Source organism: Pomacea canaliculata, linkage group LG1 (assembly GCF_003073045.1).
Source record: "Pomacea canaliculata isolate SZHN2017 linkage group LG1, ASM307304v1, whole genome shotgun sequence".
NCBI lineage: Eukaryota > Metazoa > Mollusca > Gastropoda > Architaenioglossa > Ampullariidae > Pomacea > Pomacea canaliculata.
In genome coordinates this window covers 37,884,848-38,007,856 of record NC_037590.1, presented here as the reverse complement: position 1 = coordinate 38,007,856, position 123,009 = coordinate 37,884,848, and the positions used below count along the sequence as shown (strand labels likewise).

General features: G+C 38.8%; 6 protein-coding genes across 8 annotated transcripts; 5 read left to right on the top strand and 1 right to left on the bottom strand.

Moving 5' to 3' along the window:
* The first annotated feature begins 7,530 nt into the window (after positions 1–7,530).
* Positions 7,531–31,705, top strand: LOC112562012. Its single transcript, XM_025234966.1, is given in 6 exon segments — positions 7,531–7,677; positions 27,268–28,436; positions 28,439–28,518; positions 29,826–29,990; positions 30,137–30,281; positions 30,284–31,705. Coding segments are annotated over 5 exon segments (912 nt in total). The 5' UTR covers positions 7,531–7,677; positions 27,268–28,306; the 3' UTR covers positions 30,676–31,705.
* A 175-nt stretch (positions 31,706–31,880) lies between these two features.
* Positions 31,881–71,140, bottom strand: LOC112562007 (cadherin-87A-like). 2 transcript variants are annotated; one of them, XM_025234951.1, is made up of 44 exons: positions 70,955–71,140; positions 68,463–68,534; positions 66,291–66,368; positions 64,248–64,396; positions 63,797–63,844; positions 63,317–63,403; positions 62,780–62,884; positions 62,490–62,624; positions 60,985–61,098; positions 59,435–59,513; positions 58,954–59,075; positions 58,304–58,507; positions 57,761–57,916; positions 57,195–57,365; positions 56,859–56,929; positions 56,255–56,522; positions 55,212–55,360; positions 54,822–54,891; positions 53,264–53,336; positions 51,493–51,701; positions 50,935–51,061; positions 49,975–50,117; positions 49,560–49,689; positions 47,876–48,076; positions 47,283–47,440; positions 46,349–46,498; positions 45,828–45,950; positions 45,300–45,480; positions 44,808–45,052; positions 44,205–44,399; positions 43,652–43,759; positions 43,091–43,220; positions 41,793–42,035; positions 41,319–41,575; positions 39,649–39,737; positions 39,028–39,132; positions 38,497–38,635; positions 37,157–37,284; positions 36,492–36,523; positions 36,094–36,125; positions 35,124–35,426; positions 34,433–34,526; positions 33,922–33,945; positions 32,621–32,758 (listed from the first exon to the last, which is right to left on the bottom strand). In XM_025234951.1, exons 2-43 carry the CDS (start codon positions 68,518–68,520, stop codon positions 33,938–33,940), a joined length of 5,667 nt encoding a protein of 1,888 aa, XP_025090736.1. In that variant the 5' UTR covers positions 68,521–68,534; positions 70,955–71,140; the 3' UTR covers positions 32,621–32,758; positions 33,922–33,937. The 2 variants fall into 2 exon arrangements, with proteins under 2 accessions (XP_025090725.1, XP_025090736.1); XM_025234940.1 differs by lacking the exon at positions 33,922–33,945 and having other exon boundaries at positions 31,881–32,758.
* Positions 71,141–71,381: 241 nt separating this feature from the next.
* LOC112558880 (protocadherin Fat 4-like) lies at positions 71,382–93,830 on the top strand. Its single transcript, XM_025229617.1, has 21 exons — positions 71,382–71,550; positions 72,178–72,234; positions 72,551–72,580; positions 77,345–77,413; positions 77,945–78,081; positions 78,418–78,522; positions 79,630–79,725; positions 81,068–81,169; positions 82,011–82,145; positions 82,315–82,452; positions 82,876–82,957; positions 84,567–84,685; positions 85,040–85,234; positions 85,894–86,058; positions 86,582–86,758; positions 88,421–88,488; positions 88,919–89,162; positions 90,366–90,518; positions 91,338–91,416; positions 92,940–93,012; positions 93,762–93,830. The coding sequence occupies exons 2-18, from the start codon at positions 72,201–72,203 to the stop codon at positions 90,447–90,449; spliced, it is 1,980 nt and encodes a 659-aa protein (XP_025085402.1). The 5' UTR covers positions 71,382–71,550; positions 72,178–72,200; the 3' UTR covers positions 90,450–90,518; positions 91,338–91,416; positions 92,940–93,012; positions 93,762–93,830.
* On the top strand, positions 92,531–105,664 carry LOC112561300 (protocadherin Fat 4-like). Its single transcript, XM_025233704.1, has 18 exons — positions 92,531–92,545; positions 92,940–93,012; positions 93,762–93,940; positions 94,274–94,400; positions 95,122–95,270; positions 98,079–98,217; positions 98,476–98,691; positions 99,362–99,472; positions 100,475–100,599; positions 100,900–101,034; positions 101,448–101,622; positions 102,369–102,601; positions 103,123–103,302; positions 103,453–103,584; positions 103,972–104,119; positions 104,423–104,676; positions 105,004–105,287; positions 105,649–105,664. The coding sequence occupies exons 1-16, from the start codon at positions 92,531–92,533 to the stop codon at positions 104,581–104,583; spliced, it is 2,298 nt and encodes a 765-aa protein (XP_025089489.1). The 3' UTR covers positions 104,584–104,676; positions 105,004–105,287; positions 105,649–105,664.
* A 205-nt stretch (positions 105,665–105,869) lies between these two features.
* Positions 105,870–110,079, top strand: LOC112558920. The gene is made up of 4 exons (XM_025229684.1): positions 105,870–106,063; positions 106,555–106,684; positions 107,295–107,460; positions 107,838–110,079. Exons 1-4 carry the CDS (start codon positions 105,885–105,887, stop codon positions 107,852–107,854), a joined length of 492 nt encoding a protein of 163 aa, XP_025085469.1. The 5' UTR covers positions 105,870–105,884; the 3' UTR covers positions 107,855–110,079.
* Positions 110,080–111,081: 1,002 nt separating this feature from the next.
* Positions 111,082–122,213, top strand: LOC112558870 (protocadherin Fat 4-like). 2 transcript variants are annotated; one of them, XM_025229606.1, is made up of 15 exons: positions 111,083–111,350; positions 112,606–112,694; positions 114,491–114,565; positions 114,964–115,139; positions 115,651–115,704; positions 116,225–116,314; positions 116,540–116,629; positions 116,827–116,949; positions 117,490–117,609; positions 118,012–118,090; positions 118,506–118,624; positions 118,815–119,021; positions 119,342–119,503; positions 119,864–120,107; positions 121,068–122,213. In XM_025229606.1, the coding sequence occupies exons 2-15, from the start codon at positions 112,619–112,621 to the stop codon at positions 121,070–121,072; spliced, it is 1,620 nt and encodes a 539-aa protein (XP_025085391.1). In that variant the 5' UTR covers positions 111,083–111,350; positions 112,606–112,618; the 3' UTR covers positions 121,073–122,213. The 2 variants fall into 2 exon arrangements, with proteins under 2 accessions (XP_025085383.1, XP_025085391.1); XM_025229598.1 differs by having other exon boundaries at positions 111,082–111,350; positions 119,864–122,213.
* Positions 122,214–123,009: the final 796 nt, after the last annotated feature.

Here is a 123,009-nt window from a genome sequence, read left to right as displayed (position 1 = left end):
CTTCATCGATCAGTGCAAGTTGATCGTCCAAGAAGGACGCTTGAAATTGTAATTTCCTTAAAAGGAATTCTTCAGGTCCTCGTTCACTTTTTCCGTTTAAAGCACTCCCTGCTTATTAGAAGTCTAGCTACTATATAATCTTTCTTTTAAAGTATTGTTATCAGCATGTTGATGTTGTAATGGTTGTCTCCGGTCACCGGCCACAATTCCTCGTACTGAGTTCGGATCTCCTGTGTGCCGCTGCCACTGATAGTCTCGATCATTTCCTTCACTAAGCTATTCCTGTTTGTCTCCCCCAACATCCTCCTCCAGCCACGACAGAATGACCAGATATGGCGCCACAGACATTACATCTACATGGTAACGAAGTCTCACGAAAGAGTCCGCTGATCTGTTGACGCGGTCTCCGATCGGATGAATATTGAGTAATCCAGGGGTGTAGCCGTAAACTACCTTACACGCCTGCATGCCTGCGATCCGAGCCCGGTCCCCCAAAGATTCCAGCAGAGGGTATCGCCTGATAGAGAATTTTTCCCGCGTGTTCGATTCCCGCGCAGCCGCCGACAAGAATTATGCTTGATCAATCGCAAATGACGCTGATGGAGTGTCTGATTACCCCTCGCGGGGCCGCTCCCGCTTCCATTCATATAAATCGTTCTGTGTGCCGAGCAGACGCGAGTCTTGGCTGTCGGGTCCTCGAAGCAGACGAAAGAAAATAGGAGGCCAGCGAGGGAGAGCACTCCACTACACAGCGGCAATAACTCTATTTCTCCCTGCCCTTCACCCAGTGCTAACGAGGATTTGATCGGATGTGACTGTGCATGAAATTCCCGGCGTCCAATAAGCACTGTCGTCTTCCTTGTGGGTTAACATCATACAGGAGACAGTTTGATGCCGATGAAATATGTATTCATACACAGCGATGTCAGAAGCGAAAATGCAAATTCCACATCAAAAATCTAAGAGGGGAAGTTCTCAGAAGTCTTGTAAATTAGTTAGGAGTCACTAGAGAATTAATTCATTAAAATTAATTTCTTACCGTCTCCTGTTAGCACGTTTAGCATCAGAGGTTGCCATGTTCGGTCTAAAGCTTCTTGGAAACTTTCTGTTTCATTGAATTTTACTTTAGTATTTTTTGCGATCGTAGCATTAGTTCCTGCCAGGTCCAATGTGGCAAATACAAAATTTTATTTTGTAAATAATGTTAGCATTAAAAGTAAACGAAAGAAAAAGAGTATCAATGACACAAAGACAAAGGCTAGGAACCACAAGTAGGTGATTCTCGCCTCCCGTCCTGGCCCTCTGTTACAGCTGCGGTAATAAAGACCGACATTGTAACACCCAGTTCGGCTGGACTTAATTAAGTTGGTGACTAACAACATAGTCGAATCGTATTTCCCACTCCATGTCTTTCTAGGGTCCCCGCGACTATGTCGTCTATTGGCCAGAGAACGGACAGAGACAAAGTAGCTCAGGGGACGCCCCAGGAGCATGCATGACCATCACTTGTCACGTATGCTTCACACTAAGTGAATTGTGAAGTCCCAGCCTTTCATCGGGGATCGAAGAGAGAGGTAAAGAAGGAGGAAGAGGAAAAGGTTGGGAACTCCCTCCCTGTCGGCACTCCTTAAAATCTGTCACGTGATTGACCTTCGCTGCTCGCACGCTGGTCAGTTCCTAGCCACGCGCTGTCTCGTAAATCCGGTCTCAAGACGACGTCCTCGCCCGAGCCCAACTTCTGGAAAATCTCCGGGGGAGGACCACAAGGAGCTTGTTGAGGAAGATCGATGTCCCTGGTCTCATTTGTATCTTCATGTGCTGCGAGTTATCCCTCTTGGCTTCCAAAGGCTTGGTCAAAGTCATCTTGCTGCAAACTTTGGTGATGCTGTCTCCAAATAGTGTTCTAATCTGCTAAGCGGGACAACTCCAAAGACAGAAGCAGGCTCTGTTTGATACTTTGTCTGCCAAACACTCGCACTAGCAAAACGGACCATCAGATAACTTTTTCCGTGAAGGAAACATAAACATTTAGATGGGATATCTGTAATAAGCTTCAAAACCATTGAGTATGAAATGTCTTTCCATGTCCCACCATTGGCTCCCGAGCAAAGTTGTTTAGACATCCCGATGCCTGTAAAACTAAATGCTAGACTCCAATGGTAGTTCTGTTAGGTGGAATCGTCATTAGATGTTACCTCAACATCTCCAGGTCATCTAGGTGTGAAAAATGCATACTTGTCAGAAATAAACAGGAATTGCAATGATGATTTGCTTTTACAGACTAATAGAAGGTAGTAAAGCCCAATCAGCAAAGCCATCGGTAGTAATTCAAAAATCTGGCCTCCCTGGGAGCCGTTTCTAGGAAGACAAGTAGCGATAAGCCAGTTTGAGCATGCTCTTTGTGTAAAAGCTTGCAGGTTTTGTTAGGTTTTTTTTTTTCGGCAAAACGAATGAGAAGTTCGTAAAGTCTGTAAAGTTCGTAAAGACTATTTCCTTAGCCGTAAATAAATACAAACAGTGTTCTTACCCAGAAGGACTGGACTGACAACAGGACATGGAAACCTCTACATTATACATTGTATTACAAATTATAGTACTGAAAACGATCTATCTACACTACAGGGGGACCTGTACATTCCACTTGGTTACAATATATTCAAAATCTGCCGAATAATATTCAATAACAAATGACCCTTGCATCCTCTCTCTCGGTGTTTCTGATTTCGGCAAGTCCAGCCACTCCCTAATTTTTGGGATCCTAGAGCTTCCTCATTTTCTAGAGGATACACTCTATCAAAAGTGAAATGCCTTGTCTAGAAAAACGACCCCTTCATGGGTTCTCCACCGCTAGGAATCCTGTCTCGGTCAGGTCATTTCCCCTGAGAGACTGACCAGCCTGAACCGTCGCCTGGCCTTGTCCATCTTCCCCCGTCTCGCTGTCCACTTGAATTCTGCTATGTTATGTTGCTATATTTTGATTTTCCTCCTCAACCCCTGGTCTTTCCTAAATGGTAGTTATGAATCGAGGATAAGTCGTTGCCCTGGGGCATCATGGGAACTCATAGACAAGCTTCATGTTTCTTCATATGTGGCTTTACCCTTTACCCTCGTTATAAAGCTCATCTTACATCCTCCATGCCTTACACGCATTTTCTAATAATAATAAAATAACAACAACAACAACAATAATCCTCTTCCCCCTCATCATCATCATCGTCCAAAGTTTATCTCAACGAGGACCACAACAGGTAACAGACCGTTTAGCTGTAACGAGGCACCTCAGAGATCACAAGATGGCAATAAAAGGAGGTAAAGGACGAGTATGACAGAGTACTGACCCTGATCACGCACCCGACTAATTGAGTCTGGTCAGCACAGAGCCTGATTCAATGGCGATCCTTCAAGTTGGACAAAACACACACAGCCTGGCCTGCGGGCTCTGTCATATCTATGTTATAGACATCCACGTCTCTACACCAGAGGCTGGACTCAGGCTTCAGTCTTCCTCGCAAGTCGTTTCACGGTTCAGCGCACAGACGGATATGTTCACGGTTCACTGGCGGGTGCTTACGCACTTATTGATTGCCGTTAAGTGCAGCAAGTGCCGCTGTGGATGTTCTATTGGGCGTCTGGGACGTGGGGCCACCCGTCCTCTTGTCGATTGGATCAACTATTTTGTTTTAACTCGTGCTTCTGAAGTGAGGAACACAACTACTCTGTAATAAGAAGTGATATGTTTAATGCTGATGTGTCCTCTGGAGGGTTTATAATACATGTTGTGTGTTAGCAACGCCAGCCTGTAGCAAACACTTCCCGAGCTGCTCAATCACCAGCAGGTGTGATTTTTATTGCCCCGTGTTTTACAGGTGAATGGGTTTGTGCTTGCTGAACGTTCTTCCTTCGTGAAAGATGCCGAGTGCGTGAGATGATTGAGTGAGTGGAGAAACTTCTTGTGGAGGGAAAGATGTTAACTCGTGTGGCTGTTTAAACGTTTATAGAGATCAATACCATGTATGGATTGTTTTATACACTAGGACACCTTCTTGTTGGCAAATGGTGTTTAGGTTTCACAAGGTTGTTATAAGACAAGAGCGAGACGTTCCAGTCACCGAGCAATAGAATATCCTTCCTCTCACCTGCCTTTGTGATCACGAGTAGCGCACGAAAAAAGAAAAAAAAGAGTGGGGTGGGGAAAGACTGGGGAATGATGGAGTGGAAATAAGACCTTAAACCGTGAAAGCATAGAGCCAAAACATTTTTTTTTAAATTTAAGTTTTGGATGACATGTGAGAGTAATCACTGTGTTTACATTGTAGACGACACAAAACTTAGTGGATCAACAAACACCACCTGTGGGCTGCTTTATCGTTGGTGCGCTGGCAACAATAGGACTCGGCACAGGAACCCATCAAAAAAGAAACTCAAAATAAAATGTCAGAGTAAACATATTTACTACTCCTGTATTCTCGTTACGGAAGTTGAGTCAGTGGGCTGAGTGGTCGCCCCTGCGAGGCCAGGTGGAGGGCTGTTGGGACTGACGTTTGTTCCTACGGCAGTCAACAGATCGTCAGCCTTAGGGTTTGGCTGGTATTCAGCCACTGCTAGTCAGCTTTAGGACTCTTCGATGTGGATGGTGCCGCACACATCTGAAGGTGATTTCAATGCAAGATTTCTACTTCCATTCGCTCTTGAGTTAGTGAGATGTGATGGGAGGTAATTTCCCAGCTCAGTAACGAGAATGGGATCTTTGGATGAAGTCCACACGACACCAGAGCTGTGAACACATTCATGATTGAGGACGACACGTTAATCTGCCCCCGATGTAACTGAGTCACCGCTAGTGTCACACCTGTACCACAGGTAGACAGAGGGGGGAGCTGCGGGGAGGTGTGTCTGTGAAGGCACGAGAAGTATGTCAGTGTGTTTGTGGCGAGCGCTAGTTGTAACACACCTTGCTTTGATAAGCTACAGGCTACAACTGCCAATAATGGGGTGGCAGAAGCATTTTTCACCCAACCTTCTCCCTTTTTAGTTTTTTTTTTAAGTTAGAGATTGGGGTTGGGTGTAAGCATGTATGAGAACCCATTAGTCATTCCTCTCCAGGCCACATAATCCGGTACAAAAACTGAAGTGTTATTTACAAAAGAAGCCATACAAACAATATGACCCCATAGTGTAGACAACACAATCCACAAAAATACATTCATCTACAACAAAAATCCTCCAGTTATCTCCCATGGCTGAAAGCTCCATGTTTGGAATTGTTAATACTTGATTTTGCCGTGTTTATATTCCCGACACATCATGCATATAAAACAAAATATTCCTGCACACAAATGTATTACATATTGCATCTTTCTCTCTGTGTGTCCCTCTGTCACTCTCCCCACCCCACACACAATCCCCTCTCCTCGTCGTCTGCAAGTCTGTATCTCGATCATATCTGTTTTTATTAACCCTCTAACTCTGTCAGCTCCTCTCTTCAACCTTCTACTCTGTCTTTCAAGTCTCGTTTTTCCTCGTCTGTTTATTTTCCTTGTTTGTTCGTTCTCAATTTTCCTTCCATCCCAGGTCTGACTATAAAATCCTTCAATACGACTGGTAATATGAACTTGCGGCAATGTGTGTGTATATGTATATATCTGTAGGTCAGCGTGTGTTTATGTGAACACCGCGCCACCTCTCCCTTCTTCTCGCAAAGAAAGTGTAAAGAAGTGCGTGTATCTCTCTTGGCTCAAGTGACAAAACAAGATAAGAGCAACTAATCCCACTTGATTCTCTTCTACCTCTGGTCTATATCTCTTTCCTTCCTTGCCACACGTCTCCTCTCGCTCTCACACACACATTTTTCTCTCTTTTCTCCATGTATTTCTTTTTGTTCTCTCTCTCCCCCTTATATTTTTCTTTTCCTTTGTTCTCTCTCGTCCTCTATGTTTTTTCTGTATGCTCCCTCTCTCTATTTATATATATCTTTCTGCCTCCTTCTCTCTCTTTCTTTCGATTATCATCTGTGCATACCGCTCACTCCCTCGAGCCACATCATTTATTATTTCTTTTTCTTCTCTCTCTCTGTATTTTTCTTTCCCAACTGCACCTAACTGCTGAATAGAAATGTCCAAGCGACTCCTTATCACTTTTGTTTCATTCCTTATTGCAGCATCGGCGAGAGTAAATTTGCTCCTCGCCTGGTTGTGGCCAAATGGTCTGTCATCAAAGTGAAGTGCCTGTGGCGTTCAGGCGCCAGGACATTTTTGTCCAAGTCTGTTGCGTGATGGCGGCGAGGTTCGCTCAGACATTTTGTCTGTTTTTGTCGTTGCTCAACACTGAAAATATGCCGACCGCTCCGAGCCGAGGACCATGCATTAGCAACGTAAATAGAAAGAACAAAGTTAAAATAGTTTTTATACCTTCCTCCCCTCACCCCTCTCAATACTGCAGGGTGAACGTGTTGATTGTTGAATCATTCAAACAGACGGCAAATTGTGTCGTTTTAGCCTGTTGCATGTTGGTGCTGCAGACATTAGCAGGGAGGAAGCCATCACTTGGAAGTCGGACTGACCAAAATCTGTGTGTATATATATACATGTTAACATGTATAAGGCCTGCCCCGAGGTAGGAAAGACAGAACGAGCAAGGCCTTTGCGGCGACTGGAGTCAAGGGTCAAATTTGAGAATAACGAGTTTCCGAGAAGTGAACATCGTATGTAGACATATTAACCATACATACACACACATGCACGTGCTCACGCACACACACAGATGAGAAACGAATAGATGTTGTTTGTACACCTTTCTCTTTCTCTTGCCGCGAGGTGTCTGATAAAGGAACAAGAAGTAGAGTGCCTGCCTCCAGGTCATCTCAGGACAGGGTCCGCCATCACCAATCTTAGTCATAATTAAATTCGTCCAACCGGTCTGTTTACTTTCTTGACCAAACTTGCTCCCTGTGATGACACAATAGAGACCAGGCCAGTGAGCCCTGTATCACCAACCACGAGAGGACCAGCGAGCGATGTTGGATGTCAACAAACACTCAGTGGCCCAGCCCGCCAGTAGCTCGCACCACGAGCACACACACGCCATGTTTTTGAAAGGTGAGGGAGGGAAAGTGTTCAGTCCTAGGTCTGGCTGATTCACAACCACTCCTACACTTGACTGACACATCGCCCTGTCATCGCCACTGTGTCAGTGGGCGGCACAGATGACATGCCGATGAATGGAGGATGGACTGATAATGTTCTACCTGCGTCGCTGGATTTGGGATTTGAGGTAACTTTGGTCATTTTTTTCCACTCAAAATTATCAACAACCTCGGCATCATTTCTTTAAGAGATTGAGGATATATTTTTATGTTATTGTCGCCTCAATGATGGAAACCATGTTGACTGTTCTTGCGGTGAACTGTTACAACAGAAACTGTAGCCCCAATCCCCAATGTCACCTCTATGTCTATGTTGAAGTATCACATTTCTTAATGTAGGCAACAGGTACAGAGAATTAACTTCCCTGTCATAGCTGACTGACTCGAGTCCATCCTGGTTTAGTAGGTCACATTGAAGCAGGATGTTATTTTATCGTAGAGGTGGTTAATCATAAACCTTTCGTCACTGAGATGAAACCGTTCACTCAGTCTGCCTTCTGTGTGTCTGTTGGGTGGGACAACAACGACAGTGAAACGTGAGTAAAGTTTAAACTATGTTTGTGAACCTGTTGTGGGTGTGGTATGTGTGTGTTTGTGTGTGTGTATGTGTGTGTTTGTGTGTGTGTGTTTGTTGGGTGGGTGGGTTCTGATGATCGGGTAAGCTCAGAGACTGAAGGCGCTCGATCGGCGATAGATTATTTTTCTTCTTTTTAAAGTTAATTTTATCGTTGAAAGTAAGACACATACAAATATGAAAATACTATCTCGCGTGTTTTAATAGTAGGTATTAATAATATTTTCCTTCAACATGTAAGGATTTAATGTTTGTATCTCTCTGAATGCGCAAGTTAGCTCTGAACCTTTCTTGGTTTTCAGCGATACCATAAGAATTCATTTGATCTTGTTTTCGATAAAGCACCCCGACTTCTTGTCACCAGATAAAGTATATCTGTTTCAACGACTATCATGTTTGTAAATTATCGTCAACAAAATTCAGTTCAATTGATAGTCAAAATTCTGTTGAATTGATAGCTTTTTCACACTCAAACAGCCATCGCACATTAAATGTCTTAAAAAGAGGTTACAGTGACATTAAATTTCAAAAGACAAAGCCTTCACTCCTCTCACCAAATAAAAACAAACTCCCAAATACTAGCCGGGCAAATCGAAAGAATCCAGGAAAATGCAAGTTTCCGTCATAAATTTCCACAGAAAATTCATCTTCAGTGAAGGAAAATCGTTCAGCTGACGCCATACAAATTGCAACCAATTTCAAGAAAAAAGAATTGGTCAAAGAAAAATGCAAATGAAGATTGTAATTAAGGGTGGAGAAGATTGAAAATGAAGAATGTCCAGTAAGCTTGCTGGTGTCATAGTACTTACACCTTCTAGGTATCCATTCAGATTCTCACTCTACTTTTCGATTTCTAGTTGTAGAGAAGAGTCCTTCTTCTTGTTTCTATTTCAGATGAAGGGTTGCAATTTGATTGCGCATGTTAAGCTGTTAATGGGGAGGAAAACACGGTTGTAGCCAGGCCAGATACAGATCTCTCGATGGCAAATTTGCTGTCCTGGCTTCACTAATACGGTAAATGCCACGTTTACACACAGCTCTGGACACTCGACAGAATTATGCGCCTCATACCTCCCCCTAGCATCTCTTAATTTGCATTTTAAGTCGATGGGGAGCGATCATCGCCGCTGGGTTACGGTTGATGTAAGGGGAGATAAATTTGACGACCACAGCTGCCAGGATTAAGGGACTTGGTTTAGTCCATCTCTGTCGGTGGCGGTATTGCCAATGCTTCTTGGCAATCTTCTTTATGTGTCTTTTGTTTTTATTTTGCTTTTAGCGAAGGCGCTGTCTGTGAAGTGCCTGTCGATTTTATGTTGGCCGAATAATGAAGCTCTCCATCATTTATGTTGATTTGAACGTGACGGAGATATGGCGGCGGTGGGGCACAAATACAGGAAGATGAAAACTGCTTTTGTTTATGGAATGTTGAGGTCCACCGCCTGCTAACAGGGCATTCGCTAGGCTACAGATGTATATGTAATACAAAGTCGCTTTAAAGGCTTAGAGGGGTGAACAGTTTTGTTCTAATAACAGGGTAAAGCTTTACAAAATATATTTTCTCACATGTGGGAGAACTCTCTTCTATTCTTGAGATATATGTCTATAAACAGGATCATGCACAGGAAGAAGTTAGAATCCTGGGGTCACGACCTCTTTAGTTACTATCTATTGTCAGCTCTCGGTGGCGGAGACATCGGCAAAGTCAAAGTACGCATGCGCTGTCACGATGTCTGTGTTGTGGACTTTGACCTGTTCGTGCTGATGTTTGTAGGCGTGTACTTCCTGGACAGGAGAGAAAATATTCACGAAGATGTGGGAAATATTATCCTGCGGGCTTTCCCCAATCATTAGAAAACATGTGTACACCCCTAGTCCTTTAAAATCTCTCTCACACATACTCACACGCAGGCACAAAAACATATACTATCTCTCACTAACTTTTTATATTCTATTCACTTTTTTCTCTATATTTATTTCTTTATCGACATATACATTGCCGTTCTACATTCCCTTCCTCATTCCATCTCTTTTTTGTAGTAGCGAGGCATGTCTGTGGACTGGAATGTGGTGTGACAGGAGTGTATCAAAAGGAGATAATGTGCTTCGTGTGCTTCACGTATGAAGTAAACATAGTGTACGCTGTTTACCTGACTGGGTCTAGCTTGGACATAATAAATAATACAAGTTGACAAGGTGACAAAGCCTACGTTTTATTTGGAGACAGTAGGAGGCTTTTTTTTTGTTTGATGGGAGGTAGGAGGGATTTCATGTCCAACCGGTTTGAGCAATCGTTACGATAACATAGATGACAAACAAGAACTGAATTTTTCTTTTGTTTTTTTTGTTTGTTTATCAAGCTTGATTTTACTGCTTTTTTTCATCTAAATTTTAAATTCTTCACTCTTTGTTGTTGTTTAAATGGACCTGCGTACAGCTTTGTGCATTGGTATAATCTAATAACACACCTCTGTCGGCCTGTGTGACTGTAAATGTGTAAATATCGAGTCACGTGGTTGACACGAATATACAGACTGCATGTTTGTTGGCTGTGAAACAAAATAAACATTTTGAGCTTTGCCAGGCCTGGTAGGGGTATTAGGGAAGGAGCAAGAAGGACAAGCTTGTTGCCGCAGATGTAAAGTAATTTTAACAAAACGGTTTCCTCCTTCCATCGGCCTTGCAATGTCATTTTACTGTCATTCCTTTTTGTCACCAGTTTGCTAGGTTACCCAGGTTAGCACAGAAAGCGGCTGAAACTGCCAGTTCCCATCTTTTCAGCCGCCCATGTACGACACGTGCCTATGGCCTCCATAGAGAGGACCGAGGGTACACAACACCCAGTTAATGTCGTTTGAAATGGGTGTGTTCCTCCCTTCTCCTCTCAGTTTTGAATGCTGCCTACTCTGTCAATGAAAGTCAGCCCCCTACTGGCCTACATCCTTCTTTCTTTCTCTCATTCCTTTCTCGCTCTGTACGTCCCTCGCTTTCTTGTGACTGTTCTTGTACTTCATACTGTACTTCTCTCTTTCCCTTCTGTATTTATCTCTTCTTTTTTAAACCTTCATTCCTCATTTCCATTTTTTCCTTGTTCTGTGATTTTTCATTCCAAAGGGCATTTATATCTTCTTTTAAAAAAAACACCTGTCTCCATTTCTCTATTGCAATCGTCTTCTCGTTATAGACATGGCTGGGATGGACGTAGCAGGAAGAAGAAGGAGAAAGGAAGCGGAAGGGCATGTCACAAACAGCCACTTTCTCTGTCTTTGTACGTCACTTCCTCTGTCGTTGTATCTTCAAGTTCCAGAAAGTTGAGATCGATTTGTTGACAAGTCTCTCTTGCTTTCCTCTCCTCCCTATTCATATACTCGACCCAAACCTTCACCAAGAGGTTTGTGCCGCCAACTCCTCGCACCCACCCTTGCTACCCGCACATTCACTGCATCACACTGCAGTCATTATTTCTCAGCACACATCGCCGTCGTTGCTCTAAGAGAGGACAGTAAAGACCAAAAAAGAATAAAAAAATCCCAAACTACCGTTTCCATGAAAAGAAGAACAGAAAAAAACGATTTAGGCAGGACATTTGTGCGTGCCAGATTGAATGTTAGACTGGACCAAACGTCTCCCAGATGAAAAGCTCTCAGCAGTCTCTTCAAACACCATCCGGAGGCGATGGTACACACATTCCCCATCGATTACCCCCACCGCCGGGTCACAGAAAGGCCGCCCGCTGTTTGCATGGGGTAGGATCTAGAATCCCTCAAGTGCCTTTTGGAGGGTTCTGATGTCTTGGAAACTGGCGAAGAAGGGGATGAGGAACTGCAAAAATAAAACCCTTTAGAAAAATATCATCCAAGATAACAACATCATGTTCAGGAACAACAAGCTCAGGTGTCCCCCTCCTCATCCTCCTCATCCTCGCCACCTCCACCACCACCACCACCACCATTGATCTCTACTAAGGCAGTTTGCTGCTGCTGCGCTCTTGTAATCTGCAGGCGTCATGGAGGAGAGGGACTACTTGCTGGGCGGTTTCCCGCCAAAATCGCCGACTCTCGGGCGGTGGAATCTTCAATCGATGGATGTCCGCCGCCAGCCTTTTGGGTATATTTTCCACCCTGTCTTTCCGCTGGGCGTTTTATGTTGGATCGTACTTTACGCGGGGAGGTAATAAAGGCAGCTTTTGTCAGCCATATTAGTGGACGTCGTGCTGAGAGTCGTTGCTGCACGCGCCGTGTTGGCCACACACCACCACGTGCCTTTTGGACATGAAAGAAGTGCTTGGCATTGAGGGCGGGAGGACTTGAAACATCCGAGAAATGGATGTTAGGAGCAGGAGGATGAGGATGTTATGGCAGGTCAAGATGAAGCATGGCGGCCAGGAGTAATAGGGTTATTGAAGACATGTCTGACATGACAGGGAAGCATACATACTGTGAGGAAAGCAGATAGAGAGAGTGGCGAACAAACGGACAATCAAACAGGGAAAGTCAAAGCAGTGGATAAACAAAATAATCAAGACTGAAGAGGAACGGATGGTGAGACAACATACTCGAGAACGACCAAACGACAGACGAGAACATGAAGATTCATGAGGCGAATGTATCTGTTGGTTATAAGTAATTAAAGTCTCTTTCTCTCTCTCTCTTTCTCTCACAAACCTATAATTGTTGTTTTATTGGGAAAAGGAGGGGTTAATTCATGAAAAAGTATAAAAATTACTGACTTCCTACTTGGTTTGGTTTCCAGCTACACAACACTCACTTCTCGCGCCTTAACCCTTTCATGTTCTTCCGGCCTCTTACCCCTGGCATCATTCGACAAGCCCTTAACACCAATCATAAGATGCGGCTCCAAAAGGGGGGTCAGGTTAAAGTCAATTAGGGTGAACCGAGTTGTCAGGTGCGGACTTTGCCCGCAATCCCGCGACGGAAACCGAACCTAATTCCTTTTTCTCTCAGCACGACGGAAGGAGACGTTTAAAAAAATTGATTAAACAGTGCAATTTGCTCTCTCCAAGGACCTGATGAATGCCACTTGCGAGAGTGAGGCAGGAAATCTTATTAATAAAAGTCACTTCTTCTTCCGCTGCCTGGGCGCATGCGCTGCTCCAGCTTCCAGCATGACTGGTTCCCGTCCTTCTCATGTGAGCCACGGACCTCGGCTGGAAGTGACAGACTCTGTCCTCAGTCCTCAGTGGTTCTTATGAGCTGCCTTCAGACACCGGCACTTTGCTCACATTTAGTTTTTATTTTTGTGGTGGGATGATACAATTAAATATAACCTGATTTTCCCAAGACAGAAATTCACGAACCATTTTTTTTGTTTGTTTTTGTATTTTTTTGTTTGGTTTTTTTTTATTTTGTGTGTTGTTGTTTTTTGTTTTGTTTAAATTTTTGTTTCATTTTTTGTTTTTTGTTTTTTTTGTTTGTTTGTTTGTTTTGTTTTTTTTTTTTTTGCTGCTAGCTCTTTGCAAGAAAAGCGTGGAAAGCACAGGTTTTTCCTAGAAGGCCGTTTTTATACACCCACTTTCCGAAACTTAATTTTCAAGCACTAACAAAAAAAAAAAAATCATAAACTATCTACACTGACCTAGCCACAAACACACCTACACACAAACACGTTTACCACACACACGAGTCAAGCCTTGTTTAACAATCCTATGGACACAGCAACGAAACTCTTGTTTTGCCCTCGGACACGGTAAGACTCCGACCTGATGAAAGTGGCCGGTAATTGCCAACTAATCATGGGAGGAGTCGTGCTGAATGCTAACTCTTCCCTCGCCCCATTTTCATTAAGTTAATCTACAGCGCTGTCTGGTGGAGGCTGCTTCACCTAGCAGCAGAATGTTTGCCTGTTCGTTGCTGTATTTTGAACAGAAAACTGTCACACACCGCCCCCGGCAGACGGGATGCCTAGTTTATCAGGGGAAGTAACATGCAGTGGAAAGGGAACTCTACCCTTGACACAGTAAGCCACTTACAGGTCATCATCCTACCGTTCAATTTATGTCGTATGCGCTCAGATTAGTCTTCCCAACACCCACACTACCCCGAGCTTCCGGTCATTTCATCATCCTTTGTCACAACTGGACTCGTTCCGGTCAAGGCGGAAGGCTGACATCTATGCGATCAAATGCGCATGCGCCGTTTCAAATGTGAAGCCAATAGCTGGACATTGAATATTCTAATAAAATTTAGTGTCTGGCGACCCCGTTTCTTGCAATTTGCTGTTCAACCGTCTAGTCTGGGAGGTGACAAGCGGAAGTTGCCGGGTGTCGAGCTACAAGAGTCTGCGCGCGATCGAGGAAGTCCGCGGCGACACCCCGGCCACGTTGCGGGTGGGAAAGGTGTGGAGATGCCGGGCAACCACAGGTCGAGTGGAGGATGCTGGCGATGACAGGGGGCCTACACTGAGCTAGGAAGCTGCCAGTAACCAGGCGAGGGTGAGTCAGCGGGTTCAATGGGACAGGACAGCGACAGGTCTTCTGACAAGAGCCCAGCCACCACATTTCTCTGCATATCAACATCGATTCGCCGGATGATAAATTCCCCAGCATGGCATCCCTGCTTTTCATGGAATTCCCCCACACACCCTTCTCATTAAAAAAAAAATATGAAGAGGTCGATGATGGCGGGCACCTCTCATACAAGGGTTGCGAGGCCGAAGAATGTGGATGGTGTGAGGGAAAAACAGTCCGCGGTGATGAGAGGTTGAGGGTTGCTGGGATGCTGTTGAGATCACGGTCTGACAGTAAATAAAGGTCCGTGGGTAGGATTTGGTTCATGCACTCTTATGCGTGTGCTCGATGTGTTTGTGTATGTGTTTTGCGAGAGAGATGGAGAGACAATACTTGCGCACGCGCATGTGAGCTCACGTGTCGGCGGAGGATTCAGGTTGTGTCCGAGAAAAGCATTTGCGTTAGACACGGACGATTGACGCTCACACTTGAGTGACACCATGCGGCAAGCGACGATCAAACGCCCCCGTGCACCGCAACGCTCTCTTCCTTAACGACCTTCCTCCTTCATCCTCCTGCACGTGCACTGCGGACAGAGAGAAATAACCGCTGCGTGCGTGCACGTGCATTACGCCAGTGTTTGAGATGTGTGTGTGTGTCTGTGATGGAGTATATTTGTTAGAGCGAGGGTGTGTGTGTATGTATGCGTGTGTGTGTGTGTTAGACGCATCAGCGAAATGCTAACCCAATGAGACTCTATCAAAGCGAAGTGCCGGCCCATTAGCGGTATTGCTCAGGCAGGCGGCGGCGGCCATCGCGCTGCGAGGAATCGAAGGGTTAAACTGACGAGCGGCGACGCCGAGACCGAGTCTCAAATCACGTTTGTGTTCGTCGACACTTCGGTCGATAGTCCGCACCTTCATCGCCACTGGATGAGCAACAACTTATTACAGGCGTAGCTTTGTCCTCCCTCCCACCTCCAACACCACCACCACAAACACCGGCAACAGCTGAGCCTGAATTTTGGAAACCTACTCATGTCTTCTCCCTGTTTTTTGTACCCAAAAATGTCGAGGGCTTTGATTGCAGATTTTTCTTTTCTTTTCGAAATGATATCCTTAAGATTATTTACAATATGAGTAGCTGGAATTATTAAGGCGGACATAATAATGTTATAGTTTCAGATCTTGCTTAGTGATACAGTCACTGGGACTTCCCTGGTACTTTGGTTTTTCCCCCTTCCAACATCCTACTCCTGGCGTAATATCTCTAGATGAAAACATTTACTTATCAGACCAATTAGCCAGCCAGTCAGCAACAGATTCATATCTTACAAAGATGGCCAAACCAGAGCCTTGATGTTAATAATCAGCGGATGGTCCTTTAGAAGTTAATTTAGTTAAAAGGTTGCTGAGGTCGATGCGATGTCAGTTCTGGGAGGAGTAGGCTGGTGGAGGCAGATGCCATGCGGCGACAACAGGATGGTCTATGGTACCTAATGAAGGTGAGAGGGCGCAGAAAAACTACAAAGCGGAGCGCTAGGGTCACGTGACTCTCATTCTACGAATGAAAAACTCGTCTCGTGTAGAAGGGGGCACGATGCCTCTCAGCTACTTAACATTGGCTGTCACTGTACTACATATACGTCATCATTGTATCCAATATCTCGCATCAGTCATTTTATCGCACATCATATTTTTTTTTCAACAGATATGCCTTATTATTCACAGGGTTAGTTCGCGCGTGCGCGAAGAATGCTTTTGCCATCAGTATGTTTGCGTACTTGTAGGGCAGATGTAAACGCGTTCGTCTTAGGGAGAGAATGATAGTGTGTGTGTGTGCGTGTGTGTGTGTGTGCATGCACGCATTCTGGCCTCTCTAAATCTATTAGGTGGTTGGCAGCCTCCATCTTCTTGAAAGGATCGTCTTTCTGCGCATGCTCAGTTACCCTTCCCTCGTCCCGTGACCCTCCAATGAACCCCGGAAGTGTGCGCGTGGCCTTTTGTAGGTCGATCCATCCTCGATGATCACAATCGATGTTCCGCTTTTTCATTGGTTCTCGAATCAAACGCTTTGGTCAATCCATTTACTCCATGGAGTGGTTGGCGCTTTACTAAAATGCTTTGGTCAATCCATTGACCCCGGGAGAGGCTGGAGGGATGCTGCACGCATGCGCCGCATCGACCTGCGACAAAGGTGAACCACGTGATGCTGTCACCGGGCCTCTTCAGTAAGGTCTGAGTCACACGCACACCAGGGTAATATTGAAATGTTATTTGCTGGAATGTTTGCACAAATTTTCGAATATTTTTCTCGTGTCCAACAGCCAATATTGGCCGCTCATCGATGTGGACTTGACCAGGACTGAAAAGGTGCCATTAGATGTTTAGAATTTACGGGGATAATTTTTTTCCCCTCGAATGTCGGGGGTCATTAAACTCAGTAAACTTGCCAAAGTTTGCACGACAAAAGTTTTTTTCGGTTGCTGTGGGAGTTGGGGAATAATTTTAATCCTCCCCTGTTTTGTTTTAGGAGCTTGAGGCCAGAGCCATGGCAGGGTACCAAGTGCTTAAAAAATTGTGAAGAAAGAAAGGAAAGCAAAGAACAGACAGACAAGCTGACAGGTAGGCTCAATACAGGTAGAACCACACGTCTGTAAAGTGGTACAAAACAGGACAGGTTAATTAACAGGCAATGGCGGCGGGTTCCTAATCACAATATCATCCGCAATTTCGCCGAGGAGGGGGGTCAACCAGTGGGTGGAAGGGAGAAATACAGGGATGCCATAATCACTTTATTATTTTTTTTTTTTTCCTGCTGCCTGGGTGTCCGTGTTTCAACCTCGAGACCAACGATAACACTTGTGTAACACGAGCTCTGCACGAAACACGATGGCTCCCTCGTGTTATCTGCGATGCTGTCACGTGATGCGCGGGTGATGCGCGAGCATCACGGATGGAGAGCCAGCAAAAACTCGTGTTTTCCAAGAGATGACAGGACCCGCTACTGCGAGTCCTCCGCCAGCTGATTTGTGTCGGGAAGCAACTGGAAATTGATGACACCTCGTTTATTGATGACACGCTTGGATGTTTACGATACGCTTGGTGATTTATCGCACGCGTAGTAATTTCTGGTAACACGCGATTCAAGCGAGTTCTTCGCACCATTGACAACAGAGAGATCCTACCCTCAATCGTAGAGCACGGGGTCACACTGGGTGTCTTTCAACGCCTGATCGCACTTTGGGGTAGCAGCTTGTGATGTCACATGACTGATCTTCTGCCCTGACTCCCCGATATTTAGTCATACACGAAAAAAGAATATTTTTTATACCTTTTCTGCTGTGATGGACTACTTTACAATGTGCATATGCAAGGTGCATGGCCTGGTATCTCTTTTAAGTGGTCGACCATCTGCCAAGAAAATCCAGGAGTTCTAGTTGACAGACAAGGGTAGGTGGGGGAAATTGTTGTTTTATGCCGAGCCAGCAACTAAGAATATATCACGGCAAGGCAGCCAGCTCTGTAAACAGATGCCACATGAAGAAAAAGAACAGCATGCCCGAGGCGAGAGCTGAACCCATAAATACTGCTAAATAAATACAGAATAAAAACTGTCCCAGAAAGGAAAGGATTTTGGGTAGCTAGAACTGACAAAATAAAATCCATTATTCATACAGACAGACATACTGACAGACTCGAGTTAAATTAATCTTGGTGAGTATAATATTTACGACACTTGACAAGGAGACATTTATAAATGAGGCTACTACTTTTTACAGCAACAAATTAAAAAATACAAACTTTCGTATGTGTGTGTGAGTGCGTGTGTGTGTGCATGTGTGTGTGTGCGGGTATTCGTGTGCGTGTGTGTGTGTTTCGACCCTGTTCTTGTTGCTTCTACTTGTCTCAACAATGCACCTGTTCTCCCAGTCACGCGACCAAAGAGTGTCACGCGCAAAATTACTGGCTTGTCTTCGGTGACCACCTCTTAATCCTGCGAGAATCATCGATTCTAGTTTTTCATGCTCCCGAGAACAGAGATCCCTATAAATATCATTCCACGGTCTCCTAAAGTTATCTCTCTTTTACAGATGGCATCCTTTCGTGCTGCCAAGCATCGCATGTTTTTTTAGCAAGCTCCACCTTTTGAATGTGCACCGGGACACGGCAGTCGATACAATTACTGATACAAAAGCAGTTTCGGGGGACGAGGGCAACTGAAATTCATGAGTGGTTGCAACAAAAACCGCAACCTGACCAGCAACAGCAGAATCACCTCCTGCCACAAAATAAAAATAATGTTAAAGTTATAAATTCCAAGAATGAGACAAACTATTACATGTTAAAGATGGATCTGAAGCCTCCATTTATTTTTCCAGAAGTTGGATTGGAAATTAGTGGAGGTACACAACTTAGTTTTTTCTTCTTCTACTTGCATTCCAAACATAGAGGAGGACTTTAAATTCTCTTCTCTCTCGTCTTCAACAGACAGTGGGACTTTAAATTATTATAATTGCTTCTTCTGCTTCCTGCCGAGGTGTGGAGTGGGATGTGAATTAGCTTCTTTTGTGGCCTGTGGAATGCGGAGAGGTGCTTTCGCATATAATTAGAGGTCTTCATCTGGTGCCTTGCAAACACGGAGCGGGACGTTGACATATCATTACAATTTAATTTGTTTCCTTCTGGAACCAATTTCTTGGCCTGTTTGCTTTAAACCCTTTCGATTTCATTGGAGCCATTAATCCCCGTTGCAGCTTAGTTCGTTCTTTTGTATAGCAGCAGATTCTTTGTGTTGGGGTGGTGGAAGAGGATGGGAAGGTAAGGTGTTATTCCGTGTTAGCAGGCTTGATGGGGACATAAATGTAGCAAGTGCACACGTTCGCACACACACACACAGGCAGATCGAAACATTAATACTTTCCATTCTTGTTGTTATACTTCTCCTGTCTTTCCCACTCTTGTTGTTTGCGATGACACCCATCTCTGTCATCATTATATTTTGGTAATTAGGTGTGCCAATAATGTACACTTCATACTTTATACACTGTGATCAAAAATCAAATTACACTTCTTGCACTCATATCAACAATCGTAACTCAGGAAACACTCTGCATCTCTCTAACCATAACATACATTCATACGTAAATTTTTTTCATGACTTCTTTAACGATTCGTTATCCAAACTCGTCCATCAGACCGCGGGCAGAAGTTCCCCCCCTAGCCCTAAACGAAGGAACAAACGGTTGAGCGAAATAAAGCCTTCAAGTTTAGAACTTGGAAGACTGAAAATCTGTAGACATATTCAATTTAAATCGAAAAGAAAGAAAAAAAAAATAAAACGAACAAACGAAGGGACAGGTAGGCTAGAGAGGAATATCCAAATATCCCTGGATGTGTATAGGTGGATTGCAGTCTGTCTGCCAAGACCAACGCTTAGCCTCTTGCGAAGTTTTCCGCTGCTAGTCTCGGCGAGCCGAAACAATGTGACTAAACCGGAAGCTTTGTAGTATCATGCCTCGTTTTAGTAGTTAACTGGAAAAAGTCGTCTGCCAGCAGTCCAGTAATACAAGTTCGTGGATTGTCTTTCAGCCGACCATAAACACCATCAGCACGTTTTGCGGACATCCTCCCACTTCTCAATCAACAGGTCGCAGATTTCAAACACGCGTGGCTTTTACCGCGCGCCATTGTGCGAGGGAGGCTGCACCTGCCAGCACGCGCCCTGCAGCGACCATCACTGACAAGCACCATCCTCCCTGTCCCCCCCAACAGTCCACTCGGGTGCCGGAACGCGCAGGCGCCTTCGATTACACGCGACCGGCAGCTGACAGGGTGAGTGAACTGTCTCTTTGGCCGGCGCCAGCTCCGCTTGGGTGCGTCCAGCGCTTGTGCGCATGCGTACAACACTTTGCACATTCTGCCTCCTATCGACTTTCCATTTGCGCAACTCTTGCCGCCGCGCACGTTGCTGGGATTGTCGACCTCCAGGCGGTAAGTAAAGACTATCTCTTTCAGGCGAGTACAAAGGTGTCGTAACTAGTGCCAGGGTCATTGTCACCTTGGTAACCGGGGTCAGGCCATGAGGTTCGTCCTTAGTTGAAACGAAACTTAATCGTTGGTCTAACCATGTCGGCTTGGTTTACATCTTTTGTTCTGCTTCCGCTTCTTGGTGACTTATTGTCTTGTTTACCTGTAGGACACAATCTCTTAAACATCATAATAAGTGCGATAGTTGCGGATTGTGCAGTTGACCGTAAAAATAAAGCTATTAGGATTGAGTGATTGAATGAAAATTCGCAAACGCATTTGTAACTATCATTTTTTTTTCATTTGGAGGTGGGAGTGGGAGGGTGTGAATGTTATTCCAGATGCTGGAAAGGAATCGAGAATCAATGCTGACTCCAATTTCTGCAATGCTACCGGTGCACTATTTTGTTTCTATCTGACAACATTGTGGAAATACAGTATATTTTGTCTCCAGAAGAAGTCCTTGATGCTTGCAGATATCTGCAGACTATTTTGTCTCAGTGTCACAGCTGTCCGCAAGATGTGATGTATATATTTTCATTGACTATTCCCTGTCTCAAACCAAACAACAGCCGGTTGTCTGCAGGCTGTCATGTCCACGCAACGAAGTGCAATCTTCAAACATCGACACTTTAATCCGCTGTGAACGAAAAACCCAAACCCAAAACTGTAATATCATTGTAGTATGACAGTTGTCATGGTTACGCTTTCTAGCACATGGTAACGGCCCCAAACATTTGTGTGATTCTGCGAGAACAAAAACAAAATCAGTTTGACAGACTAATTCCAGCTTCGAAAGTTGTTTTATGTGACATTCTCAGCAATTAATTTTAACTTTCGCACAGTTATAAAATTTTAATTTTATTTTTAAATGGTCTTCCTTGGGGAGATCGAAAGTTCAACGAATTTCTATTTTAGAATTGTTGTGCTGATTGTTTATCTTTGTGCGTTGAACCTTGATATCAGAGTAAATATGCATCCCCTGCACTCCATCCTCACAACAAGTATGGAGACGAGAAATTGCAGGACGAGTCAAAGTTCTTCTTTCGTGCCTTGATGACCTGGTGGCGGTCTGAAAGGTCTTTGGACAAAGTGAGTGTTTCGTTTTGGCCAAAAAATGCTAATCGTCACAAGGACTAGGTTGGAGAAAATAATTGGAGTCTCAATTTATGTTGATGCCAGATGCCCCCAGGAAACAGTCCATCTTTTTGAGCAGTTTCAAAAAAAAAGCTGTTTCACAAATGTCAACATTTTCCTCCCTCTCTCCTTCCTCATTTCTGTTCTGGAGGAGAAAAGCCAAGGAATTTTTGTAGTTATATTTCAAGGCTTAACTCACAAAAAAAGTCCACAAAAATTCTAACCTAGAAATTCTTCAAACCTTTCGATGTCCCCTCCTATGTACAAGATGTCCGAGGTTTATTATCACTTTCTCTTATAACAACTTTCAAACATCTGCGTCATTATTTTTTTAAATATTTTATGCTATATTCTCACGTTCATAGCCTTTTGATAAATATAGATAAGATGTTGATAATTTTGAAAAGACGATGACTCTGTAGAGTGTGATGTGATAAGACTTTTAGAGGGCAATGAAAAAAAAATATCAGTAGGAAATATCTAGACAAGCTTTCGTACATACTAAAAATATATGCAAGCCAATCACACAGACATATGAAAGCCGCGCGCACACGCACACACAGACCGGGGCGTGGATAATAGCAATTCTTTATTAATGCGGTTGATGAACGCATCAACAAATTTTTACAGCTCTAAGGAGGAAAAAAATATTTGTTACACAAGTGACTAATAATATTACAGGATTCATAAAAAAAGTAAACATCTACGCGGCAGTACTTGTAGTCTTGATATATAAATGCAGTAAAGACAGAGGGGGGAAAGAAGGGGAGAGACAGGGCTTTGTCCCCCCCTCCCTGTGCTACTCACGGCCCTCAAGACCTTGTGTTTGAGAGCTGTCGCCAAGGCTCCTCAGTTCCGTGCGATCCAATTTCTGGCGGCTGGTGGCAGCTTCATTTGCAGACACCAGCATCCTGCAGGCTTCTGTCCGCGTCTTCGCGACGTCCTCCAGCGCATCGCCGAGTCCCAGTGCGCGAGGGTCGCCCAGGCTCACATGGAGGGACCAGAGGAAGCCCGGCCGCTTACACCACCGCCCAGCAGACAGGAAATAGTCTCTGACAGCCGCTTATAACGCGAATCACTGGGCAGGAAATGGAAGCTGAAAGCCGCTTCATGTGACTCGTGTGGAAGCGTGCACTGGGCGTGTTTTCCCGTGAACTTGTAGTTTTTGTTTTTGTTTTCCTTCAACCACCTTTGACTTGTTGGTGTTGTTTGCCATTTCCTGTTTTATTGAAGTTAATGTGTGCTGGATTTCACGAACGATACCTCTTCGATTTTGCCTCAGGGTATTAAAAAAGTTTGAAAGCAATAGTTAAATTGTTGTTTTGATGACAAAGGTCATTAACACTGGAAGAAATGTCGGAAATAATCGTTTTTAGTGGTGTGCCGGTAAAAATACTCAGTATGAAAGGAAGCATATAGTAAATGAGGATAAACAAGCGAGGTGTATTTCTCACTCCCTCAAGATCATTCAGTGTCTTTGGAAGGGTCTCAATTCAAACCTTATGTAAGGAAAGAGATACTGTCTTCTCTAATCTCATAAGTTCATAGGTGAAAAACAATCATTTCGCGCACACTACATTTTTGTGAGGGATGGAAAGAAATGAGGAGTTTACAGAACACCAAGTATGTCATCCACATTGACTCTAACGCGGTTCGTGAACCAGTTACAAAGAATTCATTTCCCTGTTATCGCAGTTTCCCTGTTCAACCGACCACCCGTCCACCCACACAACACAACCGAAGAAGTGTGTAGCAGTGCAGATGCTGTTTGCAGCTGATTTTTGTGAGCTCGGGTGAGAGAGGAGTTTATTGTGTTGAAATATTGATTAAACTGATCCTTCACACAATTCTCCGAATTTACAACAAGTGCGAAGCGCGTTAGGAATTTCCTAATCTTGTTAACAGCTTTTTTGCCCAAGACACGGACGCGAATCAACACACGCTCGGCCCTATTCTGCCAATGTGTCGAGAGCTCCTTGTTGTAACTTTCTTTTTAACTCAGAAATTCAAAGAAAACCTCGCTCTATCTAGTCTGTGCAGGAGAGAGAAAGAGAGAGACAGCCTGAGATGAAAACGAAAGAGACTGGACTCTTGCCCTTTTCAATGTCCTGTTTGTGCTCTTAGACTACATCTTCTTCTCCTTCTTCTTCTCCTCCTCCTCCTCCTTCCAACGACACAGACTAACCAAATACCAAATGATTTTGCTTTAGTCAAATACTACAATAAAGGTTTTTTTTATTTGATGCAGTCTTCGAAGGGATAGTTTTCATTTTGCATTTATGAATAATTTGTTCTACATATCGCTGATGACATGAGTTGAAGTAGCATCTAGATATTTCTTTGGTCTTTGAATCTGCACTTCTTTTCTGTTTTTGCCGAAGTCGAATCTTTCTTTTCATTTGCATCATTCGAACCAGTCATTGACATTCGTGTCATCGGTGTAGCGACAAAAACGCAAAGCACGTGTCATAAGCAAATATCTGCAGGTCTGTGCTTCAGGTGTCCTTTTGCTTCATCCTCCATCTCTCTCTCTCACACACAGATAATGATAGAGACTGAAAAGACATGGAAAGGGTGTGAATTGTACAAGACTTCCCAGCAACCTGCAGGTTAGGTCACCGTGCCCGTTTGAAGTGTCGACTGACCGGTGGGAAATGAGGAAATGAAATGGGTTAGTGAGACAGCCCTCCCTGTCCAACACGTGGCAAGCACTGGGTTATGGGAGTCTGGGGTTGTATTCAGGAACCTTTGTATACAGTGTCTAACACAGAGGGCGAAGGCGATTGGCTTGCTCACCAAGCTCATATCAGTACCCGTATGTCGGAGGAGGGAGGTTATAGGTGAGCCAAAGTGGTTTCATTCGATTTTTCGAAAACACATTTTTCTTTTTTCCAATAGTGAGTTCGAGGCGCTAATTAGTTCTACGAAAAGTGTTTTTGGAGAGTAACATGCTTTTGCATCGTTTTGGGACCAGTTGTACAATACATCTTTAATTTTAATCATTTTCCGGCCTTAAATATAAATATTAAGTTAATACGTTTTATAGAAACACAGCGCACAACCCAATCTTACAAATTTGTTAAAAATTAAAATTGTTTTAAAGAGATAAAGCCCCATTGTTGTTCCCTTCATTTTTCTTATCTGGCTGTGCAACCCATCTAAATGACATAGGATCAATTTTGAAAAAAAGTCTTCTAAATTCCATTCTTCAGAACAGGTTAAAGTCTTAGAAACATGTTGTGCAACCTGCTTTTGAGTTTTAACATCTGTCCTTTTTCAACATGATGAAATCGGCGTTTTCGGAAAAAAAGGTCTGATAACTGGTTTGAATGGTCTGACTTGTAGTCTGTTGTTCTGGAAGCTGAAAGGAGGACGGCCAGTATATTAACTTCATTTCATCAAACGTAGCAATTATCTGCAAATAAACATCCTCATTAGTAAAATGTCTTTTTTGTCTGTGAATAAGCAAAATAATTGAACGGCATCTCCTACTGTGAAAATGATGGCGATCAAGCAGGCTTCATAACTATTCCATTGAGAACTTAGTTTTTAGTCTATATTGTTCTTCGTGGTCTATTCGTCTAATATTCCTTGTTGCTTAACCACTCGGCAATTTAATATTAAAGAGAGAGAGAAGGGAGGATGGCAGAGAGAAAAAGAGAGTAAAGCCTTTGGATGCTCTATATTCCGTCTCATCTTACCCATCCTCGCCTTAGACAGGCTTCTCTTCCCTTATTGAGTCCCTTTCACCGCCTTGTATATCACTTCTCTCATTTCGTGCCCTTTAACTCTTCATACAGGCTGAACGATTTGTCCGTGGAGTGTCAATAGGTCTACCAGTCTTGAGAATAATCATTGCCCCAGTAAACATGTCCATGACTAATCTCGTCAGGTTTCTCCGGGAGTCTCATTTGTGAGAACGCTTGAAGGCTGTGAAATTACAGACAGAAGTCTTTATAAGAATGGTATTATTTGTCTAGTAAGATTACCAGAGAAGCTTCATTTCCACCAACTTTTTCACTATTTTTAGACAGTAATCATTCTCTTAGTACATCAGTTGGAAAATTGTCATTCGTAAGAACCTTGAGACCCTCTCTGTATTTGCGAGCAGGAACATTTCTGATACAGTAATTATCTTTTCAGTCAGATCACTCGAAAAATCTCACGATTAAAAATGTTCAGACACTATAATCTTTCAGATTTTTTTTCAAGATAAATATTGTTTGTCACTTTGCGGGCTGCATGAGGTTGGGTGAGTGTGTAAGAACACAGAGGGAAGAAGTGTTTGAGAAATAAGAACAGACATGACCATCGTCCTGTCACTGAGTACAGTAATTCTGTCAGTGACTGCTTGTATTTTCTGATGTATTTGTAATAAATTTTTATATTTTTAGTGCATATACTTCGTAGTTTTTTTTTTTGGGTGGAAACAAGAACTACTGTCATCAGTAGCAGAATTTTATTTTCAGAATTGGAAACTTGACTGATAATCTTCAATCTGGATGCCTTTAGACGATGAGTCTGAAGGTCCTGAAACAGCAAAAATCAAGACTCAGGGTATAGTTCAAAAGAGCCGCAGCATTTGCCGACAAGATTGAGAGCGCGTGTGTGTGTGATAATGCGCGTGAAAAGAAATGCATCGGACATCACAGTGGGAATTTCCATCTCGGAGTAATTGATCACGTGGTGGGTTTTGTGAGCTGCCATTGGTCACCGCTACAGCTCGGCAAAATTAATTTCTCGTTGACGTAGTTTGATGAATGCGCTCATCTTAGCCAACCATGTACGGCAGGGGTTCGTGTCCTCGTTATGGAGTAAGAGACCTGGGGGTCAAGATTGATTGCGGGGAATTGCGCGCGCCTGCGGGTTTATTGTGGCGAATTGCGCACGCCTGTTGGGACTGCACTTACACCAGACGCGTGCTGCAACTGATACCTAATCGCCAATCCATAAACAACCTCCCCACCTCACACACACACACATATCTATACACGCACGCGCATTCTCTCACACACAGACACGCACACTCTTAGTGTTTATGTGTGTGTGTGTAGTGCTTAGAGAAGAGAGATAGAGAGAAGAAAGATGAAGAGAAAAATGAAAAAGAAATTCATACAAGAAAAAAACAAGAAGAATGGGGGAGATCAGATAAAAATAGTAACACAGTTATAGAGGGAGGGTAAAAAAAAAACCGCTCAAGACGAACTAATGCATTTTACCAGATGTATACGTTCCACTTCTAGAGCTGTAACATTCTTCAACTGTCTTTTATCATCACTCACTTTGCAAATGTTGATATGTAGGAACTAATGAAGTAAGGCTTGTACACAAGCTTGTGTACATTTCTGCGTACATATGCACCCCTTTCACCAACACACCTGTCGACACCCCCTTGTACAACGATGACAGACACCCTTCACCATCTATACAACCTACAGAGACGGTGGAGAGAGTGAAGGGTGTCGACTAGTGTTAGCCTGGCGGCCTACATTTCACACCACTCTTCTCGCTCCTCCGCCACTCCATCCCCCCAATTGTTTATGGAAATATCACGCCATGCCGTTTTATTGCTCGCAGTTTTTAATAATAAAAAAGTTAATGAAATATGTGGCTGGAGTCGGAAGGGGCTAGAAGAGGTGAGAGGAGGCAGGAGGGAGAGAGAGTCCTGCCACACTCAAATGAAAGTTTGCTTGCGGCGAGCTGTAATCTGGGAGCACCCAAATGATGATGACGAGAAGGAAGCGAACGACAGCCAATCGATCGTATTGCATAATCTCACCAATAAGGTCCATGTCTTGTAGTTCCCATCATCCTAGTCGATGTCTGATCGCGCGGGCCAGAAAGAATGATTGAGTTTTAACTCAACTTCCGTCATCTTTTCCTCATTCTTTTTTTTATTTTTATTTTCTTGTCGTTGCAGCATCTGACAGGCCCTGGCCCATAAGGAGGACAGCGCGGCTCGGTGGAAGTGGTCAATCAACACTGTCGGGCACCTCATTGGCGCAGTGTTGACGCCGAAGAGACGGAGTCGACGAGAAGGAGGACTTCGGGGGGTCATTTCCTTACTAGTGCCACAAGTGGACGCCGGTCTTGTGAAGACGTCTGGCACGAGAAAAATAAAAAGACGGAGTTTTTTTTCTGGGAGTGTGTCGTCGGGAAAAGACCGCGTTTGCACAGAGAGAGGACTTAGTGTTTCGAACCTTCTGTCTTGGGTTCTGAAGAGGTCGGTGCCAGCCAGAAATGCATGACAGGTGAAGTACTCTTCCGTAAATTAATCCAGCGTCTGAAAGCATTTAAACTTGGAGCTGACGCACCACGAGGAGCATTCAGCAGTTCTGCAGATAGGAGAAATTCACAGTGTGTGTGTGTGTGTGCATTTAAAGCTCAGAAAACAGAAACACTGTTCGTGTTCACCGTTCACTTCATAGAGGGAGGTAGTTCTGGTAGTTTCTGCCAATCTTTCGCTATTCACGCGCAAGCCAGCAAGAGTGCATTGAAGCAGTCGGTGATCTTATTTCAATGTCTGGAATCTTCTCATGAGGTGAAAGCACGAGCAAAGCACGGTCCGTGCTTCACAGGAGAGGACTTAATCGACCTTGCGCTGAGTTTGCCTCGGGAAATGTTTGCGGCTGTCTAGATGCGAAACGTCGCCGGTACCCACAGAGGAACAAGCGCCCTCTATTGTCTGGCTGAACATTAACCTTTTATTACTATTATTTTTTTTTTTTAGTTGTTGTTGCTGAGAAACATTGTGGGTGTGTTTGCTGGACCCCCACACAGTTCTGGTCGTTCCACCGTGACCGTGTGACTGTGATTGATATAGAATCAGCTGACCGTGGCATGACGTGTTTCTGTCATTGTCCGCTGCGTCCGTCTGAGAACAAATACAAATATTCTGTCTAAAAATAAACCGAGTGGTTTTGATTTTAATAAGCGGATTTCTCTCAGCTGAAGCAGTGATGTCTGGTTCGCTTGGGTCTCCTCGTCTGCTGCACTTGTTTCACAAGACATGGAGGTTGTTCAGCGTCTTGACTTTGATGTGGATGCTTACAACCCAGGTTGAAGGTCATGGCCGGCTCCTGGACCCTCCCTCCGCTCTAGCATGTGGCGTGTGCATTTTTCCAATCCTCCCAACTACGACGACAACCAGCTTTTCTGTGGCGGAGTAGCGGTAAGTCAGTTCCTTCTATCTCTCTCTATATATATCTCCTCCTCTCCCGTCATATCGCATGTACATTCTCTCTCTACAGGATTAAGGAAACCATAAACCGGAAGTCGTTAACTCTTGTAAATATTTGGGCTTTTACTTTACCACGAAACTTTCCCTTACTAGTGTAGCAACTAAAGCAAAGATAAAACTATACAGCTCTTGCATGCCTGTGGAAATTAAGTGACAGTATTCCAAGCGAGGTCTTTTTCGAAATATACGATATGCAGATTGCTCCTACTTTATTGTATGAATCTGAAATTCGGGGTAACCAAACTTTTGATGTGCTAGAAAAAGTTCCCCTATTTGCTTGCAAAATATTTTTAGTGGTCTCGGTAGATTTCCAATATGTATACTTTCCAAAGTAATGTGTATCAAGTATTGTATACTGCTTTTTTTTTCGCAAGAGTACAAAATCAACTGATCGCAAGAGTAAAAACGGCAAATGTAGCGGTGCAGCACCATTCACAGATTAAAATGTTTAGAGGTTGACAAAGAAACCCGTGTCAAATGACAGGAAACAAAATTCACAACAGGTCGGCGTAGACAGCAACGTAGAGAGTTAGTCCCCTTAACTCTCAGAATTTCAGAGTGATGTCCCTTTGCCTTAAGGCTACGGTCATATGAAACGGAGAGGGGGCGCTTGCCTTCCGCTTCGCCCTCCTTTTCCTCCTACCCTGAATATTCTAGAATCTACTCTTGCTACTAGGTGCTCCCATCTCTCTGTAAAAACCCAACAGAGATGTCGCAAGGCCTCATGGAAAAGCCAGCAGGTCATGCCAGAAGGTTGGGGAAAACCAGGGGTCATAAAGCCATCCCCACCCATCTCCTCCTATCTCGAAAAAAAAAAAAAAACAAACAGGGAACACTAGTAAGGTCACTGGCTAGGAAAACCCCGAGGCTAAGGGGTCGCCGGACATTGAGCACCTTCGATCCCCACCGTACCACCGTTAGTTCGCACATGTGTATGTGTGCGTCACCAACTATCCTCTACCACATGTGTGCATTCAATTTAGCTCGTTTACTTCTTTGTGACCACCCTGTAATGTCTTTCATGAACAGAAACAATTTATATAAGGTTCCAATAATAACGCTATTTGCACCGTGTAAGCAAAAATCATTATTGCCATAAACTGCCACGTCATAATTACTTTCCTTTTTTTAAAGGAGTAACGCTTTTTAGCATTGACTGTCAATTAAAGAACTATGCAACAATAGTGTTTTATTATTTGTTATTGTTAGTTTGTTTGTTTGTGTTATTTGTCACACAGGTCCAGTGGCACCAAAACGGTGGCAAGTGCGGATTGTGCGGGGATCCCTGGCCAGGCCCACGCGAAAACGAGGCTGGCGGGAGGTACGCCAACGGAATCGTTACCCGCAGCTACGAAGTGGGTCAGGTCATCGATGTCTACATCGAGCTGACAGCCAATCACAAAGTAAGGCACCTCATCTCTTTTATTCGTGAGAGTGAAGTCAATGTTTTAAGTAACCATGATACTTTTGATATAACCCTGAATATTTATTGTTTGAATGAAGTGATAATAGCCAGCACATGGATCATTGTTTGTTGTTTGTGATGCAGGGTTACTTCGAGTTCCGCCTATGCGAGCACAACAACCCTTTCAAGAACATCACCCAGGAATGTCTGGATCAGCACCTGTTGGTGCTGGATGATACAGGCAGCGTTCGCTACCGGTGCCGGACGGCGCCTACAGCACGAAACTGGACATCAACCTGCGCCTGCGTCTGCCGCAGGGCCTGACCTGCGTCGCGTGCGTCTTCCAGTGGAAGTACAACGCCGGCAACAGCTGGGGCAAGGACCCGGTGACTGGAAAAGAGTGTGTGGGTTGCGGTCCTCAGGAACAGTTCTACGGCTGCGCTGACGTGGCCATCGGCCACAAAGAGATGCAGATAGGACTGGTGCCCAAAAGGTACCCCTGGTACCTCCAGGACCCGGACTCCGAATGGCACTACGGAGTGGCGTATGTGTCCAGCGACACTGCAGCCATCTCTGGCGCAGGCAGGACTTTAGCAGAAGGTCGCGGGGTCAGCGAGGTGGCGCTGTTTACAATGCTTTTTGCTCTGTGTGTGCGCCGACTCCAGCTCATCGCGATAGGATGACCGCCAGCCGATCGTAAGTCGATGAAAATGCTTAAAAAAAGTAAAGTTCTGGGGATTTATAAAACTCTAAAATTTGTGTTACATAACTGGCTAATCTGCCATGCCAAGATTATGTAATTCCTATTCCATAACGGGGCTAACATATTTCATTGATTGAAACAGGAACACCTTCCCCCTAAGCAAAACAACAACGAAAAATGCGCTCAACAGTTTTTTTCTTTAACATGAAGTCATTGGACCCTCTGTTGAAACACTTAAAACTTCGTAATAACATGGTTTCGAAGAAAAGGGCGCACTAATCTTTCAAAACATCTTGACACGATCTTAAAGTGCGGAGGTCATCTGCCTAGGTTTTCAGACATGTCTGTGGCGGTTCCCAGCCCTCCATCTACAATCTACATCAACATAAAAACCTATTTACTCAGTGAAAGAGCGAAACAAGTCGACATTTTTAAAAGCCATTATTTAGACGCGCGTGAGTGCACACACTCTATGTAGACAATCTTTGAAATTGTCGCAACCTCATACGGTATTTCTTTGTTCATGGTTTCATTTGCTTCATCTATAGCCATCATATATCTGATGTTTGTTTCAATTTCGGCGACTTTGAAGGAATGTGCCATTACTGTGTTAATCTCGGCGCTCGTCTCGCCTAGCCTTCAACCTGTCCACGTATCTGTGTATTTGTATATTAATCACTTGCCTTTTCGTATTTTATTTTTTCTTTTGCATCACCCATCCACATAATAGATGTCTTTCTATAAATTATCAGTGATGAATGCAGTTATGAATACTACAGGAGTGAGTGAGAGAACTATAGTAATGAGTAAAGAAGTGTGGGTGAAAGGGGAGGGAAAGATTAACATTGTCGCCCATTTGTAGAGTTGTATAATGTTTTCTTTGTGGCAAGTCCGCTCTCTTTTGCATCATATTCCTGAAATGTAATTAGTTATATTTTTGTTGCATAAAATAATTGTGTATATACATGTAATATGGGTTCACAAAATGTAATTAAATTTACACAAAATAACTCAGAAATTGTGTGTGACTGAATCCGATCATTTACAGATCCACCACATGCAACGAAAACTTAAGCCATGGCTGCCTAGTTGCCACATTACAAGAGTAATCATGCTTTACTTTTATAGTCGGTTAGTGACGGTGTTCAGTACAGACACCCGTCCAGAAAAGGAATAAAAGGTGCATTTTGTCATCACAGAACTTTTATTTTTTACAACTTCTGTAAAAAAAGGATAGAAAAATACGATTCATGGACTGCATCAACAATATTCTTCCATGCATCTTTCTCAACAGTTTTATAATAAAAAAGTTTTGTAAAAAAATTACAATAATGACCTGTGCCTAAGCTCCTTTTCTGCACAGCTATTCCTCGATAAAAGAAATGACAACAATTTTAACAAAATAATGAATTAAATACATCAGCTGCTGACGGTGAACCAGGATGTTTGCATTTGCTCGCACTTATTTCTCTTTCTCTCCAAAACAATGTCGACGTTTTTGATCATAAACATTTGAAAAAATAGCCCGAAATAAAATGGGGGAAAAAACCTTGCGCAAAAAATCTAAAATTCTGAGAAACAAAAGCATATAAGCTGTCCTTTAACCTGTAATGAAGGTTCCTACAAAAGAGTGGTTAATAGTCTCTATATGAATTGTAATAATGTTACGGTTATAGTGTTATGTACGATGAATGGCTGTAGTGAAAATAGTTGCACTGTTGATTTTAGTCCCTTTAGACATATTTTTCAACTCTCTCTGTTAAACAACGAATCCTTGTGAATTGTTCCGCGGACATACTAAAGCCAGTGTGACAAAAGGGAAAAGTCCGCCGGTGTTCAGGACCGACAGGAGCAGCGGTTGGGATACTCGATGGCCGTCATCTCAAGATGTGAGTAGTGCTTCACCTACTCGATGTCGAACGTCCGAAAGCTGAGAGGGGGGCTGGAAGACTCGGAGCCAGGGTCAGATGTCGACGGGCTACTCGGAGGAGAGTGTTCTAGGCGGTGGTCGTCGATGTCTTGGATCTCTACATCGATTTCGTCGTCTGGGAAGAAGATGGCGTCTGGAACCAAAAACAAACTATGCAGGGACAAGTTTAGGTGCAGTTCAGCAGTTTTCAGATGCTAATATTTAAAATACGAAACTGCTCATCTCTATATCAGTGTCCTCCCCGACCCACCCCAAACTCAACTGATGGTATTCCTTTAGCGTCTACCTCCTCTGTGTCCGAGAACTGGGTATCTGAGCTGTCACTTACTCGGGAGACACACTCACAGAGTTTAGATAGACGTACCGAAAAACAGGAGGATAGGAGGAAAAGACGTTTTGAATTACAACATTGTAAACTGCCAACCCTTGAACAACACAAGTGGAATATCGATAAATACAGCACAGTACTGTCAATGTATTTTCTCCGTTTTAATGTTCTTAACATTTCATTTCTCTAGCTTACTATGAAGTTATACTGCGGGGATAATTGGGAGGATCGGCACCCTTAAGCCCCTGAGGTGTTAAGGATCAACAGTATTTATTTGCAATCTTCATTCCATTCATACATCAACACATAAGCTAGGTGACCTTTTTGTTTCTTGAAAGACAACCACAACGGAAACAATACCAATAAAAAGTGTCTGATTTCAGTTGTTTCCCTTCTTGCAGGAGAGATTAGATAGTTTCATGCAGATATTTAAAGCATACCCACACCCACGCATCTCACGTACAATTCATGCTGTGGGGCTGTGATTAGCCAGAGCTCCTACATGCCTTTATCTCCTGTGGTGTTGTATCAGTCTGAGTAACCATGCTGACAGCTTAATGCCATATGTACTTGTTAAACACAGCTACAGTAAGGTGTGTGTTAATCTGTTTTGCCCACACCGACTGTGCAGTAGGAGAGTTCTGTATAATATAATTAGTATATAGAGACAGTTCTACTCTCCAGAATGACAGACAACTTTCCAGTCTATTCCAGGCAAACTAGCTAACATGAAAAGTCACCAGGGTTAAGACTCCATGCATAAATATAACACTGATGACAACAATAACATCTGTTGTTGACAACCTTTCTGCATTCAATATATTGACTATTTAAACAATGAACTATCATGCATGCACTGTTTATACACAAACACAAGATATTACTGCTGTTTATAGTGAGGTTAATAGGAGTGAGTAGTACACAACTTCTAAAGAGAGTTATGCTACATAGGAATAAAGAGAGAATACCATTTCTCTGGGCTTCTCACCACCCTGTTTTGAATCAAAGAGTGAAGACATTTAAAGAGACAACTATGCTTATAATCATACCCTAGACTGGAACCTGCAAACTGCAGGAAAATCTAAGATAATCTACACTTAAAATGTCTTCTAATAAGTGCTGTCACAAGGTAAAGAGATGTCTGGTTTTCTAAGCTCACATCATCTCTGTAGACAGGTGTGTTTGTGCCCCTGCAAACAGGTGTAAGAGATTGGTGTGCATGTGCTTATTTCAGCTTGTCTTTAAAGCATGCATATATGCAGATGCCTGCAAGTGTAAAGATCTATGGATGAAGAACAAGATAAGTAAAGGGGTGAAGGACATGAGAGATAGAGAGGTGGGCGGAAACGAGAGGGAGAACTAGGAGGAAAAGGTAGATGAAGCAGAAAGAGGTGTTTATTATGTAACCAGTTATCCAGTTTTCATGGACTTAAAGGAAAACGCCTTCCCTGTCATCAGACCATTGCATGCTATACTCACTCGGTCGAATTTTTTCTTCTGGCATGATCTCAGTCTCAATGACTGGTTCAGGCTCAAACTCAGGTTCATGGAAATGGGCAGGTGGTATATACCTCTGCACACATAGGTAGCAGAACACACTGTTATTATACTGCGAATGATGTCAATGCAACATTAACATAATAATGCTTAAGGAAGAGGGAAAAAGAATAGCTGTTGGTATTGTATTCTGTGTAACTGTGAGCTAATCCAGTTCTATGAAGAAATGCCAATTAGAAAGATCTAATGTGAAGGTGAAAACTAAAACTTTTATCACCATTCTTCACTTTCCTTGCTTTGAGATATGTCCCACATATATACATATTTATATCTGCACACATGCATGCATGCCATATCTACAAAGGAATTTAAATATTTCAATCCTTTAATGGTATCTGACAACTAGTTTCTCTGATGACAGATTTCGCAAGTATAACACAAAAAACCCTTTCTGTGACTTAAATAGTAAAAATAAAACCTCAAGCTTTAATGGGGGTATGGTGATTTCTATACTGATGTTTCACCTTTCATCATGAAATCTCAAAACAAACTTTGATGATGTAATAAAATATCTTCTTCTATCAAACATGTGTGTGTGTTTGGATATATATGTTCTCATGTTCTTCCACATAAGGTAAGATCTAAAAGTCAATCAATAATTTTGACTTCATACCACAGGCTCATCATCCATGATAGGTTCTGTCACAATCACTGGCTCTGGTTCTGTTACAATCACTGGTTCTGGTTCAGTAGGCTGAGGTTCAGGAAAGTACACATCAGGTGCAGGAACAACCATTGGAGGAGGGGTACTATGAGATTTCTTCTGCACAACAGCATAAACATTGTCAGAATCTGGCTCCACGGGTGACATGACTGGATGTGAGGGCACCTTCTGAACTGGTCGGTGTGGCTCTTCATCTGGCTTGAATGTTCTGTTGTCATAAACTGGATTGACACTGAGCACCACTTCTGGGGACTGAAATAAAAAGCCCAAAACACTTAAAATGGCTTGTTTTTAAAGCTACCTCTTTAACAAAAAGACATGAAAGACAATGGATTTGTAGATAAATCATTTAATTATAATTCCAGAAATGCACTGTCTGAAATTATATACAGTGCATCAAAAATTCAGGGATTGATGGTAAAAATATATGTCTTTATTGGAGCAAAATGGAATTAAAAGTGGAAGAAAGAGTAGAGACAAGCTTAGTGACAATTAGGGTTGCATATATAAATATGTTCTCTACAGAAAAATCAATTAGAACAATACCTTCAAAAAGTATGCTGTAATAATGAATGAAAGTTTCAACCACAGAACAATGGATACAGACGAAAGCAAATTCCATGATAAAAACCTCTAAAAAGTTATATACAAGACAGTAAAAAAAACCCAAACCACTAGTACAAATGAACAAGGACTTTTCCTTCATGGCATGCCTTAATAATAAATAAGAGAATTTAGAATTTATGAAGATAAAATATGAATGACAACCCAGTCAGTAGCCTCCGAACAGTGCAATAAATGTTGCTGACCACATCTTACAATCTTTGTGAAATACTGTAAAAAGAGAAGCCACAACAGGCCAAAAATAACCAATGAGATGTCTGAATGATTCATTAATCTACATGTAAAATATGTTTACCTGTGGAACTGTTTTCCTTTCAGTATATTGGACTGAAATATACAGTAACAGAAAAAATGATTGTACAAAACATCATGATTTAGAAAATATTATCCAAAAGAAAAAGAAAGCAAGAAATAATTTTTCACATGCGCTGGAAGATATGCCATATAAAGGGATTTCTCCATTACTTAATCTATTATATCTCATTTATCTGTCTTGCCATGGTTTCCATGGAACTTATCCATCAGGATATCTATTCATCCGAACTGGATTATCTTGTCCAACTATTGATCCTTCAAGATGAAAATAATGCTTTTCTAAATATTTTTCTTTTCTTTTAATTTACCACAGTTGCTCATTTCTCTGCACATCACATTACTGTTTGACAAAACTAGTTTCATTTTAAGCATACAAACCTGCAGACATTTTCTTCATCTTCCTCTTTTTCCTGTGACAGAAGAACCACAAGGTAGGCAAGCATGATATATTAAAACTAATTAATAAATTATGACATACTCATAAGGTTCAAACACAAACTCTGGTATGTCTATTATAGTATATTATTTTTAATCTAGATAAATTAGCCTTCTCTGCTAAAGTAAAACATGTTTTCATTGTATTTTCATTTCCTTGGTTGATAAGTAACAGTAAATAATGCTAACAGGTCAGAAACTCTCAATGAAAAAGGAATAGGCATTGAAATAAAAGTTTTATAATACTCTCGTTAATTTGATAAAATGCAAAAACAGGTAAAAATATTCTGACACCTTAAATGAATGTCTTCATAGTTTCTTTTTCAGCACAACAGAAATACCACAGTACATTCAATTCTATCCCCCTGAAATTTAAACATTAACTTAATATGAACGAATCGACTCAACTGAACTGTAACTATGTTTGTATCTGCAGGTGCAACCTGCATAGTAGGAGTCAAATATTAAATATCACAATTTTTCTAAACCTCATTGTCACAAGTAACTGCCACACCAACACATCAACTCTTCAGTAGTCAGAAGGTCACTATATATGGAGAAAATGGCTGTTTATTTGTAGATTAGTAAAATACTACCATATTACTCACGAATTTCGCACAAGACAGCAGGCAATAATGAATAAAATTATTGCAAGGAAGATGAGCAGAATAGCGATGATGAAAATGGCTAACACAGGGTCCTCATTGAAGATGGATTCATCATGCTGAGTCTCAATCTGAATAAAACAAGAAACTATTTACAAATCATAATAAGGTAATGAAAAAATTATCAACATCAATTAAAGCTTTATGTTATATCTCGTCTTAGGCTTAAGTTACATCTGTAAAGCACATTGATCTGATGAGAACAGTTCAAGGTACTGGGGAGTGTTTGAAAAGGATTTTAAAGAGACCAGTCTTAAGTAGCTGCTTTAACCCACCAATAAGGTAGCCTGGTGGAATAGCAATGGGAGAGTGCTCCAAGAAAGGGACTATAGTACATGCGAAAGGCATAATGCAGGGAACGTGGAGTTGGAGTGTACCAGCCACTTCACAAAGTGGGCAGGACAGAGTCTGGATGTCAAGGTAGTAAGAAAGATAATCAGGAGCACAGTGATGAAGATATTTTTAGAAAAGAAAGTCTACTTTTAAATAGTGATAGACTAAGTAAGCTAAGCAGGAAAGTACGGTCTTGTGTGCCCTAAGCACCAGACAGGCAGCAACGTATTGAACTTATTGAAAAGTGTGGTGTGTGGCTAGGAAAAAGAATAGCTGCACTAATCCAGCCATGAGAAAAGAAAGGAGACAACTGGCTTGAGAGGGATGTCAGTACTTAGCAACTAACAGTGGAGAGGCATGTTTTCACCAAAGAGTTGTGAAGCTGACACCAACTCTTAACACTGGATAAGGGGATTGGGGTGTCAGACAACCTGAGACATTAATTCAAGTTCAACTGAACATGGTGGCAAACTAAATTTAAAAAAATACAATGACACTTCCATGAACTTCTTTCTCTAATCATTAAAAAAAAAACTAGGCACAAACAAGTGAGATGGTCCTTGATTTTTCTTTGAATACATATGGTGTGAAAATTAGGAATGATAGCTAATAATGTTACTGAGGGGCATAAACTGAGTCAAAGCTTTCGGAATCTGAGCTGTCTCTCCCTTTTGATATCTGGAATAAATTCATATTTAATGTACTTACAAACTCTAAAATGATTTCAGAGAATATCTAGATATGTTTTAAAAATGATTATAAACTAATAAAGGCTTAAAACTGACAATCATCAGGGAAACAAAAAGCAAAGCCAGTGATGGGTAAAACATCATTGTAAAATTTTGTAAATGCTAGTGTCTAAATCATAAGCAAAATAAAAATGTAACGTTATCGTCTCACACCAGGGCTACTTCAGTACACAACAAATGGAGACCAGCATAAAATCCTACCTTGGCATCAGTGACATAGAGTGTGCGGTATGAACGACTAGTACTCTCCGATGCTAGCTGTCCCCTCAAAATGGCTAGCAGTTCATCAGAGGTATACAAACGGTTATTAGGACCCACTGCTGACAACACCACATCCGTTCTGGCAATAAAGTAATTAAAAAAAAATAGAATCAGTTTCTTGGATCACTTTGTACATGTCAGTAAATTCAGCTGAAATCCTTTACAACATTTTTTTATATAAAGGTCTCAACAATCCAATAAGATCTTACGAAAGATAATTTATAACTTATTAACAGAATAAAATTCTGAATGCTCTACCATTTCTTTGTGACTGACAACAAGAAGGACTTCGCATATTTTGATTTGATGCTATTGGCTCCCTTCCAGCATGGCAGTTTGCATTTCCATAAAGCTCTCTTACCTCTATTAACCCACCATCTGAATTACAGATGACAAATATATGATGGCTAATCAAAGCCCTTTAAGTGAATCAGATAACACTATCATCTTTCAAAACTCAAAGATACTTACGATCTGTATGAAATGGTTCCATCAGCATTTGTAGCGTCATGGATGTCTTTAATGCAAGCAGATTTAAGGCTGTTGGCTCCAGTAGCTGATGAGTTTTGCATAAGTCTGCAAAACAACTTAAGAGTTACAGTTATCAAAACCCTGACCAGACTTAATTTATAAAACTCTTCGAAGTCCTTGCATCTACAGTTCTACAGTCAAGCAGATAAATGGTGATTCTTTATTCTTTCTTATATCTTTCTTTTCTTGTTCTGAATTTACAAAAGAAAAAAAAAAAAAACGACAACAAAAAAACAAATCAGAAACTCAAATGTCATTCAGTTTTCTTGACAGCTACATACTATTGTCTATATTTGTTCCGTGTTCTGGAGGTATTCCACAACTTCTCCTGCATAGTATTTTAGAACCACTAGTAACATTTTAGAACAGAGAAAATAAACATAAAAAAAGCAAACTCCCGAGTAATGCACACCTACCAAACCTAGTCTACAATTAAGCCCTTATCAATCCTGCCAATGGGAGTTGGAAAAACTGTGTGAAGTTGTTGAGGTGTCAATTGCGACCCACCGAATTGCCTTTTTTGTTTTGTTTATAAGAGAATAATATTTGTAGTATTCTTACTTGATCAGTTGATCTTTGTAAGCCCTTACAATTGCTGATGGTTGAGAAATTTGCAGTATTACTTCATTACTGCTAGTGGTAACGAAGACCTTAAAAAGAATAACCAAAGAGACATTTTCTGACATTTTAAAAACATTATCAAGAAAGAGATAACTTTCTCTCTAGTAGAAAATAAAATAAAATAGAACAGTGTACACAGTCCCAAAAAGCACTGATCACATAGTTGGCTGTTAGTAGTGAGTGACATCAGCTGGAAATAATCCAGCAGTAGGTAGGGTTCCTGGTAGTGTAGTGGCTAAAACATGGGCTGGTCACCATCGAAAGTGAGAGCCCCTGGTTCAGATCTCATCTTAGGCCACTCTCTGGTTGCAGGGACTGCTATCAGGGGTTTTCTACAGGTACTCTGGTTTCCTCATCTCTCCTCCCCTCACAGTGTGAAATCACCTTATATAAATTTCTGCCATGCTAGTCAACTGGGTAAATTCACCTACTCAATGACTCGTGATCAGAAGTTTGTTTGCCTGTCCAGGTCACTTAACCAGATTGTTTTCTACCGATGTTTGGGCAATTTTACCCATGGATACAATTCTGATGTCCATAAATACAAGCACAAGATGTTAGCAAAGGAAAGTAAACATGCAAATGTAAACATACCTATATGTCCACATAAAGTTATTGTTTCACATGGTGCCTCACCCCCCCCCCCCTGAGTAATTGCAGCAAAAATTATCAAAAATCAAATGATTTTACCCTTGAAAAATGATTTCGAAAATCTGATGTATGTATGATGCAAATCTTAAAAAAAAAAAAAAAAAATTAATTGAGCCTGTGACAAAAGTATTACCAATGGTATGCAGTCGGACTTAGATTGCTTACATCTTTATTTTTTTAAATTGGTTGAACCTGAAACTACATCAATGGATGAATAAAGGTTTCAAGAAATACATATGATAATATTATTGGCCTTCTGTGTGTTCCTATTTACATGTTTTGTGTGTTTGACTGTGTGAATTGAGTCATTGCCGATGAAAGAAAAAGGCCTATGGAGGTTGTGTTCACATTGGACGTAAATTCTATTCACGCTAAGAAGTTTCAAACATTCGGGGAGCAGTGAAACTTTTCACCTAACTAAGTTCTACAATGTCCATACCCAAAGTATCTGTCAACATATTCCTGCAAAAAATTAATGCAATCTGAATTCATACTTACAGTCATGGTGGTATTTTGTCTCAAAATCACGGAAACTTTGATCACTGATATAATCACTTTTGTCTAGTGGATGACGGAAGTAGTGTGTAAAAAATGGTTTTCCAAATGTTAATTTTATTAAATATCTGCTAAGAATCTCAGAAACACGAACCTTTTGGCAGCAATATACAAGTTTTGCTTAAAACTGAAAGACTTTGTCCAATTGTGATGACCGTAAGATTTCATTGGCACTGTAACGTGTCGACTTTCTACAGGCATAAGAACTAGATGAGCAGTTATCTTTTTAACTACATTAATAAACACTTCATGCCACAACTTTCAACAAATATAGCAAAAAATCCCCCCAAAACAAGAGTATTACAGTTAATGTTTGGAAACTAGACCCATTTTAAGGGTCAAACTTTTGTCACAGGCTCATATCTTTGTGTTCACATCTAGCCTAGATCACACTTCAAACTTACATTCACCGCAGTGACTGCGCTGTTTTCTTTTACAGAGTCATCATTGGTGGCCTTGACTTGAATGATGTTCACAGCACTTGGGATGTCATACAGCAGCCTTGCATTGCGCAGAATTCCTGTTGTAGAATCTATGCTGAAGTAACCTTTGCTCCCATCATCTACTATGCTATACTGCATGGTCTGGCCCCCTATCAGATCCTGATCATCTGCCTGCACTTGAACAATGCTGTAGCCAAATGGGGCATCGGAGGGCACACCTAAACAACAGATGTCACATGATTAATATACAAGAACAGCACCAATCAACATGTTTACAAAAATCTTCTCTGTGTATCTACTAACATCCTATATTATGTAAAGATTGATTTTGTAAGAGATTAGATTATATTGAGAGGTACACAATTTTTCTCAGGTACACTTCAGCTACCTGCAATGAAAAAACTATAAGAATTATTTTCTTCACACCCAACTCACATGCTGAATAGGTCTGTTGCAAGAACTTTGGAGGTGTGTCATTGGTATCCTGCACCTGGACAGTGACTGTTACTATCGAAGGGTTTGTTGAGCGTCGATAGCGTATGACTTGGTCATCATTTACATTATTGGAAGCCTGTACTTCCATGGAATACACACTCTTCTGTTCACGATCTACTGTTTTAGCCAAGTACATGTCTCCAGTTTCAGGATTGAGCCGAAATATGCCATCTTCATTGCCCGCTACAACATAGAAATAAACAAAAAAACTGCATCATCTTTATTGGAATCTTAATAAAATCAAGATAATCAAGTACCCCATGTTACACGCTGCTGCTTTTGGACTCTCACTTTACCATGAGGATCTTCCTAGCCATTCGGCCATCAAAGTGGACAGAAAGGATCTCATACTACCCATCCTTTCAAGCTTGCCACTGTGTCTAGCCTGTAATTGGGCCCCTCTAGCACCTCACTGCTGTATCTCACATGTAATTAAGACCCATCTGGCACCCTGTCCAACAATGGACAGCCCAGTTAGTGACATACCGACACAGTTTGGGTTCGACACACTATCCCCACCCACCTACCCCCACCCACACTGGACTGTAGCATAGATGGTTGTGACATATGTGACAGCCCAATAGTATGAAAATTCTTTCGACTTCTTAAATGTGTTAACAGACTGCAAAAGCATTCTTTATACACATAAGTGAGAATTTTAATGGGGTCAGATTGCTTCCTCATAATCATATTGTGCTAGCATAAATATAATGAAGCAGCAAATCACTGCTAGTCGGTCAGTCCCTGTGTGGCAGTTACATAAAATTGTTCTTACTTCTAGTCCCTGAGCATAGCAGGGATAAGATTTTGACACATTTTGATGTTAATCTGAAACTAAAGTTCCTGTTTATGCTATACACTTGACCAAATTTCTACCATAAAGATATGATTTCTTGATAACTTGCAGTAACTCTTTCAAACTAGATGACTGCAATGACAAGAACTGCTTTTTAAATGACAAACAGCTTCTGTCCCCCTTTCCCACACACTGTAGATTCTCTGAGGTTTTCTTTCTCATAATAAGTTTACAGTTTTAATATAACCTCTAAAATCCTTATGGTGACACAGATTTCCCTACAGCCACAGACGCTGACTGCACATGAGACAGTGACCTACAAATCCTGTCAATGTGACTCTTGCTGCTTCCAGTTCCTAGGATTTACTTCTGGTTCATATCTGTCCTCCCTGATTATTAGGTCCAGACTATTTAAATGTAACTCCATAGAGGTTCCACTTACCTATGATGCTGTAAAATATCTTGTTATTTTTATTATCAGTGTCTAAATCTGTGGCTGAAAGTCTCCCCAACAATGTATTACTTGGGCTGTTCTCTGGCACATAGAAGTCGTATGGTATAGTTGCTCCATTCTGTGTAGGAAAGAAGAAGTGCTAGAAAATGCTGCTGACAATATGGAAATAAAATTTGCATCAAAAATATAAGGGATGTGTGAAAATAAACCCACAACATACTACCACTGCCCAAAGACAGGCATTTAATTGCACCGAGGAAAAAAGCAAACAACACAGCTTTCAAAGTTTTGGAATAGAAGGCAACTGACAACAAAAGCTCCTGCTCACAGGCACTTCAAATTTTTTCAGTGCTTTTGACTTTAAATATTTTTAATTTATAGGCAAGTAAGATTTTGCATTAATAACCTTCATTATTAGCAAAGCATGGTAAAATCAAGTAAAATTAAGGCCAAAGTGGCTACACTCTAATGAAACATTTAATCACAATCTAAAAAAACAACAGTATACTGTGAAAAGAAATTTCAGAAGAAAGATTTATGCAAACATACCCTTGTTGGAAATACAGGATTATTGTCATTTACATCCAGAACATTAACAATGATTGTGGTCTCTGACGATGCTGGGGGTGTACCTCTGTCTCTTGCCACAATCGTCAACTGAAATCATTCACCTTGACTAAACAATACAGCACTTGTAATTATCCCCAAGTAAATACAAATTCTAATTTTCTAGAAAATTTTGGCAGCAGATGTTTTCTTTTTTCAAGAAAAAAACAAGTTGAATACATTTTGTCCATAGGCATGAATGCATAAAAATCAAAACCAGGCATGACAACACTATAAAATCATTTTAAAAACAAAGGAAGAGGTGGAGATAATGTTCTATTTTTTCGTTTTCATTTTTGGTAAATGTGGCTCCTCCTAAACTGCTATCTTATTTCCCCTTTAAAGTTCTGGTTAGCAATTTTTAAAGTTAATGTCTACGTGAATTGATTGCAAATTAGCAAGTGCTTCTGTCAATCAGCTATCATGAGTAAGAAGATTAAAAGATAATAAGTTGATACCAAACATGCTTATGAATAGTTTTCTAAGCTAGGCTCACCACATAAGAACTGACAGCTTCGCGATCAAATACAACTTCTGCTCGTATGACACATGTGACTCTGTTGATGCGGAATTCATTGGTTGCTGAGACAAGTTGATCTTTAATGAGGAAGAAGTAATCAAGAATTCCAGCATCCTGAGGATTTGGATCTGCAGCTTTGCACTTGTACACCAGCATACCAAGGTACTGACTCTGTTTCAGGAAGTATTTGTTAATATTAGACACACACAAAAACTCAAGAATACAGCCTCTAGTTACAAATCACAGCCACTATTTTTTTTTAAATCCAAAAATGCTTATGCTATCAGGAAAAATTATTAATGAATTATCACTTCCATTTGCTTAACAATGTGATATTCCTATATATTTCCAATCACAATTTTTCCAGTTTTGGACTACTCAAATTTATATGAAATTGCGTTGCCTTTTATCTTATTACAAAATGAATAGAGCTCTATACTCATAATCTGAAGTCACATTATTTGATCAGGTATTTAATGGAGCTTTTTTCTCCTCAGTAATCACAGTGCTACATTATTTCTGGGGATGTTTTAGGATCAGTAATATAATCATTACAAAATTATAATAAAAAAAGGAGACCTCCAGCACATCAATGGAAAAGTTCTTGGTGGGTGGAATGAGCCATTGTGGCGCATCATTAAGGGATCTGTCCACTCTTATTTGGACAGGCACTTTGGAAGAACACACTGTATCCAAAGAATCATTAATTCCCATTTTATCTTCAGCTACAACAGTAAGATTGTAAGTTCCACTTCGGCCTCGAATGCTAGTTTTAATCTCGATGCGTCTTGTGTTTTCTGGCATCACAAATAGTTCACTGGGTGCTACATGAAACAGCAGAAAAGAAAACAAAATCAGGAAAGAATGTGCAAAAAATCCAAAAGTTGTCTCAACCTTTCTTGAGCAAAATGTTGAAAAACTATTCGCACATACATATGCATATTTTGTCTCATACATAAACACACACAGTCAGCTACCAGTGTCATGCATATTTGTACTGATATGTGTACACATGCAGGCCAACACATAATTTGCACAGTTTACATAATGAAAAAAAATGTTATATCTTACTGCTGGGATCAATGGAGTATTTGATTTTTGAATTATTTGACTGGGGATCATCACCATCTGTAGCAAAAACCTCGACTACTTGGTCTCCAATATCTGCGGTTTCAAAGGCAATAGCTTGATACCCATTTGGCTGGTTGAACACAGGGCAGTGATCATTGACATCTAAAATCGTAAGAATCACCTGCAAAGAAAATGATCATGCAAATTAAAACATTCATATGTTATGAAGTGAATAAAAATCTTGCTTACTGCCCTTAAAAGGCCTTAGTAGCAAGCCTTGTCAGCTGCTGTCCTGTTACTCCCTAGTCATCCCTTACTCTCAGATGGTCAGCATTGGTAAACCATCAGTCAACAGATGAATGAATGTGAATAAATGAATAAATACAAGACTTGCTAGTGCTTGTAGAAGTAAGTGGTATCACTATAAGGATACCAGAGAAAAAAAATTAGAGGAGGATGAAAATATTGGAAGTGACAATGCTGGCAATAACAATCTATCATTAGAAGTTTTTAAGCAGTGTGACTTACAGGTGCTGAGGATTCTAGACGCACAGTGGGATCTAAAGGACTGTCATAAGCAATAATCTGAGTGGAATACGTTGACTGCTTTTCCCGATCAAAGTAAACATTTGGTTTCATCCGTACAACACCCTGAAAAATAAAAGCTATTTTTAATACAAGATTTGCATTAAATTGCTGTTTTTTTTTATTTTAAAAATTTAGATTTCTTGCATTTACTAGTTTTATATTTTATGTACTGATTACTTTTATATTTTTACATAATCTAACATAATCCAGCCAATGTTACAGTTTATAATTAACAAAACCAGTTTCGGGATTTCCGACAGCCATCCTTTTTTTTCCTGTAATGAAATATCTTGCCATCTTGCCATCTTTTACTGTCAGGATGAGATTTTCTTTTGCAAAGAATCTATATTCACTTATTTTTCAGGCAGTAGATTAACAAAACATGATTCATTTTTTAGTTTTTAGTATTGAAAACTGCTCATGAGAACAGTTCTAGTAACATATGGAAAGCGGTCACTTACAGTTATATTATCAACTTCCAGGTACATTTCCTGGGATGGAAAACTGTACCTCACGATACCATAGTCTTCCTGATCATTGTCTGTAGCAGTGACAACAAACAGGGGATTGGTAGGCTGAGTGTTCTCTCGTACACTCTGGCTGTAAACAGACTGGATAGGAAAAAAAGAGAGCATTTAATTAAAGGGCATGAAAAGTAATGACACAGACATGCCTATATAAACATTTTCATGCCAAAAATATTAACATTTATTGTTCAAGCACTCCATATTTATGAAAAACATGCTTGGGTCTGAAACATCTGATACTCAACATGTCATGTCCAGCACGTTTCATTTCGAACAAGCACAAAATCAATGCAATATGTGGAAAATGTATCCCATTAAAAGAACCAAAAGTGAACAAATGATGGAAAAGTTACACAAATTAAAGTGGTGTGTAAATTTTTTTTGTAACAAATTGGTAAAGCTCAGTGTAAGACAATAATTTATTTCCCCAAATCTGAGTGAATACAAGCCACCCTCCCACCCCAACCCCCACCATCTTCTGTTAGGGTGAGATATATGCTCACAAACATCAACATGAACATATAAAGGTCAACAACATAGAGGTCAAGAATTGCATGGATATGCTTACATCAGGGAGGCTATAGCCAGTTAGAGTTGGGGAAATGTGTTAAACACGCATGATGTCAAACATAGTTAAACATAGCATGATGTCATAATTATGGCCTCTTTCTGTGCATGGTAATGTTTTAAGGCATATATCTTCATGGTGCTGGCATATATATATATAAGGTAATGATTGCAGGCATGTATCTTCAGAATTAAAAAGTGGTATTGACCCATACTTGGTGAAACAGTGTCTTGCACTGAGATTTACACAATCATTACAAAAACATTATCCACCCCATTAGTCCTTTACAGACACACATACTGGGCTAAAAACTGGTGTATTGTCATTGATGTTAATGATTTTGATGTAAACAACTGCTGTGTTCTGGAGCTGAGGACTTCCAGTATCAAATGCCTGTGCAATGAGCGTTACATTGTGAACTTGTTCATAGTCTATACGTTGATTCACTCTTAGGGCTCCTGGGAAAGAAAGAAAACTCAATTTGAGCAGCATGTGAAATTTTATGTCAGATTTTAAGTGCACTTTCTTTCGCTAACATATATACAACAAAGAAAAGGTCTTACATTAATAACATTTTAAATATGTTTTGTAATTTAAACATTTAAAATGAACTTTTCTTTTGTCTAATTATAGTTTATGTGTAGGTATTTGAACATAAGGTACATTGTGACGAATGCATGTCATGCATGGTGCACACTAAAGCCCATATGCATCAGTCTCAGTTACTAATGCCATAAAATGCATACATGCATGTGTGTGTGCATGCACACACACTATTTCCTTATTGGACAGTAAGAACAGTTCACGATCTTGAAAATGTGTTACTGAATGTAAAATTAAATGATAAGCCCTAAGTGCTTAGATCCATTCAGTAATGACTTTTTTCTTCTTACCTGACACTGCACTGATGGCAAAAAGGTTGCCTGGATTGGACAGAAGCTGATAACTGGCAATAGCATTATTTGCATCCAAAGCCAACAGAGAGATGACAAAGGAGCCAATGGGCTGTTCCTCAAACATGGTCAAATTGTAGGATGGGAACTCAAAATAAGGTGGCTCATCATTGTACTCCAAAATACGGATGAAAAGGGCACCTAAAATTAGAAAAGCAGTCAGTCTTCATTACTTGTATTCATGCCAGTAACATTGGGAAGAGCTGAACTTTTGCAACCTGTTATATTTAGCATCTTCATCAGATATTTTGTAAAACTTTTTACAGAAAGATCTGATTTCACCAGAAGCATTTCATCTCTGACATGACATTCATCAAAATTTGACTTTTGCCGATAAAGTGATAAAACAGCAAGTCTAGGACTAAAGAATTTACAAAGTTCTGGAGTAAACAGAGATTAACTACCTTTATAAATGTCCATACCATTATTTATGTAATATTTGCTTACCAATCCCATCATCCACCAATGCTATGATAAGACTCATTCCGCGTCATTTCCCACTTGAAATGTGATGGAACAGCCTATGTCTAACTCTACATATTCTTCTGATTCTGGACCTATTGATCCAAGTTACTAGGAACTATATCTGCTTTTAATCCATCTGCATGTACACTTCTTCCCTGGTTTTGATCTATCTGCATCTAAGTTCTCTTAATTGCTTTCCTGTGATCAACACTGGCCTCGATTGACCCATTGTCACCTTGGACGTTGATAGGAACTCACATGCCTAACAAGATACCGTGTGAAGTCTCGGTGTATACATTTCCTTTTGTAGTTGTTATGATTGTCATGGTTATGATTTTTCAGTGGTGTATTTTTTTTTTCCAGTTAAAGGATTTTTGTCTCTGTTTTCTCCGACTCAATGCTTTCATTTGATATCCCCCACTGCAACATCCTGCTGATGACCATCCTCCCTTCTATGACTACTGCACCACTGCTGTTGTGTGTAATAATGCTGGTGATCATCAAAGGAAGTTCATTCATTGCTCCATATCTACTCCAGGTGCTACTCTCGGGGTGAACTGCTGTGTTGATTAGGGGATGGAGGTCTAATACTGACCAACCAGCTTCAGCACCTGGGTGCTGGGTATTACCTCTCTAAGATCTGTTAGCGCAGGGAAAAGTAGTAAAAAAGCAGTAAAGGATTTGTGTGGTGCATTTGTGGCCTCACCTCTGTGTTACAGCCATTGATTACATCACCCTAGGGATGCCAATGGAGTGCACTGCTCCTCATTGCAACCACGTTAATATCCCGCCACCAGTTTCATCATTGTTGATCAAGATAATGTACTTTAATGCTCAGTACTATTGACATTTATGAATTAATTTGAGCATGATGTGGATTATCTGAGGTTTTTAATTTGTCCACTGTCAAAATGATAGTAAAAAAGACTGCTGCGCTGGTCAATGGCCTGCTTGAGAAGATTGTGGAAGCCATTTAGTCCTCTCCAAGCCAACTGACCTAAGTGTAAGTCATTTTTGTGAAAAGCAGTGAACCAATAGGGAACAGCACTCTATAAATAATCTTCATGATTATTATTATTATTAAAAGAACGCACTGTAAAAGCATCTCAATCTGTATTGGTTGGCTTGTTGCAACAAAATATGACGAAGTACAACCAACCTTCTCCTGTCTGTTTAGTGGCAGCATTTGCATCCTCCACAAACAGTGTGTAGGATATAAAGCTTACATTATCGCGATCGAGTTTGCGGTTGACCTGAACATAGCCATCATTGTTTATTCGGAAAAGATCCTGAAAGAAAAAAGCCAAGATAATACAGTGGTAGATCACATTTTATAACAAACAAAATAATTAAGAAAGTTCTTTTTTAGAAAAAAAATCATTACAATTACAAACTGAATACATGTTAGACACGTGAAACATTTAACTTTTCCACTACAGCTTCCACCTTCAAATGTCTTCATAACTCTATAGTTCAATTGCGCTGATACACTGTATTAAATTAGTTAAAGAATTTATCTTTACATCCTCCTTTCACTTTTGTCTGCAAAAGTCAAAAAAAATATGGACACTCACTGTGAAGTTGTAGTTGTTAACATCGACTTCTGCTCCTGAAGGGTTGAAAGCTCGAATAGGATCTTTAAATTGAATGTGAAGAGATGATGTCGCATCGCTGTCATAGGCGTTCACTTGTGTTACAGTATAGCCAATAGGTTCATCTGTGCACACACAATCAGTAAGAATGAATAAGTGAGTTTGGATTGTTCGCGGCAACAATATTAATGTCAAAAATCAATCACATGTCCAAAACCACATATATATGAAGGTTTACTCGTGCCTGCTAGGAATGTATAAAAATATAAGTAAACAAATGTTCTGTAAGGATTAGCATTTAAACCAGACTATAAAAGAGAAGATGCTTCAGTCAAGTTGTGGATCCTTTTTTTTTTATGCCATCATTCCTTTTTGAAACACTTGAGCTTTGTCTGAATAACAGTGAATCATGTTATTTATGGGTGTACTTAGATGCTTTTTAAAAAGCAAATGCAACCAGCATGCTTCCATTTCTACTTAGCTCTTTACTGCTTAGAACATCTTTCTTAATTGGCAAGTAAGGGCATTTTTACTGGATTCTGTTGAAATCTGAAGTGTTTTTCAGGTGGGAATTCTTTACCATAGGTGACCAGAAGAAGCTTGTACCACTATTTTGCCCATGTGCCTCTGAACAGCACTCACAAATGATAGTCTTTTCACCACTAGACATTTTTAAACTTCCAATTTTGGCTTATGGGTTTTAAATTGTATCCCAATTTAAATAAAACCCCTATCCAAATATCAACAATGACATACAAATAATTTCTCAAGAATTAATCTTGCATTTTGCAAAATGCAGTGGTGTGAAATGCTATAATATAGTAACCTATAATAATGATTTATTGCTAGCTAGGTCAGTCTAAGAATAAATTGATTACTTGACAAAAGAAATGGTAAATGGAATACTTGTTTTCATGAGATGACAAGACAGCATCAACTTACTTTCAGACACTGTCACAGAGACTGTTGGAGGGTCAAAATACGGGTTTTTGTTATTTATGTCCAGAATATTAACTGTAACAGTGCAAGTCCCCGTTCTTGGTGGGCTGCCTCGGTCACGTGCGTAAATCTGTTCAGATACATCTAATGTTTGTCACAAACAATATCAACAGGATTTTTTTTTTTACAATTGTACTGTAAAATTAAACAACAAATAATGGAAAAGAAAATGAGTCTTATAGAAAAATATACATCTATCCAAAGGTAAAGGCTGCAAGTGGAATAAATTAAAATCATGGATATTATAAAAAAAAAATCAACATTTAGACAAAGATCCATAAACATACTCTGTCTAGTTCCTGATTTTACTTGCAGTATCAGAATTAGCAACATTCTGAAACATGTTTTGTAACTGTCACTAGTAGTTTTAAACACAACATACCATTTATCCCCAGAATCTATGCAGTTTTAGTCAGGCACAGCTTCACCAACTGCTTACCCTGTGCTCTCTGCATAGTATTTCTACAAATTAGAATAACAAAACTTGGCAGAAATACTCACAATCAGTATATATTGATTCTGCTTGTCGTAATCAAAGGTTGCATCTGGGGAAGTTATTATGTCGGTAAGAATAAAACGATTATTCGTGCTTCCTGCTGGGTTTAGGTAAAACTTTCCAAAACTACCATCTTCAATGGAAACATCCAACTGTCCATTGCCAGTTGTTGGGGCATCTAGGTCAGTCACAGATACCTGAAGGATTGACTTGTCTAGAATAGTAAAAAGATCCAACAAACAAGCATGTTTGTATTATGGTAGCCAGGAGTTAGTTCAATAAAGATTTTATAATCTTATCTATAAAAGAATGGTGAGTAGGTGGGTGGATCCTGGTATACTAATCAAAACACCACTAATTTTCACTAAATTTGCATGTTTGTTTAGGACAGGGATGCCCAACCTACAGCCCGAGGGCCACGACGCGGTGCCATCTGGCCCGCGAAACTTCTGCCCACAGTGCAGGAAATCGGCATGTTAGTAATAAAAAAAAAAAAAAAAACACGAAAAAAAAGAACAAAGGGAAGAAGAAGTATTTATCCCCACGTAGGGGCTTTTCCCAATCTTTTTTTCGATGGACGAACATTTCGATTCAGTGCTCCGACTTGGTGTCTCTACGATGAGGCCGGACATTCAGAAGTTGGTTTCGGGTAAACAACTTAAAATATCCCACTAATTACTACATAATTAATGGTAAGTACAACTTGTTTCTAATTAAAAAATGGTATCTGCTCTATTTTTTTTTCTTTTTTGTATTTTTGCGGTGAAGTGGCCCGCGACACGGCTGTCCAAAATGGATATGGCCCGCAGGCCGAAAAAGGTTGGGCATCACTGGTTTAGGATATTTATTTTTCTAAGATGTCACTGGTAGCTCCTAATGGAAAAATACTATGCAGAAGAAATTGCACCATACTTCTACAAACACTGATTGCATCATAATTTAAGATGGTACTAACAGAGAGAGAGAGAATGGAGGACAGAGGCAGATAGACAAGGAACAAACAGGGTGGAGGAATACTAGTTACATGTCAGCTTTTCTCAAAATGTACTGCATATGTTGTCAAACATGAACTGTCATCTTAAGAACGAACATCAGGAGTGTGTTTTGCTATCTTGCTACACTGATATTGCACATGAATAAACTTAACTAAAGTGAACCAATAGATCAAAAGTTGACATCATGGCTGAAAGAGTTAGAAGCAGAAATCAACCCAGGCAAAGGTGGGTTAATAATATTGATCATTCTGTCTAAAACTGATAAAACAGAATACAGGAACAAAAGGAACGTTAGCAATTTGAAGGTTTCTTCTAATTTGCTTTGTAATTTGCAGAGTAGTTAAGGATGTATAGGTAAAAGATTCTTCATTTGAACTTGATGATCACCATTGCCTTTTAAACTGATTTTGATGATGATGATGTCGATTTGTAATGCACAGGTATCCATTCAGAAGAATGCTCAAGAAATTTTACAAGAAATAAAAAACAAAATGACAAAAATACATCATTCACAGTTATATAACACTTGACATAACACTAGAAAGCACTTAACAAAAAACATGTTGAACAAAGATTTCCTCTTAAAGAGGAAACAAAATGCAAGGAAAATCTTTCGCTCGATAAAAGCTTTTAGATATGGAAAAGCCAATTTCTACCATTTAGGTCTCATCTGGTTCATCTCTGCCACTGGAGTAATTTATGTCATACAAAATAATCAGGCACAGTTGGTTCTAAAGAACATACAAAATATGGGAGGGCAATTTACACATTCACATCTCACCTTGAGGGTAATTCTCTGGAATAGAAATCCTGTAATTGCTTGGCAGGAAAAATGGTGTGTTGTCATTGATATCCTGCAAAAAAATAAAAGGAAAAGAAACGTTTATAATAAAATGTCAAATAGGTTTATGGATGGGTTTCCATGCTTTGCAAACCAATTCACTGGCATCAGCCATATACGTTACTCAGAATAGTTTTTATGCCTTTTTGAAGTACACAGAACAGATATCAGTAACAAGCTGGTGGTGGAATGTTTAATGAAGGTGAACAAAAAGTAAAATAACAACATAACAGTCACAAGAAGAATAATGAGTGTAGATAAAGAGGAATAATGACATTTTGACATGTCATTACTCCTCATTATCTTTCATCAGAGAGAAACAAAGAATTCAAAAATGATTCTCCATCACAGCCATTTCTACTGTTATCAAATACGAAAGATGTAACTATCATGCCATAATTATCACCAAAATATGACAGTATTTCATATGGTGCAAATATGAGTGAATGGACATATTAATTTGGTTTTTTATTTTAATTTTTTTATGAGTACACTGAAATATAGCTAAATGCTCGGACTCCCTGTGTTTACATAGCTCCATACAATGTAGTACACTACTAATACTTTTACAACTTTATTAAACCACAAGGGCAATTTCAGGTAGTGCTCATATGCTGACAATGTCTATATAAGTATATATATTTTGAAATAATTTCTCCCTTGCACACATACCCCCGGCAACAGTAAGATACAGTCAGTGACCTTTAGGCACCTCAGGCTAAATACAAGATCATGGCCAGTAGAATCGATCAAGTGAATGAAGTCTGTGGCTTTTTATTATCTCTAGTGCCTTGTAAATGAGGCAGTTATCAACTGCTTTTCTTGTCTGACAGTATTAATGCAAAATAATATGGGAAGAGCTGTACTTTGTAATTTCTGAGTAAAACAGTACATCTTTGTGACTAAAACAAAGAAATGTACAGATCATTGCTGTGATTGCTAACATAAAGCATTCTCTGACAGGACTACTGTAGACATTTATTAAGAATTTTACGATTCATCAAAAAGTTCCTTAGCATTCACACAAAGAGCTTACCTTTGTTTAGACATTAAAAAACCCATTATTTACTGCCAGTGACAATACTCCCTATCCCTTTAGTCTTGATGACCGCTTTTTTGACATTATTCAATAAAAAATTTTAATTCACTGGATTTCTGGCTGAAAAACTAAACAAGGGATCTTCATGAACTATTACATTCACTCTGCCTGGGTCACTGAATTTTTTTTCATGGGCATTTTTCACATAACTGTCAGTCTTATTTCCATATATTGTGCAATCTTTTGAATGTATTTTTGATGTTGTATGCTTGTTTCCTGAGATACCAGTGGGTTCTGGCAGTTTAAAGAATACTACCATGTAACAACCTCTCCTAAAGGTACACACACATTTGCACGCCAGTATGCGCAGGTGACATAGATTTGCACACATCCATCTCCAACATACACATACTATGACATAGCATTCACACATAATCGTATGCTGACATGATGACTCACAATGACTTTGATTGTAATATCCACTGGTGTTTCATACTTGCCATCTGATGCGATTGCTGTAAATCTGTAACTAAAATAAAAAGTAAAGCAAACTTTTACAAACAGCTCAAAGAAGCAAAGGTTCAAACATTTTATCTATGTATGATTTACAAATTTATAAGTAATCCATGTTAGACACATCCTACTACAAACAGTAATTTAAACTGTATTTAATTCAATCATGACCTTGAAATTAAAAGTATAATCTTTTAAGAAGTTTTAAAAAAATTTAGAATTACACCAAAACTTCCCATAAAGAAGTAGTTTAAATGTTATGCATGCATAAATGTGCCTTTAAGCACACACATAAATGTGTATTAATGCATTAACACACATAAATAAAAGACATACTATCCATAGTTGGGGTCACTAGTATTGGTGTAGTAGACAGGACTGGTTGCAGTTACATTTCCAGTGACAGCATTCACAGTCCACTGACGAGCATCACGAGTGGTGTAAAGGATGGAGTACCTTACTGTGTCATTGTCCAGATCAGTAGCCTGAAATTAAGGTTTTAATCTAAGACTAAGCCACAATAAAATAAGAGACATCCAGATGAAGGTGAGCACAATCAGACAGAACCATAATAAAACAAAGGAGACATCAAAATGAAGGTAACACTGAAGGAAAAAGTTATGTCCAATCCAGCAAATATTTAGTTTGAGCTTCTGTAAAAACCCAATCACTCTCAAAATAAAATTGGGTGTAATTTTGTGAAAGTAATAAAATATCTTACTAAATTTAATCCATGATACCTACAGTCTCCACACCCTCTTATCCCTAAAAGTAAAATAAATAAAAAATCAAAAGACTTTAGTAGAGAAGAATGTCTTATAATGCTTTCAAATAATTTAACTTTTGGCCCTTTACCCTGATTTTCTCACTTACATCCCCTTTTCCCCCCAACAAAAAACAAACAACTCACTATCCCAGTGTCATGTATAAACTCACATTTGTGTGACCTCTCTGGTCTGCTGTATGTATCTGGGTTTATAGATATCCATCATGTATTTATCTCAGCTCTTGTTCAAGAATGGTTCCTCTTTGTGTTTTCTCTATTTGATTATATTCTTTGTTTAGTACTCTTGATAATTAATAGTTTTCTTGATGCCTTAAACTGCCTTGAGTTTGTTATTAGGGACGAAGAATGGGGAATCAGAGTAAAATTGGATCATTACTAGCAATTTAGTGTGAGCGTTTTGCATATAAATAAATACAAAAAATGTCGGTGTGAGATGGCAGAGGTATTGAGAGTGAAATCACGCCAAGGTAGCAGCAATTACAATACCTCTGGCCATCTTTGTGTACCCATTCACAACAGAAAGGAATCCTCAGATTTTAGCAAGAAGGAAAATAGACGTAAGGTAACTCAATCAAATGCATGTAATTCTTACCTGAAGAATGAGGGGATCATTAGTGACAACCTTTAACTCATCAATGGAGCGAGTGATGGAAGCAAGAGAGAACCTGGGCGGATTGTCATTGACATTGAGCACATTAATCACCAATGCAGCTGGTCTGGAAAGTCCTGTGCCTCTGTTGTCCGTGGCAACTACTGTCAGGTCGTACCGGTTCCTAAATTCATAATCTAAACAAGGGTTTTTTCCAGGCTGTGCACAATCACTCACCGAAACAACACCAGTCATCTGATCTATAGTGAAACTGCAAAGAAGAGGAGAATTAGTTCCACAGCAAGGATCTGCTAAAAAACATTCATGGTAATTGAGGATCCTCAGCTGTAACCACAGTAATTTTGATGATTATCTAATTTAGTTCATGTATGTACATCCCATTCTAGCCATGATAAAGAAGAAAATCATGAAAAATGAGTTATTGTTAACCATTTCATTACTGAAACTCACCAGCACTAATTAATAATTTGGCACATCCAAAACTTTTAAACAGTATATGAAAACTTGTCGCTAGCTTTTAAGACTAGAAGACCAGAAATATAAAGCAAATTAATTCTTAAATGTAAGAGCTGAAAATTAAACGTACAGATTTCCAGGAGATAGTAATCTGTATCGAATTCCAGCTGTTCCAAAGTCTCCTGTTTCACGGTCTGATGCCTGTTAAAGTGAATCATAAATAGCAAGTAGTCTATGTTTGTCTATATTTTCTTTGGGTGCAATGAATGCAAAAAAAATATATATATATGTCTATATATCAAACAGTAGTTGTTAATTTAAAATGTCATATAAAACTATAGGAGAATGGAAAGCTCTCAATTTGCATTAAGCAAGAGCAAACATTCTTCTTATTGCCATCAAATACCTTACTTCCGTCAGGCATTGTGCATAATCTCTTGCAGAGTGTAATGTCTGAAATGTTTACCTTCACTTGGATGATGGTAGTCCCACCAGTGGCATTTTCATAGACAAATGCTTCATAATTTGTTTTCTCAAATGAAGGAGTTTCATCATTTACATCAGTAATTGTCACACTGATAGTGGCTGTGCTTGAGCATCTTTCTTGAGCTGGTACCTGATTTTCCTTGGCTAAAACCTGCAAAAATGTTTTAGAACTGCCTACAATATAGAAAACACAAATACAACAGTCCTTTTATAAGGTTTTTTTGACAACAAGTGCAGTGACTGCAGGAATTGTAGTATGCATGAATGTAAATCCAAGACTATCAGGACATAAAAAAATTATGAAGATTTGATTACAATAACTCAAAACAACTTTACACACTGATGTTGCAAAAATTTCTTTAATATGCAGAATGCATCTTTTTAATTAACTATGCACATCTTACCTAGTCTTTCTAGGCTATTTGCTCGTATAGGCAGCCATGCATCAACATTTAATTTCTGGGATTCTTCCAATAATGGCAGAAGCCTGATAAAACTAATAAAGACTAATTATAATTTTGCCAAACAAAATAAAATATTACTTACCCTAACAATGAAATTTGTAGGTGGTGTTTCATAATCAAGCTGTTTGGAATCAATCACAGTAAGGGTGACACTAGCTTGAGCTGCTCCACGATTTGGAACAACCGCAAATGTTGTAGTGTAATCTAGCAATTCCAGGTCAAAGGAATTACGGGAACCCTTTAAAAGAATAAAATAAAACTGAATTTTCAAAATACATTTTTTAAATTCAACTGTATCCATGCAACTGATGTCAAATGATGCCACGAAAAGACAAGCTATTTAAACAAATTCCCTGTATACTTTTTTTTTAAAGAACTATTTACATGACTGCAATTTTATAACTAATATTTTCCCATCCTAGCAGCTGTCTAGTTGACACAAAGGAAACTCATTCTGACCAACTAATGTTCTTGAAATTCCAGCCATGTGGTTTTACTTTAGCTACTTCAGTAAGTATAGTCTTCAGTTGCATCTGTGATTACATACAAATCTTTATCAGTCATAACATGTCTTGTATTAGGAAAGGTAATAATTTATTGTAAATTTTCTTATATGATGTCTTACAGAATCAGCATCTGTAACTGTCATTTGCAGAGGGATATTAGTGCCCTGAAGATAGTTTTCTTGTACTTCAACATTGTATACTGATGAACTGAAAGTAGGACAATTGTCATTCATATCTTGCAGTCTCACTGTCACTTCAGCTGTTGCAGTTGTCAAAGTGTCATTACCCAGTATACTGGGATTGCTGCTCAGCAGTTCCCTTGCCTGAAAACAACAAAGATTTAGCAGAGGTTAACCAACATAACAACTTTTAAAATCATCAAAGATCCTGGGACACATATACATTTTCTAATGACTGAATTACATTATAAGTTTTAAATGATGCATTAATAACCCACAGTCATCTTGCTGAAATAAGCTGTAGCAGATGAAAATATCACACTAGTCAGAATGAGCTGTGTGCATATACACAATCATTCAGCTACCTACACAACTATAAAACCTAAGCCATGCCTATGCATGCTTACATTCTTGTATGGTGGATCCAAATTCAAAGTACATCCCAACATAATTAAACATGTCTCCCAGCATCAGTTTTTCTCTCAGCCATTCTCCAAGCCAATATACACAATATTGATACTTACACGCGTCTGAAACACTTTTTCACCCAATCAAAAAGAAACACACTCCTCTACAATATTGATACTTACACGTATCTGAAGGATAAAATTATCTCCAGGATTTCTGGAAGGATCCTCATAGTCTAAGAATTTGATGCTTGTTATGTTCCCTGACACATTATCTATTTTAAAATACCGCAAAGCCTCTTCATCTGTTGAAAAACAAAACAATAATTAAGCAGTGCTGTCTACTGTTTAAATTTATTTCCTAAAGATTCTTCTGAAATATGTGTTTAAAGCAGTTACATTTTAAATGTCATTATATTCTTTCATATGGCTTTTAAATAGCACCAAACAATTATTGTTCATGAACATTACTGTTTTTTTATTTATATACATATACAGACACACATACAAGCAGACACAAGCATATATATCAAAACATGAAGTGAAAAGCAGATCGATAGCCAAGTGATTAAAGCAATGGTATTATTCAGAGATGTCGGTAAAGTTTGGTAATAAAAGGAGAAGGGAAAGGGAGCAAATGTGATGACTGCTGTATTATACTCACTTCCATAGAGTTCATAGCGAATTGGCCTCTTGTCCACCTCATCTGTGTCCACAGCCGAGACATAATTTATGTATGTTCCCTGTACAATCACCATGCTGGTTTAATCTTATGCCTCAGTGAACAAGTGCTTTATTTTCTTTAATTGTTGTGTCTAGTCAGCATGCACAAAAACTCAAAAGAGATGAATAGTAATAGCAACAGAAGTAGTAGTTATATAATAGGACCCTTTATCAAGTGCAAAAGTCCATGTAAAATGTCTGCTCTTAGTCCTGACAACTTCAAATTATATTACTAAAGACCTGGGCAATCAAAGTAGAAACCACAGTAAAATTCTAATAAACACCTACAGTCAAAGGTAAAGAAACAATTGCATGCATACAAAAATAAAATATAAATAAAACACCAGATTCAACATATTAAACATCAGACAAACTTCCAAACAATGATTTTATCACTTTTACCAATACCCTTCACTAATAAGTCAAAATAATTTTAAAAATACAAGCACCAAACACAAAAGCATAAAAAGGACTGTTGCCATCTATACACATATATTACAAGAAATGTATTTATGCCTCTTTGGAAATGAGCTAAGCCCCGAAACACTTTTGAAAAAAATAACAACCTATAAGGCAAATGATAACAGATGATATATGTAGAGAGAGTTCATGAATTTAGATAGCTAGTAACAACAGATGGAGATAAGTAAAAGGATGTAAAGACTCAACAAAGCAAATCAAGTCTTTGTCATGCTAAAATAAAATTCAAAAAACAAAAAACTTAGTCTAATGTTCTGTGGAGAAATACAAACCTAAGAATCTACAGAAGCAATGTCCTTGCCTTCTTACTCTATGGCAGTTAATGCCGGAAGATATCAGCAAAAGCCATGCAGAAACTAAAGACGTTCCAAACCAAATGTCTGAGGAAAATCTTCAAGATATTCTGGCCAAGCAACATTGCTAACAAAGAAATCCTCATAAGATTAAGAGCAAATTGCACAAATATTAATGGGCAACCAGAATACAAAAATAAAGAAGAGCCCATGTGTAGAAAATGAAATCAGATGCATGACTGAAAATAGCTCTTCACTGGACAGCTGATTAGAGGAAATGTAGATCTTGAAGCCCCACTACCCCCCCCCCCCAAACAAAAAAACAGGCAAAATCAGTCAAGAAAGAAGTAAAGGACTGAAAATGACATGTAACAACTAAATGTGCTGAAGACAAACAAAAAACAGAGGTCTTCAGTGGATGTCTCATTTACCACATAGGTACAAAGAAGACTAGGTAAGTAACTACAATTAAAGCATGCATGGCAACACTCCTCCCTTTTCTGTTTCTCCTAATTCTTTCTGCATATTTGATATCTTCTAAATTTGTCATGTTTTGGGGTCATGCTGACTCAGCTCTCATGTCATGCTTCAATGAATTGCTCGTATGCGCCTACTATACCTCACCTCTGATAACCATGTATCTAAACACACAAGCCACGCACGGCCATTTCTTCATCAAGGATTGTCAAAAACATAAAATGAGCAGCAAACTACTTACCGCTGGCTGATTTTCAGGCAAAGTTGTACTTGGGGCATAAACAAAGTATGGTGGAGAATCATTGACATCAGATACTATAATTTGCATATCTTGCACTGTAGTGTAAAATCCATCCTGAAATCAAAGTAACAGAAATGTAAAAGGTTGTAAAACAGACTACGATAGACTGAGACAGGCAAAAGGGAAGAGAACTCTCACAAAGCTGTCTTCAACATGCTCAAGCACACGTGCACACAGGTGTGCACATGCACCCCTGACCCTACACCATATATACTTGCACTCATGTATGCACAAAACTTCTCTCAATCACTCTCTTAAGAACCTTCTTAGCCAGGTACAGCTTGGCCAGGTTCCCTTTGTAATTCATGAATCATAAACTTTGCTAAGTCCACTGTCATGCTTTGACAAAATAGTAACAGCAGCAAAGTGTTTTAAATTAAAATATTTTATTAAATATCAGAAGATGACCCACTGTCAAAATAAGCTCTAAAGAGGTCCATCTAGGCTTTAGAAACATTTTTGGATTGATTAAATCTTTCACAAAAAAGCGAATACAGAAAAGAGCATACAATGTAATTCCTTTGTGGAAAAAATAATGACCAAGTAATGTGCAAATGAAATATAAACTACCACCCATTTCTTCTGTAGGTGTATCATATTTACAGTCAGCATGGGCTACTTGGTGCCAGCAATTTTCGGGTGTGATGTCCATAAAGAGCAAAACATTTTATGTTAAGCCATGCTTTCTTATTACAGTTACAAGTAGAATAACGGGAAAGGAAATTCAGAAAATTTCAGACTAACCCTACACTGAATTTTACTTCAAATGTAAAATGGGGTATATTATCTCTATCTATTTGGATATATCTATATATATATAATTTTGGGGGATCATACAATCGTTTGCCTGGGTCATCTTCTAAATTAGTAAAAAAATCAGAGTGCCATCTGGTTGTGACAACCAGTATAAATCAACCTTTAACAATGTGTATATGACCAGTTTTTCCTTTTCTTTGAGATAACCCTTTTTGCTATGCCAACAGACCATAAGTATTCTCAATTTATATATATATACACACACACTCTACTCATTTTATACATTCACATGAAAATAATTGGCTACTTTCTGTTTTTGCAGCTGAACACAACTTTATCACATGTTTTGACTGTAAATTTAAGTGTTGAAAGGTCAGCAGTATTTCAAATGTTTTGGCTTAGTGCTTTAATTAATGAAGAGTACAATATGAGTTTAGATAAATTATTTTACAACCCTAGTTTTCAGGCAAATGTCTTTGGTAAAAGGATATTGAAGTTATATGCTAGTAATGCTACACAATAGCAACTTTAACAGAATTCTAGAGGGTAAACATATTTCATATGAAATATTGTAGGATAACTGCACAAAATGAAATCTTTGGCACTAGAAAGATATGTCTTTACCTATAAATTATTCAGAAACACTTTTAGTCTGGTTTAATACTTATACAAAGGGTCATCTCTCTTACAAATGCGTTAAGACGAAGAGAGTAGCTTCTTTCAGTCTCAAAGTCAAGTGACTGGCTCAGCAAAATCCTTCCATTCCAGTCTTTGTTACTGTACTGAACAGGAACCACTCTAAACACATCGCAGGCTCTGGAAAACTGTACAAATCAACAACATTACATACAAGGATAACAAGATTTAAAATAATATGATAATCCACAGTATCCATGCCCATGCACACACACACACATAGGGCAAGAAAAAATTTCACATATCTGAAATAGACAGAGGGTAGGAAAAAAAGTTGCCATACTCTCTGGCTGGATCTGTCACACGTAACGTTGAGGTAGTTTGCCTGGTTAGCAGTATCCAGATCTTTTACAGACACGTTAGCAATCACGAATCCAACCGCAGTGGTCTACACAAATCACAATCCATGACAATACTGATTGTTAATCTGTTCATTTAGTTATTGAAACAGTTTTCACCTCTTTAACTTTTTTTTTATCATCATAACAACAAATATATAAAGAGCGTAAGCAATTGATTATCCACACAAAATGTTTAACGATGGCATGCATTACATGAAAATTTAATATTACGTTATTTACAGTATGTTCGCCAAATATCATGAAAGAATGAAAATCATGAGCATCTTAAAGATTATGGAAAGAATAGCTAACAAATGAAACACTAGTCCCAAATTGATACTTAAACATGGTGACCTAGGTAAATAAATCTAAATTATTTTTTAATTTTCCCCTAAATTTTTAGGGGAAAAAAATTTTAAGAACACGGTTTATGGTTATTTTTCTACCTATTAAGGCACTGAATATATTGTGATACTAACCTCTCTCAATTGAAAGTTGTAGACACTTTCAGTGAAGTAAGGTGGATTGTCATTTGCATCCAGTATATCATAGTTTCCCACAAATCTCTAAAGAGAAGAAAATACATTGTTTCAGTTTCTCAGATTAGGCTCCAGTTTTCTTTTTTCTGAGCACTCACAAATCTGTCACTGCAAACTTCCAAGACATCACATATTAAATAAAAATCTTTAAAAAAAAGCAAGTCCCATAGCTTATATAGTCGCTTTAGAGGCAGTGAACCAAAAGCCTTATCTTTCAAATTGTTGCATGGGAAAAACATAGTTCTTAGTTATTCTTTGACTAGGAGCTTCATTGATGTGGTTGCTGTGAAAGTTTTAATCTTGCAAGCACTCTTCAGAGCTTATTATTAATAATATTGCATAAACTTGAGCATTAGCATAAAATATTAACAGCACAAGACAGTCATTAATTTTTTTTTTTTTTTTAAAGTGATTTCCTACTGTTATGCCTCCATTTCCATCCGTAGCTACGACAACAACTGGTAGACTCTGAAATAAATATAAAGATTCATGATGTTTCCCACTTCTAAAATATCAGATACTGGCAAACAGAAAACATAGATATTTGTATGGATGCTGAGACAGCTATTGCAATAATAAGTAATCATAAATTACAAAAACTTATAGACATCTAAAAAATACCAATGGTACAGCTTAATCTTTAATTCAGTTCACTTTTTGTAAAGTGACGATTATTTTCTTTGGTTTGATACAGAAAAAAACATAACAACTGCTTGTAAATTGGAAGAAACTATCATTGTTATCCAGATGGTCTAAATTTTATCAGGTCAAACAAATACAATAAAATAACATGAAATTAAACCTGACAATATATTCACCAAAGTATTTTGGTGAATTAGCTGCATTATGAAAACTCAAATAGCTCACACACCGTAGACAATTCAGCATCAAGCCTGACTTTGATTTTAATGTCACCAGTGTTGGGATCAATCTCCAGATAATTACGAGCCTGGCTTTCCAAACTGTATGTTACTGATGTACCGTCTGGATCATATGCAGAGACTCTTCCAATAGACGTGCCTGGAAGTGAAGTAAAACTAACAGTCATAAATGTAAGGGTATATTTTAGTGACCTGAGTCACAGACAGCAAAGAACTAGCAGAGGGATCAAAAGATAGGCAAAAAGAGATTGGAGGAAAAGGGAAGAAATACAAGATTTTACATGGCATACTCACTTGTTGATCAATGATGCTACTAATTTTCAGCAGCCATATCAAAACATGCTTAGATTATGTTTACAGCAGCTATTGCAGCAGCACAAATGACAAATAATTTTTGTCACCCTTTGTTTAAATTCTTTTTCTACTTTTCATTTTAGGTCTACATCCTAACACTTTAAAGTTTATTCACTTCAATAAATGCCATAAAGGATTTACAACAGATCTTTGTGAGGGTGGTGCCCATTCCTTTACCCTCATAACTTTACCCACTGTTCCTTCTAACACTGCAGAATCAGGCTCAAGAGGGTTGTTAAGGGGAAGTATGGTGCATCACGTAGGTACCAAACCAGCATGCATCTAAGATCAGACACCAGCTCTCTGACCACTTGGCTAGCTGCTTCCTACATACTCCCCTAACCTTTTTGAGCTAAATGTTTGGTCTCTAACACAGATCTCCATTTTCAATACCATTGTCTAAGGTGTGTTGGATAAGATGAATCTTTGGCTCTGTCGAAATTCTAGGAGTGTGATGCGCCTGTCATTGGCTTTGCCAAGATAAATTTTGCCCACCATTCCTGCCCATTGCTAGGAGGTGTCTGGGCCGACCATGGGGTCAATTTAACTGGGGACTTTTTCTTTTAATAAAACAATTTTATACTTTCGGCATATCAGTATTTTGATTATATGTTATGTTTGTGCTTCATAGAGAAACTAGTTTTCGGTACATCTATTAAAGAGGGAAGCAAATAAAATAAAAGCTGGGTTTAAATTAAAACACACTGATGTTCTTAATCATGTCTGAGTACTGAACAAACTGGAAAATGCTGGTGTGACAGATGAATACCATTGACAAAAATTGAATGAACCTCCTTCAGCATGACTTGTGTTGAGACAGGTTGATCTAGTAGAAGAATTTGTATAGATCCACACAACACCATTGATCTGCATTCATAAGCTATGCCTTTACACAGTTTGCAAGCTATAAATCAAGGTTGCACTAGCCAGTCAGCAAAACTGCTAACAGTATCACGGCACCTTTCTTGTGTAATGAGTCTGCTGAAAGATTGCTTACATTACTCCAGCATTGCTTGACACTTTTCTATTGAATGGAGGTAGTTCCATCAGAGAACTTTCATGAAAAAAATTGTAAAAATAGTAACCTTCACGAGTCAGCTTAAGGCTTTATTTTTACATGCAGTTATAGGCAAACAATCATTTTGCAACCTGAAATTTTGATTGCACGTGATTTGGAAAATAAGTATCTATTATTTACGTCAAGCATAACATTTGACTTGCATTTCCCTTTAAATAACTACTGCTCTATTTTCATAAGCTCTAAGGATCAGTGAACAAGTACATATATCCTTTATACCTTCATCCATTGCTTTATGTTCTACTCTTGTACTCTAAATGTATCTTATCATCCAATGGCTGTTATCTAATGTTCATTCATCATTGCTAGTGTAGCACTGAAGTAGTGTACTAAGTTATGTCTTTGTTTGTAGAGGATAGGGGTCAAACGACTCCCAGGACTGTCTCTTTCTCATGCCGGATGCATACGTAACAGCTAGCCTTGAACTGTCCACCCATCGCTGCTGGCTACCAGATCTATTATTACATCTGGTTACACTAGTCTATGTAGAGTGTGATCTATCTTGGTCATAATACTGTGCATTACAAGTACACATTATTATTAATATTAACATGTTTGAGTAAGAGCAATATAAAATCAGAAAAAAGAGCAAAACACATGCCAAGTGGTAAGTCTTCTCGCAGTCTCTGTGTTACAGCAGTTGTATTTGTGAAAACAGGATTTTCCAGTCCATAAACACCTGAAACAAAACTACTAAATATAAAAGTGTACAAAATCAGCCTCTTAGCTCCACTTCCAAATCAAGCTGCAATTATCTGTTATCTTACCAAGCCATGTTATAAAGCTTTATGCAACGAAAGTCTTTGCCTGCGAAAGGTTCTGGTAAATAGTAGTGATACTTCTTCTAATTATTCCTTCCGACCCCAGTGGAGCAAAGGGCCACAAATACACCCCTCCATCAGATCTGGTTCTGGGCATCCCTTTCCAGTTGGGTCCATGTCATACCAGCTGCCTCTGCTTCACCGTGGACCATTCTCCTCCATTTCTGTCTGGGTCTCCGAACTTTCCTACTCCGTGGGTACCAGCCCAGAGCTCATCTTGTTAAATTGTTGGCTGGCTTTTACAGGGTGTGACTGATCCAGTCCCACTTCTGCTGCTGGATGTCTTGGCTGGCAGGTTTTTAATTGGTTCTCTCCCACAGGTCCATATCAGAGATCTTCTCGGGTCATCCGATGTTGAGGATGTGGCACAGACATCTGCTAATAAATGTCTGAATCTTGTAGGTGATGGTGTTTGTCACACTTCATGTCTCAGATCCATATAGAAGGACTGATGTTACGTTTGCGATGAAGATGCAGATCTTAGTGTGTAGTGATAATGCCTTGAAGTTCCAGATAGGTTTCAGGATGTGGAATGCGAACCTGGCTTTATTTATTTATTTATTAGGCTTCTTACATCTTGATTGCCCCTCCATCTTTGGTATGCTGCTAAGGTAGGTGAAACGGTCAGTCTCTGTAATACATTCCCCATGTTGTCGGAGTGGGGCTTTTTGCTTGTTGTTGACCTGCATTGCCTCCATCTTCTTGATGTTGACTTTTAGGTCAGTCATTGCTGCTTCTTCTGAGAGCTGAGTGAGCTTTGTCTGTGCATGTGGGACAATGACCGATGTCATCCACAAAGTCGAGATCCTCAAGTTGCATGGCGAAGGTACACTGAATGCCCATGTTGCTGTTAGAGGTTGTTCTTCTCATGATCCCTCTATGACGATCAGGAAGATTGTCGGTGAGAACATAAACCTTGCCTCACTCCAGTCCTCACAAGGGGTCGGTCAGCTTCCTGTTGTGAATCACCTGGCATGTCGAGTCCTCATACAGTTGCTGGATGATGGCAATGAACTTTGGTGGAAATCTGCAGTACTGCATTAACTTCCAGATGGTTTGCTTGTCTATGGAATCAAAAGCCTTCACAAAATCCACAAATGTCATACAAAGTGGTGACTGCCATTTGACGGACTGTTTAATAATGATTAGCAGTGTAGCAATATGGTCTGTGCATGATTTACCCTGCCTAAAGCCTGCCTGCTCTTGCCTCAGTCTCTTGTCTAGGGGCATTCTTCAATCTCTCCAGGATGATTCTAGCCAGCACCTTGCCGGGAATGGACAGTAGCGTAATCCTGTGCCAGTTACTGCACTGGGTCAGGTCGCCTTTCTTGAGTAGCTTTACTAGATAACCAAGCTTCCAGTCTGCTGTAACTTGCTCCTGCTCCAGTAAAGACATTGCCATTCTTATTCTTTACTGGTCTGCATGCACTGGTGTTTTTCCATCCTGAGAGAATTCTTGTAATCGCATATAGTCTCTTTGTAGTGATCATTGACTCATAAAAAGTTGAGACATAACTTGATATGTGAAGTTTCTATTAATATCTTGATTAAATGTCCTTGTAGCCACAAAGAACAATATGTGCAGATGAAATATCAACAGAAAAACAGCTATTAATTAGATCCCTTTCAACCTACCACTCTCCTATACATATGTGTATGCACACACAAACACATATAAACTGTTTTGTTGTGTTTTAAAGGAAAGCCAATCCTCAGTATATTGGTGACTGCCTCTGGACCACCTCAGAAAATGACAGGCGTACAGACAATCCAAAACACACCCTCATACACACGTGTACAGGAAGAAAAGAGAAATGTATATCTAACATAATGAGAAGCAAACATGATTATTTAATGAAAAGCCAGATGAAAGAAATAGGTTTTTAGCTGAGAGTGGGAACTGCAAAGTGTAGATGCATTTTTCAGTGCAGTGGATAGCAGGTTCCAGATACCTTTGATGCTGCTTTTGAGCAGAATAAACAGCAATATCAGAAGCCACCTCCAGTCCATTTCTTGAATGTTACCTTTTTTTTAAAAAAGAGCAAAATTTATCTGATCATCATTATGTATAAAATTATTATAACAAAGTGGTATATTTTGCATAGCATAATACAAACTTATAAAGGATTTTCATATTTTGCATTTGATCTCTTTAATGCCCGATTTCCACCTACTGCACAACCTTAGTACTATATAGTAGCACCTTCGTTGATGAACATGAAAAATATGTGGCATTGCCCCACAGGCTAATTAAACAGACACCTGACATACCCTTCTAGTCTACCTATCTGAGGGGTTTGGGTTTAGGGTTCAGGTTAGGTTTAAGATTTGGGCTTAGGGATATGGTGTTGTTACTGATTGGGTACAGCAGATGTGAAAGCATAGAATTTTTCATAAATCCATCGCCTCATGCCATCCTGCTCCTCTATTTCTATCATTTTGGTGGTGACCATGACACTATGTAAAAATTATGCCTCATCTTTTTGTATGCAGTATCGCCATCAGGGGAAAAAAATGAAAATGAAACGTTTGCATATCGTCATTTTTTTACAGTTCTTGAAACATACTTTAAGTAGAAAATAAAAGATTAATAATAATAACAAATGTGCACTTTGCCCTTGAGACAAGAAAGGAACATGGACAACACACAAAGGACAGAAGGATAAACAACAGTAATGATGACTAATAAAATGAACTAATTTGAATGAAGTACGAGAGACAGCCTGTGAGCAAGGAGTTGAAGTAATCATGCCTAAAAAGAACAAATACACAGACAAAAGTGTTAGTAGCATTCGTAGAATGTGGCAGATGGTCAAGAATCTTATAGCTCATAATAGGCAGACTAATGGACAGATTTAACTTATCTATCAAGGATCACTTTAACACAAATGTAAAAGCAGTCCTTCTGTATGGATCTGAGACATAGTGAAGCAGAGGCAGCTGGTATGACATGGTCCCAACTGGAGGGTGGGGGGGAATTGGTGTTTTACGCGGAGCCAGCAACTAAGGCTATATCACAGCAAGGCAGCCAGCCCTGTAAACAGATGTCACTTGCAGAGAAAGAACAGCATGCCTGAGACAAGAGCTGAACCTAGGACAGCCAACCTTCAGTGTATTGGTGACAGGTGTTAATCGTTACGCCACCGGACCGCCTATGTCCCACTTGGAAATGGATGCCCAGAACTGGGTCTGATGGTGGGGTGTGGTTGCGATGGTGGGGTGTGGTTGCGGCCCTATGCTCCACAGGGGGTGAATAGGAACAAGAAGAAGAAAGAAGAAGAAATCAAGGGTCCTGTCAGCAGTGACAATAAATCCTATGTTCGTAACAGATAACATAAAGGTGATGTTGGGCGAACTGACTAGCAAGGATTGATATCTTCTTCTGGAGCATGGGAGCTTCTGTTTTATCATAGTTGAGTTTAAGTTTGCTTTTTTACCATCCAATCTTTTATGTTACTAATACAGACTTCTATAGCGCTAATAGCAGAATGGAACTCAGCTTGAGGAGTGGAGCATTACAGTTGCATGTCGTCAGCATAGAATTGATGAGAAACATGGTGAGACTGAATGCATGATGAATTTCATATAATAAAAAGTGAACAGAAAGGGGCCAAGTACTGAGCCTTGGTGGACCCCACAAGAAAGTGGAGCAGAGCGAGATGTTTGACCATCAACGAACACTGGGTTTTATGAGCTGAAGTTAAGCCATGCATAGGCTAGTGCGGGTCCAGAAATTCTGTTGGGTGTGGAGTTTTTAAAGAAACCAAGTGATTGATAGTGTCAAATGCAGCAGAAAGGTCCAGAAGAGTTAAGGCAGAAACATTCCCATAGTCAACAGCAGATAATATGTCTGTGGTTAATTTGATGAGAGTAGGTTAGATATTGTGATAAGGTCTACATGCCAACTGAGCTTGGAGGATAAGCTAGGTGATGTTCTTGTAAGACCAGCTGAATCAAAACTACTTTCTCCATTAAATTAGAGAGAAAAGACAAGTTGGAAAACTAAGACTTATGTGAACAATAATTAAATAACTTAATATAATAATTTTTTTAATTATGGATCGACAAATTCTTTATCACAATTAAGCATGCCTACAAGTGTATCTATCAATGCAATTAATGTGATCTCACACACATCATGACACGTTCTCTCTCTCTCTTTTAAATACACACACTGGAATAATTTATCTCAGGGATTAAGGTTATGGGGAAGTCAATTTTTAACCAACAGATTTTTATGGTTAGTGACTGTGCATATGGATATATTATATAAGTTTTTGTTACAGGTGTGAAAATGAAAACTTTGTTTATTCATAAGATGGTTTAAAGATATCTGAAACAAATGTTATGATCTTCAATAAAAACAGAACGCACTGATATGCATTATGAGAAATGTTAGCAGATATAAAGAAACTAGAAATATTGTTATCAATACGTGACTTACGTAGATGCAGTCAGGTAAGCATGAAGCCTGTCTCACAAACTCAGTTCGACTGCGTTCATGTTGTCGGGTGTAGAAATCCACCACACACCCTACTGATGAAAGAAAACATGCGTTTTCAGTGTAGCTATAAATAGAAGAAAACATGCTTTTAAACCGGTTTCGCAAGGTGTCGTCTGCTCGATTTGTGCCCATTTTTAAGTATGGTAAAAATATGACTGGATAAGACCTGACATGGTAGCAAAATTATCAACATTGTTGTTCAAGAAACAGTGTGCAGTAAGGAATAACATTAATGACAATATAATAATATTAAATATTATACAATAAGTTTTGCCTGAAGTTCCTTAGACTTAATATTTAGTTTTATATTGATTTCATAACAATCACAATTTTTTCCAATTCATATTTTCATATGGTTATTGGAAGATGGCGGGTAGTCCAAAACTAAACACAGCTATTTTAAGACTTGCTGAACCGGTATGGGACAATGACAACAGAGGGTGTGAGAAAGGGTGGAAGTCTGGGTATGGGATCGTGCCGTTTCAGACCCTAAAACAATATCAACTGGCACTCGAAGGACCTACTTAACTGCCCAGGTATGTCTGACATTTCTTTAGTATTCTGCACATTAATGAATTTGTGTATTTCTGTAACCCCTAACTCTAAAGCGTTTATTGATGAGAAACTAAATTCAGTTTCATTCCTAATGCAAGGCTTCTGTCTTGCTCTTCATGCCTTATATTTTCCATACATTGTTCGGTACAGTCTATTAAATAGTTCATAAAATTCCCAATTGTGCTGAGACATTATGAATGATATTGATATTCCAGTCAAATTTAATATGGATACAAAACCTAGGAAAGTTACAAGTGAATGGCTGTTGAATAAAAAGGTCATCTTTGATTTGTTTTGAAATGAGCTTTTTAAAGATCAAAAGATTGACACTGGCCAGTATACGTAGTCATAGAACATGTGTTATCCCTTAAATCCATTTGATCTCTCCCCTTCCCCCCTCTATAGTCAGAGCACAGATGATGTATTGCTAATTTTTTTTCATAGATCCAGGTGCATGCTTATGCATTTATAAGGTATGTATTGGTGGGTGTAGATCTCTGTACACATATTCACCACCACCACCACCCCTCCCCACACATAAACATGCAATGTATCAAGAAATGTTTTGTATACATGGATAAATACAATTATGTCTTTTCTGATTGCAGATTCATTCAAATACTTGAGAAAAATGATGGTTATCCTGGTATTAACCATGTTTTTAGGTGAGAGTATGTGAGCATTTGAGAGTGTGGGTGTGGGTGTGGATTGTTGTAGAAAAGATTATGGGGAGCCATCCTGAAGACCTTTCACTGTTTTTATATCACTACCATAATAAATAGTAGGACTGCAAGTGCTAAATGGAAAAATGTTATTATGTTGTTGCCTATAATATTTTACTTAATAAAAACAGATCCAAACTTTGTTATTATAGCAGCATTATTTGGCAAATGAGAATACCAAACTGAGTAAATATAAACTATGTGTTTGACAAAATTGTAAAGAGTGTTAATATATATATTCATATTCCATCTGTTTTAGTGATGCTGACTCCCTGTGACTGTCAACAAGGTAAATACATCTTTTCTCCGTGTGAGAGCGAGAGAGCATTTTTGTTGGGACTTTGTTTTCTAAAAAATAGGCTTTCTTTCTTGTTAAATTTAAGACAAGTAATATTAGTTTTTCCATTTTTGCTGATGCTATTGATTTTTGTTACCTTATGATGTCAAGGGAAATGTGTCCTGAACATTAATGTATATATTATTATACATGTCATACATTTAATTGTAAACATTGTATTTTTGTTTATATGTTTTTAAGTTTAATAATTAACCTAGTACATGTAACTACATGGTGTTAGCAATTAAGTTTTGCCCCCACACAGTCACAAGCAGATGGAGAGTTGGATAAGCAGCTTGGGTGTTAAGGGTGTTAAGCAACAGTCATGGCAGTGTTTATGTTTATCGGCATCAAAACGCCGCTGCTCCCTTTTCATCCAGCGGCCTCAGCATGTTGCTGGGTACCTTTCTCTTTTGATGCTTCCCTGGGTGGATATAGAACAAACCTTGAGGTGCTTTCACACTGTAGGAGGTGCTTCAGGGGGGCAAGGGGCGTTGAGGAAGAGGGACAGTAGGAAACCCAGAGAAAACCCTAACGCCCAGTCCTACGAACGGTTGTCACATCTACGAGAACAGGTGTCACCTACGCAGTACCCTAAGACAAGGTCTGAAGTCTCTTACTGCAGTGGTGACAATGGGGCTGTTTGGTTGATTTAGTAGGAAAGTACTTCCACTTTGAGGTGATTTCACACTATGAAAGAGGAAACTGGGGTACGTAGAGAAACCCTCCCACTCACCCACCCCCTGTCACCCAGACCTTCGAAAAGCCTCCTAGGCCTGTCACTATAGTCTATTAAATCATGCCTTTCGGCGACAGGCAGCGATCCATAGGGAAAGTTGCTTTTATATGGTACATACAGAATTTTGAAACTTGAAAAAGAGTTTTGGAACAACAGGAAACCGTTTTCCAGGCCTGTAAAGATGGAATTTTGGCATTTTGCTTATGAAGCCTGGAAACAGTTTAGGAATTTTAGTGGCTGGGTTGAAGAGTAAGCAGAGTGCATATTATAAGTAGCGCGCACAAATGAAAACTTAAAATCCACTAACCAGAAAACATCTTTCGATCAAAACGAACTTTCGGACAGTGATCAGTGTTAACATACTTTCGACACTGAAGATTATATATGATGCACCGTTGGCACGAAAATACTATGTGTTCAAACACCTACAGTGATTGTAGTATTCAACCTATATTATATAAAGCTTCAATGAAAAGTGAAAAAAAAACCGTCTTTGTAACGATGTCGCCAACATATAACATATATATATATGCATTGTCAAACTTAAGGACGAAAAACTCTTGAAAAAAATGGACAAAAGCGAACAGCGTGTTGTAAGGGAGAAATAAATGCGAATTCTTAAGGAAGAATATTTCCTCTCTTTTTCTTTTGATGGTACCATCTCATTTCCGACTTAAATTCGTGCTCACAAGCATTTCAGTAATGACATAAACACAATTCAGAAAATGTTACAGACCTTTCTAAAACAATTTTCTTCTTAAGCTATTTCCGGTGTTTTCTCGTATTTAATCTGAATGAAAGTGAATAGAGCGGAACATCTTCGAAATTTGTGAAAACCTAGCAGCACAGAATGCCGCAGACCACGGACGTGTATAGTTGGTGCCGCAGACACTACAGTCCTTGTGACGACATGGACGACATGACCATCTCTCAAGAGAACAAACAAATTAAGGTCATGACACTGTGTTTTTAACATAAAGAAAATTTAATTAAAATCTTACTTGTAAAACACTATGATCGACCGAAACCTAGAGCTACTACACGCCAAACGACTCAATTGTCGATGACCTTTAATTCCTTCTAGTACAGAAGAAAGGAGTCAGTTAATTAGTGACGTAAATAAACACCTGCGAAACAAAACAAACCAGACAACCAACTGCAAAGAAAGGACTATCACACACAACAACAACGCAAATAAAATGGAAAAACACAATCCCCGTGTAGAACTCGATTGTGTTTTTTTCATCATTGCATCCTGGGTGCAAACTATACATATGTAGTTTTTTATTTATTTTCCTAAAAATACGTACACGTTTTACCCAAGCAGACTGAACAAAATTCGTCAATATTTACATCAAGAAGAATTTAATACAATAAAACCTGTCGTGTGCAGACCCTCATGATTAGCAAACACTGAAACATTCCCACCTCAGGGACACATGCACTTCGTCTGCGTAAGTAGTTTTCAACTCAAAACGGATACTTTGTAAACACAAATGGGTTTTGAAAAAGATTTTTGAGGCAAAATTTGTCTGTAGTGACCAGTGTGGTGTAAGAGAGAGGCCGCTTAAATGTTTTTTCTTGGTCCGCAACGTGTGAGTTCGTTTCATGTATTTGTATGTAGCGACTATATTATATTCCTCCTACCCACGTCGATCCATGATCGTGGTCGATCCGAATGAGATCAGATGGTCTCGATCAAGACTGTGGTGTTGGTAAAGATCGAAGACCTTGGTTTTATTTCGTGTTTTCTTGAACAGTTACTGGTTTGCACACATTGTCGCGATCGAGTTTGGCCTCAAATGGCTTTTTCTGATCAGAAAAAAGGGCACAATGCTATTTACGTAACTTTAAATTTAGAAGACATTATATGAAGCAGGTTAATTTTCGCTTGTATTTATAAAAAAAATATTTTGAAGTACACACATTTCGCCTTTAAAGTAAATTTAACATGCTTTAACTTTACACTAGTAATGTTCTGTTCAGTGCCGGTGCAAGGCTCTGCTGCGTCCTATATCCAGTGTTGTCCATAGGAATTGGAATCCCATGGGAAACGTCCCATGGGATGGGATGGGATGGGACAGCACACATTTGTATTTCCCATGGTAGTCGATACTTGATATTGCAAAATAAATTTACTGTTATTTCATTCATCAAGGATTTAAATCTTTCCTCTGAATCATCAGGATATAGACAAAAAGGTGGGAATCCCATGGGAAACGTCCATGAGATGCATAAATTGCCATGGGACGGGATTAGAAAAATATGTCCCATGGACAACCCTGCCTATATCGGCAAGAGACAAATACTGCGCGCGCCCCTTTCCACAGCGCCTCTCAAAAGAGAACCTTTTATCTACAACATTATTGGAATAATTATACATTTAGATTTAACTCAATTTTCTTGATCAAAATTGTAACAATAAACCTAGGCTTACATATATTACTATTCATGATTCTGTGGTCTGTCTCAGGACATTTAATTCGCGAGCACACATGCAGTCAAACCATTTAGCAGTCATTCGACAAGTCCAGAGACAATGCCAATCGATTCATAAAGAACGATTTTTGTTGACAAATGAACATTATAACCTAGGTGAATGTGTATGCTTGATGGTGTATGAAGCGGAAAGAAATCTTCGCAGAAACACATTTATTTCGCTATCGAATTAATCCCATTGATTCATGGGATTAGCACTCTAGCGACGATTATGATTTCGACATAATGACATCCTGGAGATCGTCGATGACATACAAGCGGACTTAGTAATTACAAATCGGAGGCGCAATGTCACCTATTTTGCAAGTGTGTCTTGCCCGTCGTTTTTATGCAAAGGGTGCCTTTCAGAATGCGTGTGTCTGTGTGGTGTGTGTCGCCGCTACACAGCACCCTAAGGTCAATGTTGTTGTCCCTGAACTCAGTTGCAGTGTTTCCTATGAATAGGTGTAGAACTTCCGACTTGGAATAGAAGAAAGGTGAAGCTGGTGTGGGGTTCCATCCATCTTAGGGATCCCCCACGACCAACCCCTTCCCCGGCCATCCATCAACGCTGCCCCTCCCCGCCCCCTCTGCTCTCTTTAACTCTTCGCCCTCTACTTCCCTTAGCGGCCCGGTGGCGCAACGGTTAGCGCCTGTCACAAATACAGTGAAGGTTGGCTGCCCAGAGTTCATTTCTCGTCTCGGGCACGTTGTTCTTTCTCTGCACGTGGCAGCTGTTTACAGGGCTGGCTGCCTGCCGTAATATAGCCTCAGTTGCTGACACGGCGTAAAACACCACCCCCCCCCCTACTTCCCTTATGGTTAGCTGGTCACTTCAAAGGCGCTCTAAAATAATGGAGCTTTCCTGTAATATATGAACTGAGAAAATCGAGTGGTGAAGTGAATTTACAGTCAAGGGAAAGGTGTCATGCAAATGTCATTCTATAAAAATTATATTTTTCCTAACATTAATCATCTTTTTAAAAAAATCCAGCAGACCATTTTTTCACCTCCCTCCGTGACTACCTAGTTTGCTTTATAATAGAACCAGCCCTGGTTCTGTTGGTGTTGGCTGGAAATTGGTACAGAAATATCAAGGAAAAATCAGGCAAACTGATCCTGTCTAAATAATAAGACCCTGAACAGTTTGAAATCATATTTGTGAATATTGCTGCAGAGATTATCATAGAATATGTATTTATCAAGTTCTCATTGTCTTGCTTATTAACAGAGAAGGTTTGTTTGATTGACAGCTAACAACAAAAATCAAAAGAGTACTGTAAAAGATAGTGCTTGGAATGTTTATCATGTACCATTAATTTATGTTGCCTGGTGATGTCAAGGTTAAAGCAAGTGTGAATATGTGAAAGAGGCTTTTTTGAAAAGGTCTTAAATTTTGTTTCACAACTTTACAAACCCAGTAAGGTCTTGAATGTAAACCAATGAACTGATTGCAGTGGGTAATGGGCCTCCTTGCTTTGTTTTGTTTCAAATTTTAGGTCTGAGGTTTGTTGAGAATTTGATCACAAGACTAGAGAAAACTGGTGTGAGTGAAAATACTAAACCAGGTAAGTTAAATTGTATCTGTTCATTTTATGCATTTAAAAAATACTTTCAGCAAAAAAATTATTTCAACCTCAGATTTCAGATAAAATGTGACACAATTGTTGTGCCTTGCAAGGAGAGAGATAATAGTATTTGTGTATGGTACTAGCCTACAGTTCTAGCTTCATTAGTAATTTCCCAAAACACCTTTTCATTTTTACTCATTAATGATACCAAATTCTCCCCACCCCTTTGAAAAAAAATCTTTGTTTCATGTGGGTCACTGGAATTAGTGAGATGTCCTTCAAATGCAGGTTCTTCCCTCTTCTGTATACCGTAGTGGTATTACAAGAGTAGAAATTTATAGATGACATTTACAGCAAAATCTTTTTCTAATTAAGAATTATTCAGAAAATTTTGTATATATGTTATTAAAGGATAGTGTCATAAATCATTATACTAAATATTTTTTGTTTTCTCTTAGACTTTTGAAAAGTAGAGATGCATGGTCTACTTGTTACTCATGACACGCTGCTTTACTTTTATGAAATTAGGTACCTACCTCGGAACACTACAATGCGCCGATGATCTTCCTGAAACTTACTTCAGATACTATGCCACAAACACTGATTCCATCAATGTTAACCAGGTGACTGGAAATGTCACTCTCAGAAAGCAGTTTGACTTTGAGGTATGTGCAAATACGAGTTGTTGTTCTGAAGTTCATTGCACTACAGCCACATATAGTTCATTATTCTAAGGGAAAAACATTTAGTTTTGCAGCAGGCATGCAGGAAAAAAGCAATCACATAAAAGTTTGTTGGGTACACTGTAATATGATTTGTACAAAGTACAATTTGTAAATGCTTTAATTGCATTTCACACTTTTTTGTGAGGCTTCTTTTTAGTTCCACAAATGAATGATAACAACAGTACTAGAAGTGAACACAGCAGTCTCACATTATTTTTGTGGACTGAAAATGATTATGCTCTTGCATCATATATATAATCTTATATTTTCTTCTAGCAAGTTTCCAACAATCTGGATCCTAATGTAAAGCCAAACTCGGTCACCTTTCGGTGCACAGACAACAGAAATGATCCTGTTAAAGGACCTTTAACTTTACAAGAAGTATGTAATGTCAAATAATTTTTTTCATTATTTCTTCTTGAGTCATTCTTGTGGAAGTTTTGTTGTGTTGTTTCTTTTGCATTTATTATTTTCTTCACTTTTTTTAATGGTCTTTTTCTGTCCTGGCTTTGAATATTTTGGTTCCCAGTCACTTAATCCCCAGACACTTCATCCCCGACACTTCATCCCCGACACTTCATCCCCTAGACTTTTAATCCCCAGACACTTCATCCCCAGACACTTAATCCCTAAACTAAATCCTTAACTATAAAAATTATGAAGTCAGCGAAAAATTTAATTGAAATTCAAATTCAAATCATGCTATTAACTTCAACGTCATTTGAACATCTACAACATTAGTTAAAGTTCATATAAGCTAGTAAATTTAATGTTCTTCAAAAATATGATATGAAAATTGTTCTTGAGTGTCGCGGATGAAGTGTCGGGGATGAAATGTCTGGGGATTAAAAGTCTAGGGGATGAAGTGTTGGGGATGAAGTGTCGGGGATGAAGTGTCTGGGGATTAAGTGACTGGACACCGAATATTTTATCTGTTCATTATTATCAAAAATTATAAATTTTTGTATTGCTTCCAGTACTCAACTATTAACATTTAGCATTTACCATGTTTACTTAAAATCAGTATACACTATTTACTGCAGGACAAACTCTAATCATCAGTCTTATGATCATTTATAAGTGGGCAACATTCCAAAGTCTCTTTATAATTATATTGGCAAATAAATTGGTAGATAAGTTCAGACATGGCTTAGTGGGACCAGCATCCTAAGAGTTTGTCCCCAAACCATTGGTTTCCTGTAACCATCCCCCTTTGTCAAACTTGCTCAAACATTTCATAAAGCTGATTAAGAACAGCCCTAATGCTATTCACCATTGCATGTTTATGTAATTTTGATGCATCTTGTCCCTATTGTAATAGTTTATTATTTGATCTAAAGATAAAAGAAAGATATAAAATCCCTTATAATCTTATTATTCAAACATTTATATGTAAAACTTTGAAAGGCCCTTTGTGTATGTTTTACATATGTATTTTCTTCACTTGCAGCTCTGTAGGATTTAAAAAGAAATCCATTTTATTTGCAGGCTTCTGTAGATCTCACCATCGCAGTCACAGATTTCAATGACAATGCACCAAAGTTTGCTGTTCCTGCTGAAGGGTGGACTCTCTTTGTTGGAGAGGTGTGTATTAACTAATTCCCAATGTTGTGTCCCTTTTGCTAAAAAGTCAATAAATGCTGTAGTTGATGTGGTTGGTGAGACTTTACATGCTATTCAAACACTTCTACATAATCCTCCTCAACAGTACATTAAGATATTGTAAGCAGTAAAACATATTTTGATGAGAATGAATGGTATCTATCATCATCTTACAGTTAATTTGTATAAAAGATTAAAAAGATTTTAGGACTGAAAGAAAAACTAAGCAAAATTATGTCACAGTTCACAATTTTTGTTTTGAAATTGTCACACTACATGTAGTAACAATCAGAAAATTAACAATAATTGTTTTATTATACTTTTAATGTGTGTCGTGTTTAAATTGTACTTCACTGGATGATACCTTTTATTATGTAATGCATTACAAACATACTAAAGGCTAGATCTGTTTTTAAAGAATTATGAAACACACTCAGAAGACAGTGGTTCCCGTCATAATCTCATTCCATCAACATGAACACAAAATTACAAAGACGCTCATGTAATGATAAAGTGTCAGTGACTGCTGTCAGCACACTTGCATACTTCTAAGGTGTGTTTGAACAATCATTAAGTGGTTTTCCCTCCTACTCATCAAATCTTTCTTCCCTGCCCCTCTACAGCGTAAAACACCAATTCCCCCCCCCCTTCCCTGCCCCTCTAAAGTAAAAGAAGGAGTCTCATTAAAGGTGACCACTGGCAAATTCCTTGCTGAATGTTGCAGAAATGGAGCAGACACATTGATAGTTTGCTTCAATCATAAATCACAGATTTCATTTCTTTTCTCAGCCTTTAAAACTGACTTAAAAATATAATTTTTCTAGACGTGATAGTAAATGTATCATCACATGCAATTATGGTATTGTTTTGTTTTATAAGTATGTAATGCTTCCTTTGGCTGGAAGTTAGGATGCTCATGGTGTTTTATGAATATAGTGTGCTTGGTTGAATGAGTGCGCTGATATATGTAGAATAAAGCATCATGAATGTTAGGCTATAGCATATAATCTTGCTCCCATTTAGGTAAAAATTTCCAAGGTTTCAATTTCATTCTGTCAACATTGTATGCCTATATTACAAAAAAAGACATACAGGTTTAGTTCCAGGGAATGTAAAGATCATAGATCAGGAGTGATGAACTTTTTTTCATTTATTTTATTTTATTTTTTTGTTGTTGCCAAGAGCCATTTTGGTATTTTTAACATTATTCATGGACCGTTCAGAATTATCTACTTAAATGATGCAATAATTTTATAATTATCCTGTATTTTTTAACTGATGATATTTTTGTGTTAGCAGTGGTTTTTTTTTATTATTTTCATAGGAAGCCTCTGTTGGCACAGTCATTGCTAAGGGATTGACCATCACGGATGCAGACAGGGGAGCGAATGCCCAGCTGTTTACCCTGGGATTTAATTGCACTAAGGTTTGTAAAAATTATTTTGTCCTCTGTCACTCATGTTTTAACCACATTGATTACTACTTATACTGTCTCTTCCAACTGTTATTGTCAGATTTTTATCTGTGCTTCATTTGAGTCAAGCTTATTTATGTATGACACTTGTGCCGAGAAATAGTGAAATACATGTACTTGTCATAATGGGTTGACAGCTCATGCTCAGCGATGGTATCGGAAAGTTTCTTGTTGAAAGAGGGTTAAAAGCTGCAGGGATGGCAGTGACCAAGCAACTCTCTTCCTTTCCCCTACCTTTCTTCCTCTCTATCTTTCACCATCTTGTAAGCTACTCTTTTAAATTACTGTATTGCCCAATTTTGTGCTGGTATTGGACGTAGGTTGAAAGTTTATCTGGATAGCATTGTTTCATTTAGAGCCACCCCAAATATCTTAGTACTTAGAAAACAAACATGCTTCAGGGCAGTGTGCGGCAGTGTACAACCATACATAGCCCATGATCAAACCATAGATGAAAGGAGTATTCCAGGTAAATTTTGTCAGGATCAGCAGATAGTGTGGATATGATTGGTTGCTTTTATAGAGAAGGGTAACTATTTTAAAGTTCATTTGCCTTTTTCTGATCTGTATCTCTTGTGAGAGAAGTGGTGGTTGTCTCTTTGCAAGCTAATGCATCAGTGTATTACATACTGCAAACTGAAATATATGTTGGTCTACAATAATTATGTTAAAAAGGCTGTTAAACTCCCTTGTATGTGAATGAATACAACTGCTGTTATTTACTATCCTACCTTTCCTTCTTCTTTCCTTTTATTCTCTTTACCTGTTTTAATGCTTGTGCTTATATTTGCAGGATACAGATGTGTGCTCCACATTTAGCATCAGCTACACCTCAATATCAGAAGGAAAGTATAATTTTTCCATACGGCTGATAAAAAATCTGGACTATGAAACTAGATCTGAATACCAGACGGCTGTTTATGCTGTGGTAGGTACCTTTGCAAGTTCTTTTACCTAAATAGCATTTTCTGCCACCGTGTTTTGAAACAGAGGCATTCTCATTATATCCTGTGGAGATCTACCTTAAGTACTTATTTAAATATAGTTAATAACAATAAAAACAATCCAAGTAAAATTTTACTGATTACTCTTTCCAGGATGGGCTGGGAACTACAGATGTCCCTCACCTGACAAGCAGTGTTGGTCTCCAGATCATTGTGTCAGACTATCAGGATCAAAATCCTGTGTTTAAAAATCAGAACAATAACTTTCAGATAGATGAAGGACTGCCATTGGTAAGATGCTTGTTGCTTACATTTCACATCAAGATGAATCTTAGTGAGAATTGACTTCAAACCACAAGCCTTATGCAGTTTAATCTTATATTGTGTGATTGCTTAATCTTAACAGTTTGATACTCCAATCTTCTCAATGCTGCATTAAATATAATGTGAGGTCTTGGATTTTATTGTGTATGGTTAAGACCATTAACATGCAGACATTGTGGTAGCATCTTTAAGTGCATCTGCTTCCAGGTAACTGTCTTCACCTATCATTATCAAAAACCTGACTAAGAAATGTATCAGTCTCTATCACTCTGTCTTTGTCTTGCATACGCATATGTTTAGATGCATGCATGCACACACACATATACATTCTGTTTTCTCCTTTTTTTCTCACACAGCCTTTTTTCTTAATAAATAATTTTTGTTATTCAGGGATCTCTTGTCAATTTTGCATTATTGGCCCAAGATGGTGATTTAGGTGCTCGACGTCCAATTGCTTTTGAGATTCCACAAGGTAGTATATTTTACTGTTAGCTGAAATGAATATAAACTTTGTTTACTTACTTACGCAGCACTGTTGTACCATGGTATGTAATCATGCTGCACATGGCCCATATTATAACAGATTTCACAATATCTGACATACAAGTGTCTTTAGAAAGAAAGTGACTGTTACATCATTCCCTTTTGCTTTTACTTAAATCTCTAAAATTCATACCTTTTGAAAGACACTACTGTAAGTCATTTTATTGACTTATGTTTTGAATGTATACACAGAGGTTATTCTAGGCTGCAGCTTCACAAGATTCCTACAAAATTTCACTGAGGAGGGTATAGTTTTAGAGCTAACATGACCATGCACCCTAAAGAATAATGTAGCTGACATGAATTTGAACCTACAGTGCAACAATTAAAAAAATAATTGTTTCCATTCTTTGCACTGGTTTGAAACAACCATCGAGAATCTATTTAAATGATTGGACAGTTTTCAAACTGAACAGTTGTTATCTACTTACCCTGCTGCAAACTTTGTGTTAGAAAGCAAATTGGTTAAGTGCACACAGCAAATTATTCGCACGCCGACAGTCTGTATTTCTCATTCTAAAGTAGCAATTTTTCAGAACCATGAGAAATGCAGACTGTTAGCATCCAAATAATCCAAGCTGTCGCTCATTCTCTCTGATTGGTGTTGACTGCAGGTAGCCTTGTGAATGGTGCACTAGCATGACGTAGAACACATTGATCATTGATCAAAGGTGTGAATTGTAGTGGATAATTAATTAACAGATGGGTTATGGAGGCTGAAATTTACAGGTTAGTTTTATATCACCTGTATCTACTGATATCTGAAAAAAAGCAAAGCGTTCAGGTTGGTCTTTAAAAGCAGTATTCAACAAGAAGTAGGAGAGACAGAAACTTTATTTTATGAGTCAAAGTGCACTGCAGAAATTATGCTGTACTGATCCTTTTTAAAGGGTTAACCAAAGACTGTGGCCAGACCATCAGCCGGTCATGAAAGCTCTAGTGCCAATCATTCTGCTCCTCTTTGTTGAATAAATCACCGCACTGCAGATGTTCTAACAGGCATTCCTGCCACAATGTGTAGAATTGAAAATAGGATCCAGAGGATAGTGTCAAAGACAGAGACCTAGACCACAAGTAAAAAGCTGACCAGCCAGAAAAACCTTAGGTGTGAATGGCTGCAGAAATGACCTTTGTTAATGAACAAGAATGATGGTATAAAGTGCAAAGGGGTGAAAACAAAAAGAGTAACATGTAAACTACTGGATGAACTCATTGTAGAGGCGTGCTCAGACTTCAGAATTCTAGAATAACCTCTGTTTATACATCAAGGACGAATGGACATAGACTGAAATGTTTTCTGAACTGATTGGATTTCTGGGGAACAAGAACAAGGTTGTAATTTTTTCGTTCTTTTCAGTAGCTTTCCAGATGTCTTGATTTTAAATCAACCATAGTGTTGCTGTTTCTTATATATACCTTAGTGATCTGTTTTTGGTGATAGTTTTTTAGCCTTCGTATGAATTAGAAACCTGAACAGTGTGTGTATTCTTCAGTACAGCAGTTGGTTTATGACAGATTTTTGATTCCTCTTTTAACAGGCTTTTTCCGTCTGAGACCACCTGTTCTGCTTGACCAGGGTATCTATTCTGCACAACTTGAGGTCAATGCACCAATAGACAGAGAGGCAACGCCTAATGGATATATATTTACAGCTAGGGTAATGTATGACATATTTTATGTCTATTATACATTATTATATATTACATATGTTTACTGATAATAAAAAACTTTCTTAAAAACTGTATACAAAATTTTCAAGTGATTTGGAACTGCAAAATACTGTTGGCATGTACTTTGATCCCAACTGAATGGTTGCAGATTGGTAAATGCTGGAAAATATGGTTAAGAATTCTTATTACAGTGCTAGTGTGTGACATTTGGAATCTTTTTTGTTTTTTGTTGTTTTTGTTTGTGTTTTGATACTGCAAGAATTTGGTTGTCATACTTTTTAGTGTGAACATAAATAAATATTATTATTTATTGAGCTTATTGTGTTTTCATTTTATTTCAGGCAACAGAACTTGACAATGGAACACTAACAAATGCAACAGTAACTAAAGATTTTAGCTGCATCATCAGGGACTTGAATGACAATGGCCCAGTTTTTGATAACTCCACATACAGCGTGGAAGTTCCAGAGGTTAACACAGACAGAGCTAGGGAGCAGATCCCTAACTTTGTCATGGTGGTTACAGATAAAGACGAGGTATACAGTAGTTTGACCAATAATCTGGTTTTGTGATAAAGTGTTTAAGGTAATTCGAATTCCCATTATCCTTATAATAAAAGCAGTATAATAATCTTTCAGTGTTATAGCAGTTTTAGTGATGTGGGAGAAAGCTTGTAAGTGTATATATTTATAATCTCAACTTGTCACATACATAAGATGCAGGATTTAAAAAAAAGATAGTGTTAGCATGAGATATTGGTTATTTATCCTTTTATTATCTTTTTAGAGATTAACTTGCAAAGTCTGTCATCAAGTAAATGTCTTTAAAGTCTGCAACCGCCTGGTAAACAGAGCGTCACATTTTGTACTCCATGCAGCATAACAGTTCAGATTTACCCACTAATTCTAGCATTCTCCAATCTTTCAATAATCAGCAGCATAACCTTGGACTTCCTGACATTCTTGAAAACTTTTTAAACATTCTGAATTCAAATAAGTTTCCAAAGAAATGTATTCGTTTATCTAAACATATTTTAAAACAAATTTATTTCATTGATATTTTGACTGATAAAATGGTAATTTATAATTTTTTAATTTGTTGCATTTGGCTTTGTTGACTTTATTATTTAAGAATGTTTTTTTTTAAATATAACTTTCTACCCATTTTGTAAGCAGTCATTTCTTCTTACTTGCAGCCTAGCAATGCACGGTTTAGACTGGATATTGTGAGCCAGACATTTTCTGGTGCATTTTCTCTAACACCAGATGGAGTCGTCACAGGAACTACCAATTTTTACCTGATAATGACCAATATGTACAGAGATTACGATGTGCCAGCATACAGAACTCAAACTGCTGTTGTAAGAATGCCCAACGTTTGAAGTGCTTGACTGCATGCTGTGTGGACAATAGTTAACTTTTTTCTCAATGTTAAATTGAGTTTTGCCTTTGTTTATAAGTCACACATCTTTATTTTGTAGATGTAGATTAATTCATTAAATAAACAAAGAAAAATAAATTTTGAAACATATTATAAAAAATGACTTAAAGTCAAGAAAGTTTATCCAGTTAACAATTCAAATTATATGATTCTGGAATCGTTTAACATGTTTCATTTAAAACAGTTTTGTCTTCTGTGCTGTGAAAAATGATGCACAAGATGACAATCTAAATTTTTGATCTCATGAGACTGGTTTGAGCATCAGCCAATAGCGGTGTGGTCTTTGATATTTGGGATTAGCAAGTGTTACTTGAGATTTTATTCATTATCCGGGAAAACAAGATTTGACTATGATGATATATAATTCAAGAATTAGGAGTGATGGCCACAATGACATTTTTAACTTTGATGTTTTATTAATGTCAGTTGTGAACATTTTACAGATAAAAGCAACTGAAGTTCTTAACAATGGTTCAACAGGACCACAGACCAGCTTAGTCACGATAAAAGTCACTCTTACAGACATCAACGACAACGATCCAGCATTCAATCAATCACAGTTTGTTGGATATGTACCAGAAACAGCAGTTAACTTCACAGTCATAGCTGTAGATATACGTGTAAGTATCCCTGCATGATCATATTATGTCTTACAGTTTGCTTGCTTGTTTGTGATAAAGAACCAGTTAATAATGTCAGATTTTGATCTCTTGAGACATTTAAGCACCGAAAACTGCCATAGTAACAGGGATAAATATGTCATGACAATCCCTTAAAATAATGCACCTGCTATTTCATTGATTTCTGTTAAATTTTGTTTACTGATTGTTTTATACTGATCTTTAAACATTTTTTCGAATTTTTTGGTGGGGCTTTATCCGATGACATAATCATATTTGCTACTCTGCTACGCTTTATAACATTGGCCATAGAGTTCCCTTCTTCACTAAAATGCCTTAACTTAAAAAAAAAAAAAACATTGATGAATTTGTTTAAGTCTGGTTGAGCTTTTATGTAGCAGTCATGTAAAATCTTTGCTGGGCCTAGTCAAACATTCACCCATATTTGCCCTTTCCAGAAGGGCCTTAAAAACTTAAAACTAAAGGAAAATAAAGGTGTAGGCTACCTTTCCATTGATCTACCCTTGAGTACAAAGCATACCCTCAGATGGGCCCTCTTGTCTGCTCGTAAACAGTTTTATGGCTGCTGCTTCCAGCTGTTTAATGATCGCTACAGCGTCACAAGAGTATCCTGTGCTTGTGTTGGCAGGGCTTGCAACTGTATTTCATCTTTGACTGTAGCAGATGGCATAATCATAGGCGATTAAGGGTTAGACTCGCTCTGTAACTATCAAAAAGTTCTCCCCTGACAGTGAGCTAGCATGTACCTGGCATGCAGAGCATTCCACTAGTCAGGTGAGGAACTGACCTGTAACAGCATAAAAGGCCAAACATAAGGCCAAAACACCAGTTATTTTTATGGTTACTGTGATATTTATTAGACTTTGCTCTTACCACATGCAACACTAACTTTGTGCTGAAAATTTGTGCTTTGTCAAGTGGTACAGTCTGTACTAGGCGTTTGCATTACTAGGCATCCACTGGTGCTATAATTCATACGTTAGTGCAGTCCAGGCACCTGCACCCTATAACATTTGAAAAATTGACTTGATTGTAAAAGTCAGCAATCAATCGGTGTGTCTCTTCCTCTGAAGCAGGGAATTTAACACCACACACAAGCAATGACCCTTGATAATGTTGATCAATTCCAAAGATTTCGCCGATCATGATCTGGAAGGACCCTGCAGGATAAAATCTCAAAAACCCTTTCACAGCATTTCGAAGTCCATGTTCTTTTGTATCAAGTCAAACAGAGACAAAGTATCAACTATCAACTTGCCAGAATCAAAGTCGTCACGAAATATACGTTCTCTCCTCAAACGTCATCTAAACATCATTCTAAAATATAGTTGTCTTGCTACCATCTTCTTTCACTTTTCAAATGTAGAAATCAAAAATCTTAACTCAAGTTGTCCAACTCAGCTAAGTAAGGAGTCTTGCCTTGAGAAGAGCAGTCTTAAAGTTAAGTAAGAAATTTAAGTCAGCAGACTTAAGCTTTTCATATTTAAGTTCACTAGTCATCAGTAAACAGAGGTGTATCTTGAGGCTAAGCTGAGCAAGTACTCAAGAGGATGTTACTGGTAAGGATTAAGCCTCACTTTTTTTAAGTTAAGAGAAGAAAATTGAAAAAGAGGAATTTACTTTAAAATTTTAATTTTGCAGGCCTCAGATGATGATTCTGGGCAGAATGCAAAAATTGTCTACAGCTTGCAGGACAATGTCAGGGATATGTAGGTCACAAATTTGTATATTTTTGTTAACCTTTTCTATACGATTCACCTCTGCAACAGCAAATTTATTCCCAGCTATTATTTTGCACCCTGTAATGTGGACTGGGTAGTGTCACAAAACATCACGTTCTAGTAAATAAATGAATAAATAAGGGAAGAAACTGTTGGCTTCTTCAGGGATTGTTTTCCATTTCTTCCAATGGAAATGAAATATTTTTGATAAGGTTTTCTCAAGTTATTCAAGGTTCTTACATAATTCATACATGAACACCATCTAACCAACTGTTTCATAATGTCCTCAAACATTAGGATGTATAAATCAGCAGGATAAAATTGACTGTACATGTGAATGTTTCATTTCCAGTAGAAAATAAATACTGTATCAGCCTTAATTATTAAAATATTCTTTTTTATTTACGATGAAAACTAGATTTTATATAGAGCAAGACACTGGCATTCTTCGGCTCATTGGGCAGCTGGACTACGAGAAGCAAAGGGAGTACTCATTCCAGGTTTATGCCTCAGATAAAGGAGACAGACCTCGAAGTGCTCAGGCTCCAGTCACAATCTATGTTCAGGATGTCAATGATGTAGCACCACAATTCACCCAGGGTCTTTACACTGCACGAGTGTCTGAGAGCAGCTTGGTATTTGAAGGACAAGTGCAAGTTCAGGTGAGTGGAAAAGAGCATGTTTGTGCATGTGGGCCTAGACATAATTAGGGGAGCAAAAAGGTTTGTCACAAGTAAAATAATTATTGTTATAGTATCATATATTTGAAAGCAGTATTCAACATAGATTTCTGCGTTCTTTGATTTTTAAAGTCATGACTGCCATGACATGGAAATAACAGTATCAGCTTAGTAATAATAAAAAAGAATATAAGCACGTTATTGCAGTGTGCAGATTTGCTTGCCATGCATTATTTATCACGCATCCCTCAACTGGTAGGTATTGTTTGGGGGAGCACATTTGCTTACAACACTTCGCCATTGCGAGTTGGAATTTCAAAATGTAATAGTGTGAGGGGTATTCAAAGAGTGCCCAGTCACACTTTTATTTAAGTTATATGTATTAAAGAAATACTGAGATCTAAGAAGACAATTTTTTTTTGGTTACTGTTTAGTACATTTCAAATAAAAGTTGTTTTTGAGAAAAGAATTTTTCTTTTTTTTAAACTTCATGGTATTTTTGAATGTTTTGATCGATTTTTTTTCGTTTTACTTTGTGAATTTATTCCCTTCTTTAATTCAATATGAACTATACTTAAATTCTAAATGTTTAAATAATTACTATATTTGCCATTATTTTAATTCTCAATATAGCCTACTTTGTAAGAACATTTTCAGAAAAAAGAAATCTCAGGCTGTCAAAGGGAAGGAACTATTACATGCAAAAGTGGAATTAAGTCTGAAGAGTTATATTTCTTGAAACTTTCCTTTTCTGGGGAAAAAAGAAAGGATTTTGCTACTTGTGAACTGCTGGAAGTGATTTAATATTGTATTGTCACTGAAAATGAGTAACTGATAAAATTTTCAGACCTCTAGGATGATGGGAAGATTACAAATTCCCACTGGACAAACAAATATGCATATATATATAATGAGTTAAGTAAAAGCGTGTAATGAAAAGTAAAAGAAAAAAAATCAAGTGTTATATTTAGTTATGAAGGATGCATGCAGATGTATGCCGAAAGCTCCAGTAAGTACTACCTTTTTTCCTTGGTGGACAAGTTTAGTTTTTTTTTTTTTCTGCCATGGTTTTAGGTTTTATGCATGATATCAAAATGTCATCTTTATTGTAATTATAGCTACAAAATATTGAAGAAAGGTATTTAAATAACAACAAATGGGTATGATCATTTTTAATTCTTACAGGCCACATCCTTTCAGCAACTCCAACTCCACGATCACATACAGAATTGTTTCGGGCAACACGCCTACGAATACCTTTGTCCTTGACCCTGTAACAGGCATCCTTACACTGAGGGATCTTTTGGACTATGAGGCTACACCAGATGGGAAGGGCTTGTAAGTATAAACAAAGATGGAAATAGTTGCTTAAATTTGTATTCTTCAGTTACAGACAGGCCAGAAGTGAGTTTACTTTATGAAACTACTAATGTTACAAAAAGACACCAGCTATTTTTGTTGTGAGAGTGGGAGCTAAAGAGCCCATCCCAACAGTTTTAACTAAGGGTCTGACTTTTGCATTTTGATGGATGGGAAACCCTTTTATTAAGACACAAAAGTGATGGAAGATTAAATAAAAAAAACTTAATGTATGAAATCCCTTTATGACAAAATAAACCATACACATAAATGTGTATGTCTGGGTACGAAGTAGTAACCTAACTTCAAACTACACCCAGACTCACTCTGTCTGTCTCTTCTCCCACCATCTTCTCTTTTCCACCTCTTGTACATTTAGTACAAACATATCGTCACCGTCAACAACATTGGCCAGAGTATCATAACCTTAGTCTGATCATCTTTTATAGCTTAGTGACAAGGTTGAGTGATGGCTTTGGCCTGCTGATTGTGGAGCCTTTCTTTCCCAGCAAGTATCAGCTGCTTTTCTTGCATATAGTTATCCTGCAGGCTCCATATGAGGACCATTTCTATTCACAGTGAATCTTCACTCTTTTATTCTTCAGCATTGATTGTCATCTTTATCACAAAATTTCAGACAACTTTCTGGACAATAAGAAGTTTCTAGTTAAAACCTAATGCAGCATAATAATTATTGTAATACATCACCACAGGATAAAATGCTTCTGCTTAATTGAAAAAAGTTTGGTTACCTGAATAGAAAGTGTTCAAACTAATTTTCTCCCTTTGATTTTCCAGCTACACCTTATCTGTTGAAGCATCAGACAATGGCCAACCACCATTAACAACAAGTTGCTATATCCGTGTTACTGTTTTGGTGAGTTTTCAATGTACAACTGTTACACACTAATGCACAGAAATATACAATGAGCTTGCCTTCTTTTCCCATCTCTTAATATGTACTGATTCTCCCCCACTCACACACACACATTCACCAGCATTTTGAACACATAACAATCTAATGATTCTTTGTCTGTATGAATATGATTGTGCATGCAGTCTTTGCTAGCCCTTTTTATTCATTTCAGATGTTTAGTGTCCGTTAGCATTAACCAACAGGATGGCGGACAGATCCTCATTTAAGGCTGGCTTCATTACTCCAATGAGTTTTTGCTTCTTCTTGGCTCAAATAACAAATCTTGGGTGAGCAAGAGGTTAAAGGCAATGCGGAATAAAAAGAAATCTGTGGTTTTTCACGCATTCTGCCCATGATAAGAAACTGGTACTGTGAGAGGTCCACAATGCCATGTCAGGCCAGGGTGAAATATAAGAATAAATAGGTTCTCAGTTTGGTACTGGTAACATCCGATCACCGACGAAGGCATACTGCAACACCTGTTTCACCGCTTTATGGATTAACTCTCCATCCCTGCGGATTGGAAATTGTCTACCATTGTCCCAATACCAAAGAAAGCTTCAGCTCAGCATTTCAGAGACTTTAGACCAGGGGCCTTAATATCATTGGTCATGAAAGTATTGGGAGGCAATCATTAAAGCCCTGATTCTAAAAGCCACTAAGAAATGTCTTGACCCTTTGCAATTTGTATGCCAGTCCAAATAAAGTGTTGGATACTAAACTATTAGTCCTGTATACTTGTTCAAAGACCTGGAGAATCCACATGCCCATGAATAACTATTTTTTTCTGACTTCTCATCAGCTTTCACCACCATCCAACCACATGTATTAGCTAAAGGACTCCTTGATAAGTGTTTCCTTTACCATCAGCTAGTTTCATGGATCAGGACCAGCAAACTGAGGCTGTCCTTCATTGTTTTAGCCATGAAACTTTTGAATGTTGCTGTTTGTGAATGAACGTAATTGACTAAAACATTATTGCATGAGTCAAATCTCAGTTTCAATTTTAAGGTCATTGGTTTTAAGCAGATAGTCTTTTTGTGAGTAGCGAATTGTCAGAAAAGCTTTCTGGAACATGCCCTCACAGGAGGTTTTTTTTCTGGAAGTGTTATGCTATTCTCATATGCAAAGTAATAGACACTTGAAGTCTTTTCTACCCTCAGAAGTTCAACTGCTCAACAGTAGATGAAATGTCAGTTGTGTATGTGTGTGTCCATGGTTGTTTGTGGGTGTATACACTCATGGTTTCTTAGGGCGTCATTTAGATATAAGGTTACATTTTTTTTTAATCTAGCTTGTGTGTTTTTTGTTTGTTTGTTTGGTTTTTTTTTTTTTTTGCTATGATTTACCACTTGCAATATCTTGTAACCTATTACTTTATCTTATAACTTTTTTAATGATTTCACTTAGTAACTGAGCATACATCCCAAGTTATAATAAAGTTTGTCATTTTTCACGTCATGAAATCTTTTATTTATCTGCAGGATGAGAATGATCATTCCCCAAAGTTCAGTCCAACAGTATACTATTTCACTCTTGCAGAGACTGTAGCACCAGGTAAGGAAATCTTATCTTTATATATATATATACACACAAAAGGTACGTCCAGGAGTCTGAGAAATTCATCCAGATCTTTTTTGAGAACTGGTTATGTTTTTGGTTGTTAACCTCGCTTACATCCTCAGTAGGCCAATGCAGTTTGGTGGCACAACAGACATAGTGCCTGCTATAAAATCATCGAGGACTGGCTATGATGGGTTCAGATCTCGTCTCAGGCATACTGTTGTTTCGCTGCAAGGGGCATCTGTTAACATAGGTGGCTGCTTTGGTGGATTGGCATAAAACACCAGTTCCCCCACTACCACACCCTGTAAGCAGTTATGTTGAGAAGTATTAAAGAATTAAATAAACCTTCTGGTTTTCTGGTTCTGCAAGAATTTTTTTTTAAATTAGTAAAACTTTTGTAAATATTGGCACATAGTGGATAGCTTAGTTGATGCCCATGGCATGCTCATAACATGGAAATCTGAGATTATTTGGTCATTTTGTTATCCATGTTGCATTTTAAATTCTCGCAGTGGTTTCTTTACTTAAGATGTTTCAAATAAATAATGTTTTGATATTTTTTCTGCTGCCAAGAACAATGCAGTGTATGTCGCCATGAGATAGTCTCAATTGCTGACATGGTGTAAAACTCCAACTATGACAAAAATATTAATTCCTTAATTCTTATATTCATTGCATACTATTTTAGCACCAGAAGGTAGTTTTCATGCAAATATAAGAGATTTGTTCTTTTTTCGCAGGTACTGTGGTGGCTAACTTAAATGCCACTGATGAGGACTCTGGAAGCAATGGTGAAATCAAATACCGCATAAGATCAGGAAGCCGAGATAATTTTGATGTGGACAGTACAACAGGTGTCATGCGTGTTGCTAATGACCCGAGCTTCGATTATGATGAATATAGCAAATATGAAATTCAGGTAATTCTTTTAATATTTTGGTAATCAAGGCAGAAAATTTTTTCATTTTTTAAATTTTGTTTTTGTTTTATCATTTAATAATAAAATTAATTGTGTATCTTTGATAATTAAAGGCTTAGTGAGGTGAATATTTTTTAAATGACATGTTGAGCTTAGTGTTAATACTGTTTCCATAAATCCAAGCAAATGCAACCTTTCTGTTTTTGAGATACAAGCTTGAAAGCATCACCATGACTTGGTGTGTAGAAGGCAATGTTGAGCCTTCTTTGTCTGCCACCTTTCATCTTCTTTACAAAAAGCAGGTTCCCATCACCATTGGATTTTTGTTGCCAGGTTATAGCCACTGATGGTGGGAGTCCCCAACGGTCTGCTAATGCCACTGTCTTTGTCACTGTCCTGGATACCAACAATAAACCTCCTACCTTTGTCCAGCCCCTCTATGTTGCTACAGTTAATGAGAGTAAGCCTCACATATTCATTTGCGATAATAAATCACCTGAACTGGTTATCCTAACATGCTTGCCTTTGTCTCCATAGTTTAAAATAGTCCAGAATAGTTTATTTTAACCTTTGACAAGTTTTGATATTTCATATTTATAATCTTTTTAGTTTAAATTTTTTTCTACCTTTCTGAATTAAAAACACCTATCATTATTTATCGCTTGACCGATACCAGCTGATTAGCAGTAAGGCCCTTTGTTCTTTCTTCTTCACCTTGTTGGAACAGCTTTGATGGGATGTCAATGCCAGGTATCTTCTGTAATTTCAGACTACGTATAGCTCTTACAAACTCTTCCAGTTGGACCTAAATCTGTAAGCTTGCTAGTCTGATTTCTTTGGAGGATGTTGGTGTCTGGCCTCAGTTGTAAGATTACTAGGTGATTGCAGATTCATTCCGTCAGTTTAGTTTGCTGTCTTTGATGACTGAAGTTTTATGTTGATCTTTCTTGATGATAGTGTTCAGTAATTGGTAGAAATTTCATTCTTCTGTGCCCCTCACTTAAGTTGTCTTTGTTCTCTTCCTGATTAATTCCTCCTTTGTACTTGGTAGCTTCTTTGTAGTTGCTTTTCTTCTCTTTTTGCAAGACCCTTCTTTGATCACAGAGATTTAGGATGCCATTTGTTACTTAGGACTGCTGCTTATTGGGATGTTGGAAATAACACGTCTTTGATTTACCTAGGTACTCCTGTTGGAACTTCAGTGTTGAGAGTAAATGCCACAGATCCAGACGCTGGCCACAGTTTGCGATACAGCATCCTTGCTTACACTATTCAGGCTCAGAACCAGCAAGGGGCTCTAGTAGGTTCTGTCTTCCCCTATGACTTCAGAGTGAGTATTCAGCCTGATTTGTGCTAAACCTGCAATTTCCATCTCCAGACTTACAACTCCAGTAGATATTGGTAAAAGGTAAAAATACATCACATTTAATGAATTTAATATTTTTAAGTTATAACATTTGTAGTTTGAAATTGTATTGTCAGTCACACACTCACACACTCATATCTGCATTCTTTCCAGCCAACTGACTTGAGGGACTTTATGCTTTTCCTTAATCCAAAGCAAACTAGCCAAACCATTTACAATCTAAGTTCAATATTCATAATTCAAAACAATGCTAACCATTTACAATCTTAATTTGATAATCATTTTTGATTTAAGGTTTTCAAAACATTTCTTCAGTTTCTTTGAGTTTTCTAGGTAATTGTTCATGAGTGGTGCACTCAATAAGTTCATACTCTCAAGTGTCAGTTGTGACAGACTTTTTTTTTTTCCAACAAACTAGGATGAAATCCAAATGATAATGCTCACACAAAAACACATTACATGCCACAAATGCACAGAACAATACCACACAACAAAGATTCCCAACAGCAACTCAACAAAACAGCACACCACAACACACAACTTCAGATGGTTCCATGTTCAATTATCTTGTAGTGAGTGGATTAAAACATTCATTGTACATCACACTAGAGTAGCTGCTAGATGTAGGTATATTTAACACATAAACTTCTTACTGGGTTAGCTGCTTGGGACTGATACATGCAAAGCTTGCACACACAAAATATATTAATACTTCAGTAGCAACTAGGGACTGGTATATCCAAATTTGCACAATAAAAACCTTTAATCTAGTGAAGAGATACATGCAGGTACTTCCAAAGTAGACCCAAGATGCAGAAAAACAGGGGGTATAGACACCAGGCATCCTTCAGTAAATCTCCATATTAAGACTTTCTTTATTGTGACCCTCTCTTGGTTATGACTCTTATGGATGTATTTTATAATACAAACATTGTCTCTATTACGACTTCCTCCCCAACCCAACTTATGACCAACAGTTTGTGCTCTATCATGACTTTTTTTGGTAGAAGTCACAGGTCGAAAAAAAAAACTGAAGTACATTTTAAAAGAGACTGCTTCTGGCTGACCGTTTACCCTATATTATGATTTTCTGAAGAAATTGTGTAAAAATAAATTAAATACATCTTGAAAGAGACTGCTTGTTCATTGGGTCACCAGTCATTTTGACAAAGACCATGTCACCCACCAGAGTCTAATCGACCCAGTAATGACCATATCCTCCCAACATCAAAAATCGAATCAATCTAGACCCAAAAGACAAATAAATTTCCAGTGATAGGAGTAGCTATTAATGCTGGATATTACTAAAAGAGCAGTGCAATGCTTGAACAAGTTCAGCCACTTTACTAAACAAAAATTGTCCGTTTAGTAATACACATTCAGAGAACAAATCACACAATGGTGCATAACGCAATTTTCTCTTAAATCATTGGCATTTTGTTAAGAGCCTTTGTTGTCATTATTTTTTACGTACCGGAGGTTTTTATTAAATGTATATGCGGAAGTTTGGTTAAAATCACACCATGATGCATAAACATGATTTTCTCTTAAATCAAGTTAAAAAAAAACTTTGTGCCATCATTATTCTTTAGGTGTGTATTAAATGTACATGTATATGCAAATACTTGGTTAATATGAAACACATGTCCCTGCTCAGGCATTCATTTAGCCTTGGCCTGGGTGATTTTAACATTCGGTGTTTATACTGTGTAGTCCCACGTGGGGCGATATGGTCATGGTGGGTCGATTCTACTCAGGTAGTTAGATATAGTGGTGTTTTATGGAGTGATGTGATTTTTGGTTGAAATAACCAGCCCTTGTTCATTGATGTCTAAGTTGATTACGCATCATTAATCACCTTTTGCAGAAGTCATGTGTTGATAAAAATACAATTCTTATAAAGGACTGGTTGTGCTTTATTACAATGTTTTCCAGAAATCACATTAAAAATATAAATAGTGCATGAGAAGAGATTGTCTTTGTCTCTCAGAGTACATATTATTGATCAGTTGCTCTTATCTGGAAAGTTAGTTCCACTATAAATCTTCAGTCAAGTGCAACAATGGCAGAATAAGCATGATCAAAAACAACGAAGTAAGCCATTACAACATGATTGTAAGAACATAATTTCAACATTGAAATAAATGAACTTGAATTTATAGGTGCCTGTTCATGGAATGAAAGCAGACTGGTTGATCTCTCTACTACAGTCCCTGTCAGTTAAACCTGATTTTTGTGGGTATTTAGCAAGTCTTAATAGGGATGGTTTACTGTCTATTTCTGTCTTTAATGCCTGATCCCAAAAACAACAATTAATATCCACAAACATGTCAAAAACCACTTGCCTTCCTGCATACTCCTAAAGAAAACACAGTGTGTGAGCAGTCAAAAGAATTATCATCTGATCTAGACACAGATAGGGTTCTCTTGTTGTCACAGATGGCAGTTGAATGAATTAACAATAAACTATACATCTTCCCCCCAAAAAAAACCATCACCTCAGAGGTTAAGTTTCGCAGGAATTGTATGGTAGGTTCTCTATCCACCCACCCCATGACCATACAAAAAAAAAATGAAATGGAAAGCAAGTTGAGATTATAAAATAACTTAGTGGGCCACCTTTTATGAGAAAAATAACTCCTAGGTAAGCAGTCTGGATTGAGTGAAATAGAAATTTCTGAAGTAAAGGCTTTAGTCTCATTGAATATTAAAGTCTATATCAAACAGACTGTGAATCCTGTAATCATTGTATTAACCATTCCTTGCTTTCAGAACATGTTTGCAGTGGATGCTGTAACAGGAGTGATAAAAGTTTCATCAAATTTAGACAGAAAGTATGTGGTGGAAACCACATTTGATGTCCAGTGCACCGATATAAATGGTGTAGCAAACCTACCACAGTCTGGAACATGTAAGTGGGCTGCCTTGTTTTGGCTCAGCATGCATTGAAAACATGTGTGAAACTTGCTGTATTGTACACAGCTGTAAGTGCATGCATACAAAAAACATGAAAATCAGCAACCTTTGCCCGACCTAAATTTGTTCCACAAAATGCTTTTAAGCTGCTTGTCTACATAATAGGTTTTTTTATGCGGTCTAGAGATAAGTTTTATTCTTCCTGATTTGATGTGCTAGCAGCTGTATTAATTTTCATTTTGTGCTTCTTCAGCACGAGTGACAATCTCCATAAGTGGAACCCAAGACGTAACTCTTCAGTTCGACAACAATGTTGTCTACATCACAGTCTCGGAAAACCAGCCAACTGACAAGAAAATCTACACTGTGCAGGCTCGCGATCCTGCTAATGGATTCCGTGTTGTGAACAACTACGAAAAGGTTCCAGGCACCGACCCCAATTCCATCTTTCAAGTTAGCCAGAGTAATGGTAAGATTTTATTATCAAGGTGATGAAAGCTTGCAGCAAGAAGTGAGTGAATGGAACTGAATTGTGGCTTTTGATTGGAACAGCTGTGTCATAGAGCTAGTAAGTTTTTGATGCGTGAATCTTTGAAAAAAGGGTCAATTATACACTTTTTTCAGAAAAGGAGGTGTGAAAGATTTACCATTACAAATCAGAGCTTTTTGTTTTTTTCAATTAACATTTTGCATGATATGGTCAAATTCACTTTCTTTTCTCCTGTTGACAATTCTTTTTAGCATGTTTGCTCTGTTTGCCATCTGTTTTGATTAGAATACTATGGTTCAATAAGCATGACCATAAAAAACATGGTACAAGAATATGAAAATATGATGATGGGAAATTAATTAAACATGGTGTTTTTTATTTTTGTCTTCCAAGATTGTTTATGTGACTTTCTCAATTTGTGAGTGAGAGAATATGCATGGGCAGGATGGTTCAGTTACAAAGTGCCTTTGCAGGATACATTGATATTGTTGTCTTAAAACATTAACAGTAATGGCCTGTTCTGTGAAAATACAAAGTTTTTTGACAGAATGGTTTGAGTGATATCTAAAATATATCTTTAAATATGGATGCACACTACCTGCTTATATGCCTATGCATTTACTATCCATGTGGAAATTTTTGCATGCAGGAGAAGTATATCTTTCTCGCCAGCTGAATTATGATGCTGGAGAGAGGGATTTTTCCGTGCAGATTCGAGCACTTGACGGCACTCGCAGTGCAACAGTTACTCTAAGCATCAGTGTGTCAGATGTAAATGACATGGCACCAGAGTTCTTGAGGGTATGTTCACACACCTATAATTTGCAGTTGTGCTTACAGCCTATTTGTTTGAATGTCGAATCTTATCAATGTTGTTGACTTAAACATGCACATTTTCTATCGAGGTAGTGTTTCTGTAGCTCTGCTTCTATCCAGTGGTCTTGTCAACAGCAGATTTTTGTTTGTTGTTAGGCCTGTAATGAGTTGAACTTGGTACTGTTTGAAGTTTCTTCTTCATACTGTGTATAATGACGTGACTGCATGAAGGTCACCTCCTAGCTACCTCAGCGTTAGCAGTCCGCTCCCAGGTGGTCAGAAATGACCAGTGAACAGGGAGACCACTCGATCCACACCCACTTCTCCCATCCCTTCATGTATGCTGGTTTTTGGTAGCATCAAGGAGACGTAAACTTGAAATAACAAAAGTGTCAGCTTCCACACCAAATTAATTATTCACATGACAGCTAGTTCCCTCCTGCCTCCCCACTGGGCCCCTTTTTCAGTTCGGGCAAAGAATTGGAGAAGTGTACTCGCTAGCAAGGTAGGAAGGGACAAGGATGGTGAGTTGGTTGATTTTGTGTTCTCCCTGTTTGTTGGTCATTTCTGACCAGTTTGGAGTGGACAGCATGAGCTGAGGGTGCTAGTGGGTGATCCCCATATAGTCATATCATCTGAAAAGTATTAAAAGAAACTTTACTACTAAACATGGTATTTCTTGACTGTTAATCACTGACTGTTTATAATCAACAGAACTATAAAGAGTTAAGCACATGATTGTAATCTAGTTGAAGGTTATTAGTAAAATTGTACTTGATACTTTTGGGATTTTTTTATACCACTGATCTAAGCAGCATTTCCACCTGTCCACAGTATTTAGGAAAGCAGCTTTGTTAACTGCTAACATCATCCCTTCTCTTTCATTGTTAACCGCTAATACCATCCCTTCTCTTTCCAGTCAAGTTATACATTTCGCGTCAGTGAGGATACACGTCCCCATATAGAGTTGGTGTCATATCGGCACAGGATGGGGACAGTGCAACATTTGGCCCAATTGAGTATATTCTTGGTCTTGGACTGAATTCTGATGACTTTGAGCTCATTACACAGGTGAGATAAAAACTGTTCTTGTTTTTCTAGTAAACACATTGCCCACTCCCATTGTTTCCTCAACAATTACAATTACCAAATGGTTTGATTTATTGGATACATAGCTGTAAGCGATGCTGATATATTGTAAGTTGTTTTACATATCTGAAAAAAAATTACCAATTCAATATTTTCGATGATATGTTTGCTGAACAATATTTTTTGGGTAGAAATTGTTTGCTGTATTTTGCTATATTATTTTATTATATATATGTGTGTGAGAACATAATTTTACCCCCATTTTTTCTTGTGCCTGTCTAGCCTTCAGGAGATGGAGTATTACAAGTCCGTAATCCACTGGATTATGAAACTCGTAAAGTCTACTACCTTACTGTAATTGGTATTGACAACCCATATCTAAGAGGCTCTGCTGTGAGGAAAAGTTCATCTGTCTCGGTAGGCTTTTTTCTTACAACAGGTTTTTGTGCTTTACATTTTATGTTTCTGATGACTTACTTCACAAAGGTGGACAGAGAATTGCAAACAGCTTTTCGCTTTGACACACCACTAATATTGTCAAAATGTGATGTGTTGTTCAAAGAAGATCACAGCATTTCAAAAGGTCACAACTGATGATGCCATAACTGACACTTGTGTTTCTTTGTGTGTAGGCTTACATAGCCATATGGTATGTTAATATCGTCCCCAGTTTTATAAGATATTCATTCCTTTTCTTGGGATCTCTCTAAAGCCATATCTTCTGGTAAATTTTCTTTAAATGATTAACAAGAAATCCAAAATTTTGAAGCCCAGTCAGAAAAAACATAACAGTAAAAAACCAAAATAAAACATGTGTCTCTAATCTTCAGGTGACTGTTTCTGTTCTGGATGTCAACGACAACGCGCCAACATTCAGAGATACCACAAAAAACTTTTCAATACCTGCTACAGCAGCAGTTGGATTCCCTGTTAGTAAAATAGAAGCCTTTGATCTTGATGAGGGGATCAATGGAGAAATAGTTTACAGCCTACAAGCCACAAATGGTATTTGGTTTCTCCTTGTCACCCTGCTTCTTTTATTTCACCTTCTTTTCATAAAATCATAGTTCATAGACACTAACTTTGTATTAGAGATGTGATAGAGTGATAAGTAGAATTTTATAGCACATTTTCCCCCAACTTTAGAGTAAATCAGAAAAAAAGCAATGAAAACACACAAATGTACAAATATAAACTGAACGTAAAGCGCGCGCACACACACATATATATACCAAAACATTATTGACATGCATTGATCCAAAATCAAATCTGCAGAAAGTGTAAAGAATTGCTTGTGACAGTTAAAAAAGTAAACGGTGGTTTTGTTGCAAAACTAAAAAGTTCCATAGCAAAATGCACTCCGGGGCAGTGAACATAAGTGGCTGAGTGTGTTAAAGGCAATGCATGTGAAAGGCAGAGCCCAGGCTTTCCACTGCCTTCGCATTTCTTGAGATAAAAACCAGGTAATCATTTGTGCTAAGAAATTGTTAGGTGTTTTCAAGCCACAGGTCTGAGCATGGCTGAAACCAGCAGCCTTCTGCTCCTCACTAGTGTACTAAGCAGCAAGCTTCATAGGGTCTCTGCCATGAACTTAGTGATGCATAGATACGTATTCAGTGCAACCCATTACTCACCCCCACCCTTCCTTTGAGTTGCCTAGAACTGAAGTGTATATCACTCCTATCCTCTGCTAAAAAATCTTGCAAGTGTTCAATGATTTTTTTGGTATGAGTGGATTTTCTCTCTTCCAGACAATGAGGCCCTTTCATGGTTCACCATTAGTGAAACAGGAGTTCTGCAGACCAAGGCACCTTTCAGTGCGCAGAATAAACGTTTTGACCTGAAGGTTGTGGCCACAGACAAAGGAACACCATCCCTCAGTTCTGCTCTGCCAATAACCATTAAGATACAGGGAACTGAAGATGATGATGGCACACCCCAGTGGTATAACTTTGTCAACAACTTTGTTGCACAAGCCCCAGAGGTCAGCTTCCTGTTGAACAAAGTGCATTATTTGTATTTTTATTTTATAGTTGTGTGGGCTGGATCTTGCATAATGTAACTAAAACTAATGATCACAAATTATATACACCACTGTACCTGTTGCAAAGTATTTATTATCTTATTAACGACTGCCATCATAAATAGTCATACAGATGACTGAACTTTGACCACAGTATTCATTATTTTACTAGAAAAAAAAATCAAATAATTGATAGGTCAGAAACCTCCAGCAGCATAAGACTTACATTTGTCTCAGTAAGAGAGTTTCCGTGGTCATTTTTCACTTTCATCGTTAAATATTCAAAACATAGTGCTCATCACTATCAAATCCTTTGCCAGCTTTACACTGGTTGTTGTTTTTCCTAATTATTGTAATGCTACCATAAACATATGAATGCAAATAAATACAACCATTCAGTTGTACCTTTCAAATAGAAAATTTGGAGTTGTGTTGTTTTCAGGTCCTGCTTCTTGAAATTAATGACACTTAATTCATTTCAGCATGAACCTAATTACACCTTATCTTTGAGGGCCACAGCTACACCCCGCACCCCAGGCGCTGTTTCTGTCTATGGCCTTGTGCCTTTTGGGCAAGACTACCAGTCTTTTTCTGTGGACCCAAAGACAGGAGCAATTGTTGTGAAAGCTGACCTAGATCGAGAGAAGCAGGAGAACTACACGGTAAGATATAATTAGCTCAAGAAGCACAGCTGAAACTTTATAGTAGAAGTTGGTTTGATAGAGTTGTTTTGGGAGAGTGGGTGTCATTGTATTGTGCACATCATGTCTTTGAGCTACATTTCATTTGTGACACCTGTTGCTCTGTTTCAGCTGATAATATCTGCGACAGATTCATTGAACAGCACACTCATCAGCCGACGTACATTGATTGTCAACCTTTTGGACAAGAACGACAATTTTCCCACCTTTGCAAAGACAAATTATTCTGCCTGTCCTACAGCTGTAAGTCCCCACCTGTTTTTGTCTGCATATCTAAATCTGTCTAATTCCTTTTTTGTGTATGTCTTCATTTTCTCATGCTTTCCAAAGTCTTTTTTTTGTGTGTGTCATTTTGTCTTGTTTTATTTTTAGTGTCCTCTTTATTTCCTTTAAGTCTTTTTATCTACTTTCACTTTTTGTTTTCAGTTGTTTTCTTATGTCTTCTACCTGTGTGTGTGTGTGCATGCATGTGCATTGTGTGTCTCTCTCTGTTTCAGTCTTTGCTGTTTTCTGTGCATCTTTCACTTGTCTCTTCTCCTTTTCTTATTTCATTCTGAGACTAGGACACGAGAGTGCACAGGAAGGTAGACATGCAGATATATGTCATTTTCAGTGATTTCTTTTTTTCAGTTTGAAGTCCCCACTGTGGTTTATGCAGATGACAACACTCCAGTTCATACCATTGTAGCTTATGCCAAGGCTTGTGACCCAGATAGTGCTCCGTACAACAGGATGAGCTATGAGCTGTACACAGGAAACAACAGCGGCACATTCTTGTGTAGGTTGGGCTCTGCTTTAAGGACTGCTGATATGTAAAAGAAGAAATCTATCACAAAATTTACACTGTATATATTTTTTTATAAAAGGTATTCGTCTTTGATTTATCCAATTCAAGGACTTACCCTTGCTTCATAACTATCACCCTATTAGTAAGTTTGTTGTAGTAGCTTCATCGTGTGTATATATATATATGTGCAGTATTCTGACAGAGATGGGTATGGGTGGGTGGGTGGGTAGCTGGGTGTGTGTGTGCATACTAAATGATTCATGATGTATTTACACTTTCATTTCTGAAAATCAGGTAACAGTTTCAACAGTGGCGCCTTCAATGTTAACCCAAATGGCAGTATTGAGAACACAAGAATGCTTGATTATGAGGAACGCCAGGAGTACCTCGTGTGCGTCACAGTCCTTCCAGCAACCTCATCAAACCGGAGAAACGAGAATTTGATTCCCGTCTGATGAGACCAAATGAATTTGTGGGCTACATTGTTGTAAAAATTCGTGACCTTAACGATAACGGTCCTGTATTTCCCAACCACACTCTCACAGCTGGTAAGATTCAGAGAATTAATCAACATGGGGTTAGATGATCCAGCTGTTGTCTGATAATTGTCTTTTCATTTAAACTAAAAATCTCTAAAGATGTCTTTCAAAATTTCAGCCACAAGCAAATTAATACAAATGGCATACCACTAATTTTTGACATCCACCCTAAAAAGCACATGGGATATGGCTGTAAATCAATATTAAGCACTGTTTTGGCAATGCAGCAATATTTTAATGAAGATGAAACTGTCATTAAATGTTAACAGAAGAATACAGCTGTTTAATGGAATATGTAATGATACATCTCTAATTTGTCATTTTTCATTTGTCAAGTTTTGCAGACATTGCCCACGTCAGACATTGTAGTGCAGGTAGCAGCTGTTGATCCAGACGGCCCCCAGAATAACCGCGTAGTGTACAGCTTACAAAACACTGTCTATTACCCACGTGGTGGCTTACCTTACACCATGAATGGGGCCTTCACCATCGGCTCAAGCACTGGCATTGTCTATATCAACCTTCCATCCTACACAGACTTTGCTGGAGGCTATTTCAATCTGTCCATCAAAGCTGAAGACTATCTCAATCCTCAGTTCAGTGACACTGTGCAGCTGCAGGTCAGTATTTAAAAGTAAATCTTTATACTTAGATTAAAGAGATAAGAACAAGATTTACTTTGAAATTATAATTATAATTATCATTTTCCTTTCTTTAATGACATACAGAGATAGTGGTCTTTATTGTCTAAACAGAGTATGTTGTGCTTAATGGCAAGTGACCTAATAGGTGTCATACTTGAGAACCAGTCGTACAGTTTGTATCCACTAATAGCTGGTGACCTGATAGAGATGCCATGTAGTTAGTATTCACCAAGGTCCACTGTGATGCAGTTACATTTGTGGTTTATGCCATGTCTAGAGATGGAGTGTGCATAGGTCAGTGCACAAGATTTGAGTTTGTATTTTTGCATATTTGCAGATCGTTCTGCATGAGAGAAAACAGGTATTGCGTATTGTGATGGACCTATAACCCAAGCGATGGAAATGCAAAAGCAAGAGAGCTTATTGAGTCAGTTCTTCATAATTTTCTTTAATTTTTTTTCATTCCAACATTCTGTGAATGCATTTGAGTGCACATATCTTTGTTCTTGCAATTTGCAGCAGCAACATTTCCTCCTTCATCATGGATATACAGAAACCAGCTTCCACTTTTTTATGCATAAAACTGCTTATCAACCATTCTGTATATTGGGAACGGTGGTTTTGATTTTGTTTATAAAATGTCTTCATTATATTTTGCAGCGATTTAAACAGCAAAGGTTTTCCAGACACCATTCTTTTTCATTCTGTCCTATCTCAGAACACCGGACACAAGGACTTCCAGTAGCAACACAGTGAGTATTTTCTAGTCAGGATCTTCAAATTTAGTCAAGTGTCTGTAGGCTGTGGTAGTTTTCTCCTCCCATCCCGATTCCTTCTGACATTACAGAGGGATAATTTGGTAAGATATTGTACAATGTAAAGAGACGTCCTTTACACCAATTTTTGAATTTCTACACTTATTACCTTGTTCAAGACATCCGTCTTTATACTCTGCACGCAGCCTTTCAGAACTGTTTACTCGTCCTTGCATGTATGCACTTTTAGTCATAAATGCTGGAGCTAAGTAACCTTCATTGATGTAAGGAAATATAAGGACTATTACAATTGCTGTCAGATCTGTCATGTGTCCCCATAAACACATATGCATGATTACAATTGAATGAATAATAAAAAAAATTAATGCACATTTATTTATTATGTGTTGTACTTAAACACTGCTTTCAGAAGAAAAGTGGCATTTATGATTGTCATCTTAAAAAGACATTCCGTGTTTGTGTTCCAGGACTGATGTCTGCTTTGTCATTACAAGCAATAATAAAATCTATGATCCACATGATGGCATTACCTTGCTAGATGAACCAAAGTATCGAGAGGTTCTCTCTAAAACAGCATACAAAACAATTGATAGAGGGGTATGTTGATTAGAACACTTCTTTCAGATATGTCCTTACTACTGCTTGCTAAAAGAGCTTCATGAAGAAAAATATATGAGCTTTTGCCAGACTTGCTCGTTTTCTCTTCCTACTTTAATTGTAAAGTTTTTAAGTTGTTTGTCTTCATCCTGAAGAGGTTTGTTTGAGTTATCATACATTCATAGCTGCACTTCATGATACTGTGTTGCTTTAGTTCAAGTGAATAAAATAGATTTTTGCTTACTTATTCTTGTTTTTTTATATTTCAAACTTATTAACTTATAAACAAGATGACTTTCAACTGAAGTTACAGTAGCATTATTATGTTCATACTTGAAATGTCATGTTTATTGACTGAAGACTTAAATTTTAAAAAAACTGCAGTTTGACATGGAGACTAAGAGCAGGAAGCCATTAGTGATACTACAACTGCTGGAGATCAATGCCATGTGGTTAAGTTTGCCAGTAGCAGTTATTCTTGATGCAGGAAATCAGTGACTAATGGTTAACTTTGAGAGTGGCAGTTACTCTTGATCTGGAAAGGGAGAGGGAATAACATGTTGTGGCAACAGTAGTAAAGCTCATGATGACTTGATGACTTGTTCACCAGACCTGCTACCAAGCACAGTCATCAGAGTCTCAGGTCAAATGGCGAGACCTGTGGTGGGTGCTGGTGGCCATCGCAATCTTCATGTTCCTCTGCTGTGTCATTCTGCTTGTCACATTGATCATCCTGTATGACCGGTACAAAGACCAGATGAGGCAACCACGCATGTGTGAGTAACTGTGTCATATACAGATTTGTATGTGCATGTTTGTGTGCAATGAAGAAAATACTACAAAGCTACCTCCAGTGTTTACATTTGCTTTCATATTCTGCTGATATTTGAAGCAGACATTTCTCTCCATTATTAAATATTTCTTAATATGCTTTCTTACAATTACAAAAGACATTTTTTTTTTCAATTTCATTATGTTGTTGCAAATAATATTTGAAGAAAACAATTTTGTGCAGGATTATTATTAAAGATGTCGAGGAGCTCTTTGTCTTTTAATTATTATTGCTTCTGGTAGTGGCAGCTTATGTGTAGACTGATCATCAGTTTAGTATTTGTCATTCCAGAGACCAAAATTGAGTGTGTTCTTTTTCCAGATATGGTATCCCAGTGATGAAGTATTGAGTGATGGCGATTGCTTTTGGCCTACCTTTTATGATGAAAGGAAATGCTCCTGTTAAATCCCTTAGCCTTGTTTGTCTTTCATTGGTGTAATTCTGCAAGTTGAGAAGTTCCTGAAGAATGCAGACTTGACTTCTGTTCTTAAAGGCTGTGAGAGAGAGAAGAAAGATGTGCTTCATCAGGTGTAACTGTTGCATTCTTGATATTGTGTTCTTTTTCTATGCAAGTAACAGATTTAAGATTATAATAACTTTAAATTGAAAATGTGTTGATATTTTCTAATTTACTCATGTATTTGTTATTCACGTAAGTGTTTCAGAAAACGGATTAATAATAATAAAGTGAATTTATGGAATAGTGTTTTACCCCACCATTAAAAGCTATCTCAAAGCGCTTTACCAAGAAAGATTTTAAATGCATGGCATAATAATATTGGTCTCAAAGCCTTCAGAAGAGTTTTCAAGATTCTTTATTATTCTTTCACCCTGTAAGGGGCATTGAGATATTCAAAGATAAAATATATATTCACACACATTTAGATCTTTATATTCATTATCTTTTACTCACATCTATGCACACACACACACATTCCCTGGATCATTAACAGCTAATATATTAAAAACTAATATACAGTATTACTCATTCTTTCCTTCCTAGCCCTTTCACACCCTTTAAAGCACATCTGCATTTGTAATAAAACAAAATGTAAACAAAGGATAAACTTTTGTCATGGGATGTTGCTGCCCTTCTCTCTCTTACCTAAGTAACAGATACTAATACATATTCTTATCTACTTATACATTTATAATCTCTCACACACATTCTATTAATTCTTCTAGGTCACCATCCTAAGTAATAACAAAGTGAGCTATCTAGCAAGGGCCTTTTTATTTCTGGAAGTTAATAAACATTAGCAAAGTGATAAATTATTTTTATGCTGGTCAGTAAATTTTTTACAGTTAAATAGATAATGACATTCACCCACTACATCATTAGTGTTACAGTGTCTACTTCTCATGCTAAGAAGAAGGTGAATGTCATCGACATAGATGCAATCACTACAGCTTAGTACCTCAGTATCCATTTCTTTCCTTCTCATCTTCTACTTTGACTCTCTTTTGACTTGCAGCTGTAAACATTCATAGTCAACAGGCAAATTACTCACTGCTGATGTTTTGAAAAAATCCTAGATCTTGTTCTTATTTGCTGGCTGCCTAGAAGAAAGAAACATTGAAGGGTATGTTTCAAACTTTACACTGAGATAGCAGCACAGACATTTGATTTTGAAATTTTGAAAAGTTAAGACTTTGTGAATGACAGTTCTTCAATTCGCACAAAATCATGTTCACTCATTTGCAGTCTTTCCTTTTACATACATTCCATGACATAGCGTTAGTTGTTGGCTCAGCAAGAAACACCAATTCCCCTACCCCCTTTATTTCACATGTATGCTATCTGTCTTTCTCTCTATTTTTGTCTCTTGCTCACACATTTTCACCCACGGAAGGGAGATATGTAGCCTAGATCAGGCAGTGAAAAACTATTTATTTTAATGCAACAGCAGGAGGGCTTGTGCTTACAACTCTTTTGTCACGGTTGGGTAAGAGAGAAAGTATGAGGCAAACATGTTTTGTGATTGACTCTTAGGAAACTATGGAGAGGCTGTTGATAAACTCATTTATTTTCCACAGCTCTCAAAACTGTCGTAAGGGTTAGTAACTAATAGGCCATACTCTAGACATATTAAACTTCCTATCACCTATGGCTTAAAAATAAAATAAATAGGCTGTGTATAAAGGTATGATTGGAAACTATTGGGGTTTCTTTGTTACTTTTAAAATTTTGTTAGTTATAAACACTAGTTTGTTTATTTGTGATAACATTGGTTTGTAGCTAAAAGACTAAAAACTGCACCCTCTGTTTGTGTGTGTGAGTGTGTGAGAGAGAGGGGGGAAGAAAAAGTGAATGCATGCATGTTTTTAAGTGACTGGGGTATTTGTGAGCTGTTAAATATTTCATTTACATTAGATGTTATTAAGAGACCACTATATTTTCTACCATTAGTTCTCCTATTTTTGGCCCAGCTTATTATCTGACCGGGGTCTTGTTTTCAATTTACTCTGATTTCATATGGATCTGTAACTATTGTACAACAGTGAAATGCACTTGAGAGCTCTTGAACAGTATGTCAATAAATACATGTATTTTTTCAAGAAAGACCAGTGTTTGTGTGTGTGTGTGCTGCTTGTGTGCATTGTATCCATGTGCTCTCTGGTGAGAAGTTGTATGAGTGCGTACATGCTTGTGTGTACAGGTGAGAAAGAGCACGCATGTACTTGAGTACACAGACGGCAATGTGCTTGTGTGAGAGATTATTTAAGCTCGGTGCACACAGACAGAAGGTTCGAGGACAGTTCTACAAGAGTATCACGATCGTTATCCCAGAGATAGGGTGCCTGACAATTTATAGGCGCTCTGTCTTGCCAAGCCCGTTAAATAGCAAAGAATGCAGTGAAAGAAGCAGTCCTTGTTCCCTGCCAGCAAGCGTTTGAAGTAAAAGTCAGATACATATGCAATGGTTTCCATAAATGACAAGTTTTCCGATTCTTTGTTTGCTGTTAGGAGTTTCGCGCCATATAAGGGGGTAGGTGGGTCGCAGGATATAGTCATTCGTCATCCCTGCTTGCAAGTGTGGTATGATGTCGATAAATGACAACCACTTGGTACCCTGCTCATAAACATGGGTGTCGCTACTACAGAAACACCCACTGCGTCCTCTCGCTTGTAAAAGTTTTAGTTGAGGGAGTAGATGGGAAGGTGGGTGGATGAGTGTGGATTTACCAGTTTCTGAATGCGGAAGGGGATGACTAAAAAAAAAAAAAAAACCCAAATCGGAAGAAAGATTGAACTTCAACAAACTCTTTTCACGAGCAGACTTAAAGGTATGCATAAAACAGACCAAACAAAGATGGGGATGAACTTTTCTTTGTGATCGAGAAATGCATCGCCATGACCTTAAATTTTTTCCCCTTTGTTTTTAATTATTTGTAATATATGCAAAGATGAAGTTTGCGTGACTATAGAAGAAAGGTTCTTGAATAGAAATACTCTTAAATTGTTTTTTGGAGTCTCTGGAGAACAAATGAGGCGCTCTGTTAAAATTTGTTATGTACCTTGGCACCGAGGTCTCGGTCCTGAAGCATGACTATATATTTCGGCGGTTATACTGACAGGCCAGACAGGCACACCCGACTGTAATCCTACTTCCCTGTGGGACACATAATAAATCACACTTCGATAGGTGATAGGGGTCGGGGTGGACGAGGACAGATTTATCGCTGTGCCGGGAAAGGTGCTTGCCGGGGCAGTCTCTCGGAGACAGGTGCGAGTCAGTGTATGCGGCACCGATCTGCAGGAAGCCACGCACCTCCCAGGTGCAAGTGAAGCCTACCTGTGCCCTCAGCTTGCCAACTGCGCACATTGATAAGGTAATGTGTTTTGTGTGTTGTACAGTCTGTCGGTATTCGAATGTACCTTGCAAGACTGAGAGATTTCTCTACGACTCTCGTGTTTAGCACCTGTACTTCTATCAACTTTGTTTCATACGATACTCTGGAAATTTGATTGCTTTTTGTGGGTAGGGATAAAAGTAAGATTCTTCTCAGACTAACAGAGAGGGCAGAGCCACAAAATGTTGAGGAATGCCTATATAGTTACATTTTCTTAAAAGATAAATATTCTCTATTGTTTGTAAGATGTAGTATGCGACAATGCTGGAAAGATTACATTTTTCAATAATTTAACCTAAGCTTGTAGAATACCATGGCATGTTTCAAATACTTGTCCCAGTTAAATATTGCTGTAAATTGCTGAGAAGTTGGCAGGAAGAGAGATGAACTCTTGTAAACTCTTGCAAATTTCCAGTCTGGACTTAAAACCTATTCATCTCTTTCGGAAATACTTGGTGTAATCGGTTTAGCCTGTCTATTACATTCCCCACCTTCTCCTTTCTGCTTTCCTTCATGTTCCTGACTATGGTCACTGTAGATGTGTGTATATGTTTGCCTAATTATCATATCCTCTCTCACGTATCTACTGCTCCTCGTATCTGGTAAAACGTGATGTGGGGAAATGTGCTATTAAAATCCTGTTGTTGTTGTTGTTGTTGTTGTTGTTGTTGTTGTTGTTGTTGTTGTTGTTAAAGTTTAACAATGTTGTGTATTTATATTCTGGTGATGAGTGTCTGGCATAGGTTTTACCAGCTTTAGTACTAGAGTGTGTGGACTTAACTTATTATAACTGATTTAAGTTGGCGTAAGGCAAAATCCATTAGTCGTATCTAAATTATGGAGGTTTTAACTCTTGTAGTTGCAATATTTACCTGAAAGATATAAAACAAAATGTAAAATAAGACTTAAGTCAAGAGAGTTCACAATTCATGCCAGTCAAAACATAGTTTGTGTCTCATTAGGAGTTCGGAGCCAGTTCCCTCCTTACTTCTGACCCCCAACCCACCTTCTCACCCTCTCTCTCTCTCACACACACCCTCCTTTGTTGCTGTGACCTCTAGCACTCGATCAACTTGTTTTTATCTGAATGAAGGCGACAACAAACAAAGGTTACATGTCGTTCTGCGATTTACACCTCAGTTGTACCCCATTTTACCCTACCTCCATTTAAAATTGTTCCTCCCGTTCTCAAAAGTACACATCAACCGTCCTCTAAAAACCTTTGTCTTTGCAGCTACCCAGTCACAATGACAGTCACAGGTCAGGAGGTGATCCTGAGACCGATTGTTGCCCTCTGGTTTACAGCACTGGTAGTGCTACCAGGTATGTTCCGACAGCAAACCTTTAACCAGTTTTATTTCTCTTTTTTTTTTTTTTCTTGCCGTTTGTCAGTGACGATTAATTTGACACTTGACATTGATTCACATCAAATCTCATTGGCTTCCACAATATACAAACATAAAGTCAAACGAGGTACAGGTATCTCAAATACTATAATACTGCCAGGTATTCTACCATTAAATCTTATATATATAATACTTTTTTAAAATGTCTGTGTCAATACACCAGGACACCTGTTACCCGATTTTTTTTTCTAGAGACAGCTTATACACGAATGGAATGCTTTGTTGTGGACGACTTTGGCAGCAGTGGAGAATATTTACTCTGGGTTAGTGGCTGATACCAGCAGGTAGTGTTTTTCCCAGCCGGTTGGCTGTACCGCTGGTTGATCCTGTGTGCGAGGGCATAAGTCAAGCACGAGATTTGTCGCCGTGGTGCTAGAGAATGTAGAGTGCAGGGCTCGGGGGAAGGTCTTAGTCATATTTGCCTGAGAACCATGAAATGAGATTTTTTATCGCCTCTCACCCTCCCCTTAAACTACAGGTCATTTAACAACAGCCTAGGCGTGCACTAATGCTTGAAATTCGTTGTTTCCCTTTGCTAAGAGACACAATAGACAGCAGAACAATGTTTCACGGAAACTAGAAGGAACACCGGGAAACTAGAGAGTGTGGCAGTGGTTGAAAATCGAGATCAGGGGGTGAGTTAAATAATACAGAGCAACATCAAAAGGAGACTGTAGAACGAATGCCAGGAAACTATCGAGACCGAGACCAGGGACTCGACAGAAGTTTGAAAGCGACGTCAGAGATCACGTGACGACGTAGCGTGGGTTGGGGCGGGGGTTGCGCAGCTACGTGCAAGCAGTGTGACCATCTCTCCGTCACGCATGCAGCTAGTGAGACCATGGACGTGTACAGGTGGACTGCTGTCTGTCTGCCAAGACCACGTACGCTTAGCCTCTTGCGAAGTTCTCCGCTGTTAGTCTCGGCGAGCCTAAACAAAGAATATGACTAAGCCGGAAGCTTTGTACACAACTGCCTCGTTTTAGTAGTTAACTGGAAAAGAAAAATCGTCTGCCAGCAGTCCAGTAATACATATGTTCGTGGTGAGATACAGAAAATCGGGTGGCAGAAGCCACAGTCACGTGAGGTCACAAACCTGCACCTGACGCCCAGTTCAGACTCATGTTCGACTCCCAGAGAGAGACATTCATACCGCTTTCGGGTCTTTTTAGCAGTACACACAGAAAATTTTCGTTCATGCATAAAAGTTGAAACTGCCGAAAGGAAGTGATGAGGTGCCATGCGCAGATGTCGAAACTCTGACGAGGAAAGAGGAAACACTGTTATCACGTTTAAACACCTTGGCATCGTGAGGTGATAATTTCCTTGAACGTGGGCTTGAATGCACGTTTGTTGTGAATGTAAATGACCAGCAATTTTGTTGTTTGTAGACAATGAGTTTACGTTTTGTCATCCTTCAGACACAACCAGTGGCAGAGGAACAATACATTTTCGCCAGCATTCCAAATTCTTCACTAGACATGTTTAAGCATCACCCTCTTTCTGTGTAAAGGAGCAGATATTACTCCATCTCCTTTCCCCATTATACAATATGCCACAACCTCTCTGGTTACAAACAAAGCAGAATCCTCAACGATGGCATGCATCATCAGGCACTTCCAGCACACATCTGAGATTGATGCTTAGTATGAAATTGCATCTAGCCTCTTGATATCTCACCTTTTCTAATTACAAAAATAATTTCTATTGTAGTTGTGTCTGTGCTACCGCCGGAGTGGGTGACAGGTTCAGCCTATTCGGTTAGAGTGTTCGAGAACGCTACTGTTGGTGAGTAATGAATAAACTTTACTGATTATAACGGTATTACGATGTGCGTCGTCATCTCATTGTCACCTTTACCTGGCCCCTACCTCCTGGAAGCAAATCTGATCTTCAGTAATATTATTGAGAATTACTTCAATGGCAAACAGGATGACATTGCACTTGTCGACTGCATTTAAAGTACCAGTGAATTTTTAGGAAGCACCTTTTTACTATAACCACTCCTTTGAAAACATAGCAGGTCAGATACGGTTATAGAAAATAAACTTATTGAAACACAACAGTAGTTTCTGTTTTAATTAATTAAGAAATTAATTCTCCCATGTAGGGACCTTTTATTAGTCATATAACCATAGCATCGGACAGTTGAGGCTTTATTTATCCGTTTTCAATGTCCGTCACAGGTACCACTCTGAGCACTATCAGTGCCAAGTCTGACCCATCGAACACCAACAAGAGTGTGACATTTCTGTTGCCGGACTTAAGCGCCAAGCTTGTTAATCTCAGTGATGCTTACAACTCAGCTCCGGATATATGGAGTGCTCAGGTCATTCTGGCAGCTCAACTGGATTCTGATTATGTGAGTATTTGTCAATTACACCTGAAGCCTAATTATGTGAGTATTTTGTCCATTACACCTGAGGCCTGAACGCTAGCAAAATCTTTGGGAAATTTGTATCCTTCAGCATACTTGGTACAATTCCACACTTGAGTCAGGCAATCAGTCAGGCAATCAGTCAGGCAATCAGTCAGGCAATCAGTCAGGCAATCAGTCGGCTTGAAAAAGTTTCATGTCGTTGGACGTCTGTAGCAAAATTTGAACATTGTCTTCGTTACATAAGGATCGAGGAGTAAATGTGAGTCTCAGTAGGAGTATCATCCGGTGTTGGACTGGAGTTTGATCTTTGACTGCTGGTACAACATTGTGGATGGTTAGATAGTAAAACAGAGATAAATAAATCTAACAAAAGTAAAAGTTTGGCTCCGCATTCAGATTGCCACTTCCTAACCAAGATACCTTTACCTGTATGTGTGCATTACATGTATGTATGTACTACATGTAATTTATGTAGTAATGTATATTCTTGCAGGAACCCAGTGTACGATATTTGTATTTTGAAGCACAAGATGAGGTCGGAACAAAGGTAAACTAAATGTTTTCTAAAATGCAGTTAATAAGCATTTTGATTAACTACCTTAAACCCCTGTTCCTTTTAAAAAATAAGTCGATGATGAGATGAAATTATTCATTCTGAAACTCTTTTACTCAAAACAGAAAGTGGGTATTTCAAGCCAAATTTAAAGACTTATATAGTATATTATTAAATTAGGCTCAGGCCAAGAAAATAGTCAAGTGATTTTGTCACAAAGTCTGCCGACATCTCTTGCCTTCACAAAAATTGGAGAGGGCAGGAATGAATAATGGGTGTAGAAAGATGAGATATTGGTTTCAAAGTGAGCAAACATTATGTAGAAATACTAAGCTGCCAGGATTATAGTAAATAAGCGAATTTTGTCCTGTGTCATCGTTGGCAAATAGTTTTCAGGTCAGTAGAGTAGTGGTGGGTCGGGGAAACTGAGCTAGCATTCTTTGCCTTTGTTTAATGCAAGATGTTGATTTTCTGTCTATCGTTCTTTTAATCTAGTGATTACATATTGTTTCAGAGTTCCACGAGTTTAACCCTCAACATCTTAGACGTCAACGACAACCCGCCATCATTTCAAAGGCTCCCGTACGATGTGTCCGTGCCTGAGGTGAGTTAATGCAACTACAAATGAAAACCTGTAGAGATCTTTATGACAAAAATTCTTTACATTCATGAACCTTACTTATGTTTTCACAAACTTTATTAAGGACACTATTTATGCGTTCATAGACGATCTGGTTCTGTGTTCAATAAAATTATCTTAAGGGTTTTACTTTTGCGTTCGCAAAATTCTCGAATATTTTTCATCATATAGTAACAATGTTGTCAACAGAATCTACCTGTCGGCAGCATACTACCTATACTCGTTACAGCCAGCGACCCTGACATAGGCATTGGTGGCATTGTAAATATGTCATGTGTGGTGAGTTACCGTGTGTGGTTTGTTTTTCATGAGTGTATATATATATCTGTAGATATGCGTGCAGACAAACATGTAGAGAAAAAAAGTTGTGTGCACACACACACATATATATATATATGTGCACATATGTGTGTGTGCTTGTTTGTGGATGGGTGGGTTAAGTAACTCTATTATTTCATCTCTTTAATCTCCACTAGTTTCCGGATGAACTCAGTGAGACTTTCATGACTGAAGGTGTGTTTTTCGCCATTAACATCTCTTTGAAAGCACCACTGGACTTCGAAACAAGAAGCTTTTACTCTTTCCCAGTTGTAGCTCAGGTATGTATATAGTTTTAAAAAAAAGGCAAGTCAACTTAACAAGTTAATAAATACTGACTGAAATAATCAATAACAACGTATTACTGAAGCCCAACTTGTTAGTTGACTTTCCTCTCCAATTTAATAATGGCACCTCCTTTGTACGATGAATTAAAGATCCTCGGGGTTGAATGATACACAATCATTTAGCACACGAAGATGTATTCATCACATACATAACTTATGTCTTTCTGTTCAAGCAAATCATTTTATTATCTTCTAGATATAACAAACTAACGACCTTGAAATAATACGATATTGTTATATATCAAACTCCTGTGACCTGTTGGTGAAATAATTCGGCTCATGACAGGAGGACCAAAGATGTTGTTACGATACAGAAGAGTATAGCACCTCCCCAATCATGTTTTTATCAGCTAACTAAACTGACATAGGTCTTTCAAAATGATTATTCATTACTCTGCAAAATCAGTATTTATTACTCTGCTAATTAAGTATTTATTACTCTGACTCTACACAACTCTGTTTGCTGTCCCTAAGGACCCCGAAGGACTAAATGCCACAGCCAATGTCAGGGTGACGGTGACTGACGTGCAGGACACGCCTCCCTTCTTCCTCCTGGACAGCTACAGAGCAGCAGTCCTGGAGAACCAGGCAGTGGTAAGGACACCAGCTTACACTGCTTACAGTGGGTGTAAAACATGGTGTTACAGAATATAGTACAATAAATGCTGGAGCAGCCAGCGATGTGAAAAGATTTTCAAGTGTACATTGAGTAACAGCAGTATGGGGCGTGTCGAAATAAAAATTGTCATCAACCATGACTAGAACAAGTACTTTGAGGTGAACTCTGCTTATGACTTGTGCGGAGGGAGGAATATGATGTTTGATATCTGAACCATGGTAAATAGGAATGGTCCGGTAAAGTAAAGTGTTCGCTATTTTTAATTTCATTGATTATCTCTCCTAATATTCGTATATGATAGATACATAGTCAGCCACAAAAGCGTTCCGACAGATGAAAATACTGTTGTCTAAACTGTAAAGCGGGTATATCTTCAGGGAACCTCCATCATCAAGGTGTCAGCAGAGGACGGGGACCGTAATCCACAGAATGACATCAGATACTCGATAGTCAGAGGTAGACAATTCCTTTCTCTTTCTCTTCAAAGATCCATTTGCATCTGCTAGTATTAACTATTTCTGTTCACGGCTCTCTACTGCTGGATCCATATTCGTGCACAAACTGCGTTACTATTTATGTATATATGAAATATTTAACTGTATATAAAAACAAGAAACACGCACGTACACCCACTGGGTGGGTCACCTTGTGGTTGAGGGTGCGCCTGTGGGAGAAGGGCAGTGGACGTTTAACAACAGAAAATAATTCCTCGGAGAGTTTCTAGAAAATTTGGGGGCTAGGAGGCCGGGTGGCAGAGAACAAGGAATCAGTTGACTATGGCAACTCTTACTTGACATAAATAATTTGCCACATATTCACATATTTGCATGATAAAGGGGAACAAGAGCCTTAACTCACGGTTGTGTTGCAGGCAACACTGACTTCTTCGCCGTGGACAGCGTTACTGGTGTTATTACCTCCCTTGTTGTGCTGGACAGAGACAATGAGACGATGGTGGGCAAAGATGGCTTCTTCGATCTTGTCGTACAGGTAAGTAACCTAATTCAACTAATCGATGAATATCTTCGAAGATGTGCACAATAAAATGTTAAGAAATAATAGTGAGCATTGACGGAGGATAGACAAAGTGCTCACGTTCGTTAGGGCCGGTAATCTGTGGGCCTGCAACATACGATAACATTGATTAGCTGGATGCGGTTACGTCCCTTGTTCTTGACAGGCGAACGAGACGGACGATGTTCAGCCACAGCTGGGCAACACCACGCGGGAAGCTGCGGTGGTCGTGGTGGTGCTGGATGACAACGACAACCCGCCAACTTTCAAGAGCTCGGCGCCCTACACGGCTTTTCTGAGAGAAGATGTTGCCAACGACACACTCGTGTATTTTGAAGGCGAAGGCTACATCTTCGTGTCGGACGCTGATCAGGTAGGATGTTCAACAACCATGATCAGCTTTCTTAATTATTTCCTTTTGTCTTTTGCTTCTATTTTTTTATATTTTGTGAAAGGGGGCATCCTGTTTTTCCTTCATTTTTTAAAATTATAATTATTAATTAATTATTTTAATTTGTTTTTATCTTTTGTTTTGCCTTTATTTGTTTATTTCACAATTAAATTATCACCTCAAACATTGAGCAGTATATTGACTACGATCTAAAACTTTAAACTAAAACAGTAATTGTCTAAAGTAATGAAAAAATGTCAAACGTGAATTTGATCGAGTATTTTTGATGTCGGTGGAAAAAGGGACAAAACTCTCATTTCAACTTGACTGTCGAGCGAGGTGGTGTCCCTTGGCCTGCACTAGTACCCACCCCTTCTGACGTCGTTCAGGAGGCTCTGGTGCTGCTGCGAGTCAGGAACAGCGCTGATATAAGAGAGGAGGCAGGGAAACACATTAACATCCAGGTGAGATTTGTGCTCAGCGCCTTAATTGTAGTTTTAATTCGATTAACGATTTTCCTATAAAAAGAAACAAAAAGAGATATGGATGGAAGGAAAGAAGGAAAGCTTGATAAAAAGAAAGAAGAAAGAGAGGAAGAATAGATGGAATGTATGAAGCTGATGATCTCCGGTGAAGTTACTGTAATCAGATGAGTAATTCATCAGCAAAGGTTGTTAATGGTTGTCGGCGGTTGAGGTGGTCGAATGAAGGGAGAGGCTCCACCTTCCAATGTTTCATTCTGCTTGTAAATTGTTTATTTATTTACTATTTATTTATTTTTATTTTTTATTTATTTATTTTTTTTTTTTTGTCGTTTGTTGCAGCTGGTCGCCCGAGAAGTTTCAACCTCTCAACGGTTCTCCAGCACGGCAAACATCATCATCGCAGTGGAGGCCAACCCTGAGGTGACGACGACTCCAGCGCCTTCCAGCGGATATGATGTCACTGCCCCAGACATCGTTGTGTTCGTGATCGGTTTCCTCGTGGTTTTCAACATCGTCACCACGGTGCTGATTATCTGCTTCATGCGGAGGGGAGGCAGACCTCCGAGGGAAGGACAGGCCAAAGGTGGGGCTAAGTATTACGTCAGCGATTCAGGGGAGGGTGGTGGTGGCGCTGCGATCCACAAAGGGTCATTAGAAAGAAACGTGGGGTCAGACAAAGATGCTAAGCGGCAGTCGCTGCTCAAAGCGTATGACGAGGTATCGAAGATGGAGCCAGCTCGTGTCGAAACACGTGACCATCCTGCGGGGGATGACGGGAAAACAACTTGCCCCGTTGTCCTGACAGCGACAGCAAATACTTCACAGGATGCCTCTCCGAAAAACAACATCCTGGCGGTTTCGACAGCCACCGACCAGTCTCATGACCCTACGAAAGACACTACCAGCACTCCTGTCACCTTCATCAATCCGTCAGCAGCGACATCTACTTCCGGGCCTGACGAGTCTGGCGTCGAGCCCGTCACCCGATTTAGCGCCAACGGTCGGGTATCGACTGTGATGAAGCCAAAGTCAGGGCTGGGAGAATTACTGGCATTGTCAACTACCTCAGCTGGAACGGATACTAGTCCACTGATAACCTACTAGCCACTCTGTCCTGTCTTCAACGTGGCAAGAAAATGGGTGTTGACACAAAAAAAGGGACACGCATGTGTTACATTTATTAGAACGTGCAGTGACACTAAGAAGAAATGTTAATTTAGACACTTCCACGAAACTTTCATTTTTGTTTTACGTAGAACAGAACTTTGTCAGCAAAACTTAAATAAATAATCGGCAGTGAGCAAGTAGTTACCATCTTATTAATAAGTTAAGCTCCCATTCCACGATAAATCAGGATGAAAAGCCGCTTTTCTTCGTGTTCGGGGAATACGAATATATTTATCGATGGCTATAATAGGAAAATAATCAACGAGAATGTTTTCGCGTTTTTATTCGCGCCAGAGTTGATGGAGACTGCTAATTGGTCTTCCTTACTATTTCAGCATGAAAAGCTCGTAATTTTTTCAAATTTATTTGTTCACAGGTTAAAGCATGCAGAAGTGAGCTGATTATATAAAAAAACTGAACTTTTTTATGTGCGGATCTAAAGACAGAGGATGTTTTACACACTAACGCGGAGAAACAGTTCTAGAGGAATGCGATGATGTATTGTATGTGAAGTTCACACGGTAGCAAGCCTCGCGCTGTCATTTGATAAAAAGATTATTTGCCGAGTACTTCAAGCGTGGCTTTTCCCACGGCAATGACACTAGTGATTGAAAGAAGGTGACTGCCTGCCCTCTGAACTGTGTTGGAAAAGGAAGTAAAATGTCAAAAGGGCGCTCACGTGACCCGTGTTTTATGACAGTACCCATCAGTATGCAGACTGAAAGAAAGGTGGGGAGGGATGGAAAAACTAACCGTGTGAAGAACTGGACCGGCGTGTTACCGATCATCTTTATCATGAGTGGGTCGTTGGAGACAATCGAACTATCATGTTGCATCTGTGATGATATGTCGAGCCTTTAACGATAGCCTAACCACAATTTGTCTGAAACAGTTCCATTGAAAGGAATCATATACATGACCACAGCGCGATCGAGGCTTCAAACTGCGTACCTGGACTCCATGATTGAGCTGTTACCTGGAATTGTTAGCGAGGCAGTGCTCATATTATAATCACCTTTCTCCTAGTTATTGGCCACAACTACAAGATGGTGGTGAGCACATTGCCACCTCATAGTCTGACGAACTGGAGGTGTGACCGTGGGAAGTTTAAACCGTTTTGCGTTTTGAAACAGATTCCTGTCCCAGGTGACACAGTTCCCTCTGTCCCTCATTGAATCACGAAACCTTTGCTTGCTACCCCACCCATTACTAAATCTGAAACTTAGCTCTTACATGTCACTGCTATTTTTATTTCTTGTTCCTGACCACACTACCTTGTGACTGTGTAAATATTGTGCTGCAGGAAACTCCCGTGAGAAAATTCTGCGATTTTGGAAGATAAATGACACCTGTCAAATTTAAAGCAAACAATCGTACAAATGATTAAATATCTTTATACAGCTGAATAATTGCGACACAAAAGTGAAATAATAACAGTAATGTTGATGTTTATGACGATTTTAAGATGTTGTATATACGAATAAAGAAACATTTACAATAAACAGAAAACGAAACCTTAAAATTGGGTTTTCATTTCTAAATCATTTTCTTGTTTATGAACTTTGTGAACGGGTTTCACGAAGGTCGTTCAAACTCCCAGGTCGTGCAGGAAACTTTACAACCGCAAAGAGGGAATTTGAAGGAAAGAGAGAGAGAGAGGAAAAAAAAAACCAACAACCCCAAAGCAGTTCAGTTTTCTTTTTTGACAAACATTGACACACAAATAACATTTTTTCGGTCGATTCTTGTATTTCCTATTTTCACCTTCCTAGCACCGAAACTGTTTATTTTAACTTCCTGATTTTCTTCCTTCAGCTCTCCGGACGGTTGTGTGTGGGGAAAGGGGTGGTGGAGGGCAGGGGGAGACTCCGAAAATGATGAGTGAACGACAGTGAGCAGCGCCTTTTCCTCGCTGCGAAAACAAATACCTCAACAGCCTGAAAACTGCAGCTGTTGTAAAGCAGGCATGGAAGTGAGGGAAAACACGTTTGTCAGGAGCCAACACCACATTTTCTACACCAGGTATGTCGTACTCGTGGTGCCGTATTCAGACGCATCTCACCTGGACGGAGAGGGTCGACAGGTCACGCTACAGAAACGATCGTCTTGACTGCGTCAGCAGTTGCTGTGCCCTCGATGGCGGAGTAAAGTGCCGAGAGGCAGGGAAAACCGAGCCGTTATATATGACTCATAACAAAAAGTTGTATTATCGGTGAAACCTCGACAGTCGCTTGAATCTACGCAGTCGGCAGCAGCAACTGTCACATTGCCATGATCGTTGTCAGTGTTTTGCCAGACCTCTCACAGGACTGCGGTGT

Bases quoted from the DNA above. Each gene is read 5' to 3' on its own strand.
- LOC112562007 (XM_025234940.1), bottom strand. From the start codon at position 68,520: ATGGACTGGAGGTGGCTTCTGATATTGCTGTTTATTCTGCTCAAAAGC. The intron at 63,404-63,796 runs GTAGGAAATCAC...TCTTCTCTTTAG, and splicing joins ATGGAAATGGAGGCATAACA to AGATTTGTGGGAAACTATGA. The intron at 54,892-55,211 runs GTATGTCTTTTA...TTTTTATTTTAG, and splicing joins AGTGACCCCAACTATGGATA to TTACAGATTTACAGCAATCG.
- LOC112558880 (XM_025229617.1), top strand. From the start codon at position 72,201: ATGATGGTTATCCTGGTATTAACCATGTTTTTAG. The intron at 77,414-77,944 runs GTAAGTTAAATT...TTATGAAATTAG, and splicing joins GAGTGAAAATACTAAACCAG to GTACCTACCTCGGAACACTA. The intron at 82,146-82,314 runs GTAGGTACCTTT...TACTCTTTCCAG, and splicing joins AGACGGCTGTTTATGCTGTG to GATGGGCTGGGAACTACAGA.
- LOC112561300 (XM_025233704.1), top strand. The intron at 93,941-94,273 runs GTAATTCTTTTA...TTTTGTTGCCAG, and splicing joins ATAGCAAATATGAAATTCAG to GTTATAGCCACTGATGGTGG. The intron at 103,585-103,971 runs GTAAGTCCCCAC...TCTTTTTTTCAG, and splicing joins ATTCTGCCTGTCCTACAGCT to TTTGAAGTCCCCACTGTGGT.
- LOC112558920 (XM_025229684.1), top strand. From the start codon at position 105,885: ATGCATAAAACTGCTTATCAACCATTCTGTATATTGGGAACGGTGGTT. The intron at 106,064-106,554 runs GTGAGTATTTTC...TTTGTGTTCCAG, and splicing joins GGACTTCCAGTAGCAACACA to GACTGATGTCTGCTTTGTCA. The intron at 106,685-107,294 runs GTATGTTGATTA...CTTGTTCACCAG, and splicing joins ACAAAACAATTGATAGAGGG to ACCTGCTACCAAGCACAGTC.
- LOC112558870 (XM_025229598.1), top strand. From the start codon at position 112,619: ATGACAGTCACAGGTCAGGAGGTGATCCTGAGACCGATTGTTGCCCTC. The intron at 115,140-115,650 runs GTGAGTATTTGT...ATATTCTTGCAG, and splicing joins CTCAACTGGATTCTGATTAT to GAACCCAGTGTACGATATTT. The intron at 116,630-116,826 runs GTGAGTTACCGT...AATCTCCACTAG, and splicing joins TTGTAAATATGTCATGTGTG to TTTCCGGATGAACTCAGTGA.